The sequence below is a fragment of the Archocentrus centrarchus genome, chromosome 6 (genome assembly GCF_007364275.1).
Source record: "Archocentrus centrarchus isolate MPI-CPG fArcCen1 chromosome 6, fArcCen1, whole genome shotgun sequence".
NCBI classification, from domain to species: Eukaryota; Metazoa; Chordata; class Actinopteri; order Cichliformes; family Cichlidae; genus Archocentrus; species Archocentrus centrarchus.
Genome location: NC_044351.1, coordinates 24,402,053 through 24,546,231, shown reverse-complemented (window position 1 = coordinate 24,546,231; position 144,179 = coordinate 24,402,053). Strand labels below are relative to the sequence as shown.

The 144,179-nt window shown below is 40.5% G+C and overlaps 5 protein-coding genes across 11 annotated transcripts; 2 read left to right on the top strand and 3 right to left on the bottom strand.

The window, feature by feature from the left end:
- Nucleotides 1-36,126: 36,126 nt before the first annotated feature.
- Nucleotides 36,127-49,559, bottom strand: kras (v-Ki-ras2 Kirsten rat sarcoma viral oncogene homolog). 3 transcript variants are annotated; one of them, XM_030730737.1, is made up of 7 exons: nucleotides 49,309-49,559; nucleotides 47,180-47,297; nucleotides 46,378-46,556; nucleotides 45,763-45,922; nucleotides 40,839-40,954; nucleotide 40,333; nucleotides 36,127-38,582 (listed from the first exon to the last, which is right to left on the bottom strand). In XM_030730737.1, the coding sequence occupies exons 2-7, from the start codon at nucleotides 47,288-47,290 to the stop codon at nucleotides 38,466-38,468; spliced, it is 684 nt and encodes a 227-aa protein (XP_030586597.1). In that variant the 5' UTR covers nucleotides 47,291-47,297; nucleotides 49,309-49,559; the 3' UTR covers nucleotides 36,127-38,465. The 3 variants fall into 3 exon arrangements, with proteins under 3 accessions (XP_030586597.1, XP_030586595.1, XP_030586596.1); XM_030730735.1 differs by lacking the exon at nucleotide 40,333 and having other exon boundaries at nucleotides 40,831-40,954; XM_030730736.1 differs by lacking the exons at nucleotide 40,333; nucleotides 40,839-40,954.
- Nucleotides 49,560-52,206: 2,647 nt separating this feature from the next.
- Nucleotides 52,207-65,089, top strand: rassf8a (Ras association domain family member 8a). 4 transcript variants are annotated; one of them, XM_030731820.1, is made up of 6 exons: nucleotides 52,207-52,547; nucleotides 57,411-57,610; nucleotides 59,361-60,157; nucleotides 60,325-60,522; nucleotides 61,226-61,370; nucleotides 63,268-65,089. In XM_030731820.1, exons 2-6 carry the CDS (start codon nucleotides 57,508-57,510, stop codon nucleotides 63,387-63,389), a joined length of 1,365 nt encoding a protein of 454 aa, XP_030587680.1. In that variant the 5' UTR covers nucleotides 52,207-52,547; nucleotides 57,411-57,507; the 3' UTR covers nucleotides 63,390-65,089. The 4 variants fall into 4 exon arrangements, with proteins under 4 accessions (XP_030587680.1, XP_030587681.1, XP_030587684.1 ...); XM_030731821.1 differs by having other exon boundaries at nucleotides 52,210-52,364; XM_030731824.1 differs by having other exon boundaries at nucleotides 52,235-52,283.
- Nucleotides 65,090-65,918: 829 nt separating this feature from the next.
- bhlhe41 (basic helix-loop-helix family, member e41) lies at nucleotides 65,919-70,480 on the bottom strand. 2 transcript variants are annotated; one of them, XM_030730573.1, is made up of 5 exons: nucleotides 69,648-70,480; nucleotides 69,487-69,553; nucleotides 69,234-69,344; nucleotides 69,011-69,122; nucleotides 65,919-68,684 (listed from the first exon to the last, which is right to left on the bottom strand). In XM_030730573.1, the coding sequence occupies exons 1-5, from the start codon at nucleotides 69,707-69,709 to the stop codon at nucleotides 67,741-67,743; spliced, it is 1,296 nt and encodes a 431-aa protein (XP_030586433.1). In that variant the 5' UTR covers nucleotides 69,710-70,480; the 3' UTR covers nucleotides 65,919-67,740. The 2 variants fall into 2 exon arrangements, with proteins under 2 accessions (XP_030586433.1, XP_030586434.1); XM_030730574.1 differs by having other exon boundaries at nucleotides 69,234-69,341.
- Nucleotides 70,481-71,195: 715 nt separating this feature from the next.
- Nucleotides 71,196-77,204, top strand: sspn (sarcospan (Kras oncogene-associated gene)). Its single transcript, XM_030732173.1, has 3 exons — nucleotides 71,196-71,623; nucleotides 73,030-73,116; nucleotides 76,339-77,204. The coding sequence occupies exons 1-3, from the start codon at nucleotides 71,396-71,398 to the stop codon at nucleotides 76,696-76,698; spliced, it is 675 nt and encodes a 224-aa protein (XP_030588033.1). The 5' UTR covers nucleotides 71,196-71,395; the 3' UTR covers nucleotides 76,699-77,204.
- A 5,547-nt stretch (nucleotides 77,205-82,751) lies between these two features.
- itpr2 (inositol 1,4,5-trisphosphate receptor, type 2) lies at nucleotides 82,752-142,005 on the bottom strand. Its single transcript, XM_030730893.1, has 57 exons — nucleotides 141,633-142,005; nucleotides 137,099-137,169; nucleotides 136,757-136,875; nucleotides 135,045-135,131; nucleotides 133,183-133,341; nucleotides 132,281-132,379; nucleotides 132,059-132,142; nucleotides 131,759-131,905; nucleotides 130,797-130,892; nucleotides 130,445-130,489; nucleotides 127,480-127,631; nucleotides 126,873-126,972; nucleotides 126,619-126,779; nucleotides 126,381-126,522; nucleotides 125,764-125,922; nucleotides 124,706-124,878; nucleotides 124,360-124,479; nucleotides 123,940-124,125; nucleotides 123,575-123,826; nucleotides 123,344-123,491; nucleotides 123,096-123,243; nucleotides 121,496-121,683; nucleotides 121,276-121,399; nucleotides 121,097-121,154; nucleotides 120,714-120,879; nucleotides 120,277-120,435; nucleotides 119,661-119,747; nucleotides 119,443-119,568; nucleotides 119,193-119,315; nucleotides 118,828-119,028; nucleotides 118,249-118,500; nucleotides 117,959-118,084; nucleotides 117,647-117,775; nucleotides 117,294-117,414; nucleotides 116,654-116,835; nucleotides 116,197-116,339; nucleotides 115,694-115,802; nucleotides 105,443-105,536; nucleotides 104,816-105,003; nucleotides 104,549-104,729; nucleotides 103,578-103,831; nucleotides 103,287-103,487; nucleotides 101,742-101,852; nucleotides 101,327-101,422; nucleotides 101,126-101,245; nucleotides 99,623-99,757; nucleotides 99,326-99,518; nucleotides 98,996-99,121; nucleotides 96,808-96,983; nucleotides 96,529-96,693; nucleotides 96,266-96,449; nucleotides 94,315-94,401; nucleotides 93,491-93,612; nucleotides 93,213-93,378; nucleotides 92,966-93,126; nucleotides 85,107-85,268; nucleotides 82,752-83,424 (listed from the first exon to the last, which is right to left on the bottom strand). The coding sequence occupies exons 1-57, from the start codon at nucleotides 141,746-141,748 to the stop codon at nucleotides 83,344-83,346; spliced, it is 8,061 nt and encodes a 2,686-aa protein (XP_030586753.1). The 5' UTR covers nucleotides 141,749-142,005; the 3' UTR covers nucleotides 82,752-83,343.
- Nucleotides 142,006-144,179: the final 2,174 nt, after the last annotated feature.

Here is a 144,179-nt window from a genome sequence, read left to right as displayed (position 1 = left end):
AAGGACAGCCTCTGGAATTACACACCAAAACCTCTTAGACATGCAAACGCATGCACACTGACACACTCACGCACATACATGCATACACAGACACACACCTTGTATCTTACCCACTGAGCAGTTAACCACATTGGGTGAAGGGTGGCAGGGAGGCACAAACCTCCTTTAGTGCTGTGCTCACTGCTTCATTTGAAGTACTCAGATGTGCTTCTTTTTCAGATATTCTGAAGGCTTCTCACAAAATGTCACTAGTGCGGCAGAAGACAGATGACTCATTAATTATCCTCTGTAAATCATAAACTGAGAAACTAAGGTTATAAAGTACTGACAGGCCACTACTGTTCGCACACCCACATACATAGCTTCTGTTTTAATAACTGTGTGGTGGCAGAATTGTGAAAGCGCATCACTGTCATTTCTCTCCTCCTAGCCTGCCTTTAAGCAGACAAAAGTGTAGAGACCTTAAAGGCAAATTGCTTACATAATGGATGTTTCCAAAATTACAGAGAAGCAGGCAGGCACGCTGACAGAGGTTTTGGCGGAGAGCCCCACCATGGGCCCAGGGCCAGCTGCTCTCACCATGCATTCTCTTCACTGGACCAGTCATACTGGGGAAAGGTGTGTGGAGAGCAGTCAGACAGCTTTCATTCGCCCTCCTGCCCCCCACCCCCCGGGTCCCTTTGATTCCACAGTCTACTAGGCTACGCAGCACACTGAATATTCCTGTTCCTTTTGCACAGTTTTCCCTCTATTTAATGGCATTTCCTGCTACCGCAGTAATGCCTCTCCTCTCCTCTTCATCGCCTCTTACCTCTCTCGTCTTCATCTGTCTTCTCTCCCTCAGTGATCTTCAAGACTATTGCATGATGATGTTACAGTGCATGAGCATCTGGAAAAGATGAACGAGCTGCTAATGCCAGTTATTGATTTTCATTATTATAAAGGAAGGCATTGTTTGTAGGAGTGGATTACTCACCCTGCTGCTGCCCTTCTCTTGGCATTAATATTTCTTTGCATCTCTGGAGAGTCTTTGTCTTCTTTTTTTTTTTTGTGGTGGTGTCTTATGCAAATGTTGAATTGCTGCATTGTTAAGATCACCCATTTTGGTAGCTGTGATCTGCTTTTACCATTTCTGCGAGCCACCTTTGGGTGCTCTCCTGTTACAGAGCACACATCGGCAGAGGTGTTGAATAGCTCAGAAAAAAAGAAAGAGATGCTGAGCCTGTATTCTTTTATATTAACTGACTTTGAGAGATATGGAGCTTGGAGGTTTTGGCCTCTAAATTGCAAAAGGAGCTATGTGAGGGACTGATGTGAGGAGTCAACAAAGATTTTGACAACACTACCTGCATATATTCACTTAAGCCAACACCACATACATCCTGCACCAAAATGACAGGAAAAAGACTTTCAGGAAATTGAGTTTTCATTCACGCACCTTTTACCCATTCCTTCATTCCTGTGAGAAACCAGTACAGACGCTTGTGAAAGTAATGGAGGAAAAGAGTGTAGCCACTTTTGTTACAGCTAAGTGCAAGCACGCACTCACACACAAACACAAACACACATGGACCTATACCACAAACACACCAGTTCTTAGGCACTCAGCAGTCTCAAGCTGAGAGTCAGGGTGGTGTTGTGGTGAAGCCATATGGGGCGCCACTGCCTGAAAAACTTGGTGATTTGACAGGAGGCTTAAAGAACACACATTCACATGGACACACAAACACACACAGAGAGCCTTAATTGACTTATAAAACTGCACTAAAGCACACTTTTATGGAACAAATTTTAGACCAGTCACACAGGATTTGATATCAACTTGTGCCCAGCTTGCAATTCTGTCACCACCACATTTTCTATATACAGGGTCCAACAGCAGTTTATGCTTTTTCATGATAAAACTGAGGAAGAAGTACAAAAACACCACGAATTTCTCAGATTAATACACACGCAGTCTGTGTATGAAATAGTTCTTGCTTAGGAGGAGGGGAAGAATTACTGTGCAGTCCAGAGCTGTAAGGGAAGCGTCCAAGGTTTTTTTTAGACTATAAATGATCCTTACTCTTTGTAAACTGACAGCTCAGGCTTTGGTGCTACTTCTGTAAGGTTCCTGTGATCCTCATACTGCTCTTTTTGTTGCTGGAGGCATTCATTCACAGCCACAAACCGCAACAGCCAGTCTAGGCAAATACAATTGGGGCTATGATGTATGATCGTGACTGTTGACTCAGCAGAGCTGGATCAAGTGCTGCTTGGAGGAGATGCAGGCAAGACCATTCACCCTAGTTTCCCCAAACAATGGCAGAGATAGCTGCAGACACTCTGGCTTTCAGATTCTGTGGAGCTGTAAAGGGGATGTGATTTTTCACAACCAGGTCAAAACCTAGCCAGGTCTCAGCCTCAGGTCTCCCTTCCAATCTGTTAAATACCTCAGAGAGGTTTATCACAGGATGAGATAAGGAAACAAATAGCACAGCATGATCTTGTCAGTAAAAACCGAGGGTCATATCTCTTTATTTGTCAAGTGGTATCTGCAAACATTGACTCCTGCTTTGTGAATATAAACATAATAGTCCTCAAGGCACAATGCTGTAGGCCAACTCCTCTTATATCATATCTGCATCCTCAGCTCATCTCTTTGAGAGGGCCTGAATTTATACAATGAAAAAAAAAATCTACCTTTTGATACCTGACTGGCTGTGACGTCAGTTACACTACAGAACAGTCAGCATACTGTACCATTAATAAGACAACAAGACACAGTCCTTTAGAAACTTATTCTGAACAGGATTTCTTTTATGTTTCACTGGGATTGTAGGTGGTTTGGTTGTTTTGTCAGGGTACACAAAGAATTCATTTGTGTGCCGTCTGTCATCCTCTTCCAGATAGTCAGCACTAATGTTATGTCAAACAGTCCTATCATAGGCTCAGTGCCGAGGTGTTCAGATAAGATCACTACGAAAGGAATTTGGATGTGTTGCTGAAAAAACAGAACAGTTTTTTAAACCACCTAAATTAGTCCTCTAACTGGATATGGCTATAAATATAAGTGTATATAAGTCATAATTACCATACCAACAATCAAAAGCATATTTAGTAAAAATATTGATTCCACTCTTTGGGGCTTATAGCTTACAGGTATTCAGGATGGAAACAAAATCAGGCATTGATGACAAAATGACCCTGAGAGTTTCAAAAACATAATCTCCTGAGAGATTGATAAGGGTGGACGTACTTAAAGTGTCCATTTGTCTTGCACGTCTGACTATGGTGCATAGTTTTTTTGGTCTGTCATAGTTAGTGCCTGAGGGAGAGGCCCTATACAATAGTACTCATAGTTTTTCCATTTTATGCAGTCCTCACAGGTTAAGACTTTCCTCAGTAAGCCACAAGTGCATTGCTCAAGGATACTTCAGCAAAGTGGATGGTAGCCAAGACAGATGCTTGAACCAGAATGGTAGTCTCTGCAAACACAGGCCACCTCCAGCACTGGTATAGTCAGGGGAAGCAGACAGAAGGTGGCCTGGAAGTTTGGTTACCAGGCCTAGAAATTACATTTTGGTGCTAACTCCAAGTTTCATTTGGTCTGACCTCAAACAACCAGGAACATTGGCGGGCCAAAGTAAACCAGGACGTGAGAGTAGTGTCTGGGATGCCTGGGGAAAGGCAACAAATGTCAGTGTGCCCTCAGTACTCACTGTCTAAGGGCTGGCTGACTAATCCTCGATATTCCTCCATGATCTAAACCTGAAGCCCTCTGTAGCAAAAGAACACTGTGGCATTGTGTCCCTTCTCTTAAGGAGTCTGTGATTCATTTGCTGGCAGTGAACTTTGGATCCATGTACTGAATTTTTCTCATCCTCAAAACTGCAGTCAACTTCATCATTTCAAGACCAAACTGGCTTCTTTGTGTGATTGTTTATATTGAGAAGTTTGAATGTGACACACCTGCTGTCAAGCAGGGATCAAGCACTCAGAAAAACTCTTCGTGATTATTTGAAATGTGTGCCTGTTGTTGTCAGGAAAAAAGAACTTAGAGTAAGTATTATCTCACGGACTAGTATGAGAAGGAGTTTGTCAGTATTTTGAAATTCCCTATTGATCACAGTGTGCATTGACAGTACTGTTTGATGCTGCAATACTGCTCTCTGCTGGTGGAAACAGGGAACATTTTAATTGCGCTTTACTTCATCTTTCATAAGAAAGTGGATTTTTGAATTGTTTATTTTAAGTGTATCATTTGATGTAGCTTTATGTGAAAATGCATTTAACTTTGTTTCATGTGGAAATTCCTGACATTTCTATTTTCAATACTAATACTTGTATTTTTAAGATATACAACTCTTTTATGAATTAGTATTGCTTGCTTTTACCTAACAAGAAACATTATTTAATGTTCTAAGATTCCTTTTTTTTTTTTTTTTAAGACATAGTTAAAGGGTGTCATCTGATCCTCTTTATTCTCTATTCCTTCCAGGTCTGATTTGCTTTGGTGCCAGATCTGCAATTCACAATGAGGGTGAAGAGATGAGCTTGCAGCGAGAAGCCCTGCCCCTGCAGTTCCTGCCACTGGACATTTACTGATTATTACGACATACAAGACGATGTCCCTGCCTCCCAGATAGTACTTCTGAGGACCAGGCCTTCACAGCACACATCGTGCACCATGGCAGGAGAGACTCAGCGAATGCATGCAGTCAAAGAGCTGGACGCTGAGTCCAAACTGCAGGATGAGGGCACGGCGCTGGAGCAGACGAGTGAAAAAACCCCAAAGGAGTCTACAGAGCACTTTTCAAGCACGGGCACTGAGGCCAGAGCCAGTAGCAGAGGGTCCAAAGCTGAAAAAATAGAGAAGAAAAGGGACTGTCCTCAGCAGCGTGAGGCTGTCATACGGCCACAGCAAGCAGGGAAGATTGACTTCAGATCACTGCAGAACAGATCAAAGTTTGCCACTGACAGGACTTGGTCGAGTGGCAAAGGCAGTCCCCAGTCTCCAAGTGGAAAGAGCCGCAGCCGAGAGAAAGGGAAGCGGTCAGTAAAGACGGAGCGAGGCAACCCACAGCAGCTGTACAGACCAGGCATTACAAATCCACGCACTGTGGGTATTGCCTACCCACAACAGAAGTTTTTGCCACCCAAGAAGTTGGAAACCAGTCGTGGCCCAGTTTCGGGCAGCTACAGATTCCACGTTCCCAGTATACCAGAGAGGGAGGCCGAACTCCAGCAAGAAGAGCTCAACTACAGCCGCTGTTTCCAGGAGGCTTCCTCTAACCTCACCTCCCAAAGTTATACCTCACAGGCACTGGGCTCTGCAAGTGGAACATCATCTCACCCACATCCACCCCTGTCACAACAGCAGCAGCCAGCATCAATGGAGAGCAACAGTGCACAGCCTGGCAGTCAACTGCTTCTGGGTGACTTCCATCTGAGTGGCTCTAATGCGTGGGCATCTCCTGAAAGGACTTTCAATGGTGCTAACTTCGGGGTTTCATCGCAGAAATCCACTTCCTTCTCAGAAGCAAATAAGGCAAATCCATTTGTGCCTGGTCCTTTTCAGTATGGATATCATTTAATGGAAGAATCAACCTCTGACTCATTTCCCTGTGAACAGGACCCACAATCCCAAGACTTTACAAACTCTTCTCTTGGTTCTGTTCATGTGACTCACAACTCTTTTTCTTTTGCACCTGGAGAAGGGCAGAATATTGCTCAGAACAACACTCAGTTCAGTAATGAACAGCAACCAGAGGATCGAAGCACTTATCCTCACACCCCACAGTCACAGTTTATGCAAGGGGTGCCATCATCCACGCAGTGTCCAAGGAACCTGAGTGAGGACTCAGCCAGCAGTGACAGCTCTGGCTCCAACTCACAGCAGTCGGAACAAGGAAAGACTGCGCTGCCTGAGAGCACAGACACAATTGGACAGGCAGACAGTAGAGATGCAGCCATCACCTTAGGGAGTAAGAGAAACTGTCACCCCAAAGACACAGCTGCCAACCAAAGAACACTCATTCAAGGAAATGTGCATGCAAGAAATATTTCACAAGGTCCAAGCTCACCAATGCACTTTCCCAACAAGACATTTAACAGCATTCCAGTGAATAACATTCGCACAGGCACAATGCCTTTTGATAAAAACATCAACAATAATGTTCTAAATAGGTTACCACCCTCATGGGAGGGGCCTAATAAGGCATATTCACCAGAAGATCAAAACACAATTCAGTACGCTGATATGAATGATAAGTTTCAGTTTCAGAACCAACCAGCAATTGACCAAAGGTCAAATTCATCTAAAAATAGCAGAATGCCCTGGCAGCAGATACGGCCAACCTCTGCCATTCCAAACCAAAATAGAATGGAGTTATCTAGACAAATAAGCAATCAGAAATTGGCTTACATAGTTTCCCCTTCTGACTGGCAGGATGACACAAAATCACATAAACCCAGCTCCTTGAAAACCCCTAGCGCGTTTCACAACAACAGAACCAGTGATGGGTTTTCAAACCAAAGACAGGAGTCTGTTAAAAAAAATAGTAACACAGTCTCAACTTTTAAAGTAGAAACGAGCCATTCACAAGTATGTGAGTCCAAAAATAAGATAGTATACTTTGGACTGAATCATTCTCTTCCAGCAGCACCATCAAGAAACTACAGCTATCCACCATTACAGGTGCCCCCTATGGGACTTATGATGGTATCGCCTTATGAATCCCCTTTGCCCTCCCCAGTTCATAACCATGCATCTAGCAGTACCTGCTCCTCCCACTCCCCAGCATCCACAAGCCCTGTTAACATCAGCTCAGAGGACAGTCAGATGTCGAAGCCAGCACCCTCTCACCCATTCTATCACCAGCCACAAGGCAAAACCCAGTTACCCTCAGATCACTTGAGCACTCACCCTCACCAATTCCATTCTGATCCTCCACGAAACCTTCTTTATGGACCAGACAGAGCCAAAGATGACATGATGAGCTACCTGCAAAGCAGTACTCATGCAAAGACAACTATAGATGGAAGCAAAGGTTATATGGACAGTTTTGGAGTAGAGCATCAACAGCCTCCCCCACCATACTCTGCACATCAGCTGTTAGCCAGCTCATTAGCCACAGCAAATCTTGACCAGTTGGATGTGCTTCTGACATGCAAACAGTGTGATCAAAATTTCAACAACCTGGCCTCATTTTTAGGCCATAAGCAATACTGTGCTCATCACACATTTGCACAAAATGACCTCAAAGACACACCAAAGATTGAAGACAGTCGAAAATACCATTCAGAACCAGCAAAAGCAGCATCGTCTGTGTCAAACGTTTCACTGTCAAGATGTTCGTCTGACCTTCACTTGTCTCTGTTAGGCCTCAATAAAAATGGTGACCTAATATCTGACAGTGAAATGAAAGGAGATAATAAAGATGATTCAATGAAACTATTCTCCAGTTCAGGTAACCTCCCTGAGCTGGAAATGGATGCCAAATTAGACAGTCTAATCACAGAAGCTTTGAATGGACTGGGATATCAGTCAGACAATGCCGAAATAGACAGCAGCTTTATTGATGCATTTGCAGATGATGACCTGACCACTGTCAAAACATCGTTAAACAAACAATCTCTGAAAATGAAAGAATCTCTGGTCTTTGAAAGCAAAAATAAACAAGCAGTGGATGACGTGTCTTTCACACAGGAAAAGTATTTTTATGACTCTGATGTTGAGAGGCCTGAGAAAATCTCTCTGAATTTGGAACAAGATGAGAAAATTAACATAAAAAAAGAAGTCTCTCATAAAAATTCAAGAATTGCCTCAAGGGAGAAGACGTGGGAGCAAGGCAGCAAAGTGAAAGAGGCAAAAAAGCCATGCAAGAGTGAGGACGAAAACACCAGCACACAAAGGTTTCTCTTATCCAGCAAGTTTTCGGAACGTTGCGGTGTTAAGAGCTTTCAGGACAGTGCTGCACTTCGAGGGTCAGCACACTCGCAGGCCTCCACCTCGCCGACTTCAAAAACTGCAGTGAAAGAAAGCAAGAGGAAAAACGCTGGAGGGGGCACCTGGAGCAAAGAACTGATTCACAAAATAGTTCAACAGAAAAATAAGCTCCATAAACTCCATGTTAAAGGTACTAAAAACCTTCAGTTTTCCTTGGTGATGGAGAGACTAACTCCTACGGTGCAGAACCCTGACTTTGGAGAATACGACTATGTCTCGGACTCAGATGATGAATGTGAGCCCGTAAAGATAGCAAGCCAAGGCCGACTGAATCAGAGTAGTCGCTGTAAATACACATACACTAAAGAATGCAAGTGGCGAGCAAAGAGTGAGAGGGACCAGGCAGCATGGAGACATGAGTCGAAGGAGTGTTTTGAGATGAAAAAAAGCGAGGAGGTTTCTCTCTCGCCTGACAAGCACGGCTCTCACCAGAGACTCAGGAGGCGGGGTAGCAGATCGTCCACAAGCAGTGAACTCAGCACATCTGTGAGTGTTTCAAGTGATAGTATCAACAGCCCCAAAAGCACTGATCGCACTGACTCAGACTGTGAGAAGAAGACAGACAAAAACAAAGAGTCTCCAGAGCAGAAAACCCATGAAAGGTCCTCCCCTCAGAAGTTATTTAAAGAGTCCAGCACACTTGCACTGACTTTCACTAAATCTGTCAAGAAGTATAACAACAAATCTATTCAGTCTGATAACAAAGACAGTACAGAGGATCCAAAGAGATGTAATTCAAATCCAGAAGCTGCTGATCCTGTGGCATCCTCACATAAAGCAAAAGACACAATTAAACACTTGGAAAAAAGCAGAAACTCTCATACAAAATCAAGAGAGAAATCAGTGTCTCACAAAAAGGAACCCAGTACAGCGGTTAGTTCAGACAGAAACTCCCTACAGAGAGTAGACAACCTCTGCCCTAAAGAAGAACTAACACAATGTGGCAGTACCGATAACAAGGCACTACCATTTAATTCACAGCCCCCCACCACCAAAGAAGCTGATTTCAATATTGACAGAAACACAAAGGGCAAAAGAAGAGAGGGGTCCCAAGCTGCACAGCCAGAGCTATCAGACACTCCCACGTTTGAAAAACAGAGCGACAGTGTCTGCGCGGTGAAAGAGGCTATCACTTTAGTCAATGACCTAGTCACGCACAAACCTGCATCTCTTTGCAGCTCTTTGATGGATGAAGTGTGTCTGTCTCCAACTGAGAGCCAAAGCCCGCTGATACAAAAAGACACACTCCACCTCATGCCTTACCCCCTGGACCAGGAGCAAGGACTCATTAAATCTCCACTTTCATTTGACACCTCATCAATGTTTGGGGACCTCACAGGATTTGACAGTGGCCTTTACTCTGAGATACCGATTCAAAAAGAGGGTTTCCATTCAATAGAAAACACAGCTGAGAAAAAGGAAGAGTTTGTGTCATCTTTCTCTCCTTTTCTGGAGCAAAGAGACTGGAATCTCATTGTTAGCCCTGTTCTACCAGATGAGATATCTCAGTACAAAGGAAACTCAGAGAAATCAGATGGAAAGAAGCCCGATTATAATCACGTTCCTTTGTCTCTGCCAGAAAAAATAACTGATTACAGTGCAAATCTCAACAGCTGTGCATCAGAGGATGAGCTGGAGATAAAGAGAATAGTGAACGAGCTTGAAAACCAGCTGCAGACAACGAAGTTGGAAAGTCCACCAATACTAGATCAGCATGTCCCCAAACAGCTGCAAATGAGCAAATTTTCACCTTTACGTCTGGGTGATGAGTCAGAGAGTCAAGGCCCCACTTTGGATGCTAAATGCTCTGTACAAACAATAGACGTACCTGTTCCGATGCCACCAGAGCCTTTTGCTGAACAGGGACTCTCGTGGCCTGGCACATTCCAATTTGAGCTAATGGGTGACCACCACAGTCCACACACTTCAATTCACAATGAATCAGCAGCACTTGAAATTTTTTCTGACAAAGACGGTCATGCACCGAATTTGATCTCAACAGCCTCACATACCGAACAACCACAGCCCCATCAGGATCAGAAAACAGAGGAAAGAAGCGCTGAAAAAGATACTCCTGTAGAAACAAAGGAAGAGATTTTGGAACAGAAGAGATATACAGAAAATCTCATGAAAAGTCTGGAGGTGATTTCAGACTCTATATTCAAGAAAGAACCCCTTAAACCAGTAGACAAAGAGCCACACGTCAACTCTCCCAAAAGTCAACAACATGTAGAAACTGAATGTCAGGCAACAGAGAGAGAAGATCACGGGGAAAAGGAAGCAATTCCAAAAAAGGAGAATATATTATCACCTCCAAATATCAGTGAGCGGAAGGATGAAATTGAATTCATTCTGAATGAGTCAGAGTCATCTCTCTCCAGCAAGGCTGACCCTAAAGTCAATGGCAACCAGCCAATTTCATTGCAGCCAAGTGAGCCCACAGAAAACAAGGATTACAAAGCAGAGAATAAAGTCGCATCAGAGGGTGATATCTCCAAGAGTAGCATTTTAACTGAGGCTGCTCACTGCTCAAGTGTGGTGACATATGACCCACACATGGGTGAGGAGTCTTGTGAGAACACTAATGCAGAAGACAATGTAATTCAGCTGTTTAGAAACAGTAGTGACGGCCAAGAATATTCATCTACAGATGAGGAAGCAAAGGCCGTAAAGGGAGTTTTGGGTCCCTCTGATGTTCATCTGTTATCACCTGACCCCAGTCCAGATATTGGTGAGAAAATGGCGAATGTGACGAAGGCAGCACTGGAGCAACAATCAGCTGATAGCCACAAAAATCATGAAGACAACAGTTCATCGCATGCTGATGAATTTAAAGTGGAGTGCTCAGGCAATGAAAGTGTTGAAATAAGTGTTGAAACATCAAAACAGGATCATTTAATAGGACTTTCAGTGCCGACAAAGATGTACAGTGAAACTGATATGTCAGTGGAGATTGTCACCACAGACAAGCCCTGTAGTCCATTACTGGTGGAAACAAATACAGAAGGTTCTACATGCTGCTCACCCTTCCATGACACCCAGTCCATAGAGGGACAAAGCAATCTGTTGATCATTTCACAGTCTGATGGCATCATTAACGGTGATTCCTCCAAAATGACTCCATTTAATGACTCATTAAAAACTGAGACAGGTCTCGTCTTTGAGTCTACTCAGAAGCAAGACGAGATTTTAAATGTTCAGGACATCAAAGAGCAGCTTCCCATTGATTTCATGGCAAGTCAACATAACTCACCGTGCAGAGATGAAGCGGAAGAAAGTCACTGCGTCTTTTTAGGGACCGTTCCACCAGTCAGCCCGCTATTATCAACCTCTCATCAACGGCCAATGCAGAAATGTGACAGAGAAGAGGATTCATATAAGTCAAATAATGAATCCAATGATAATTGTATCGATCAAGGCTCAATTCAAAACACAAAATCCCCAACATACAAAGACAAAAACCAAAATGTTGAAGAGGTTTCAAACAGTGATGAATTAGACACAACAGTGGAGATGGAGTACTCTTTAATAAGCCCACCTCACCTGCACTTGGGAATCATAGAGTGTAAAATCCCCAGACCTGAAACCACCATCTCTTCTCCACTTCCAGTGACCAGCATGGCAGAACCGCCAGAGGTGTCAGACAGCCTTGAAAAAAGAGATCTAATGTACGACTTCAAGCTCAGCCCACTCAACTATAACAGCATCTCAGATGAACCTCCACAACTAAATCAATATGATTACATACCAGTATCACCAGCCAGTCAGCCTAAAGAGAATGCAGACACCCAGCAGAGACCCAGTGATGACTGTGAATCATGTGACCTGAATATTAACCCTGCACTGGTTTTTAGCAAAACTGAAACAGACACAGCAGCATCTCTGAATTCAGAACCTGCAGCTAAGCTATATTCATCTGATGAGCCAATGGCGCTACAGCAGAGGATGAAATTCACATGTTTTTCACTGGGGCTCCCAGCTCAAAGCAAAAGAACAGATTCTTCAGCTGCTAATGTAAAGACAAACCTGGAGGTTTACCATGAGACACTCAAACCTGTTGAGGATTTGCATATACATGCTGACCTTCTAAGCAAGGCTGAAACAGAGACTTTAGATTCTCACAAGGCTTCTGTTGAGGACAGTACACTTCTCAAAAAAAACTTTTCAGATGGTCCACCCACTCCTAAGCCACTCATCATCTGTGAAAGTGAACAAATGCTGATTCCATCAGACCCTTCAGAGAAGCAACCAACAATAGACACTGACCAGTGTTCAACAATGCATCAAATACACAATGATGCAACACAAAAAAAGACACAGAACAGCGCTCAGCAGGGCAAAGTGCTCTGTGAAATCTGCTTCATGTGTTTCAGGACTGTGCCAGGATTAAAGAGACATAAGGCCATGAAGCATTTGGTCAGAGCTGAAAAACACATTGGCCCACAGAGTGCAACATCAAGCTATCAGGGGAGTGCGCTTATTTATGAAGCATCACAAACTACAGAGAAAAAACATAAAGATGATTCACAGACCTGTTACCCAGCAAAAATAGATGGGCTGACTGAGATAAGTAGTACTCTCATATCCAAAGCAGCAGAGACTGAATCCGTCCTAGAGGAAATGGCAAGTGAGACAACTGCAGTGGCAGTAGATGAAATAGGCTATCAAAGCCCAATGCTGTCGGCAAAAGCAAAGAAGAACAACAAAGCTAGAAAGAACAAGAACAGTGAGGTAAACAGAAAGCCTAACCATCTCTCTGATGAACTCCTGAATATATTAAAAACAGACATACTTCAAGCTATAACTCCTGAATTCAAAAGCAGTGCGCTACAAGAGCACAGCCAATCTCCTGAGGAACAGGAGAAAACCAGTGAAAGAACTGAGGAACTCCCTCACTATGTTACTTCTGAGTCTGCTTTTGACAACATATCCCAATCTCCAACAAAAGAGGTGAATGTACATAATGAAACTGTGGAAATCGATCAAATTGCTGATACAGAAGAAACAAAATGTACAAGTATCACCAAGATGGCCAATTTGGAAGTTTGTACAGAAAATAATGTGGAAAATACTATAGCTGTAGACAAGGAGATTATCAGAGAATGTGATGAAACCAGAAAGACTCTGTGCCCTGCAGAAGACATGTGTGAACTGAAAGGATCAGACGATAGCCTTGCCCAGGAGATTCTTAGAAACGTGGCAGGCGAGATAAAATGTGAGAAAAACAGTAGCCCTTCAGACAAAGTACATCCTCTTTCTTGTTTGAATTCCACGGCTCTCAGCCCTCCAAGTATTAGTCCCAATCTGAAGGCCCTATTTGACGATGACACCACATTCTCACAGCTCTTCCCCAGAGATGAGGAGGCAAAAAGGAAGAAGTGCCCGAGGGTGTACAGCAAAAGAAACAAAAGACAGAAGCTATTGCCCCATCCAAATGTGACTGCTGACTTTCTTCCTCCTGAATCATTCATGCAAAGTAAAGATCAATACACAGAAAACCAAGCTGAACAGACTTTCAATGATAATCACACTAAGCACTGTGAATATGAGACTATTTCTCTTGATGATGCCATCATGCTGAATATGTGCCACAACAGCACAATAAAGGCTGATGTCACACCGCTGGCAGATGTTAAACAGAGGGATCAGGAGGATGTTCATGAGAATATTAAAGAGCTCTGCAGCAACCTCTTGAAACCACCCAAAAGCACAGTTGATAAATCTTCAATTGAATGGAGTGGCTCCACCGATTTTGCCGGCTTTGATGCCGGTTCAACCGTGACCTCTGACCCCAACACTTTTAAACCAGAAGTAGCATCCACACCTGCCACTCTGCCGGCCACCCCCTACACTGCGGAGCCAGAGGGCATCCAAACCTTCCACAGCATTGACATCCAAAACATGAACACCACATTTCAGCTTCCTGAAATCCAGTTCTTTGACTCCAGTAAAGAGATCTCAGTAGCTCCTCCAACAATTTCAACCGTCGACGTGGAGAACAAAGATGATGATAAGTCCAGCAAAGTGGCAGAGCGACGAGGCAGGAAACGACAAGATGGTGGAATAAAGGTCAAAGATAAGCAATACAAGTGCAAAGTGTGTTTCACTTGGTTCCTTACCCTGGGTGAGTTGAACTTTCACAAACTCTCCCACAACCCCTCTCCACCTCCAACCTGTTACATGTGTGTCCAGCGGAAATTCAGCTCCAGAGAACAACTGAGAGACCATCTCAGGGAGAAGCATGCCAAGAACAAGACAGGTATCTGGACCTGTGGAATGTGTTTGAAGGAGATATCAGATGTGTGGATGTACAATGAACACCTGCGAGAGCACGCCACACAGTTTGCCAGGAGGGGTCAGACTCAAGGCTCCATGTTAGGCATTTCGGGCAGCTTCATGCAAGAAACAGCGGTGAAGAACTTCATTTCCTCAATAATGCAGCATCGCCCCAGCAAAGTCAGCAGAGAGGTCAGCAAAGTTAATAAAGAACAGGAAAAAGCTGTTTCTGCAGACAGCACAATGGGAGAGGGTGCTGAGCCAAAACTACACAAATCTAAAAGCGGCAGCGGAGCAGGTGGGAAGAACATCTTAACCCCACTAGAGGTCCTTCACAAAACAGAGACATCTAAAAGTGTGGAGATGCATCCCAACTGCAAAGACCCCTCCAGAGACTGCCACCACTGCGGAAAACAATTCCCCAAACCATTTAAACTCCAGAGACATTTAGTGGTTCACAATTTGGAAAGGATTTTCCTGTGTCACAAATGCCCTGTCTCTTATCAGGAGGCCCAGGAGCTTAAAGATCATCTGAAGAGAGCTCATGAGGAGGTGGATGAGCTGGATTCAAAACACACCACACTTTACACCTGTGAGCTCTGCGCTGATGTCATGCACGTGATTAAAAAATCCTTCATCTGCAGCACCTGTAACTACACTTTCTCCAAGAAAGAACAGTTTGATCGTCACATGGAAAAGCACCTCTCAGGGGGAAACAAAATTTTCAAATTCCGAGGCGTCCTGAGACCCGTCAGAATATCTGTGTCCAAAGAAGATGAATGTGTTTCGCCTGCAAGTAAAAAGAAGAGAATTCTCTCTGACAGTCTGCAAGAAAACAGCTCAGACAGTGGCATTGCTAGTGTAAGCTCACTGCACTTAAATCAAAACTCTGACACACAGTCTTCCAAAGCCCCTGTGTCCATGGCAGATGATTCAACACAAACAGTCACAAATGAATACCACAGTAACACAAATAATACAAGTGTAAAGACTGAGGACGTCGCTGACGACTACTCTGAACTACTTGTAGAGTTGGAAAAATGCATTCATATGGATCCGTCTGAGTCTGCTTCACCCAAGAAGGAGGAAATTGACCCGACTTCGTCACCTCATCTTGATAAAGAGGGCAATGAAATATCAATTCCTGAAGCATGTGATGTCAAAGAGGAGAATGAGTCAGTTCACATTAGAGCAGAAACACCCTGTTGGTCAGTATCTAAAGAGAGTTGCGGTCCAGGGGAAGAGATTGTCAAAGCTAAGGAGGGCTCTGCTCAAGGGGACACTACTGAAGCTGAAGAAAAAACAGACTCACCTCCTGCTAGTGAGAACTCTGTAGTCAGCTTAATAGAAAATCAAATCAGTTTAAAGACACCTGAGTCTGCAAAGAGTGAATCAGCTGTTGATGTGATGGACCAGCAGGGGGTTGAGCAGCAGTGGCATCAGATGTCCACCTCTGCTATTAATGACAGCAAACAGCAGATGTTGTCTCATGGCGTTGAGCAGGAAAATGACAATCAGACTAAAGACAAAGTCACCCTTGAGAAATCAATTGACAACACCAAAAGCAGTCCAAAGACCACAGAATCAACACCAGTCCTCCTCTCCAAGGTTTCCCCCAATGCCTCAGTTTCAAATGAGGACAAGGAATCCCTGAGACGACAGAAGAAGAGGAAGGACACAAAATCCCCTCATAGCTTGCAAAGGGTTTCCTCTCCAGTCACACAAGAAAACTTTGGTGTGGAATCTAGAGCCAAGAAGAAGTTTTGCCCCAGCAAGTGTGGAAATCCCTCTTTGCAGAGAAAGTCAGATGGACTAAATGAGTACCCCGTGCTGTCCTCAGTACGAGATGACGTTGTTAGCAACAAAATCATTTCCAAGTGCAAGACTGTAAGCTTGGGTTTGCAGTCAAAAAGAAGTTTGCTTGATAGCTGTACACAAAAGAAAGCTGAGTTTGTCAGCCCTCAAAATGGGGATTATAAAACCAAAAAGGGACCTCTGGGAAGATCTTTGCATCCTCCTATATCGAAAGTGTCTTCAGTTCCCATGAACAATTCTTTGAATAAATCTCGACCAAAGATAGGAGTTAGGTCAATGGAGACCCATTCCTATCGGACAGCCGAGTCACAGAACCACCTCCTAAGCCAACTGTTTGGTCAGAAACTCACTAGCTTTAAGATTCCTTTAAGGAAGGACACATCAGAATCTATCAACTAAGGGGGTGTATGAGGGATCTGTGAATAAGAGACTGTAAATGTTCACAGGTATAAATGCTTAAGACAATTCATTATGGTGAATGAGATTGCACAGCTCTTTTCTGTGAAATGTTATCCTTAAATACTTACATAGTCACTTTATTTCTTCTTTGTACATGTTTTTTATTACATAAATGTGAGGGAAAATGGCAGATATGAATATTGGGTCAAAAAATGAATATGCTAGTTCGAGAAATCATTGAACTTTTTAAGAAATTATATTTCATTTACCTAAAGGAGAGAAAAAAGAATACTTGAAAATACAGTAAAATATTTTCTTTTTAGAAATGCATGTTCATTTTGCATTCATAAATGATTTTTTTTTCTTAATGTCTTCTGCTAAAGGACCAAATGACGTCAGAATTGACATGGACTGTTGTCTGTGCACCTTTCATAAATGCTTCCTACATAGTCATTTTATATGTTTTTTTTTTTTTTTTACTTTACTGTATTGCATTGACATTCATTGTATTAGCCTTTGTATAAACATTACCTGGTGCTACATTGTGTTTTATTGTAATGTGAATGCCAATGTCCTTGGAAGGGAACATGAGATCTGTAGCAGTTACAAATACATAAGTACATCTGACTGTTTTTACTGGTTCTATGTATTTTATTAATACTGTGTAAACCATCCAAGTAAATTGCATGTAGACTGATAGAACACAAAATTAGGAAAGCTTCCATTGTATAAACTCAGGTGCATACAAGGACATCAGAGTCCCAAGACCTGTATTTGGAGTTCTTCCCATGCACTGAAAATACCACACACAAATTACAAACTCAATCATCTGTGTCTGTAACTTCAGATGTTTAATTCTGAATAGTATTTACTAGGACAACAAAGGTGCTTTATCTTGTTTATACTGTATGTATCTTATATTGTATAATATTGTAGGTAGATGAATGTGTGCTGTAAAAGTTTTATTTTAAAAAATGTGCAAAATGAATATGATTGAGAAGAAAGGGAAATTCAGTGCCTCTTGCAAGTTGTAAAGTAGTTCACTAAGTGCCTGTTTTATAGTTGGTTATTAAAGATCTGTATTGGTCTCTCCTTGCGCTTTTTCTTATTTTGCTCATGACATGTTTTGCAAATGTTCCTACTTCCATCCCTGCGGACTGCAGCTGTCACCGCATGCATCAAACACTGGAAGCTGCTTGCGCCTGGAGGCAAAAACAGGTGCACACACAACAAACTCTGACTTCATATTTTTTGTCTTCAAATCAGCACTTCACTGAGCTCACTTATCATCAGAAAGATGAGCATAAATGTATCTTTACTACAGGGAAGTATTCAGCAAGAAGACAGTTGCATTTTTCCAACCATGTGTCAGTCTCCGTGAGCACTGTTGAGCAGGCAGCGAGGAGCTCTCACTTGTGTCACGCTTCCGTCATGCTGCTCTCTCACCACATGTAAAATGGCTTCTGTTCCTACATGAACACTTTTCATCATCACATAGGAATAAAAAGCCATATTACACAGTGGCATATGTGGCAATACACACACAGGGAATACAAGAAGGGGTGTTCTCCCATTGTTCCCTGTATAACCTGAGAAAAAAAAACAGGACAAAAAGAGGAAAGTCAGAAAAATTTGGTTCTTTGGTTGAAACTCAAGGATTCAGCTCTTGGAAAAAAGAAATTAAATATGAAGCATAATCTCAGTATTAACTGTTGGCTGACTGAAATTGATGTCTGCACAGCAAGACAAGTAACATTCAACAGCAAGCACCAGCAGACTGTAAAGGACAGTCTAAATCATTGCTCTGTGTTGATGATTTAAACAGATTTCTACATATGCGGCTACTTTTTCTTCAAATTAAAGATTTCACTTTTGGTGTAAACACACTGGTGTTTTCTGTAAACACTGTTAAGCAGCCATCGGTCCATGTGTTGATTCAGAGGGAGTGTGGAGGAAACAGAGCCACGGTGTCGTGGAAATAACTTCTCCAATTATATTTGTGTGAATACTGGTTTGGCAGCTGCTGCAAACACCATATTTTTGGACTCTCTGATGACAACTGAAAATAAAGCATGCATAACTGGGAGGGAATTACACTCCTCAGTTCCTGTCAGCCTCTCTATTCTGCTCCACACTTGCTCCTGCAGGAGCAGAAATTCAGATGCCTGAGCGTATGCTGGCACGTGTGCTACATCATGACCTTTGTTACAGTACCGTGAAAGTCATGGTGAGCATGTTAAAGATAGAAATTCACCCTCTGTTTCCTTGAAGCGGTCGACAAGATGTCAGTGAGGCTGTATGCTGATATAAAAAACACTTACAAAATATCAAGTGGTGTTCAGAACCTGGTTAAGTTCATCCTGGATACAGACCTTAGAAGCATGTGAGGCTTTTCAAATATCTCTAAACATTTAAGATACAGACTCTATTACCAGGAACTGACTAATGTTACCCAATAGCAAGAGTGTACCAATGAGATAAAATCAAGGTTTTGGTGATTGGCATTTAAATTTTTTCTGGACCTATGGATTGGCAGTTTTTGGTTATGATGTAATCAAACCCATCATAAATGCCACTGCATCTTTTCATTATCAAAAAGTGATGCCTGTCTCCCCTGAGGTTTGCCTTCAGTTGCCTAACCATGTATTTAAAACTCTAATTGTCAATGATTTGCTCAGCATTTGCTTAATACTTTACCGATAGCCCACAGAAAGACTTTAGGTTAATATCTAATGATGTATAGTTAGAAGTCAATTGGACTAGCAGCAGTTCACTGAAGCATAAAATATTTTGTGGTTTTCTTAGAGTTGTTTTTTCTTTATTATTCTAAACAATAATTAAATTTACACCCATTGGTAGATCAACAGCAAAAGCTAAATGGAAAAAGCTTCGTGGGAGGATAGATGACCATCTGCTGGTGTGTGTGTGTGTGTGTGTGTGTGTGTGTGTGTGTGTGTGTGTGTGTGTGTGTGTGTGTGTGTGTGTGTGTGTGTGTGTGTGTGTGTGTGTGTGTGTGTGTATCTCCCTGCTGTAAAAGAAAGCTACTGACTCAGTGGCAGAAGTATCAAGATTAATTAAAAAAGAAAAGAGCTGCTGCGGATCACAATGTGCTTTGGCTTAGCCTCACAGATTAATTATTTAAAAATACTTAAAGATTGAAAAACCCTGATTGTCACAATAACCATAGGGTGTGTAGTTTATGAAGATTTCAACAATAATCAAAAACGGCACAGTGTTTCAGTGTAATTGTTATGAAATGAAATCTAGTTACATATCTAATTAATGCATGATCTGGACTGGGATTAAATTTATTACACTGCAGGAATCTTTGCAACGGGAGTCAGTCATGAGTGTGGTGCCTGAAGGCTGCATCACTGATGACTTCAGTGACGTCTAAGCCATCAAAATGTGTCAGTGAAATGCCTGTGCTGTGATTAACATGTCAAATGGAGCAATTATAATGGAAGATGAATTACAGTGACATGTTGCTTTTTTATGTATATAAAAGTTTGCCATTTAAGTGTTTACATTTCAGATTTATTATCCTTCTCAACTGCACCGGTAATGTGTATGATAATAGGTGGCTGATGTTTCATCCTTGAATGCATCTGGATTTTACCTGAACCTCATGCTGAGCTTGATCTCTCTGCGTCAGTAAGTCTCCTTCAGAGCCCTTGGTCAGAACCTGTGGTTGATTAAGACAAAATTAGAGACCTCAGCACATTCTGTCACAGTTTAGCCCACAAAGAGTCACACAGAGTGAGTGGGAGCCCCACACACCCTACTGCCATGCATCCTTTTATCATCTGATCTATAAGGAAATTCTCCAGAGGCACAGTCATGCAGGAGCATGACAGGAACGCTTTGCACTTTGAAGTAGAGTGACATTATCAGTAAGTACGGTCTTGAAATAGCATCTCCTCTCACTCCATTTCTGAGTCTCCCTCCCAGCCTCATCTGATCTCCGACTTTCTTTCCTCCATTTTTTTCCTCTGTCGCCACCCTCATTTTCCTGCTCTTCTTTATCTCGCGCTTTTTATGCTCTCTTCATCATCAATTTCCAATTCGGCATCTCACCCTCCTTCTCATTTTTGTCTCTGCCTCTCCCCATTTCCCTCTTTCACCTTTATCTCAGTCATTCACCTGCTTTTTCTTACACTCCCCTCTTTTTTACATTTCACCCCATTTCTCGGCATACTCTACATTTTTTCTTTTTCCATCTCTCCTTGCTGCCTGCTCACCTTTCTACCCCTCCCCTCATCTTCCTTGTTTTTCCTCCCTTTCTATCCTCTCATTCTATCATGCTATCTCGCCTCACCCTTTGCTCCCTCCTCCCTCACTGTGGAGGGTAGTGTTGGCAGCCTCACAGGGAGGTCATGAGATCAGGGGCAGATAGAGATGGGCTGCTGGTCAGCGGTAATGACACACAGGCTGAGCGGCCACTCAGGTCGCCTGTGTTGGGAATTTTCAGTTTCAGCCATCACGGAGAGATAAATAGATAGATGGATGGGCAGGAATTCACTGCATGAAAGGGAGGGAATGACAGAGCATCCCTCTGGGCACACACAGGAGGGAGATTGTGATGAATTTTCACAGGGATTGTATCTGAAATCATTTTTGTTCAACAATGAGAATGTGTATGAATAATTCAATGTAAGCACATCCCCTTGATGTGAACAAAAAAGGGCAGAGAAATTTTCAAAATCAAATGATCAATCCAATTTTCTCTGACAGCCACCAAAACAACCTCTATCCCCTTTACCTACTTAAATAGGAGTGAGAAAAATATGCGAGGAATCTCCCACGCTGGAACCTGAAATAGGAGTCCAATGAACTAGGGCAGTAGTAACATCAAAATGAAATACTAAGCAAATGACCAGAAAAAAAATATATCTCATTGAGTAAAAGGTAATATAGGAAAAATGAAACATTAAAGTGATGCCAAGCACACTTTAGATTTCCTAATTAATGGCCTCTCACCATGAAGTCCAGGCCACTTAGTGCCAACAGAGGCTTTATCAGCTCAAACATTTGTCACTGCAGTCAGAGCCAGAGAGGGAACAGGCTGCACACAATAGCTAAAAGTACCTGTTTGATGTTCCAGGTTTACAGAAATAAATGGGGTTGCTCTGTAGGGGCTATGCAAACAAACGAAAGCCTGTCAGTGTGTGTCTGCAGCCACTGAAAAGCTGCAGCCAATAGCATGTGTCTCCAGAGCAGCTGGCCTCAGCAAACACACACACACACACACACACACACACACACACACACACACACACACACACACACACACACACACACACACACAAAGACAGTTTGATACATACACACATCTTAAAAAGTTTAGCTGAATTTGATATAATTTTCGTATTTCTATTTATACGTCTTTTGTACTGACCCATTCTTTAAGCTGCTGACAGACTAGAGAAAAAATTAGCAAGTAATCAGTGGTGGGTTAGAGTTAAACAACAAGAAATAAACACCAGTCTCATGATATATACATTGCACTACATTTTAAAATTGCAAATGGCTTATAAAGATGGATTCTCCCATACTGAGTATGGACCAGCTTACAGTAAGAATGACCCACTATAGAATAGAAGGCTGGCCAGTAGGGTTTCCTCACATACTTCCAAGATATTCTTCATCCCCGCCCCTTACTCCTAAACTAAAATCTTCATCCCTTTTCCCTCCTCTACCTCCACAGTGTGCGCTCCCAGCTTTGCCCCTGCTGTTTCTGTAGTTATCACAGAGAATCTGAAGGATCTATCCTGACATTTGATGTGGCACAAAATTGGATTTCCACTGTGAGTCTCTCCCCAAGCCCCTCGTGGAGTGTAATCCACGCTGTGACTAATTGAGTGACATGCCAACAGCCTGAGTGTGTAAATGGATGGTTGCTGGTGATATTTGTCTGTGACCTGTTCTTTTTTTTTTTCTCCAAAGGCTGGTGAGTTCATTAGACCGAGAACAGAAATAACACATTAGCCCTAACTGTGCTGAATTCTCCAACACAAAGACACATTTTGTCCTTTGTCAGTGTCATCTTGTGTTGTTGCCTATTGAATGTGACCTGCATGTATTGTTGTCTGGCTGCCTGTGTCATTTATAACAAATATCTGCCACACAAAATCAATGTTTCTTGTATAATAAACAATATACTCTATAAACTGGCTTAACTTATGTGATGGGTAATAATGACATTTCGCCTTGTGCATTAAGAGAAACTGTAATCTAAAGTGGGAGACAGAGGTGTCAGTGACAGATGTTACAGGATGACTCACCACTGCTATGTCACCTGTTTGACCACCAGTATCCCAGAAGGCATTGCTTTAACCTGGCAAATTCCTAATGCAGATAGAGGAAGAGCTCTATAACAATGACGCAACAGACAAAAGAGCATTCCCCCCATGTAGATAACTTATCTTTGCACAAAATCCCTACACTCTACACTAATCTCAAATCTCTGTCATGCCCTCTGCTCTGGGGACCCTGCATCTGATTTGGATTTGAATAATTGAAGCCGCTTTTCTCCCCTGAAGACTGGATACAGCAGTTTCCTCTTCATTAAAAACTTTCCACTAATGCGTGTGTGTGCGTATGTGTGTGTATGTGTGTGTGTGCCCCTTATACGAGCACTCTCTTTCTACACCCCCGCTAAAATATACACACCCACACAAATTCACACAGGCTAAGACTGGGATGTAGAAGTGTACACTGAGTGCACACACTCACATTCGTTCACTGTGATACATTGTGAAAACATGATAATTACTTTGAACAAGTGAGTTGCTGGCAGCAATTTAAAGCTTAATGGCAGGCAGCACGCAATAAAAGACACTAATGAATGAACTCATAGATGGATGCTAATGTGGCATACGTACCTTCTGGAGGATCATTCACCAGACTCTCCCTGCTTTTCTTCTCAGTTCTCAACCCCTTCCTCCCTCTTTGTGGATGTTGTTATGGCTGGTAGTCTTTTTTCTGGAGGACAGAGTCTTCACCCTTTCGAGTCGGGGACCGGGGCTCAGCTGCAGAGACTGACATCATCCCTTTCAGAGAGGAGGTTTTCCCCTCCCGCTATCTGCACCCTCTCTCTCTGTGTGTGTGTTTGTGTGTGTGTGTGTGTGTGTGTGTGTGTGTCATGGCTCTCCCTATCTCTCTCTCACACCCTAACTCAGCCACTCACTCTGTACAGTAGTATACTCCTCCTATCTCTCCCTCCCCATACTCCTCCTTTTTTTTTTATCTTTCCTCATCTATTTTTTACTTCCTAAAATTGCTGCTATTTTTCAAAGCCACCACAGGTGAGTAACACAAAACTGTACAGTAACACATGCTCAAGTAAGACTATAGCTGTAACAACAGCTTGGACGTGTGATGCATATTGCTCCACAGAGAGAACTCATCCACTAGGAGTTTTACATTAGAGATCTTATTAATAGATGTGATTGCCTGCAGGTCTTTCACAGCTTCCTCTCTTCCTCTACCCCCCTGCATCTGCTTTCCATTCCTGTTATAGTCCAAGGACTGAAGGTGTACATCAAGGCTGAAGCTTAATGGGCAGCCTACTTTCACCTATCCAATTCTTTTACATCAGCAGAAAATGAAAATGGAAAGGAGCTAAGCACAGGAAGCCTTTTTGAGTCTATTGAGATGGATGCCTGCTGTGGAGCCTGTGATGGTGGAGATCAGTGTTGCTGTCCATGGTGCTGATTACACTTGAAGGAGACATCACTAAGGACAGCAGTGACCCTGCAGACCCAGAGAAAATAGCCTTTAACGGAGCAAGAAGGAAAAACCTCTTTCAGCCACTGCAGAAAATGCACATGCACGGGCTCACACGAACACACACACACACACACACACACACGGATAAACGCACAAGTGTACACCCCAACAAAGACAAACACACACACACATAGAGACTTAAATCTACCTCCCAGCCTCCTCCTCTGTCTCCCGCGGGCATTTCTCTACGTCTCAACTCATTTAGGCTTACATTCATCATTGTAAGGTAACTGTGGCAGGTGAGATTAAAATGGATTAGCCCTATTAAAGAAATGTGTGGTGCATATTACACCAGAGCCACGTACACATATTGTCCACAGAGCCACATGCATTTAACTGCAGGCGCAGCACTAGGCTCAGAAAATGCATATACATGTGAGAAACAAACCTGCACAGTCTGGTAAAGGTAAAAAAAAAAAAAAATGAGGGATAAAAGATAAAAGGGCTGGCAAGGCAACTTGATGAGGACATTCACAGGAAGGAGAGGTATAGATGCTGTGTATATTGTTGCTTTCCTGCCACTCACACAGTGGACTCCTTTTTGTTGTCTTAACTCTCGTCTCAAGAGGTAGCTTTTAGAATCTCGCCTCCTTGTTTCCATAGTGACACTTTCCCTCTTTTGTGCAAGAGAGTATGTGTGTGTATTTCGGAGACACACAGAGAGGAGAAAGACAGGCGTAGTGAGGGAGAGAGGAGGGGGATGACAGCAAGATAACTTGGTTCACTTACATTTATTCACAACAACAACAACAAAAAAAAAAAGTCCACACAGCCAGTTTTGTACATGGGTGAGATTTTCGTCTGTTGATATTTCATTGGCCAACTTTTGACTAGTTGCTTTGCAACGGCTCAACAAAAATATAACAGTTGTTACTTAAAGTGTGACAACAACAATAGCACATAGTGATTCCTCTGATTCTTTCTATGGGGATTTTTGAAGCATTAGTCACTGTGCTAAATATTCCATGTGGAGGCTGTCACTTCTTTTAAAAATATACCAAAAAACTACTAAAGTTAACCAGTTTCTCTCTCATTTTCTTGCTAAAAAAGACCACAACCTTTGTCTACTGTATAAGGTTTTACCTTTTAAAAAAACACATTTATATTACTGAGTTATAGTATTCCATCAGTTCTGGACACGTGTAACTATATGCCCAATCATAACATGCATAGACAAATATTAACCAACCATCAGAGTTCTGATACAGATTATTTTCTATTCAGTTCTGTCATTCAGTCATCAGAGGTAAGTTACTGGATAGCTATGTTGATATTAACACAGAAAGGATAATGAAAAACATTCAGAATGACCTTGAGGGATATAGCTATTACCTGAATAAAATACTACCTAATCTAAATCTGTGGTGCGTTGCGTATAATAAATTATTAATTATGGATATTAAATGGCTAAATTTATCACTTTCAAAACAACCTGGGTGGGTTTAGGAGATTGATGGCAGGAAAACAGATGTGTGCATGTGCATGTGTGAATGTGTGAATACCCATTCGAGAGTTTGTATATAGATATGGATATAGATATAGATATAGATATAGATATAGATATAGATATAGATATAGATATAGATATAGATATAGATATATGAATTTAAATCTCCTCTTGTGACTCTGGGAATCTGCACAAAAAGAAGACTTAGCCAAGGAGCAAATCCCTTCTCCCCATGCCCTCCAGCATCTCAGCCAACTGCGTTCCACATCAGTGAATCTGATTCAGGAGCGAGGACACTGGAGGCTCGGCTGAGACGCAGGGTTGACTCCACATAAGGGGATTGTCTAAACTGAGATGTCTGCCATCTTGAGCTGTCATAACTCTTGTGTATAAACAAGGATACATGTGACAAACTTAATGAAATGATGGAAGAGGTAAATGGATCATATAAGCAAGGCTAAACTACTCATCAACTTCTTAGTCATTTACCATCCTGAGAATGCAGAGAATGCAGCACGAGGCTTGAAAGTGCAGCTGCAAACTTTTCAAGAACCCGCAATCACACAATATCTCGACAGTTTCAACAACTGTAGCGGCTCTCTACAGTTTCTGAATGCTCAGCAATTATTAACACGGAGCATCATATGAGCGCAAAGGCAGGGTGATATTACATAAACTGGAGCCGTTCCCCATGAGTGGCTAGAGGTAAGTGGTGGTTCTTGACATCCATTCTGGTTTTGTATGAAAGAGGAGGGAAGAACCAAAAGCGCGGAAAGGAAAATGCAGAAAGTGGTGAGATGACAGCAGTGTTGACTGATGCTTGAGTGGCATCTGAACTGATCTCAGCAGCAGGTTGAAGTCGTCGTAAGCCCAGCATTGCTCAGCTGCTCCATCAACTTGCAGTTATCTCCATAAAAAGAAGGTCTATCACCCTGACAGAGAGGCTGAGGCGAAGGTGCACCACTCGATCTTTCACCATTTCAAATTACTGTAACCTACCTGCCAGACACTTTCCACTGTAGGGAGAAGTGGGGCCATGTTACCTTGTAAGGATTTGTTATCACTGAGATATTGAAGTTGTTCGTCCATGTGATTTTTAATCTGTGTGCGCAAGCAAGAGACTGTGTGTGTGACTCCTTGCAAGCGGCGCGTGGCCATAGATGAATGTGTAGTCTTCTCTTCACTTTTCTATTTTGTCTTGAATCAATCCCCAGAGTGTAACAATACCTATTTCTCTCTGTATAATTGGACTGGATGACAGGCACATCTGAAGTCAGCGGATGAAAGCCTCTCCTGACAATGAGAGAGTGTCTGGCCTGTGACATGACTTGAATGAGAAAGAGATAACACTGACACACGCACACACACACACACACACACACACACACACACACACATACTGTAGTTGATAAGCAAAACAAGACAAAAACTTTTACTCATTTGTCACACAAATGCGATCACTGGACATCTGGTGATCATGAAGAAAATGCAGATAAGGGATGAAATTATATCATTTGTGTCCTAATCTCTAATTTGTCCTACAATAAATCTCTCCCTCCATAAGCAGAAGATAAGTTGCAGATTGAATTTATCGCAGTGCTCTCCAAATATTTGCTAGGAGATTCTGCATTCTGCTTGCTCTGCATAACGCTACTTTGACAGACTGTAAGTTTGAATAGCTGCCAGTGAAACAAATTATTATTCACTTCCCCCTGTATTCTGGCTTGCCTATTTATATCTGCGTGTGAGGGTGTGAAGTAATATCCTGCATCCTGATGCATATAAACCCACACAAATGCACACAAGGATCACACGCATGCACGCACGCGCGCGCGCACACACGCACACACACACACAAATGCTAACAGACTGTGAACAAAACACTGAATACATCACAATAAAGCACTCAAGGAGGTATTTGTAAAACCAGATCATGCCTCTAAAAAGCACAAAATGTCTCTTTCTTAGTCTATTTGCTGTTCGCTTCGTCACCACGGAAACCACCATTGCCCAAACATCCCTATGCTGATGGACACTTACATTAAGTGTCTTCCCATTTCTCCTTCTGCTAGGCCCCTTCCTTTCCTCCCCTCTCACCCCTGTCACCACTTACCACCATGTGGTCAAGCAAGTAAACAGCTCTGAAAAACTTTGTGGCCCTCACAACCTGTTTTCTTACTCGAGTGCTGAATCTTATGAAAAGAAAAAAAAAAAAGCTTCAGCTCAAATAGCCAAGGAAAAAGGGGGAAAAAAACTTTTTGTTTTTCTTGCACATAAATTAAAGCTACTGGTGAAACACTATGTGATGCTGTGGTGCACAAATCAATAGCCTTACAAGAAGTGAAATGTTTCCTTGAGCAAGACATTTGTGTATCACACCCAAACTGGCTATTATACTCTCTAATGATACTGTCTGTGTCACATCATATACCGGTTCAGCCATCTGCGTATATAGATATATACTGAATACTGACTGGAGTGTATAATAGCAGCCATAAATCAATATGTCACAATGTCCAAAAGTGATTGGTTTTCTTTTTGTCCTTTAAATCGACCTTCACAAACTCAACATCGCCCCATGGACTATATATCCCTCTCCCCAAAGTGAATAAAGCAACACTAATTCAGCAATGATTTATTCAAGTGCAAATGTTCTGCAGCAAAAGTGCAAGCTGCAAACATATTTGTGAACAAAACAAATTCCTAATCATGAGACATTTTAATAACATAAAGAGAGAGAAAATCTTTCTCTTTCAAGCCTAATCTTGCGCATTATCATTTTGCCAATAACTTATTTATGAAGAAACGGTGATACAGCTCGTACGCTGCATGTAGCAGACCGGCACATTTCCATGGGCACGTGGACAATTTGATTCAACTAAAGCTTATTACGTTAAATTTATGTTGAGCCTGACAGTCACGGAAGAGTTGGTTAAAGTCTTTGGAAAGTTTTGAGGCTGCAGTTTGTTTTGGACTGCATTCAAGTGAACCAAAGCAAAATACCATGTGCTTTTAAGAATCTGTTTTTTTGTGTTATACACTTTAACCTCTCTCTATATATTTATCCATGTATTACCCTTACCAGAGTGTTGACAGCATAGTGAAGGTGTTATACACCATATTTTGTGCATAATTCTGTTGAAACTGTGACAGGCTTCTTTTTTTATAAAGGAACTATGGAAACTGTAGGTTACATGGCTTGGCTAGTCTTAACTGTGTACCAATCAATAACAGTAACACTTGGTGAAAACTAAAAGGCTCGGCTGTCTTAGGAAATTATAAATCATTGTAAATCATTATAAAATCATTATAAATCAAATTACCTATAATCAAAAAGAAACACTGCATGGTTCTGATGGTTGACACAATGGTTGCTCTTTGCTGGGGCAACTCGAAGTTTAAAAAATCTGTAAGCTCATATCCTTACCACATAACATCTGGCAAGATTTCCTAGAATCCATATATGTACCGTAATAATAAGGCTTCAAATAATAGTGGAATAGGGGATGAATTCCTTGCAGTGATGAACCACAACGAATTAGAACCTGCTCAGCAGGTCTCTTCACATTTTATTTATCTTTCAGCATATTTTTAAATGTAATTCATTTTTGTTTGTTTTTCCAGGCTGCAGTGTTAATGTTCTGATTCAGTCTCACAACACTCACCATTTTCATTAAGACTCAGCTAGAAGCCGTATTCAGCGATTCTAAAATCCCACAGTATGAGTCAAATGAAAGAGAGACAAAGTTGCTGAACATAATGGAGCATTTGCCAGCTAAAAAACATGTATTGTTGAAGATCAGAACAAAACTAAAAGTACAATCAATACTGAAATTTCACTCATTCAATTGATACAAGCATAATTATAATGATACTAGTGTAGACAAGTGAAAACTGCATATTAACTTCTCACTAAATATTAATCAATTTTCTAGCTACGTGTTTTGCTGTTAGCAACTTGTAAGAGTCAGTTAATACTTGTTACATCTCCTAAAGGAAGTTTTAACATCCATAAATCCTCTCTGAGGTTGGAGGATGAGGTGCCATCTTTATCTCAGTGATGGTACTGAGATACGGGCATTGCTGAATTTGGTCTTTTTAATGGGGTCACTTAACAGCCTTGTACTTGCAATCCTATATGACATCTGCACACAGTACAGACTTATGTTCGCTCAGTGGCTCCCTGACAGCGTCAGGATAGCATTCATCACAGGACTGGTTGTGTTTGACTTTAAAAGTATCTAGCCAAAATAAAATTGAGTCCTGTGTTATGTACTGTATATATTAGAAAGTTTGTGCATTTCCCTTAATGGTGGGAGCAGTGGGAATGATTTAACAATTCTCCCACTGCGTTGTGCATCCATTATGATATGCCTCTCTGACACACTGGTCAGCAGCAGCAGCAGGTGGCATGATGTGGCTGAAGTGTAAGTGGCTTTCACAGTGCAAGATAGCCTGTCAGTCAGAGGCCCTTAGGGAAACAGCTTCACACCATGCAGAATGGTCTTTCCACACTCCCTTTCTTTCTGTCTCGCTCTGTGTGTGTGTGTGTGTGTGTGTGTGTGTGTGTGTGTGTGTGTGTGTGTGTGTGTGTGTGTGTGTGTGTGTGTGTGTGTGTGTGTGTGTGTGTGAAAGAGAGAGAGAGACTAAAGTTGACATAGAAGTTCATCCCTTTTGTTTTGTGTGTCTGTGTTAAAGTGAAAGGCAGAGGATGTTAGTGGGTGGGTGTAAATCTCTGTCCAGCAGCATGTTGGGATGGGTGTTTGGGGACTAGTTGGAGAGCTGGCTCACAGGAGCTTAGATTGATGAAGTGATGGTGATGGATGGTAGTAATAAAGGCCTGGATGTCCTGTCTGTTGCCAGTGATGAAGCTGGTATGAATCACCCGTCTGGGGCTGCTGAACATGACGCTGCTCAATCCCCAGGCCCTCCACCCTGCCACCCTTCTCGCCTTTGTCCCTCTATCCCTTTATATCTCTGCCTTGTGCCTTGCCATCATTATGTGGAGAATATGCTTTGTTCCATTCTAGCAGCAAGCATTCAACATTGGGCCATTATAGCATCAATCGGTGCTGATGCATACTTTGTAAGATATTATGAGGCTTGTTTATTCATCTTGAAACACAGCATGCCCACAGTTCAAAGCATTGTACGCTGTTCATTAATTTTGTGTCCAAACATCACTTGTTGACTGATTGCGATGCATGCAAGAAAAAAATCCAATCAACTCAGTCAGCCACTCCTCATGAATAGGGTCATTTGAATATAGAGGGGCATCTGAAATTGCAGTGTTTGTGTCAACATAACAAGTTAATGATCTCAGATGATAATTGGTGGTTGGATGCTGAAGCGCTGTGCTGTGGCCCATGAGGTTCAGCGCCAAGGACCTTCTGTGATAAAAGAAGTAGCGTGAGGGCTTTCAAAGTGGCACGATGCTGGAGGCAACACAATTCATCACCGCTCCATGAATATTCATCCAGCTCTCCGCTTCCTCCTGGGCTGGTGAAAACACGTCTGTAGTAAGTCTTTTCTATGTGTTGCAGTGTGAAGACACCTAAACCTTCTGGCCTCTCATTACCAGACTGTGCTCTTGCAGCCCCACATTCAGCTGCCTGCCAGGGAGGGAAGCCACGCTTCATTAAAATAAAAAAGAAAATTCTCGAACTCCCTGCGCTAACAAGGCAGAGGTCGGACAGTCAGATGATTGTGAATTCACCCTTCTTCAGACGCTCATGGGGGTCAGGACTAGTGATTGCGACTGAGCTTTCTCCTGCACATGGCAAGTGGGCAGATGAAATTGCCAGCTTTGGGCTGTATGGTTTGTGCATGGACCCAGTCTGAAGCTTGATGTTAGCAATTTAAGAACATTTGCTCTGTCTTTTTCCAACCCAACCTTCTCGCTGACAGGAGCCTAGAGAATCATGGATTGGTTTCTGGGGCATCTTTTCGCCGCTTTATCGGACCTGCAGGCTTCTCAGTGCTGTCCCCAGATTACAGTTTAGGAAGACGATGCTTGACTGACAGGCCTTGGCCTTGGCAGTCCCTGGGGGGAAGGGGAGGGGGATTTGTGATGGCTGAACTGACTCGTACTTCTCTTACAATTTTCTCCAGGCTGGTTTCAGACTGTCAGGCTGAGAGAAAGCTCTCTCTGCATAATTCATTAGATCTCCTCTCTTTTTCACTCTTGGCTGGTATGTGGCAGGCACCATAGCCCCCATTGTTTAGGAAGACAGAGTAATGGAGCTTGTCACAATATGGTAACATAGTTTATTGTTCACAGCAACAGTTTGAAAACAACTTCCTTTGAAACAAGCTATTTGGCATATCTAATACAGAATAATTATGAAGGAAAACAGAACATTTAAATAGGCTATTCAAACAAACCAGTTTAAGCCACTATTTTGTTTTTCATTTATAATTGGTTAAGAGCCTAAAAAGAATTAATTAATGATAATTACAGCTTTAGTGTCAAAAACAGTTTTGGCTAATAGACTGTAATACAGAACATGATATAGCTAAACAGGTTGCCTCTACACCAAACATTGTTTTGCAGCCAATTACCCCAGCATTGTCTGCATATGACACATACACAGGCCTGTCCTTTTGAAGCTTGTATACTGTCTCTGGGCATGATCTAGCTGGCATTTATTTCTTGGAAATCTGCAAGGGAAAGTATCTCATCTTTGATGCTACATGACATCCTCCTTCACAGAATATGACTAAACAAGCACGTTTTCCAACACACAATCCTGTATGTTGAAGCCAGAAGACAACTTCTGTCACTGCAGCAGTAAATAAGGCCTGGTAGGGAGGGACTTTCTATAAAACTATGCAAATGCAGAAGCATGTTGACGTCTAAGACTCCTTGTGTGGATGTGGTATGCCAAAATCACAAGAAATACACTGTCGGTGACTGGGATGTTTAAACAGCGACAGCTTCTGTTGGAGGACACAATTAAAGTATTTAAAGTATCAGTGAAGATAAAGCTGGATATATTCATAAATTGTTTACTTGATTTGAATCATTATTTTATTTAAGTAAACTGCACATTTCATTCATATTTAACATATATTTCTAAAATTAGGTGCTCGCTATAACGAGCTAATTAGCTGATTTAAAAACAGGTAAACTTTAAGTCCTTTGGCTGTTTAGAAATCACAGCAGGGTTTTCTACATGGAGTTAGGGACAGAGGCAAAAATGGAAGAGGTAACGCAAAAGGAAGAGCAGCTCTCTGCCACAGAAAGGAGCAATAAGACATTCAGCATAACTAGATCAGCATATTCTGTATCTGTCAGAGATACACTCACTGACCACTTCATCGGGTACGCCATGCTAGTACTGGGCTGGAATCCCTTTTGCCTTCAGAACCGGCTTAATTCCTTATGGCATAAATTCAGCAAGGTGCTGGAAACATTCCCCAGAGATTTTGGCGCTCGTGATGGTGTCACACAGTAAATTTGTCAGTTGCACAGCCCAAAAGTGCTCTGTTAGATTAAAAGCCAGTGACTGCGGAGACAATTTGAGTACAGTGAACTTACTGTCATGTTCAAGAAACCAGTTTCAGATTATTTGAGCTCTGTGACAGCAGGCATCAGAAGATGGGTACATTGTGGTCATAAAGGGATGGACATGGTCAGCAATAATACTCTGGGTGTTTAAACGATGCTCAGTTAGTATTATGGGGCCCAAAGTGTGAGAAGAAAATATCCACCAGCCTTAACTGTTAACACAAGGCAGGATGGAGCCTTTTTTTTCATGTTGTTCATCCCAAATTCTGACCCTACCATCCAAATGACATAACACAATTTGAGACTCATCAGACCAGGCAAAGCTTTTATCTATTGCCTGTGCAAATTGCAGCCTCAGTTTCCTATAATTAGCTCACAGGAGAAGAAACCAGAGTGGTCTTCTGCCGCTGTTGCCCATCTGCTTGAAGGTTCAACCTGTTGTGATATCAGAGATGCTCATCTGCACACCCTGGTTGTAACAAATGGTAATTTTGAGCCCTCTTATCAACTCAAAGCAGTCTGGCCATTCTCCTCTGACCTCTGACATCAATAAGGCATTTTCACAGAACTGCTGCTCAGTGGATCTTTTCTCTTTTTGGGATCACTCTCTGTGAAGCCTAGCCACTTAAATCACCTTTCTTCCCCATTCCAATGCTCAGTTTGAACTTCAGCAGGTTGTCTTGACCTACATGCCTACTTCAGTTACTGCCATGTGATCAGCTCATTAGATATTTGCATTAACAAGCAGGTGAACAGGTATACCTAACAAAGTGGCAGGTGAGTGTATATTAATTTCTATTATGCTGTTACTAATTTTGAGTCCAATATAAACCAGTACAAAAGAGGATGCTCATGTTGAATGAGGTCAGCAAGTGCGAGGAATCCCTGTGAGTCACAAGATCAGGTTTCAGACTGATCTAAACAGTCTGTTTCTGATCATTTTTTTCCACTTTTGGATGTGTATGATATAAATGAAACAGATACCTTTAATAGCAGTGTTAGTCAGACCTACTGTTTGCATGGCACAGCCAATCCCAAGAAAGGTGGCTTAAAGGGAGAGGAGATAAAACAGCTTAAAGGTAAAGGATTATTTTGAATTTTGAATCAAACTACTCTAGTAGCATCCAAGAAGAAGAATATGGAGTGGAAAATGACCATAATAGGTCCCCTTTTGTTTTTTAAAAATGTTGTCTAAATATTATCCATTAGCCCCTGTATGGATAAATTTCATTAACCCTGAGTGTTATTTTTGATTGACAGAAAGGACTGAATGTAACCACAGGAAGATGTTCAGCATTTTGCTTTTGAGAGAAGAACGCATGAACTGAACAAAACATGCCACAGGGGGACTCTCTAAAGACATGCAAAAAAGTGGAAGCCAGAATTTGCACATTTCTTTCAAGTTTAAAGCCTGGTATTAGTATTCTGATGCTACACTGAAAAACACCCTTGGTTTCTCATTCAAAGTTAAGGATTACCTTTGCTGACTGAATTGAACCTGAACTCTGGAGCTGTTTTCTCTGTCAATACTGAACAACCACAAATGAGCTTTGGGTGCTTTTTAAAAAACTGATTAAAATCCAGTCAGAATTAGAGGGGTGGAGGAAAAAAGAATAAACACCACAATTCTGATAAAAGGTCACATACTGCATGGGGACACAAATCTTACATAAGATCATACACTATTATTTTTAAACTAGACTGCTGTCTTTGATTAATACCTGGTCATCAGTGTTCAACAATGCTCTGCATGTTGTAGCATCACTATAGTTTCATAGTTAGTCACAATTCTTTGCGTTTCACTGTATACAAGGCTGGGTCAGTACATAATAGGAATACTATAAACACATAACTACGGTATAATGACATCAGGTCAGATAATGAATGCTGTCCCATTCAGAAAAAGAGCAAACGGGCACCCGGGCGGCTCAGTGGTGGGGCAGGCGTGGGGTGGTGGTGGGGTATATGCCGCATTGTGGTGACGGGTTCGAGTCCTGGCCTGTCACCAATTTGCCCCCATGTCTTCCCCTATATCTTTCCCCCATTTCCTGTCTCTATAGACTGTTGATAAAAGCCACTGTGGCCAAAAAGTTAAAGAAAAACAGCAAACAGCGGTTGGATGCACCAGTCTGCACTGGTGTATATATTTAACACTGCACATTTGATGCATTTGTGATCAGATCAGGTCTCTGGACTGGTTCCAAAGTTAAATCTCATATGTAGATTTATTTCACCAACCACCTTTCATTTAATACAGGTGTCATCTTTAATTAGGGGTTTCATTTTCATTAAATGTTCTTAAAGCTTAAAGCATTCAAAAACTCCTGCAATTTAGCATATCAGGATACTTTTGCTTTGTTGTTGGGATTGTCCATTATAACCTAATGAAATTATACTGGCACTTAATTCTGATATTAAATCATCCTTACTTCAAGCTAATGAACCTGAAAGTACATGAAATGATTTGTCATCAAAAATGCTTGTCCGTACTTTTCAAAAAAGAATAGCAGTAAACACTTTTACTTTAAAATGAATATATTTAGTGCTTGCATATATTTTTTTTAAATGTACAAGGATAAAACAATGCTGATTCTGTAACAAGTGTGAGCAGATGGAGAAATGCCCCTTCTAGAGGTCTCTCATATGGTCTGCAACACAAACCTTTCAAACTGAGTGAACAGTGCCATCTGCTGGGAAGACTGATGTAGTCCACAAATATCAAATGAAAATGAGGAAGAACACGAATCCCGTTTTTAATCAGTGCACAGTGTCAAAAATGACTATGTTCCCGTTCTTCAGCAGTTTATATGATGGAGCAAACATGCATTCATTTATTTAAGGGGGGGGTGTAAATGAAAAAAATCTGAGTTATAAAGAAACAGAAAAAAGGTAGTTGGGTTCCTCTTTACTTTGTTCTTTATTACACATTAAATAGGAGTGGTGAAGATTTATGGCAAAATAGACTCATTTGATATTAGATCACCACTCTACACTGCCCACCACAGGTATGATGTAAAGTGGTCATTCATTCACTTCCCTAGCCCTGGACCCAGTCGCACTCGCTGGTCACATACAGAGAGCGGAGTGAAACTCCGTTAAAGCAACATTCATGTAGACACAAATGAAATGAAGCACAATTTACAAAATATGCACCTCTCATTATCACAACTATACAAAGGTTGTTAAAATACGATCCAGGTATAAATGATACATTTCAGAAATCAGCTGTTGGCACCCAATAAAAGGAAGAGGAACATTTCAAACATTACAGTAAAACTACTTTTGAAACAGTATTGTTGAGAGGAGGGTTCATTAATTAAAACTGCATCAACAGTCATCATCTACTTCATGAAAAAAATAAAATAAAGAGGTAATAATAAACTGGGTCAAAATCCATTAATCCTGAAAGCAAAACATATCACTTCTGGATTTTCTGTGTGAGTAACAATGCTCCCCTAGAACAGCATTTTGTGCATTCCTAGAGTACATTTAGGACAAAATAAATGTGGTTTCGGCTTTTTCCAATGTCTAAATGTAGCACCTAATACAAAGATAAAAGGCAAATAATAAAACCCCAAATGAGCAATTTTTAAATACAATGGAAAGGGGTGAAATAGAGGTTGCCCTAGAAGGAAACAGGACTTTAAAAAAAATGTTTTTAATAAAGTCAGACGATTTCATCTAAGAACCAATTTTATGGCAATTATTGCCTCATTTACAAACATCCGTTCCAGTTACATTGCCACGATAAACACATTTTATGAGAGAAAAATGACAAATTATTTTGCTGGACAATCATTTCTGTTGAAAGGCAGGCCAGAAAACAATTTCAACACTCCAGCAAATGAGTCACCAAAAAAAACAAAAAAAAAACAACCTCTTCCAAAAGCAAGACAAAGAATCTGAAAATCTATTTGGACAACATTTTGAACAACCTCTGACTCCACACCAAGACAAATATTGTTGACAGCTGCTTAAAGGATTTGTTCTGCTTTCTAGCCTCTCGCAAGCAAACAAGTTAGTGCGCAGGACACCTCTGTGGCCTCTATATCCTGCTGCTGGAAAAAATCTCTAATTTTGCAGTGAACTAAAACATTCTGCTCAAATATGAAGCCCCCTCGAAGGAGGACAGCTGTTGACAGCTGTTTTGTAACATATTGATGAAATGATTTTTTTTTTTCCTTCAGGATGAATCAAAACAATCCTACAGTCAAACCTAAGCATAAAGAAAAGCAGGACATTTTTAACCAAAGTTGAAAAAGGCAACACAAAAAGGCCCACATAATATGTGGCTGCTAGTCCCATTTATAAAGACAAAAATGGGTTAAAAATCATCATATACATCTCTTAGAATCCTTTAAAAAAAAAAAAAAATGGCAGATTTATGTCTCACAGAAGCAAACAAAAGCAAATAACTAGTTTTATTAAACCTGAAAAACTAGACTGTATTATCTCCAACTGAGTCAGAGTTCTTTATCGGTGGCTCCTTTAAATCTATCAACCAGAGGCATTTGCATACCCATGTCTCCTAGGACATAATTCATGCAAAAAGGGGAAGAAAAAAAAAAATCTCCCACCTCATGGCAAGAACACACAGTACTAAGAAAAGACAAATTACAAATTAATTAATAACTAATCAAGGTGTTAAAACATTCAGAGATGAGTAGGAGTTTGCATGCATACTTATCAGTGACATAACTAAGTCTTACCTAGAGGTCATTAGAGATGGGGACAGTACACAGGGGCTGGGACATCTGGCTGACTGTTGGTCATTTCTTCCTATCGGTTTTGTCTACGTGAGCGGGATGAAAATTCATTCTTTGGCATCCCATATTTAAAAAGGGCATTACAGAACATGACCTTTCAAGGGAAGAGAAAATTAACTCAAAAGCTGTTAATGAATAATTTGTTAAACACAATTTGCAAGGCAATTGGCCCCCAGCTCCAAAAAAAATGCTCCAAATCACCATTATCATTTAAAAAAAAAAAAAAAAAAAAAAAAAAAAAAAATTCTAAATCATCAGGCTCTTGAACCCATATTGTGGGCAACTGGCACTAAACTGAAAACGAAGCTTATTGGTGTCCAAAAAAAGCAAATAAGAAAAAGGTGGAAAATTCAGTTCAGGTTTAGTATTGTGGGTATCGAGAAATAGGCTAATAATTTAGTGTAATGTACAAAATGTATTACTTGAACTGTTCAACATAGTTGCTTTTTTGTCTTAAAAGGGAATCATTATTCACATAAGTGTACACTTTGTCTTGGACTTCTTTTTCTTCTTTTTGCCCTCCTTGCTCATCTTCTCCTTATGCTTCCGGATTTCTCGCACTAATGTGTAAAAGGCATCATCAACGCCCTGGAAAAGAAAAGAGAGAACGCGTCATTAAAATTAAGAAATTTTGCTTATGACTGTACTGTACACCTTACAAGCAGAAATCAAATTTGTCTACTAAAATTAACCAAAAATCGCTAAAAATCATTTGGGACTTTAAATGGATTTTAACAATTTTTCTGCCAAGTGTGCAGTCGGTCTGTCAAAGTGACTCGATTCAGAGGTCAATTCAATTCAATCTATGGAATACATGCTGAATAAAATGTGTTTCAGAATAAAAGTTAGCAGTGTTCCTACTAACAGTAGCAAATGCCTCTTTTCCACTAGTACCTACTCAGCTCAACTCAACTCAGCTTTTAAGGTTTTCCATTATGTAGTAGTACCTGGTACCAGGTACTTTTTTTTAGCACCTACTCAGCCAAGGTTCCAAGTGATCTGAGTCAAGCCGAAAATGTGACCCCCAGCAGAATGGATGCCACTGATTGGCCAGGCAGTGGCGTCACTAGATGAGTGATGAGAGCAATTCCTTCACAAGAATCACTCAGGTTTTAGAAACCCGGAAACAAGGGAAATGGCTACACACTAACCAACACAGACGTGCTTGGTGGCTGACGACAGAATCCAGAGGAAGCTAGACAGACCGACCATTTGTGTCGCATACAAATGACGTGACGGGACTTTTGGGCCACCTTGCTGAGGCGGTACTCTATTGTAATAGAAAACAAATGAAACAGAGTAGAGTTGAGTAGAGCTGAATAGGTACTAGTAGAAAAGAGGTAAAAGACAGTAGGTGTAGTTACATGAGCTTTTATTTCTGAATGTCATCAACCACGTTTGGCACTACTGTTCCAGTGGAAAAGATGCTCCACTGGGAAAAGTGCCCTCACAAACAACGAATAAACAAATTTAAATTAGCCCTTTAAAAAAAAATTTTTTTTTTTTGAATGTGCCAATTTATACTGACTGGAGGTATTTATATTAGGCTTTTATTCTCTCTCACAGCTCTTATTCATGATTATTGGTGAGAAACAGGTTCCACAGAAATGCAGCAAGTGTCTTTTTAAATGGCACACTGATGTAAATGTGTGAGTGCATGAACATTTTGAGTGGTGTAATAAATGTGACAATCTGCAAAGAGCTGTGTAGTAAAGAGCTTCAGGCCAATTTAAGGTTCTGACAGTGGGAAAAGAGTAAAGAAGGGATTTGTATCAGCAGGAAACACTTCTTACCACCAACACACACACACACACACACACACACACACACACACACACACACACACACACACACACTCACCATTTGTTAACACAACTGCCAGTTTCTCAAAGCATATCCTTCACAGAAACACATTCCAGCAAATGATTAGTCCAATTTGTGCCATAATTTTCTCTGATCACACATGATGGCTAACCAGCCCAAACCCAATTGTTCATCCTAATTTCAGCCCATTAGGACACTTTCACACAGGTAATCTAGCCTAGTGAATCTAGGAAATGGATTGCATGGAAATCTGACTGTATGAACACAATTGCAGACCAAGAATCTTTTAACAGGTCGGCTAACTGTAGGCCCAGCTGCCAAGTGCAGAAAGATTGATTCTTTCATTATCGAAAAATGTATCTCAGCGATATTGTTTGTGACAAAGCAGGACAGAAAAGAGACTCACTGGTATATAGCAGGAAAACCAACCCAAACCTGGTGCCATCTTAGTTTTTAATACTCCAGTTGAGCAGTAAGGGAGGTGCTTTGTTTGTTGTTGTTGTTGTTGTTTCACCCTGTGCAGATTTTGTTACTTCAGTTGTGCTCATACAGCAAGCTTTTTCTGCTTATATAGCATTCAGTTTTCTCATTAAGCACCGTCGTTATTTTTCCTTGGAAACAAGGATAAATCTCTGCCCCTTCATTGAGAAGGCATAAGGCAAACGTCGACCAGTGTGAAAGCAGACTAGCTTGCATAGACCAAAGCTGTTTAGACTCAGTAAATGAATCCAGTGTGAAAACAGACTCAGGTGATAATCAACCATGATACACAGAAACACTGAAAAGGAATCAGCCATCTCAGCCTCATGTTAGAACCACACCACAGCCCCAGTAGAAACCAGCAGGTTAGCTTTGAGAACATATAAAGCACCAGCTCTCACTGAGTGTCTTCTTCCACTACAATTCCCACTACACACACACACACACACACACACACACACACACACACACACACACACACACACACACACACACACACAGAGCTGGTGGGTGTGCGGCTGCATACACTTACCCCTTCACATCACAACACACTTTTTAAGCTTGACACAGCGCGGAGTCTTTTCTTCCTTGCTGAGCTTATTGACCCGGTACAGCCTGATCTCCCGTACCAGAGTGTAAAAGGCATCTTCCACTCTCTGCAGTATGAAACACAACTTTCCTCAATGCTGAGGAATACAGAGCAGGGGGGCAAGGACATACTGTTTGGGTGCATTTGCTACAAACTACAAATACGAAGGAGCAAAGCAGACTGGTGGTGCAGCTCTACTTGCGATGTCTGCCCTGCCTAATCATCTACATAACATTTGATTTCAAAATGTTGGGGTATGAATGTATACAGCATCCAGGAGGCTGGAAAAAAATTCAAATGTTTTTGGGGCCTTCTTTAAAAAGGGAATGTGAATATTATGAGCTTTCAAGGAGGGGAAAAAAATTATTAAATGGTTCACACACACACACACAAAAAAAAGAAGACCTTTTAGATTCAGTATGTTTCAGTATTCAGTATGTTCCCTGATCTGATTACTGTTTAGCTATAGTGCAGCTAAATGCACTGCAATCTTGTCACTCTGTGTCCTTCAAAACAAGTGCAATGCACTGAGTACATACAGTTATGGTCAGAGGTTTACATTACACTCATCATGGGCATGAATTCCAAGTAATTTTGGGCTTTTCAGTGATTTATTTGAAGTGTTCTTTTTTTCAGGGTGGAATGATTGTGCATCATTGTACATCTTTAAGAATTGGGTGCACAAATTTGCATTGAATAGGATTTTGTCTAATCCACAAAGGGTCAAATGTATACATATACCCCCACTAATATTTGGTTAAAATGTCCCTTAGCAAGTTCAACCAGGCGCTTTTGGTAGCGATCAAAAAGCCTCTGGCATAATTCTGCCTGGATATTTGCCCACTCTTCTTGGCAGAATTGGTAGAGTCATTTAAATGTAATTGGTTAAACTGGTTGTTTTCCTGGCATGGACCTGGCTTTTAAGCATAGTCCACAAATTTTCAATAGGGTGGCAATCAATCATTTGGGAAGGCCATTCCAGAAGCTTACCATTAGCAAGCCTCTCAGTCCTTGTCAATGTAAAACTTGCTTTTAGTTCCTGGGTTGTTCCTGACCCTCTCATCTGAAGGTGACAGTTTGGGTCTTCCTCCAGACCTCAGCAAAACGGTGACACATCTGAATAATTTGTACTTATGGTACTTAGAATCTGCAGTGGTTTAGAAATGGCTCCAAGATACCTTCCCAGCTTGTGCAAATCAATTTTCCTTCTTAGATCTTCACTGAGATTGGTCAATCCAAACAAATCCTTTTCATGGTGACAAAGAGAAACCACCAAGTGCAGTCAATCATCACTACCAAGAAGTTAATAGGTCTTGTCCTTGTCAAGTTAAGACACTCTAGAACCTTCAGCACCACCTACTGAAAGATTTAAGTGTATACCTGTATATATTTGGGCCTGAATGTATACTTTTGGCCCAGTATTTTAGATTTTCTCTGATCCACAGAGTCAAACTTGTGCACTCAATCCTTGTTTGGTTGTTGTTTTTTTGTTGTTTGTTTTTTAAAGATGATGTTAATGACTAGGTAGCAGGTAGTTTACTAATCGAAAGGTCAGTGGGTCGATCCTTCAAATAGTATCCTTGGGCAAGATGCTGAACCCCAAGTTGGCCCTGATGCATCCATCAGTGTGAGTGCATGAGTGTTAGTTTGAAAGGTCATAGAAACAAGCACTTGGGTGAATGAGGCTTGTAGTAAGAAGAAAGAAAGTGCTTTGAGTGTTCAAATTGAGTAGAAAGTACCAGTTTATTTTCCATGTATGCAATACCATGTATACAATCATTAAAAGCCAAAAAAGCCCATAACAGTGTATGTAAAGCTCTGACCACAACCGTATATAGACAGTGGCGAGGTGCAGTATATGGTGCAGGAGTGGCTCAGAATTTTGATTACCAGTGTGGTTACCATTCCTTTCACTTCATAAATACATGTATGTGTTTGCATTTCATGATGGCAAATATGCAGTGGGAACTACCAAAAGGCAGTTTTCAGTGCTTCAGCTAGTGTTTTTATTTCTGTCTGGACAGATTGATATGAATATGATAACGTTATGCAAGATGCAGCTGCAAAACTTCAGTGAAGTGACCCTGACATAAAAAAATGAAGGCCCAGTTCAAAGACAGGTGCAGTCAGAGAATACATTGTTGGATTGAGTCCAGTAGTTATGTCATAATAAAAATGGCACCATTTGAATAAATTTCCATTAAAAAAGAAAAGAGAAAAAAAAAAAAGCCCAAGCCATACCAGATTTACATTTAGTTAATCTTCCCCTTTGGCAGCGCTGCTCCACTTCACCACTCCAGCCAATTTTAGATCGTACAGTGGAAGTCTTTTTGCTACATGCATTTGTGCATCTGCAGTGCACTTCCAGCAGTACAAGCAACAATCAACTAGAATTTTTTTTCAGATGAGCAGTAGAGGTGTAACGGTACCCCATGGTGGCAGCTCCCGCCTTACATTTCCCCAGAAAGGGTGGCGGCCAGCCGGCATGTTTCTACTACTGTTTGTATATAAAAATGTTTTTGATCACACTATAATTTAATAATAAACACTTAGCAATAAATCAGTTATCAAAAACAGGTATGTGTTAAATAGTTAACGTTTTTACTCCCAAATCACCTCAAATGTTCTGGCCGGCATTTATCTAGTGAGTGCAGGCTGTAAGATCACGTTTACCTCATGAAGCTTCCACATCAATGTACTCTGGAGGAGGCTGTAAAACTTTGTGAAAAGAGTCCAAAACGAATCGATGAGTAAGAGAAGCTCACTTCTGTCCGATGAAAGTGATACTGAGGTGAGTTGTTGAGGGTTTCCAGGACTTCCCTGTTGGTAACCTGCTATTTTAGTAAGTTCTGCTGATTTGGCCCCTATTAGCCCATGTTGCTGAAACTTTTTTTCAAGAACGATCTAATGTTGTGGACAATTCGGACACTTAGCAAATAAACTCTCTTACGATGGGAGAATATAATCAAAGTGTTTCTCAGACAAATTGATTTTTTTTCTAGGAGCCTAACATTATCTGGCATAATGTTAGCTTATAACCAGCTGTTGTTGACTAGCCACCTCCTGTCAGCTGTCTGTAAACGGGAGGGTCGTATGTCTAATCTGCTGAAAATCAGTAATTGTGACAATGTAAGGAAGAAACAAGCATGAAGTGGTAATAAGTTGACATGTACTGATTCATTTTATTCTACTGAATCTCATCAGAAGAGAATTATTTTGTCAGCTTTATTTTTTGAGGAACATTGTGTTGCAGTGAGTTTTAGTAGTGAAACAATAACAGACCTCTCAGGTGATATGTAGTAGACACTGATCAATTTATCAGTTTTTTTTTTTCTTTCTTTAATTCAATTTTCATTTGTTTTCTAGTCAAATATGGCTTTTATGTTCATTGAAAGTAATTTTTGTTTTGTTTTTTTTTTATTGTTTGAAATGAACAAAGAAGTTCTAAGTAATTTGTTTTAGTCACATAAATCATCATTTGATCCAGAAATAACTATTTCAAATATCATCACCCTCTTAAAATAATGGCCTATGTCATTTTTTTTTCAGGTTTTTCAGAAAAGACAAAAAAACGGAACCAAACAGTGAAAAAGATGACAATTTATGTAAGAATAAGACTTTCATTTTAAAAAAAAAAAAAAAAAAAAAAAAAAAAAAAAGACAGGCCATTATTTTAAGAGGGTGATGAATTGCAAATGAACTGAACTGAAATTCACAGAACCGTGGCTTCTGTACCACAATATGAACCGCACCATGGAAATTTGTACCGTTACCCCCCTAATGAACGGGGGGGCCAAATCTGGTAAGCAAGGGCAGGTGGCGAGTGAAAACTGTGTTGGTGTGGCCAAAAACCATCTCCGTTGTCGATTTACTATTTGCAGGTTGCAAATCCATTTGATCGCACCTCTTAAGTTTTAAAAAGAGCTGCAGTGAATGATTGGTACTACAATATTTGGTTGGTATCACTTTAAAATTGTATATTGTGCAGTGTATTCATTTCTAGTGAAGATTAAATTATTTATGAGTAATCATGAGTGGTTTCAAATAAATGTAACAGCTGCAGATCCAACAGAAGCAGCACCATGTGGACACTGAATTATTTGTACAGAGGTAGGAGTAACTTCCCTACACCAAAAGAAACCATGATTCACCCCAGGTGAGAGACCAGTAAAATGCACTTACAAATCACTTAATCAGCCAGTCTGCTACCTAAAGCCATGCCCACAACACACACCATTGATATCACAGCAAATCTTCCAAACGCCCAGTCACAGCAACCAGTAAGCATAATCATTAACCCTCTGATTAATTTCTGGCACGTTGCCCTTTCATGCAGACTCCTTGACACCGATTTGCTGATTATTTATAAAGCAAGATCCTTTGCGGGTGGGCCTAACAATGATTTAATTCACATATCGACGACAAAGCAGCATGCAATGATTCCATTATCACCCATTAAATTTAAATTAACCAAAGAAGACTTAATGATGCACAACATGTTACCTGAGACATTTTCAAGCGACATCATCATAAAAGGGAGCCCAACAGAGATGGCGAATGTGACACAACAACCCCTCACGATTCAATCACAGTCTCGTGATCCAAGTGCCAAGATCATCAAGTCGTGTTAACAACACCTCTCAAAATTACCATGATCTTACCTTTTCTGAAATAACAAAATTTGATAGGTAGGGGGAAATGTATGGAAATGCCAAAAGACCAATACCCTGAGACCACATGCAACTCCACACCATTTATCATGCTCTCCAGACTTCCAGCACAATGCTACAACAGTTTAGTGACAGATTTGAAAAATGAAAAAATGAACTGTTCTGAGTCTTGAGGACACCGCCCAGTCTATGGTTGGAGTCTCACCTGTCTGGTTTTGGCTGAGGTCTCAATAAAGGGAATGCCGTAGCTGCGTGCTAAGTCCTGAGCCTGCTTTGTGTCCACTGTCCGGGACGGGAGGTCACACTTGTTCCCCACCAACACCATGGGGACATCCTCGGAATCCTTCACCCGCTTAATCTGTTCTCTGCACAGTCACAGACAACAGAACTGCAGTTTTAGTTTAATGTAACTTATGTAATACTCTGTTGGCTATGTAATAACATGTTAGAAAGCACTATACAAAGAACACAATGAACAAACAAAAGTTTGTTTTTTTTTAATGTTTGAACACAAGATCCCATATATTTAAAAAAAAAAAAAAAAAAAAAAAGAATATATATTATATATCAAATTATAATACTGAATTATTAGCCTACTCCAACTACCTTGATTTTTGTCCCCAATTTTTAACATCAAAAGGTTGTCAGCCACAGCAATAAAATATATGGTCTTTAGAATGACAAAAGTTAAATGTGAGCTCAAACTAGGAATGCTGTGACTATGTGGGTAACCTTGTACCCACTTCAGTTACTACATTTTAGTAAACCACTACTCTCATACTGGGTCCAAAGACCTGAGACATTTTGTCTCCTAGCTCACCTATAGTGGTGAATGTCTTCAAAGGACTTGGTGTTGTTGATGGCAAAGACACAGAGGAAGCCCTCCCCTGTCCTCATGTACTGATCCCTCATGGCGCTGTACTCCTCCTGACCTGCTGTGTCCAGGATGTCCAGTAGACATGTCTCTCCATCGATAACTACCTGCTTTCTGTAAGAGTCCTGGAAGAGGAAGAAATTCAAGGAACATCAGAATCCTGGAATTTAGTGGTTTAATAGTCCAAGTAATATAATAAGATGACAACTTATTTATTTATATTTTTACAGGACTCCTTCTGGATATTACTCTTTTCTAGTTCTAGTAGGGCACTTCAGTTTCCAGCAGACCTCATATTACAATCAGGTCCTCATTTCCACTGTGTGTGAAGTATGTCAAAGTACTCCATCTTTTTATTATCACTAACGGCTAAACTCTGTCTCATCCAACACAAATAATTTGTATTTGCCCCAGTAAGCAGCCATACTTCAGTATGTTATCTTGTATTCAATCTATAGCAATGTTCTAACCTGCAACAACATATCAATAATTGATTGAAATCATGATGAGACTTGGTCTGCTCTGCACTGGTTGGCCTGTTTGAGAACTGAGGCAAGGAGACATCCACTGAAAGTTCTTAAAAACCTGTCTGGTGTCTCTTTGAATCTTAAACCAGTAGAACCTGTTGTAACTTTTTTTTTTTTTTTTTTTTTTTTTTAAAGAGGATTTTGTCCTTGTGCTGTCCACTTCCATATGACAACATACACACAAACACATGGAGAGACAAACATTCATTATTTTTCTTTACCTCAATGGTGGGGTCATATTCATCCACAAAGTGATTCTGGATGAGCTGAATAGTAAGTGCGCTTTTGCCAACGCCACCAGCTCCCACAACAACCAGCTTATATTCTGTCATGATTCACCTGTGGGTGCAAAAGAAAAACAAAACCCCAAAAAAATGAAACTCAAATATGGTTCATCTGGTGCGCGATCGAAGCCTTAAATGGAACAGTGCATTTCTCACTCAAAACAACTTTGCAATCTAATTGCAGTCATACCTTGCCATTTCTGTCCAGCGACCTGTTTACCAGAAATCTGCACACTCAGAACTGGCAGAACGAGAAGATATTAATGTATGAACATCATTTCCAGTGAGTAACTCAAATGGCCCTCAGCTATCCTTTTAATAACACTGCTGAATCACTGGAAAATTAGATTTCACGCCAAGTTTATTTTCGTTTTCATCTAGAAAAAGCTCATTTTAGTAATAACCAAGAGGCCTGCAGAAGAAGCTACTATTGCCACAAACACAATAGAGCTGCATGGGATTATGTGCAAATGGAGGGATATAAACAAAAAAAATCCAAAAGGATTCAAGAAAAGCTGCCCTATTAATTCATCAGCAGTCCAAAAAAGGTAAAATATTCAAATATTCTTTAAATAATCAACTGAAATTACTGCCTTTTGAAAACTGATTCTGTCAGCCATATCAAAAGTGAGATAAAGAAATATATATAGATATATATATATAAAGATGAAATCGTGTGTGTATGTAATTAAATGTCTAAATCCAATGGTGTTTTCTGAGAAGCAGCTGCACAACAGACACTAACCCCAGGCAGAAATCCATGACATTACATTAAGGCTCCAAAATTGACAAGCAACTGGGAAGGTCTCTAATGTCTGTCTGCTTTGTGGAGCAGCACCCATCAATAGTGGTAGCTGGTCTTTTTAGAAGTTAAAGTACAGACAGCACACAGCTCTGCACAGCCTGCAGTCAAGGAGTGCCACTGAATATTATTGCTATGTCTAGAATGCTATGTATTTGGCCAACTAAAGGTAAACTCATTTGTATTCACCGCACTTTTTAAAAAAAAAAAATTGTCCGTTATTATTTGGTCTGCATAGCCAGTGATTTACAGATATTACTGATGAGGATGTTATCTGTAAGGAAACATCTTTATCTTTACCTGAGTACATAAGACCAGTGGATTCCTCTATGTCTATGCTGTCACTGCAGCATACTGGTCAGTTAGTTTGTTTCTTCAAACTGTGGGAAAGTTTTGATGCTGTGGAAAGTCCGTAGAAAACTAATTTCCTTAAGATAGGAGTGTGTCACTCATGGTAGCTGGTCTTAAGCTGAACCCATTAGTTGCATGCAGTGCATCCACCTTTACATTGACGACACTGCTGAACTCATTGAGTAGTCATTACTTACTACTCAGCGCTATTCCCAGTAGGGGGAAAACACTGAATAGGACAGCGGAAAAATCATCAATATGACAAGACCGATGGAAATGTATTAGCAAACAAATATCGTTAAGCTAGTTTGTAACAGTTAGCTTGCCACATAATTTAGCGTTTCAATGAATTTCAATTTGGCCTGCTTCCACAGACAGAAAACATCCACAGTATTCTTAAACGTCAACAGAGAATGTGATATAAACCCACTGCTTTGCGGCTATGGGGTCACCAAAAAGGCTGTGTGTGAAAACCTCTGAGCACCAGGCTGCTGTGCTGCTAGCCAGCTTAGCACTGGAGCTCGCCAACAGTCCCGAAAGTAAACTCACTAAGAGGCCACATCAGCTAACTTAAACGTATTTTTTTAAACGTAATTCATCGATGCAGCGCCGGCTGCACCGTGTACCGCAACACACTCGGTATCATTCATTCAAAGGGGAAGGGTGCCAGATTTTGAAGCCGCCATTGATAAGCTAACTCATAGGTCTGCGTTCCAGGGCCAGTCCGTAGGTTAACAATTGGGCGTAGTTAAGTACCAAAGAAACGAAAATTAATATTTCCATTATAACGGTGTTATTTAGTGTTTGGATAGCAGGCACGGTGACCGACCAACTACATTAATGAAAACAATGTTTCAACAAACATTTTTTTTAAAAGGGCCCAACATGTAATAATCTCCTCCATTTGTTTTACCTTTTACTGAGTGGAGTTCCGCGTCCGAAGTAGCGACCGAGTCAAGCTGATATTCCTCTCGTTTCACACGATCTCTGCATTTCCTATTTCTCACCAAAACTCCTGCATTTAAGTCTGTCTGTCGTCGGTTCAGAAGCAAATGAGAACATGCGAAAAAGTGAGCAAATTAATCGATTGAACTTTCCATTTGAGCCAGTGTCCCCGGCCTAGCTACTCCGTCTGGCCTCCTTTACGCGTATATGGGCGGATACCAGGCGTACTTTTACCCATAAACCATAGCAGGATTTCAACCGGTCTGGGGCATTTATCGTGTGTGTCGCAATATGAGCTGTAATACGCTGTACTTTGTCATTTATGTGTGCACTGCTGCTCTTTTACACAGCTTTCATTTATGACAGTATATTTATATAAGCACTGATTACATCACTATTATTTATGTACGTGTACAAATGTTAACTGATTTTTAATTTATATATGTTTTTAATCAGACCGAAAGGTTCATATTAATACTTTAATGATCACATTTATTAATACAGCTGCAAAAGTCACAATATTCAGAGCTTCTGCTCTGACTGCTGCAGCCTGCAGTCAACAAAGCCTAGGGGGCACTCCACGAGCCTATTTATACGCTCTAAATATAACTGGAATGTGCTAGAGGGACGTCATTCCCAGGCAGGAAAATGATTTGGCAATCCCATGTCAGTTTTCCTACGTGTTCACAAGAGTGCCTCCTGCGCACTGTAAGTGCATAGAGAGGCGTTTGTAACAAAAGACAGACAAAAAACTCAGACTTATGTTTAAGAATAAAATGAAAGGACAGCATATAGCACATCTTTTGTTTTTCTCTCTCTCTTTTATGTGGGTAAATGACCATTTACCCACATAATTACCCGTCATTTAGCCACAACGAGGCTGTGTTTCAGGGACTGTGTCTGGCACCTTACAAAAAAAAAAACATCAAAGGAACAATACACAGCAAATATAAGACCATCTAGTACTTACAGTGTAACATTTTTATAGTATAAGATTTAAGAAAAAAAACAACAATCCACTGTTTTCACGTTGTACAACAGACACGCTAGAGGGCACTGTTGACCTCTAGTGTGGCAGTTCTCAACTACATATGCTGCTGGGTTTAGACATTATCTATGAGACCACAAATATGTGAATTCAAAACATCTTAAAGGCAGCTTTGAACCATTTTTCATTACTTTAAGAGATACCACATCATTGAAAAGCACGGGTATGTGGTATCATTACAGCTGAAATAGTCAGGACTCTTATTTAGACTGTAATGAAAATCAAAGACATTAAGGACACACCAAAACACTTCGAGCAAAGAACAAAAATACCATAATTTGTGCCTGTAATTTGACATTAGTATGACAGGGAAGAATATATTTTTTCTACATCTCAAAAAATATACAGCGTGTAAGAATAAGGAAGTAGTTTTAAATACTTTAAGAGTTCCCACTTTTCAGACTCATCAATGGTTCAAAGGTTATTTGAACAAAAATAACTTCCATCCACAGCAACAGTACATTAGCTAATAACTCTTCATGTCGCCACTGATATACAGATATATCACAGGTACTGTTATTTGCAGACAGGCATGTTCCATCCACAGGTTTACCAGTAAGTCCAGTGCAACTCAGGGTTCAGTATCTTGCTTCAACTTCAACACATGGACTGGAGGAGCCGGGATCAATTCCCCCGACCTTCTGATTGGTAGACGACCTGCTCTACCACCTGAGCCACAGCTGCCTGCCATATACAGTGTGTAATTTCTAGCACCTAGCCATTGATCACAGTGTTGCAGGTGCAGCTGGTGATGTATACAATTTACTGATCCCACAATCTATATGAACAATTAACAAAGTAGACCTTTTTATATCAGGCATTATGGAATGTCATAGCAGGAAATCACAAGTGTAGCCAATAATATTAAGGAGGCCGCATTTAGTTCTAGGCAAGAAAACTCACTTGACTGGCTTACTCCATTGTGCTATAGTTGTGAAAGTGATATGTCTACTTAGAAAGTGATAATGCACTTCAGTAAAAATTAAGTAAACATTTATAGCTTTACACAAAAACTCTGATGAAGTGATATAAACTTAACCAGACTTGCTGGCTAAGAGCACTTAAACCTGATGAGAACACCACTTCTCTGTCCTTAGAGATAAATATTTTATCACGACCAGGTCCAGCTGATCCGTTATCACAAGGAAAGTCTGTTCTGTCACAAGAGGGCAGTAAGCCTCCAATTATACACAGTCCCACTGCTGAAGACTCATCTTCATCATTTGCACCAGTTTTAATGCATCCACACGCTGTCTATTTGCAAGTAACCAAAGGAACATGTAAATTAATTATAAATTAAATTATAATATATGTATTTTGAATTATGAATCTTTGACACTGTGCGAGGTACAGTGGCTGTTTTACATTAACTCTTACATAAAAATTTGTTCAGAACACCAAATGTGACTTTTTTCAGTTAAGTGTATGCATGATACAATAGCGATTCATAGACTCTTTATGTGAGTTTGGCTTTATGGTATCTCCACAAAACTGGATGTGAAACATGATGGTGGTTTGAATGCCTATTTTTCACTCTTCTTATGTTATATCGTGTAGTTTAACTGTATGAGTTCATAAGAATGGTTTTAAAGCTTTTTCGATATCTGAAAGGACAGACTTGTGATAAGATTGTACCCGACTTCTCACCCAGTCTCTGCGAAATATTCCAAGTATTTTCAGATTAAGTGTCTTATCCAAGAAAAACACTGCATGGTATTATTCTTCTGCTTAGAAGTCCTGGATCTGTAAAAGTTGGTTGAAGTCATCCTCCCCCTCACAGTGTATTGCAGCTTTAAACAGTCCACAATGCCTTGCGGTGCGTCCCAGTTCCAGTGCGCTGTATTTACCAGCAGGAGTAATGAAACTGGGAGAGGGGCATTTTCCGCAGCTTATTGGTGAGACCGCAAAAGACTGCCCAGAGAGGACTGACACAAACTTTCGGACTGCGGGTTGAAGCGTCAGTTTATCTGTTTTCGGTGGGTTTCCCAGGCCCCCATTTTTTCTGTTTTCGAAACGTGACTTTGTCGCAGTTCGGTGGTAGTGATTTACTGGGCAATGGTGAAGAAGGAGGACAAATTTTGCGTAATTCACGCGTTTACCTGTGTTTTCCTTCTAAACTTCAACCCGGACAGGGAGTACTAACTTGAATCCTCTAAAAGGTAAGGTTATTATCGCACAAAGCTGATTATTCGCAGATTGTGCCGCAGCTGAGCCCGCTGTAGTTGCGTGAGGCGGAGATAACGGAAACATTTCTGTAGTAGAATTTAGTTCGGCTACTCTGGACCCACTACAGCCCATTATCGCCATTTCTCCAGCTTCGTCCCACTCGACACCAACTATAGCTCGACCTACACATGCATTACAACGCTAAAAGGTGCTCGTGTATTTTCTCTTTTGAGCTGTTTAACCTTACAATGCTCCTTATGTTCTTTCATGTTAATGTTTTACAGATATTATCATCTATAATCGTTCGACATGTTTTCAGTCGAGCGTTACCTCTCAGACTGTGTTTGCCTAAAATGTTGCTTTGCCCTTTTTCATAGCAGACTGCTGACTGTTATGGGGTAGGCTTGAAGCATCTGTAGCATCTTCTGCAAATATGTCAACCTCTTATGTTCTCAAAAGTGTGTGTGCATGATTAATAATAAAATAATCTGCGTAAAAAATAAATAAATAAATAAATCACTGATTCCATCGAAAGCTCCAGTTCTTTAACCACTTAGACTAAGTGCAGCACAGCATACCTGTAGAGTTGCAGCACTTGCACACAATCTTATTCTCTGCAGTCTTAGAGAGGATTGCTTAGGTTTAGAAGTGCGATCATTTCATTTGGTGGTCTTTCCTGCGTTCGGTAAAGCAGCATGAAGACCAGGCTGAAAACAACCACCTACGGACTGAAAAAAATATAATTGCCACTTTTTTGTTCGTGGCTGCCACTTCAGCTGCTCCTGTAAAAAGCATTTAGGTTCTATAAATGCGTACGCAAGAGTTTGACTCACAGCTACAGCTTTGCAAACCACAGTAACATGGAAAAAAAAAAAATTGGCCAGAGGCCTCTGGTTGCCCCGCTGTGCTGCCCTGCTGCAGGAGCCTGCTGCCTGCCCCTCTGGCTCTTTAAAGTTGGCTAGTGAGCAGAGAATATGGCAAGGGAACAAAGGCGGCATTATTGCTGGCTGAACGTGCTGTCCAGATGTTCCAGATTCTGCCAGCACTGACCTCCCAAATGGGGAAGGCTGCTTCAACCCGTAATAGTTTAATATCAACCAGACAGAGAGAGAGAGAGAGAGTCTAGCTCCAGGGCAAGGGGCCACTGGAGAGATCTCAAGTGCTGTGGGTGCTGGGTGTAGCCTAACTGTATGGGGGTTTAATCCCAAACACTCCAGTATTCTGAGGAAAAACACAAAATTCTGAGGAAGTACCAGAAACACTTTTTGTCTTTGTTTTTGGGGTTAATTTGGTGGTTCAGGTCATTAAGCTAAGGTACACATGTTTAAAAGGCTTCACACACAAATAAGTATGTTGAATGCAATCCATTTTCTCCTGCTAACTTTTTTTTAGGCAGATTTAATATTTGCACAATGAATTGACAGTTACGTGAATTGCACACATTTGATCTTTGTCATTGCACAGAATAAGTTGTAAAAGGAAGCAGAAAATCAATCTAAACACTGCTTTGTCTTTTTCTGAAACCTTAGCTTGAATGTGATCTTTTCATTATTATCTTAATGTGGGATGCATGTGTCATTGCATAGCATTGCATTTTCCATAACCACCAATACCACTAAGCAAAGGAACCCATAGCTTTCTTATCTCTTAGTCATGGCCTGTTGGATTCTCACAGCCCAGGAATGCATACCCTGGATGTTATCAGTTTCCACTCTCCAGGATCAAGGCCTGTCTCTGGTCTTTACCATGCTCCCTGATGTTTACACTTGCACAGGACATTGTATACACTCTAGGCTGGCATATTTGTGATGAGGAACTTCTTTATCTGGTCACCAGTGCAAGACTGATAACTTTTACCCACAATTGTTCCATCCTGTCAGCGTGTCTTAAATTAATTAAAACGTTTTGCCATTCAAAAGTGATTGAGGTGCAGGGATTATACTTGTTTATGTAGTTGTAGCACTTGATAATTATCTGGAAGAACTAAAAGGGAAGAAGTAGATTGCTCCAGTTTATTTCAACCCAGTTGCCTCCACAATAAAAACCAACGTCTGACTCTAGCTGCTCACAGAGATCTATTTCACAACAGTTCTGTTACCAATTACAGCAGAGTATAAATTGCTAGTAATTACATGCTACTCTGCAGGGTGTGCAATTTGAATTAAAGTTTGGTAAGTAATAGGCTGGAAGGTTTTGAAAAGACTTATGTTGCTCCAGTCTGTAAGAAGGATCCTATTGTCTTCAGTTAACAGCAGTGTGGGGGAGTTTCAAATCTCAGCAGCTTTCTATTATAAATCTTTATTAATAAAGATTCTTGTATTTGAATTCCATCGATATTGCAGTGCCCAAATTTCTGCTAGAATTATTGTGTGCCACCTTGTTGAACAACTGTTGGCAAATTCAGACAGGAACTAGAGTGTAGTGGTATCTATTCAGGGAGGTAGTTCATGTGGAATTTTGGTGTTTTCTTGTGACATTATTTTTTTTCTCATGTTGGTTTCTTTACTGCCCTACAGGCCTTTTCCTGAACCAAGCACACTTGTTTTGTGTGACTCCAGTGAATGCTTTTTATTCATAAATATCTCCATGTTCAGCAAACAGCAAAAATGCATGACGCGCAGGCCAGATCGTGATGCCTGACAGATTGTAAATTCAAGATGCAGTGCCATATTTAAGCTCGAACATTAAACTCCTACAGTATTTCTTTATGGTGTATGTTACTGAAATGTATTGGTTGTGCTGAAACACCCACAGGAGCATATGGTAACTTGTTTACACCAGCAGCCAGTAGAAGCCTTTTCTCTGCCAGCTTGGTGTGCTCCTGTAGGTCTGGAAAAGTGTCACCAGCAGCCGGCCAGGCAGGCTGCTCGGTTCTGCTCGCACACCTCACTGCTCAAAGAGGACTCCATCATGAGTCTGTGTTGCTCAATCAATACCAGACTGAAACAAATGTGAGCAGTCACTAAAGTCCTCTGGGTTTGACATTTTTCTGCAGCTGATCATCTCTCAAATGAGCTTAAGTAGAATTCACAGAAATTCGAGTACTTCTGTCTCGTGAAATGCCTCTTTGGCAAAACACAAGCTTGCACAAATCAGCAGGCGGGCATCTCCCCAGGCTGTGGCTTTGACTGGCCAGAGGAATGGAGCTTGCAGAGCTCAGGATGGCACTCTGCCCTGCACCGCTGTGCCTGTATCATCAGTTGGGTTTTCTGGGTTAATCTTAATGAATATAAATGTTGCTAGTCTGGACCAAACCAAGTGACATTTGTAAATTCCCCTGAGTCCTATAGAGCTTTTGCAAAGAAGAGGCACTGAATCAGCCAGCAGATATTTCTAATGCAAATGCAATAAAAAGTGTTCCATGCAGTGGTCTTTTTAAAAATCCTTCTGAGCCAGATGTCATTAGTCTTGAAGTGTTGCTATAGTTTTTTTTGTTTTTTTTTCCCCCTTTCATCCAATCAGGCTGGCTGATCAGCACTGGCAGATCCACTATGACTGCTTTGCATCAGTGCCTATTACTATTTCCATGTCCCCCTGGAAAAAGAGTTTGACAAAATGATGACTGCAGAATAATCTAAACGTCTGCATGTGTTGGCCGTTATTCCTGTTCCTCTACGTCCTTCAGCCATTTAATGCCATTTAGGGGCAGTCTGAAAGAAGGATAATAGCACTTTCCAAGCATAATGTGCCAAGAATAGACTGACAAAGGTGACACTAGTGCACATACATGCATAACACATGCTGCAATGAAACTACCTAGGGTTTTGCTTTTCTGCATTTTTTTTTTTTTTATGTAACACTTTCAGATTCTCAAAACAAGCAGTTTAAAGATGTCAACTTAAATTCCTGATGGGTTTTATGGGCCATTTCTTAAAGTGCTAAATATTAATAAGAAATCCTAAGTATCTCCGTTCTTACTTATGGTATCTTGCAGCACATCCAATGTCCTGACCATATTTAGAAAAGCAATGGTTGAGGGTCAGACAGGCTGGCATTGGTGACTTTGTGGTTGTCGATAGGGGATACGGGAGGTGTAATTGTTTTGGGGGGGTGAACAAAAGGACCTTTTGACACAGTAGTGTAGGTGCAGTGAAGGTTACATTCATGGAGAGTGATACAGATCTGCAGTGAAGCCATTCATTCATTAGGTCCCTGTCCTTGAAGTGCATTTTGAAGGATGCCTCCATGTAGATTTTTGTTTCATGTACTGCGTTTTGTCAGTAATTATTTACATTTTAATGTGTTCTTTAAAAGTAACCAGTTTACATATGCACATCCACATAGCTGATTGTGTGAGTCAGCTAATAGTAAGTTCTTGTATTTTGCTGTATTTTTGCACAGTAGGGAATATAAAATTCTGTCAGTGTTGAATATGTTAGAGCCATGAATACACATCCAAAATAAAACTCTACTCCCTGGTGCTATGATTCATCTAGCTCTTCCTTTCTTCTGTTTTTAAATTACATTTACATTCCTTCTCTGTTTCTGTCCTCTCTGTGTAACTGAGTTAATCTTTCTTTCGTCACTGCTTCCATGCAATTAGCTGTACAAAAGCAGGAACTGGCCTTGGGAATGTCTGCTGGCAGCCTCTTCCTGCACCCCCAACAGACATGTACCTATTCATAGAGAAGAACAAAACAACAGCGTTATGGCCAGCTGGTCCTGGCATGCCCGACTCTGAGTCCATTCTCCAGTATCTCTTACTTTAACCTACTGCAAAAATAGCCCATCTCTACCTCCATACTTTTATTTTTCCCTTTTCAACTGGCTTCTTGTTAATAAGCAGGAACCATATACTTTTGGCCTTGAGTACAGCCAGACTAAAGGCTTCCTGTTTCCCCTTGTTCTTTCCACAGTGAATTAATCAGAGGGGCTTCCGCTGCCCTGCCATTGCCACCTTCAATAATGTTGGGGCCAACACACAGCACCCGGCCCCATTGCTTCTGACCCAGCATGGAGCTCAAGGTATGGGTGGATGGAGTCCAGAGGGTTGTCTGTGGGGTCACTGAGGCAACCACCTGCCAGGAAGTGGTGATTGCTCTGGCACAGGCCATAGGTAAATAATTCCTGTTTTATATAATAAATAGACCTAAGATGCAAGCTGCCACATGACCTTCAAGAACTGTCTTGTATCTCTTCGTTCCAGTGGTGTAAATTTGTTAATAATATCATGCATCAGTAAGTAACTGATTTCTGCACAAAAATGTTACCAATCATAAAAACATGAGAGTTTACACCTGCTGTATAAAGACACTGATAGTTGACTAATAACAATAAAATCAGTTTTCTTTGAGTAGGCAAACACTAACATGTACATTCTGAACCAATGATTGTATAGTTCCGTGATTTTAATACCACAAACACTGAACGGTTCTTTTATAATACAGACAGAACACTCAAGTGTATTTTTATGCATTAGCCAGCCCACAAAGCTTTAATCTGGGTTTAAATCTCCAAGATGTCAAGTAAGTCCTAATGAAGTAAACAAATGTCGACTCTCCTGCTTACATGCTAAGTCCCTGCAGAGATGCTCTGGGTCATAGGCTTTATTGGTACTTTCTTAGATCTGAACCCCCCCCCTTCTCTCTTTTCCATATGGCTCCTTCAAGAACAGGGTTACTTGAGCATACTGTATTGACATCACTTCCCACAAAGCCCAGGGTAGGAGGAGGAGGAGGAGGAGGAGGAAGAGGGAAAGTCTGACTCATCCCTCAGTCGCCTGCCAAACTGAGAAAGCAGCACTTCTGAGCCCCCTCCTTTGCTTTTAACACCACGTTAAGTGATCAGACATCAGTATTGATTTGGCACTTTGGCATTTTTAAAGCTATTCTGTCTGCACTCTACTACTAAGTGTTGTGTCTAGGTTTTCCCTAAACAGCAGAAAGCAATTTCTTCGTTATAATCATTGAATGAAATGTACTGTGAAAGGGTTGCTCACTGAGCTGAAATCACTTAATAGCATCCCAACAATGCAGATCTGTGCAGCCTACATCCTGTTAAGTCTGAATAGTCTGTATTCTAGAGAGGATTTTTACAGTATCTTCAGACTGTACTCTGCTGTGTGAGACTAAATGCTCTCACTCCAGTTCTAAAAAACAAAAACACTGTAAGGTGTTTTAAAAACCAAGCTGGTTGAAATTTTTAACTGTTAAATTCCCAATGATCATAATTTTAACCTGTGTGTGTGTGTGTTAATGTTTTAAGACAAAAGTTGATTTCTGACACGGTTCTAAAGATTTCATGCACCAAGCAGTCACAGATGTTAAAACCCCCTGCATAATATTTGTAGGTCTTCCTTGTGCTCCCAAAATATGGCATGGATGTGGCACCTCTGAGGGTGTCTTGGCACTGGTACACTGGCGGCATGTCTTTAGGTTCACAAGGTTAGAGGGAAGGTGCCCTTTGGTTTGGGGTTTGTTTGTTTTTTCCCAGCATGTCCCACAGATACTTGATCAGATTGGGATCTCTGGAGTTTGAAGGCTAGACCGGTATCTTTCACACTTTGTCCTGTTCAACTATCACATCCACTTAAATACTAAAAGTCAAGTTTTCCCAGCAGAACATTACAATGAGATGATCAAAGTTATTTGCCTGTCGATGGTTTTAATACAGTTCTTGATTGGTGTATATTGATGACATCACGACTGCATCTGTGACTTTGTTTCAGAGATTTTCTACCCACAGGGGGTCAAAATTGCTTAAAGCATCTTTAGCTTAAATTGCAGATCTTCTCAATGTATCATCTACAATGTTCTTGTTACTTTTTTCTTTTTTTTTAATGTGGTGTTCTCTGGTGGTGTTTTCAGGCCGCACTGGGAGATACACTCTGGTAGAAAAATGGCGGGACACTGAGCGTCATCTAGCCCCTCATGAGAGCCCTGTGGCTTCTCTGAACACCTGGGGCCAGTATGCTGGTGATGTCCAGCTAATCCTGCACCGCACAGGCCCTTCACTGACTGAAAGACCCCCTTCAGAAGGCCCCCCTCTTAGGGGGCCTGAACGCGGTCTGCATCGACAGAGCCTCCCTCCACTTGCAAAGCTACGTCATCCCAACGATCGCTCCCTCCGCCGCCGCGAACCCCGCCGCAAGTCTCTCACATTCACTGGTGCACCCAGAAGCCTTAGGGAGATACTGAGCGGAGGCCGAATTGGTGAAGCCGAAGCCAAACGAAGGCTTCTTCTAGGAAATGGAGGGAGTATTCACCATGTGGGACCCACTATTGGGACAGCATCCCCCAGCCTTTGGGCCTGTCGCATGGAAGATCTGGTCAGACTGGTCGGTCTACAGAGAGAGACACTCAACGTGCTGGAAAAGAAACTTGAGGCCTATGAAGCTGAGCTCCAAGCCTGGGCTGAAGGACGAGGTGGGCGAGGCGAAGGGTGTGCTGGGAACCCAGGTGTAGGAGGATTAATAGAAGAGATCCTGAGGTTAGAGAAGCACCTGAAGAAGAATGAAGTAGAGATGGAAGAAGAGGAGTTTTGGGCCACTGAGCTACAAATTGAGCTAGAGAGTGAGAGACAGCTGGAGGAAAGGCTGCAGGAGCTACGTGGGCGTCTGCAGAGCTGTGAACTGGAGATTGAGGAAAAACTGGCAATGGTACAGGTGTGTTGTCTGTGGGAGCTTTTGCTGTGATTGGATTTTTTTTTTTTTTTTTAATGTGTTTGTCATTGGTTCTGAGGTCTTAGAGTCTTTCTTGTGATGTTTGTGTATATTAGGATGTTGTTCCTTTGTTTTCCTTAGTTGTTTTTTTCTCTCTCTCTCCCCCTCAGGGTGTAGAGGCAGGCCTGGAAGAAGAGAAGCTGCAGAGAGAGCGGCGGGAGACCCAGTGGGTCAGTGAGGCAGAGGCTCGGGCTCAGGTCCTTAGGGTTAAAACAGAATTGAAGGCCCAAGAGAGACAGGCTGTCCAGCTGGAGAGCAGTTGCAAAGCCGTGGACAGGTCACTTGGACAAAGTAGCAAGAAATTGCAGGTGAGAGATATGCATGCAGTGCACAGGCTTTTTACCAAAACATTGCTGCAGTATGATGTAATTATAAGGGAGACCGTCTTATCAGTAAGCATCTGTTCACCTGAGATGTCTCCAGTGTGGTACTGAAACATTTTACAAAAATGAATGAGGAGTTTCCCCTTTGAATTGGCAAAGTGCAGCTGAATTTAAGAAAATAAGATTAAAAAAAAAAAAAAAATCTAACTTGTATAAAGCATTCTGGATCTCCAGAGAACAAAATTCTGTGCAAAAATGCAACAGTTTGCTGACAGAGTTGGGTGTTATGTTAGTAGCAGTTAATATAGCCTTTGGTTGTTAACCTCAAGCTTCCACATATTTGTTCATTTGTGGAGGCTTGAGGTTAACAACCAAAGGCTATATTAACTGCTACTAACATAACACCCAATTCTGTCAGCAAACTGTTGCATTGCTCCTCTAAGCTATGATTTAGAGGAACAAGGCTAGACTAATGGAGTATTATTTACTCCATTTAGAATCAGTCAGAAACACTGATAATAAACAAACATTATTATCCTACAAGACGTGATTGGTTCATTTTAAAAATGAAGATTGACAAAGGTTTTGAGCATTCGAGGCAAGCTGTACAAGTCAGCCTGTCTCAAGCTGCTGGTAATGCTTTGCCGTCTTCTGCAAAATCATTTCTCCCGCTGCTGTTTTGTTGAAGGACATGCAGCACGAGCTGGAGCAGCTGACCAAGGAGCTGAGGCAGGTTAACCTGCAGCAGTTCATCAAGCAGACTGGCACCAAGGTCACAGTGCTGCCGGCTGAACCAGCTGAGGAGGGAAGTGCCCACAATAGTCCTGGTATAGGTAATGAAATTTTCTTCTTAACACTGAATGAGTAGATATTTTGTTTCTTTTGAAGGGTAAAGAGTATAACTATAGTTACTTACTGTGCTATGTATGTTTTTTTTTTTTTATGGTCACAGTGTGTAGTCTGTAACATAGAGGTCACATAAGTGAGTGATCTGAACTGATTTGACCCAAGACATAAGTTAATGGTATGTCAGAGTGCAGCCTGTCTTTGGTTATTATTCACATGGGTAACATGTGACTTTTTTTTTTTTTTTTAATTGAAGTACAGAAGGATCAGATTGTGTTTGAGTTTCCATTCGCATTAGTAAAGTCATTCTGTTCCATTGAGGTGCTTATTATTCTGTTGCCTCATATCTTAACAGCGTGCTGAGTGAAAATGACTCAACTGTGTGTTTAAGCGTTTGTTTTCTTCTATCTTAATCCGATTGTAAACTGTGGTGAATGTATTCACCTTGGGACCAGCAGGTAGAGACTGCCTTTTGAGGGCCAAGACTTGGTTTTAGGGATTCAAATTAGATTAGGTAGTAAAAAGTATCTTGATGGCGCTCCCTCACCTTGTCCATCAACTTAGCAGTTAAACTAGGGAGACAAAGGCAAAAAGTAAGGGTGCTAGTGAGCTTAATATGTCAGTGAGTCTACCTAGGGGGACTTTTCTTTGTGAGAAAAACTTGTTTCCTGCTGAAAACTGTGGTAGGTGAATAGGACAGTACTAATTTAAAACTGCCACACAAGTGGGCTATAATCTCCATGTCAGTCTGGACAAAGGCAGATCTGGTGTCAGCTGTTCACTTTATTTATTCTTCACTCCTTCACATCTTCAAAAGTTTCTGTGATGGGTCATTGGACCAAAGCTCTCTCATCCTACAGGAAACCATCAGAGAGCTGACACATAAATTAGAGCACTCGATGAGAAAGTGACGCAACAAATGAAATGAACCGTCATGTAGCTAGTTGGTTATTGTCTTATAGTTTTTATACTTATTTGTTTTTTTCTGTAAGCACGAAGTACCGCAGCAATTTCCTAATGCTGTGAACCTGTTCACCCATATGGCAATAAAAACATTCTGATTCTGAAAAACTTTACAGTAGTAACCACCAGTTGGATATAAGCCTTAAGAGATGAAAATTCAACTTGCAAAGCAACTTTTACAGACAGCATGTAAATGTTTTTTTTTTTTTTTTTTTTTAAGTGTAAATATATAAATCCTTTATTCTCATGCACAGGAATGATTTGGTATTCCCACCACCTTAAAAACAGATAACTTATTTTTAAGTAAATAAAACCTCAATTTTATTTTGTAATTACTTTATATTGGATGATTTTATTTGAATGAATTCATTTAACTGGTTGAATTCCATTTATTGTGCATATAGTGAAACCAGTTCTAGATATGTTAGTTATACTGATGGTGTAATAATATATGCGTATTTGCATTTGTGTTTAATTAAATTGAATTGTTTATAGCAATGGGTCTCTTAGATACACTTCATGGTAATAGTTTTCAATTATGAAAAGTAATAACTGAGGGTTGATGATGATCTTCTTGTAACCTTCAGTGTAGAATGTAAATCAACGAAGGCTTTTGTTCCTGGCCATAAAATGAAACGCATCGGCTGATTCTTTGCATGGCTCAGCCCTGCCCCCTGGTGCCAGTATAGCAAAAGTACATGGCATTACATCATCAGCATGTTTCACTCACTAATGGTTGTTTTTTTTGGATTTTAAATAACAATAGGAATTCTCACCATTAAAATGCAAGTTTATTCATAAGTTTTGAAACATTAGTTTGGCCCAAATAAGTTAACACTTATTGAGGTTAAAATTTTGAAATGCACTTGTATTTAGAGTATCATCTGCCATTTTGGTTCTTTTTTTTATGTTTGTTGTCAGATTTAGTTCCCCTGTCTGGCTCATTAAAGCGCCCTGTGTCGACCCACCCGGGGCCCAGTCATCTCCGGGTCCTTCACAGTCCTCTGAGCTCTGGTCTGAACCCAGAAGGGATCTATGTGTGAGACAGTTCTGCTGTGGAAACAACACATCTTGCCCCCCTGTCAAGAGACAGTTTCACCCCAGAACTGTTTTGTAAGTTGATATCTTAGTACAGGATGCCTCCGTAGCACACTACTATGCACTGTTTTGTTTTCTTTTTTCAGTTAAGACAACCTTTAGTGTGAAGACGTAATCTTTAAGTGGAAGGCATGGATTACTTGGTAGGAATGAAAGATGGTTAGAAGTTATGGCATGATTTAAATAATGGTAACTGAACCAATAAATTACTATGTAAATGTCAGGCTTCTTGTTTTAAACACATCCACCTAATGTACTTTTACTCTCACTTAAGTACCTGCTGAATGATTTTTGTTTTCTTCATAGCACGGTGAATCAAAACTATTGCCTTTGGAATTTTGGTATGTGAACCTATGAACTGTATCGCTTGAAAATCTGTCATTTCTCCAGCATAATGACTGATTCTTAAATAAGTGAAGGAGCTGCTTGTCTTTAAGGTAAAATTGTGAACAATCCATCATTTTGCATATCAGAATCTATTCCTGCGCTTTGTTTGTCCAAATTAAAACTATGCACAAATTGTTTCCTTACTATAGATTGTTACATTCTGTATGCAACAAAATGATGGCTTACTCTAAATATGTTTTCTTACTTTTCAGCATTATTTAGTGGATTAGTATGTTTTATTACCAAGCGGTGCATTTACAGTTACACCAATGCAGTCCCTCATTCCTGCAGTAATACCTGCACACTGAAACAGTGTTATCCTTTTACACTGATTTTGTTGTTGTTGTTTTTGTTTGGTTTTTGGGGGGGTGGGTGAAATGGGATGTTTTGTTTTGTGTAATGTCCTCACAGTATATTTTTGCCAAATGTATTATGCTTGTTTTTCTTGAGTATCATGTGGCCAAAGATTAGCAGGTCTTGTTGCATGATTATGTTGTCCATATATGAATGTGCAAAGCACCCAGACTCCACTTAATCTGTTAGATCTAAAAATGGAGGCATGTAGTAATAGATCGGATAGTTCCAGCTAAGCTAGTGTGTCTATTAGAGTCTGTTTGTAAGTATGAGCGTCAGAATTGCCAAGGTATGAAGCCCTTATTAAGTAGTAAATCAAGTGTGTGCGTGTGCGTGTGTGCTTGCGGACACAAAGGTGTGAACCCCCTCTTAGGTTGTAGTCCAGCTGCTAATTACATCAAAGTGCCTTATATCAATTCCACAGTGGGTGTATTCAAATAATGTACAGTAAATCTTTAGTGGGGCCATTGAAGGAATGATCATAGCCAGTTTAGACCAAATGTGAGTAGTTATTTGTGAGAGAAGCTAAAATGGCACAGCAGCAAAGAGAAATCTATATCTATAATATTTTTTTCTTTTTATTAATGGAAAATACATTAGTTTTAATGCTTTTGTTTTTTTTTCCCTATATTATTGTCACCATAACACTATGTGCTGTAAAACAAAGTAACATTAGTTAGATATTACTTGTCAAGCAGCACATTTATATTGTAGTTTGGATCAGTACTGTCACGTAGTTATGGTCGTTGTTTACAGCTGCATATCTTCTAGAGAAGTATAAGATGTTGACTGTACATAACCTGTTTTTTGTTGTTTTTCCCTGCCTTAATATACTGCAAAGTGTTGACAGATGTATGGCTGTAACAGGCTGCTGATATGACATGGATTGCATGGTTCAATAAACCATCTGGCAAAATTAAATGTGTCACAACTTCTGCTTGATGTAAGTGTTAAAAACCGCCCAGGGGTGTAAATGAAAAGGAATCTGTACTGTGTTTAAGCTTTTCACCAGTAGGTGGAGACATTCACTTAGAAATAGCAGAGGCAAACATGGTTGGAAATGATCAGGAGTATGTTTACCTGCCAAAGAATGAAGTGAGAAGAAATATTGTGAGCTTGTAAAATGCAAATGAGCTTTTTAACAAGATCATTTTTGGTAACGTAAAGCAAAAATATTTATACACCTAATTTTCTGGGGGTTTTGTACTATAATCCAAACTTTTTGACATAAAAGGGAAACAGTTTGTAGTGTGGGCCTTATTCCATCAATTAGGGAACACATTGTTGCCAAAATTATTTTAAAAAAAAAAGTAATTGAGACATCGGAGTAACATGTTATTTTTAAAGATTAAAATTATATTGCAGTAAGCCAATTAATGGCAACAACAAAGACTGGTTTTGATCTTGTTTAAAGCTTTTGACAGGTTGGAATGAGGCCCCTTGTTTTTCCATCAGCCCGAGCAGACTGACTGTAATCTCACTTCATCGCCCGTTTATCACATGACTTTTGTTTAAAGCCTTGGCTTAATGTACATTCCTTTGCTGTGACCTGTCAGCTGATGTGTAGCAATACATTCTACACACTGGACTTCTAGTATTTGTATTCAATAATTCCATATCATACTGTCCACTAGTTTGTATGGTTTCAGAAGATCTAAATGTTACATATGTAGGTACTTGTTGATTATTGAAGACATGCAGAATGGGTTTAGAATAAGAAGAAATGTGCAAAATTCAGGTTTTGATATTTATTTTACAACTCATCAGCAATAATTTAGAACAGCATATGTGTAAAGCATTAACGAAATGTGCAACAGTTGCTCAGTTAAGTCTTAAAAAAATCCATAGACTTCTACAACATTGACAAAGACATGTATACTTCATGGTATATTCACAAAAACCTATTTACAAACACGCATGCCACTTTATAGAACAGTTGATAACAGATCTGAGGCAAAAACCCAGCTGAGAAAAACTACAAAAGCAATGTCATGTAGGCAAAATACAATGAGAATCATCTGTATTCAGTCACATGAGAATCTTTAAAAAGCAGAACAACACTACACTTGCAGGAATTAATTAGAAAAGAGGTCAAGATAAAGTTCTTAAAATGACCACACTTTCTTTCCCAGTTTAGTCCTTTTTTCTTTTCTTTTTTGGAAAAGCGTGGTTTTACATAATGATAGCACAGGATCCCAGATGACCTGATGTGTAGTTGAGTACAGGGTTTTTCAAATCTGATTGTGATTATTACCCCTGAAAGCGACAGAAATAAGCTGTGTTTTGTAAAATCTGGCATAGTTACTTAACTGCCACTTTACTGCATGAAGTCATCACAAAGCATCCAGTATCTCTTCTCATTGATGAAATAAAATCATACTTTTATATCAAGACAACACAATAGAAAGGTTCGAGAGAACTATAGTGATTTACTTTAAAAATGATGAGGTGACTTTTGGGGTGGAGGGGTGGGGGTAAAAGCAGAAAAAAGTGCACTTAAAAGAGTAACTCAAAGAGCAACATCATCCTACATACAAACTTTAACAGCTGGGGAAATACAGGTACATTCAATATCAAAGTTTTTAAGGTGCTATCCTACAATGTATCCTGGAAGTACAGGAGGTCACTGCATTTCTGTGGAGAAATGATTCAGTCAGGGGATGTGTCAAGGAAACACATTGCTTGACACAGGCTTTGCTTGAGACAAAGCCTTGTGAATGAAGGCTTTGTCTTTCCATTAATGAGTTTATTACATTTGTTTTATTTATTTATTTTTTGCCACAAGGGTACAGAAAGCAAAGGAAAGTGGGTATCTTTAATAGGAGTGAAATGAAGGAATTTACGCATAACACCTCCCATGATCTCATTACAAAGGATACTTTTATGTGTTGTTAATGATGGAGATGTTGTGTGTGTGTGTGTGTGTGTGTGTGTGTGTGTGTGTGTGTGTGTGTGTGTGTGTGTGTGTGTGTGTGTGTGTGTGTGTGTGTGTGTGTTTTGAGAGGGGATAGATTTCAATTCTCAGGTCTGACAGTAATGTGCCTCCCAGCCTACCCATGCAAAGTTAGGGATCTATGCACTTCCAGGACCACCTCTTTTATAGGCCCATTTAGTGCACATTTACATGGTAATGAACGTTTCAGGTAATAATATTTACAGTCAGAGTCAGCCAAGTTATTAATAATCTTGGCAGAGGTCAGTTGCAACTTCATACATCCAAAGAGACTCATTGACTGGAATATTGCGCACTGTTGTAGTACTCAAAGGTTTGGCACCAATGCTGCCATTTCAAAACATTTTATCAAAGAGGATTAAAAAACCTAACTCCAGCACAACACGGCCGTGTAGTGTCAATCATTGTCGATAATCATTCAGATTGTTTAATCTAGCATAAGTGCAAAAGGCACACGCCGTCACAACTGTCCTCTCTTTCGCCAAGATATTGTACATGAGCAACTCCTGTGAAACCCGGTTTAAAAGTAGCCTAATTTTTAAAAAAAAAATTAAGATACATAAACTCCTCATCAGAATGCACAGAGAGGTGACATAAACTAATTAGCTCCTCTGACAAGCAGGAAACTGGTCGTGTGAGCTACTCTTGCTTTCCTGGGACGTGTCACCTACGTCACCCTCTCCGTCGTCACTCGCGGGACTCTCCCCGCGGTCCTCAGATGAGCCCGCGTCAGCCTCGAATGACCCGTCGTTGTCTAGAGAAGATGAGTCCTTGGACTGAGAAGCGGCTCCAAAGTGCGCAGACAACCCGGGGAAAGCAGCAGCAGCCGCCGCGGCTGCCGCCGCCGAGGCGTGAGCGGGATATAGCCAAGGGAAAGGGGATGCAAGAGCGGCCGCTGCAGGGTACATGTACTTTTCAATGTTGTTTTTGTCGAAAAAAGGCATATAAGACGCAGCAGCTGAGGGGTTAATGAAGTAGAAAGGCATGCAAATTGGTGTCTGCTGTCCCACACTGCTTATTCCCATCAGAGAGTTCATAAACGCCACATCGGGCCTGGTAGGGTCTGCGCCCCCTACCCCGTTCCCAGACCAGCTCATCTTTGGTTTTTTGGCAGCCCGATCATCTCCAAACTCTTGCTTGATTTTCACTGCCTTTGGTCCTTGCGCTTTATTGCGCTCACATTCTTTATCTTTTCCCTCGCTCTTTTCAGCCTCCCCTCCGTATCCACTGTCCGTGTCTGTGTCATTCTCATTGAGCTCTCCACCCTGGGTCCTCTGGATGACCGGGACACAGTTGGCTTGGCTGTCAGATTTCTGACCATCCTGTGCGTCCCCGGCAGGCAGCTGGTGTTGTAGAGGCTGCGCACCGGGCTGGAACTGCGCCAGCACCTTGTGAAGGTGGTTGATTAGCTGCGCGCACCTCTGCTCCCGTGCCGTCCAGTTCTCAAACTGACTCAGGTACTGCAGGACCTCTTTGGCGCAGGCCTGGAACCCGGAGTGGAACGCATCCAGATCAGCATTAATAGAAGATTTCATCGACCGGTCCCCTGCGAAGAGTTTATAGAGTAACGGGTCATTATTCTGTAAGGTATAGCACATCATAACTAAAGATCAGATGAGGCAAGCGACTTTCAAAAGCCTATTTGCATGTCTGTATACTGGCAAAGTGAACTGATACGCTATTAAGAATAATCTTGAAATACACAGTACACAATTCAAACTTAGTCTACTCTAGCCCCTCTTTCTTCCATTCATGTACACGTCCTGCTAAGCACTGAGATTAATAAAGTTTCGTACAATTATAAAAGCTAATTCATTTATATTTTTAAAAACTGCAAAACTTATATGAGAGGCTTTAGTTTGTTCATCTTACCGTTCTGCAAAGCAATAATCTTTTGGTGCTGCTGCTCAGTGACAGCAGTCAGTGCGTTTAAATGTTTCAGCGTTAACTCCAGGACAACTGCCTTCTCCAAGTGCCCGAGCGTCTGTGGAAACAAAAAAACAGCAAAGGTTGCGTTTGGCCGTTTACGAGGTCCCTGTCGTGTAAAACCATGTGCTGAGTACGTATAAAACTTTTAATAATTTCATGATCTCACCGAAAGCTTGAGATGTTCGGGTAATAAATCCTTCAGCTGCCCTATACATTCGTTGATTCTGTCTCTCCGCTTCTTCTCTATCAACCGGTGTGGTAACTTGTATGCATCCTGCTGACAAAATACATGCGTTTAATTTATCAGAACAGAAATATACTAGTCAAAAGTTAGAGTATGCGTCGTATAATTTGTGGTATTTTTTTAAGAAACATATGTTAAAACAAACTACATATTAGAATTAAAAACACGCGCGCACCTTCCCACCATCCTCTCGCTTTATTCCTCTTTTAGATTTGCACATGTAGAGAGACGGGTAATCCACCCTAAAGCAAAGGGGAAAGTGTCAAATTATTCACCAGGTCGTCACGGCAGTTTATTTGACAGAGTTTGCCAGAGTTTGCCAAGAGCGATACTCACCCCAAGAAATCTGCGTGCTCCATGAACTGCCTGTCCTGTAAATGCGGTATTCGTTCATCCATCTCTTCTCTGCTGCTGGTTTTGTTCTTCTGAGCTTCTTTGGGGAATGTTTGTTATTCCACCGACCCACACACGGACGGCTGAGGGAGATAATGCACAGTGCGTGTCCTCCAGTGGAGCTGCGCGTCAGACTGATGTCTATAGTTCCCTGAGCTGCCACTTTGCAAAGCCGTCGGCTCTGTGGTTAGAGCGCACGCGCGCCTCCGGTTGGGAACAGCTTCCGACTCACGTGTAGGCTGCACCAGCACAAAGTCCGGTAATTAGACCTTGTCTGTAATGTTGCAGCTATCGACGCTGCTTCTATAGCGATTTAGTCCAGACCATTTTGACCCGGTTGCTGAAACGTGATTCGTGAGCAAAAAAAAAAAAAATGCACAGGAACAGATGCAGACGCGTGGAGCGAAGCAGAATAATGAAGCAGAAGCAGCAGCTCACTACAGCAGCATTTTTGCATCTAACATTATGGTCTACAAAACTTCACAGCCCGTGCCTGCTGTCCAAGTGGTGTGCTGTCTGAGTGAGGTAGAGACCCCTAAACTGTCAAACGCACGTTCACACATCGGAAACAACCATCCGCTTTGCCAACTCACCGAGATGAAACAAGAACAGGTCACGTAATATGCCCGAATATAAATAACAGACAGATTAGTGTGGCGTAAACACCGAGCGTAAACATGGGGAGAGCTTTTTAAAGTGCACAAAATGAGTGCGCCCGTGCGCGTCCATGCAGTCTGCCGCTGTCTGTACGTTGTTGTACGACAGGACAACCTACTCACACATCAATTCCCCAAAGCTGCGTTGTCAGTAACCATGGCATCGGCCCAGCTGTGTGCTCAAACACGTGCGCCGCAGTTCTTTATTAGTCTCAGCTTAAAGTTTTGTGACTTGTTTGTCTGAAGTGCTGAAAATGATGATATGTAGAGAATGATCACAGTTCCCTTCAAACAATTCAGAGTCGCCCAGTTTCTCTTAGGCCCGTTATTTTTTTATATTTATCAACATAAACGTGTGAAGCACTGGGGGGGGGAACTCCTATCTAAATATGTTACTTCATATTTATATTTTAACCTCAAGTTAATCTGTCACTGACACCTGCTTGTGAACATTAAAGTTTTCCAAAACACTAAAATCTGAGACACTGTAAGGTCCTCACATGCCTTGTGATCACATTACTTATTCCTGTAAGTCATGTGACTTTTTCTGGCTGGCAAATGTATGGCTGTCTTGTGTAACTGCTGACAAAGAATGAAACAGTCACTCGGCTCACTAATGAAGTGTCACCTCCTCTGTGCTGGCTGTTCATTAACTCATACCTGCTGATTCCTCTCTGTACTTTCCCTTTCTTGTTTTTAATGTGACTACATGAGAAATCCTCTTATTGTCGTAAGTTGGAATCCCCCTTTGTGTCTTCCTGCCTCCCTTCCCTTCCCTTCTCTTCCTTCCCTCCACAGTATGCTGCCTGCTCTATATGTGGCACTGGAGCTGCGTTAGGAATCCAGTCCAAATGTTTTCCATATTAGTTCAGAACCTTCTCTGATTTCAAATAGCAGCCAGAGGTGGGTTTATGGTAAGAGAAGGCAGAGAGGGGAAGGGAAGGGAAGAGAGGGAGACTACAGGCGGGCTCATACACAGCAAACAGTAAAAGTCGTGTAGAGAGACAGGAAAAGAAAGTAAAGGCAGAAAGAGAAATGGGACAGGGACAGAAAGATTCCTCAGACAAGAAGGAGGGCAAGAAGAAGAGAGATGACAGCCCAACACCAGACGATGGCCATAAGTGCAGAGTCTGTCGTTTCCCTCTGCTCATCGCCCTGCTCCAGCTGCTATTGGGGGTGGCTGTCACAGCCGTGGCCTTCCTTATGTTGGCTATCAGCCCCTCACTTTTGGCCAGGGAGACTCCACACTGGGCTGGGATCATTGTAAGCTCCATACTTATGCTCTCTCATCAGCTACTACACTCATTTGTTTGCATGAAACCTCCTATCTCTGAGACTTCTGCATGAGCCTCAGCTACACACCTGTTTTGTACATCTTTACAACGCTGTATGTCAACACTGGCCCTCACCAACCTGTCTCTGCCAGACAGGCACTGTAGCCATGGGAAATCACTAATATTGTCATGTTAAAAAAAAATATCCATCTGTCATATTCACCTGGATGCATACACCTGCATTTCCATTATTTCTCAGTCACATGCATCAGCCTGCACCTTCTGTTGTTTATGTTGCATGTCCAAGAAATCTTAAACATCTAGGCAGATGAGATGAGTCATTCAATCACATCTTCTCCTCATCGTCCTCATCCTTGCCATCCACCTTCTTCCACATATACACTCACACACACATCACATATAGTTGCATACAAAAGTAAACTTTGATGACGCAGACAATACAGATAAGTTGCATATTTCATGTAGGTTATGACAAGATGGGGAATTTAAAAACATAAAATGAAAAGGTCATGAAAGTTTCAGTTCATAAAGCTGAAGTTTGTTAAGAGTAGCATGCTCCTTAACATGCAAAAAGTATCTGAACTTTAAGTTGAAGTGTAAGAGATACACGCACTTTAAGTTGTGTAACCAGTAACTGAAGCAGAGAACAGTGATCATCTTTCTCAGTGAAATGTGAAATATCAATAAATAAAAAGGCAACTTTACTTATTATTATAGTCTGAAATAAGACTTCAGGTCACATTTCAGTGATAGAAAAAAAAAGAGATGCTTTTTCTGTTTGAGCTCTATCCCAGCCTATCACAGATGCCATCTGCCTTCGAAAACATCCCTAGACACCAACATCCCGAGTTAGATCCTCACGAGATTCAGCCAAATGAAAAACACTGAGGTCATCAAGAACTTTCCAGAGAGTCCTGAGTGCTTAAGAACCTGGGAAAAACATTTAAATAAGATGCCGCACGTTAGTCACAAGACTCCAATTGCACCGAAGAGACACAGATAGAGTGTGAGTGTGTTTGTGTGCAAGAAAGCGAGAGAGGGGGGAGAAAGGGAAAGGCAGAGTAATGTAATCAGATGGCAGCTTACTGCTGAATCATGCAATAATAAGAAACACCTTTGAAAATCTGGGCAAAAATTATTTTCTTGAGCAATTCTTGGTTGTATTTGGTGCTTAATAGCAAACATCTACACGGTATATCAAACTATGTAAAGGCACAGAATTTAGAAGTCATATCCATATATGCTGTATATATGGCTAAAATGTGTCTTTGCTTTGATAAAGAAAAAAATGAGTATCCTGTTGCTTTTTTCAATGCCATGATGACTGAGTCTATCCAAATAATGCTAAACTCTTTTTTTTCTGTTGTGTTGCAGTTGTGTTTAGTTTCCATCCTGGGCTTTGTCCTGTACTGTATCACCTACCTCCCTGATGAGAGAACATCTAAGCAATTCATTGTCAAGGTAAGTTTAGAGAGAGCCTGTTGACTCAAAACAGTTTCCTTATTAATGCAGAACAAGTGTCTGAAATTGTCCAAAGATTTGTAGAATCAGTCAAAACCATGACCAGGGTCGGTTTCCAGCCAAAAAAAAAAAAATCCTCTGCAGGAGACGTTGTTTTACTCCTGGTACAGTACAAAGCTGTTCTTGGGGAACTGCAACTGTCAGAAGCACAGAGAGAAAAGCATTTAAAAGCATTCCTGTTTAAAAGTGCTCTGCGGGAATCCGCATGAGCGGAGGAGTGCTTTCATTAATGCGACTGGATTGTACAGCTTAATTAGCCACACGATGTATGCAGCTGGAATTTCAAAGCAATTAAAATCAGCCCATCATTGTTTCCTTGGACGGGGCATCCTCTTTTTGTTTTTCTGACTCTTCTGTGCATACCAGGCTCAAATATGTAAACATGACGTAAAGACAGTGTTTCAGCACACTTCAGCAATATTTTGTTTTAGGAGGTGCAGCTAATTTGCAGAAAGGCCTGTTTAAAAAAAAAATACAATGCCAGTGTGTCTGTGTTCTTTAGCTTTAAATACCATCAAGCGCAATCACAGGTTATGGTCATTTACATTTTCAAATCCAAAGTTTAAAAACCAGTGATATTTTCTGATCTTAAAATGAGAAGGTATTGGACTTATGGATTTTTCCTTGTTGAAATTTGACAGTATTGTTCATTTAGGCAAAAAGAAACTAGGATTTATCAACACATTCTTGCAGAGCAGCGTAGTGCTGTGAAAAAGTATTTGCCCCCTTCCCGATTTCTTAGTTTTATGCTTATTTGTCACACTTAAATATTACAGATCATCAAATTAATTTTAATTAAGTACAATAAATACAAAATACAGTATTTAAGTGATAATTTAATTTATTAAGAGAAAAAAGTCATCCAAATCTATCTGGCCCTACATGAAAAAGTAATTGCCCCTGAAACCTAATAACTGGTTGCGCCACTCTTGGCAGCAAGAACTGCAATCAAGTGTTTGCGATAACTGGCAATGAGTCTTTCACATCACTGTGGAGGACCTTTGGCCCACTCTTCTTTACAAAATTGTTTTAATTTTTGTTTTTGGACAGGAACAGCCTGATTAAGGCCATGCCAAAGGATCTCAATTGTCTTTAAGTCCGGACTTTGACTAGGGCACTCAAAAACCTTCATTCCATTTTTATTTTTTGTCTCATTCAGAGGTGAACTTGCTGGTGTTCCAGATCATTGTCCTGCTGCACAACCCAAGCGTGCTTGAGCTTTAGGGTACAAACTGATGGCCTGACATTCTCCCTCAGGATTTTCTGGTAGAGAGTAGAATTCATACTTATCATTTACAGCAAGTCCTCCAGATCCTGAAGGAGCAAAGCAGCTCCAGCCCATCAAACTACCATCACAGTGTTTGGCTGTTGGTATGATGTTCATTTTTATGAAATGCTGTGTTTGTTTTATGCCAGATGTAACGGGACTAAAACCTTCCAAAAAGTTCAACTTTTATCTCGTCAGTCCACAGAATATTTTCCCCAAAAGTCTTGCGGATCATCAAGATGATTTCTGGCAAATGTGAGATGAGCCTTTGTGTTCTTTTTGGTCAGCAGTGTTTTTTCCATGAAACTCATGGATGTCATTTTTGGTCACTCTCTTACTTACCGTTGAATCATGCAGTTCTTTAGATGCTCTGGTTTCTTTTGTGAACTCCTGAATGAGTCATCACTGCACCCTTGGAGTAATTTTGGATAATGGCTCTGACCGTGGTTCACAGGAGTCCCAAAGCTTTAGAAATGACTTTGTAACCCTTTCCAGACTCATAGATGTTAATTGCTTTGTTTCTCAGTTGTTGTTGAGTTTCTTTAGGATAGCTTTTTCCCCTTAATATATTAAATCATCACTTAAAAGCTGAATTTTGTATTTACTCAGGTTGTCTTTGTCTAATATTAAAATTAGTTTGACGATCTGATACATGTAAGTGTGACAAATATGCAAAAAAAACCCTGTGAAATCACAAAAGGGGCAAATACTTTTTCCAGCACTGTACTTATATTATATGTCATTTCTTTGAGTTCGTCAGCCAGATGTTCTGCTGTAGCAGAAATAGGGCCAAATAAAGTATCCATATAAAATATATGAATAATATGAGCATTAGAACAACTGCATTTAGTCTGCAGTGTCTCCTACTCTGGCCCTCCAACCCTCAAAACAAATTTGTTTTACTTTGTCAGTGTCAGTGAATCCATGACTACACTGTATTCACTCTTTCTAAAGAGTCTATGGCCTTGCAGTGAGCTGCTTTATTAATTCCAGTTGCCCTTGGTTCACAGAGGGAGGACTGGGCGAGGGAGCCTGATATTAAGTGTTACTTTTTGTTGGATGGGGACTCATCTAACCACTTTATTTCTCATTAATTGTATAAAGACACTCATGAATATAAGTTTTGAAGTGGTCAGCAAAAGTGGTAGAGGACACCATGTAGACTATTAACAACAACAACAACAGCGTCTTTACCTTCAGTTTCTACCTGCTTTGGGGTTTCAGATCATCTGTTTAGTGAAGCCCACACTGTTCAGCAGAGTGCTTGTTGATGCACTTGCTGTACATACATCTCCCCTGTAATCAACCATACTCTCGATCACACAGCTGTTCCAAAATTAACATAAATGCAGTTTCAAATCAAGCACCACTCATCACTTGCATAATTCCATAAGCAGCATGTAACTGAAAGCAAAATACACCAGTGAATGAAGGCTCCTGTTATATAAGCGATGGATTAAGATGAAGGTTTAGTGTTATTGCAATCGTGCAACTGCATAAACAACACAAAGCCTCTGTCATATTTTACAACTATATTTTTAGACACACTCTGCAAGTATACTCACACAGGACATGCACTAAAGGTGAGAACTGTCTGGAGCTGCAGGGCACTGGAATATATGTGATATCTCCTCCGTGCTAAGAGCTGGACCAGTACTCTGAGGGTCAAAGTATTCTGGGTAATCTCTTTGAACTTAATTTGCCACAGGCACCGAGCCAGCATGTCTGTTTCTAAGCTACAGTTTTGGCACTGTGGGGTAATCATGAGACAACAGACTAAAGCAGGAGCTGGATTAGAATATAAAAACACCCTGAATTAAAGATAGAAATTGTTCTCTGTTAAAAGCTTTAAATGTAAACGTGTATGATCTCATGCTGGTTCTCTGCCCTTACAGCTCCTGTATTTTGTCCTGTGCATGATTGGCCTGGTCATCTCTGTGCTGGTCATGGCATTTGCTGCACACCACTGTGAGCAGACCACTGACTTCATCTGTAAGCAGGAGGGAGAAGAATGCAGGTGTAGACTCAATGAAGATGACCCAATAGCACGCACCTTCACTTATGAGGGAGTCAGTGACTGTGAGGTGATCACTGGTACACTCACACTCTACTTCCTGATCCAGATCATCCTCAATCTGGCCCAAGCAATTGTCTGTGCTGTTGGTGCCTTCATCATGTGGAAGCACCGCTATCAGGCCTTCTTTGCGGGTCTTCAGATTGGCTCTCTGTCGATGCAGCAGTGGCAGAAAGTTTAGCGTGATGATGGCAGAGCTTATGGGGTGACACTGGTCAGTGAGATTAAGACAGAGTGTGACTGCACTCTGACGGACTGGGATATTTGCCTTTTTGTGTGCCTTAGCTTGTTTTCTGTCAGCATTTCTGTCAGCCAATCACATGGCAGGAGCTCAATTCATTCGAGCTAGTCGTTGCACCAGCTTTGTAACAGCTTTTTGCACAAATTTTGTATTTTGCATAAGTACCTTTGTACTTCCAGTTGCTGATTGTTAATATTTAAAAAGAAGTTGTAAAGGCAAAAGCAACTATTTGTGTTTCATAATCATTTTCAGTGTTTTTACTTATATTACATTTTGCTCTTGTGACATACATCTCATTCACAGTGCTAGAAAGTTCCTAATCACAACACTGAAACCAAACCAAACACTCTGGGGGCACACACTGAATTACTGTGTTCAATTAGTAAATTAAATTGCCTCAAGATTTAACAGTTTTCCCATAGTGGCAAGGTCAAATGTTACATTAGTAAGACAAACTAAATTAATTCTTTATTTATTTATTGTTTTACTGTCATGTAATCCCTTTTTATTAAAATTTTATTTTAAAGTACGTGCATCTCATTTGCAGATTTTTTTTTTAAAAAGCATCTTTTCTGATGAAAAATCTTTATTTTGTTACTTTTGCTGCTAAACTTATGCATCTTTGTAAAAAAAAAAAAAAAAAAAAAAAGAAGTAAAATCCTTTGGTGAAAAAATACTAACAAAATGCTCTTCATCTGATACAAGTAAACCCCACACCGTCCTGAGTGCAGTAAGATAACCTGAGCAGGCTACTCTTCATAAGACTGGATCCAGACTGAACTGGGCTGTGGTGGAAGGTGGCCAGCAGCCAGTATGAGTCAAACAGCCTGTAGGAGTGGAACTGCTGCAGCCACAAAGGGAGGAGGGGTGAGACGGGGTGAGGAAAGGGGGACTCAGACAAGCAGCTGGACTGAAGTGACCTATGGTGAATCATTTCATTGTGCTTGAGTTATGTTAAGAGGAAAAGAAAATAGATTGTAGGTTTTTGTTTAAATAAAATCAGGTTCAGCATTATTTGTTATTACTCTCACCTCAGGTGCTAGCAGTATTTGCCTGCAGTCTAAACATGCTGAGCAGGGCATGTAACCATGAGTCAGTTTCCATAGTAAACTGATGGGATATATGCCCACTGGAAGAGTATAACTAGTACTGAATCAAATATGTCTTACGTTTGTTTGTTTGTTTGTTCCTTTGTTTGTTTACTTGCTTGTTTGCTTGCATGCTTGTTTGTGTTTTTTTAGTGATAAAAGGTTGACTGACTGAAGCCTTAAATTTGATGCTGTGAACTTCACAGCATCAAATTAGTATGCCATGCTCTTTTAAGACTGTCATACTATGTGTATGCACAAATACAAACCTTTTTGTCAGTTGTATGCAGTTTCCTTTATCCCCAATCACATGGCAGCAACTCAGTGCATTTAGGCATGTAGACATGATTAAGAGTGACCTGCTGAAGTTCAAACCAAGCATCAGAATGGGGAAGAAAGATGACTTAAGTGACTTTGGTTGTTGGTGCCAGACAGGCTGGTGTGAGTATTTTTGAACCTGTTGATCTACTGGGATTTTCCCCACACAACCATCTCTAGAGTTTACAGAGAATGGTCTGAAAAAGAGAAAATATCCAGTTTTGTGGGTGAAAATGCCTTGTTGATGAAAATGGGTGGACTGCTTTGAGCAGTAGCTCAAACCACTTGTTGCAGCAAAGGAATGCAGAAGAGCATCTCTGAAGATGCAGTGTTGAACCTTGAAGTAACCTTGAAGTAGATCAGCTACAGCAGCACAAGACCACACCAAACACCACTCCAGTCAGCTAAAAACAGACAACTGAGGCTAAAATTCACATAGGCTCACCAAAATTGAACAACTGAAAACTGGAAAAAAATGTTGCCTTGTCTGATGACATAAACAACATGAGAGCAAGGATTCATTATTCCTTGTATCAACAGTTCAGGCAGCTGGTGGTGTGGGGGATATTTTATTGGCTTACACTGGGCGCCTTAACACCAACTGAGTATCGTTTAAATGCCACAGCCTACTTGAATATTGCTGTTGACCATGTCCATCTCTATATGACCACAGTGTACCCGTCTTCTGATAGCTGCTTCCAGCAGGTTAATGTGCCATGTCACAAAACTCCAATCATCTCAAACTGGCCTCTTGAACATGACACTGAGTTCACTGCACTCAAATAACCTCCACAGTCATCAGATGTCAATCCAGTTGTGCGCCTTTGGGTTATGGTGTAATGGGAAATTAGAATCATGTATGTGTAGCTGATGATTTGGCACTAACTGCGTGATGCTATCATGTCAACATGGACCAAAATCTCTGAGGAATGTTTCCAGTACCTTGATGAATCTGTGCCATGAAGAATAAAGACAGTTCTAAAGGTAAAAGGGGGTTCAATCCAGTACTAGCAAGGTGTACCTAACAAAATGTCCCGTAAGTGTATATACAGTTAATACGGAGACTGAGACCAAATTAGTGGTCATATTCAAAATAAGGACTCCATATTTGCATTAATACTAGCAATATTATTGCTAAAAAGAGTAGAGTGAGCATCTTTATGCACCCTGAAAGCAACACACTTATATATTCACCCACAGCACATTCAAACAGAAGGCCAACATATCATGAAAATGTAAAAGTAGGTGTTAAAACAGAACATCTTGTCCATGTTAACAAAACTGTAGCTCTCAAAATAAAAATAGAGTGCAAATGGACAAATAATATCATACTGTAAGTGACCATAGGAAAGACAAAAGTGTCTCTGTCAGGGGTTGGTTGGGATTTACTTTGATCATAATTTACACAGGGCTGCTCACAGTAACTAATTGAATCTGTGGGTTTCCTCAAAGATCATGTCACAATTTAAGAAACATTAACTCAGTTGTGTCATTTGTTGTATGAATGATTTATTCATTCTGTTTAATGATTCATTTCACTACTGTGTAAGCTCACATCAAACATATACACACTGTACACTAGTGTGTGCATGTGATGGAGGACGATATTCTTCCATGTGCTTGTTTTTTGTGTTATGATGCCAATGCATCATGTGACTACGACCGGCTCAACCTCATTGCTATACAAAGGGAGTCACATGCCAGTCATCATGAGGGCATGTTTATTTATATTAAAAAAAAAAAAAAAAAAATTAGTGTGACGAGGGACCGTCCACCCTCCTCTTTGGTAGGTAACAGCTCTCTGTGAGGTCAGTTTATATTTCCAGGCAAGAAAAAAAATACACCAAAAAAACATTGTATATCTGACTCTGGTGGCCACTGACGCTGCTGTGAGTCTTTAGAGAAAACTGCAGAAGACAGAAGATCAATATGTGAATTGACACGAAGAAAAACAATCTTCACTGCAACTCTAAAATAGACTGAACAACATCCAGTATTTTTGATTATTTATTTCATATGTATGTTTACCTCTATATGCTGTTTATATCCAGTTAAATATGGCTTGATTCATTCTGTGCATTAATGTCAAAATGCCTTCCAGCCACAGAGGTGTCTGGGATGTTGCCTTATATTTATTGACCTTCTGGGTGGGTGTATTCCCACTCGCTCTACTGAATACACAAAAGCTAAGCATGTGATTTGAAGATAATCCAAATGTGTCTGAGGTTGTGTTCATAAAATAAACAAAACACTTCTCACGTGCATTAAAAGGAGTGAGAGGACGAAGGTAAGCAGACTGTAGAGTCTAGCAGCCATTAATAGTGAATGGACATCAAAGTTAAATGCTTCTTCTCCAGGGTCAAAGCATAAATTTTAGCTGATAAAATTTAGGAGGTGTAGCAAGGTGAAGCAGTGGTGTTTACAATATGGCATTAAGACTTTTGCCAGACACCAGTGATGGTCCTGATATTATCCTCTCCCTCCCTTCCATTTCTGAGTGCATACATTCCAGTAAAGCTGCGCTTAACCCTTCCTGTCTACGCAGTGACAGCTGCTCACCATTATGGCACTGCGTGAACTAATTTTAATGGCTGTCACAGGCAGCAGGAGCAAATGCAGGCCTGCCAGCGTAAACACTGAACTGGAGCCAAGAAGGATGGGCTTCTCTGCAGAGGGTAAATGACAAGATGGGATAAAACACCAGTTTGCTTTCTGAGACTTGTTAATCATTTCAAATTCAAAAATTCAAATACACAACCACAGACAGTTTTGAATTCACTACCTCCACAAGTAATTAGTGCTGAATTACCAGTGGGGATTTGATGACAGGCCTCATTATAGTTAATGCGTCAATGATACTGTTAATATTTTTTTGTCTTACAGCTGAACTCTCACCATTCAGTTTTTTTTTTTCCTTGGGGGGGGGGCAAGTCTGTGCTTTAATCAATTTTAGCTCCTTAGCCATCTACTTCAACATTTTCCACATTACTTCTAACCATTTCAGCTATTCACTTTAGCACAATTGCAACATTCAAATCTGTCCTTAGGTGTTACAGCTAATTTGTTTTTAAAACAAATGAATAATTATGCATATTGTGTGTTCCCGGCATACTTTCACTTATCATTAAATTAGAGTTCTAGAAATCCTGCACAGTCTTATTTTTTGTAGTTTAATAACTCACTTTTAAGTACTGTATTAAACTTAAAATATCAGTCTACGGTATTTACTGATATGATGAAATTAAAGGGTTTCTAAATTAAACATTTTGTATCTCTGATTGTAATTTTTTAAGGCCAGACACCCATTCATCTCACTGAACTGCAGAAATCTGAGAATGATTCTGTATTGAATGAAAGGAGACCCATTATGCCCTGTGTTATTTTTTTGTCATAATTATGCTTTTACAACCTTGGATACATATATGAACAAAGTCAAATTTTCATTTAATGAGGTCAACACCTTTACCAAGTGCAGCCAGTCAGAGGAAAGTTGGCATAAAGGGAGGGTGGCCTTAAAGGGAAAGGAAGTTAAACAGGATGAAATGAGGGGCTGCACCAAGGCCAGTATAAGCTAAATAAAGATTATTTTGAAATTTGAACCATGTAAAGCTACTCTAGGAGAGTCCAAGAATAAAAATACTGGGCTGGAAATGTACATAATAGGTCCCCTTTCAAAGTTCAGCAAAGTTAGTAGAAGTGTATTTGTTGCAATAACCATGTAACTGTTTACTTTAATGCATGATGACCGTCCAAACTGCATGTGCTGAAATATGATCTTGTCTAAAGATGTGATATCCTGGGTTCCCCTCACAGACAAGCACAAGTGTAAGTAAGTTAACACTTTGTGTATGAGCGTGTTGGTGTAGACGGGTTCACGGTGAATACTTATCCATTTCTAACAAGAGCTGAGGTGAACTTTGCTAAAAAGCTGCTGACTCAAAGCACGCAAATAATTGTTAGAATTTTATTTCAACATCTGACCACATAAAACACATTTTTCTATACACTGCGTTTCAACTGGACATGTCTTAGGACACTGAATAGCAGAGGATGCCACAGTCTGCTGTTTACTTTGTGCAAGTTTAAAACACAACTGCAGACTTAGCAATCAGCTGCAGTCCACAAATGACTATTGATGATGCTTTATACTAAAAGACACTTAAAAAACAGTAGGAGATGAATGTTAGAGCAAATACAGTAAATTACAGTATTAACTTACACCTCTGTAGACACAAGGACATTTATAACGTAACAAAGATCTGTGAGCTTACCATCTTCAGGCAAGACGTATCAATATATGATTTAAGACTTTCAAGTAAGTTTTGCACAGGAAATAATTTTATTCACATTTTTGTTACTTATATATACACATACACTATGTAGAAATCTGTAAAAGGCAACTGAAGTGGTGCAGTGAATGCATATTTAAACAGAAAACAAAGCATTCAAAAAACAATAATACCCCAAATCAGCTGGTTACTGTTTGCAGTTAAAGGTTTTTACCTTTTTTAAAAAGTGCACTTTCAGCAACTGCAACGTTCCATTTATAAAAGTTAACGAGTAAGGCAGCATGAGTTTTTTTTTTTCCCCCCAAAAAATGCAAAAATAATACTCCAGTTATGAACCAACAATTTTCTTATAAATACCAACAAAAAGCTAAAAGGTAAAAGTAAGAATACTTGATGTTAGTGTGCGCACACTTCCCCTGGAAGCCTGCAGGCCAATCATTGACCTCTGTGAGGCTGGCTGATCAGCACTATGACAGCGGTGGAGCAGAGGCCAAGACATGGCTGTCCACAGACCTGACAACACTTAACCATTAACCTTACCCTAACATTTCCCTCAACCTCTGTCTGGCACACTATCACTACACTGGAAGGTGCATGCCGTGCCTAGTCAGTCATTGACAGACCAGTTTTTCTGTACACAAGGGCCTGTAGATTGTGCCCCTTATGGCTGAGTGGGTACAAAAGGCACACTGTCTCCAAATAAAGTCGTGTTTCCATGGCCTCACTTTGTGTCACAGAAAAGGCACTGTGTCTAAAATTAAGTGGCAACACTTGCTGTCCCCTTGCCAAGTAATTGTAGGTGTACAATTGAGTACATATGTTGTTCTTAAGGCCGAAGTTTGTATGTCCGCGTTTCTCTCTGGCTTTATAGTAAGACGACTTCACACCGCTCAGTGAGATGGAACGTGATGATTGGGCTGAGGAGGACCCAGGAATCCGAGCCTCTGTTTGTTCTTCCTCTGTTCTGTCATCTGTTGAGAAGACGGAAAGAAAAGCAAAAACTGAGATTTTTAAAAAATGCATGTAGCATAAACAGAAACCTGCATTTCTGCTATTAATGTTTTAGTGGAACTTTATTATGGTTTATTATATTTGTGTGCATAATAATAATAATAATAATAATAATAGGGAAGTATTCATATATTTTAACTTGCAGTGCAGGTAGATTCATCCTCCAAGAGTGAACGACCTGTTTCAATTTAGAAACCTTGAATGTGTCATTTCAAGAACTCCCCAGTTATTCTGCAGCATTCTTCTATCAATTTTAACTAGACTGAGATGTTACTAAAGTGAAATCTTCTCCACGGTTGTATGCAAATAACCTTGTTCAACACTGCCGTAATGACTGGAAATTAAAATGTCCCTTGAAAACTTCATTAGAGGACACAGTCATGTGTGGGGGTGTGCAGAAGTGTGACCTGCACTGTGGATGTTGTATAAGAGCACGCGCGTGTGTGTGAGTGTAAGTAAATGAATCAGAAATGCCGGTTCATATTTATAGTGGTTTCAGTGTTGACGTCACAAATGGGGTCTGGTGGTTCTGTAAACTGTGAACTGTATGTGCAAACTAAAGGGAAAAAAAAAAGAAAAAAAAAGAAACAGGCTATGCAGAACTCTGAAACCCACACAACCAAGTAGCAACACATATACACACACACAGTCTCTGCTTGTGATAGTGTGCAGAGGTCAGCAAAGGGTTGTAATGAGGGAGGAGCTGCAGGAGAACTTTCCTCCCAGTGAGAAACAGTCTTGAATTCATATCTGGTGTGAGACCTGCAGGCCTCCCTTGTGACTGCAGAACTGTGGTTGGGCCTCGCCTAACACTGCAGAAACACACTCACCTCCTGTGGTGCAAACTAAACTTTCTGTTTACCATAAAGGTGGAGTAGTATTCATGCTAACCCCATGACTCCTTATTAGTTAGAATAGAACACAGCAAACCTAGATTAGAATAGGTCCGCCTGCAGCTGACGCAAAACAGATTCAAAGATAATGCTTTGGCGTCTTTGTTCAACTGCACTCTAATAGCACACACACTGAGTTGTTACTGGGGGTTACAGGAGGGATCCCAGCTCACAGGGAGAGGTTACCAACTTTACTGCTTGTGGAGGTCGACAGTAGCTGCTTTTTTTTTTTTTTTTTTTTTAAGTGGAGTGTTATTCTGCCCCAGTAGGAGCTGTTTTCACACATTAGGCAGAAGAGGAACAAGGACAGGCCTGTGACTGGAATCACATGCAGAGGAGGCAGGTGATGAGAGTGATCAGTCACACTGCAGCAGCGGTGCTAGTCATCCAAACAGCCAGAGGCTCACTGGCGGTCGCGTTGACTGCTGACGTGATAGTCACCTGTCGTGCTGCCTTCAGTAACAGAATCCATCCACATGAATAAACTGAGAGCAAAGGGAGTCCACTAAAGCTGCAGCTTTTATGTGACCTCTTCCCTTGTGGTTGTTTTTAGGTGAAAGGAATCGTGAAATTTGGAGTTCACAGTCCATGCATGGTAGTCAGCTGCTAAACAAGATGTTCTTTTTGAAAAACATTTTTCATTAACAGAGCATTACACTTTGTGCAATTAAGCAGTTACAAATAGCACAATGCTCAGAAAAGACCTTTTTCCACAAAAGCATGAAAAACAGCCTGAAGTGGCATTTTACCTGTTCTTTAAGCTCAGCCAACTGGCCTGAGAGCTGAGCCACCAGATTGGCAGTGTTCTCCAGTTTCTCCTGCAGAGACCGCATCTCATTCTGCTCGTTGTCTCCCTCGCTGCTCACCAGAGACATGGCTCTCATACGAGGGAACCAGTCCAAGTTCTTCTCCTTGAGGAAAGCAGGAGAGATGGGATGTATGAGAAACAGAGAGAAAGGTGAAAAGAATAAATTCCTGAAATAAAGCTGACTCAATAGGTCAGAGAGATGGAAGCAACAGTATGTTGGCGCACACGAAAGATTTGCATAGACACGTCAGGAGCATTACAGTGCTGAAGCCAGACTGCAGGAGGAGAGTAAACACAGAGGTAGTGGTAAGTGAAGACAGGCGTGGAGGTTTAATATTAATCATTTCATCAGAATGGAAGCTGCTCTCTGTTTTGCACCTGACAGTGTAAATTTTTTTTTAAGCAGCACTGCTGTCTCTTGGATACAGCAGATAGCAATAATACACTAAATGAACAGTAACTGGCATTTCAATTCTCACCCACTCCATAAGCACACTGTTGATGCAGGAGATGAGTCACTGTCGTCTATCAAGAACACAACTGGGAGTATAGTGTTACTTATGAGCGTGTGTGTGCGTGCGCGCTCACATGCAAAATGAGGATGTTTATTTTCTGTTTTTCTAACAGTGCAGCAGCAGCAGAGCAAACAGTGTGCAGTAATGGTATGAGAAAACAGTGAGCACACAAACCTATAGAATTATGTAAAGCGTGTCTGTGTTTTTCTGTGTGTGGGTGTGTATACCGTTTGTGTGGATATGCACACAGCAAAGTGTGAGAGAGCGTGTGTGTTTTACAACATGCATGGCTCTTGTGCAACGCCGAAAGTGAGATAGGTTTCACAGCGACAGACTGCCATCAGCTTATCTTATGTAATATTCTTTAGCCAGTTCTTCTGATAAAAATTACTTAAAAGGTGCTGAGAGTGGGATTTGACTGGCACCACATTAAGTCCGGTAGGAGGAGTGAGGTATTCTCCCACCTTCTCTTATATAAGAATAGACTGCAGGGATAGAAAGACTGATCAGAGTGTGAGACGCTGAGGACAAAGAAGAGGGCACAGCGTCTGAGGGTGGACAGGGATACGGAGTGTGTGGGTTATTTGTTTGCGTTTCCTCAGTTAATAGGTTTAATCACACTTTGCTAGGTGAAACATTCACAGCTGTGACATGTCTTGAGTGTACCGCTTTGTCCATTCGTCATCAAAAACAAGAAAAATAAATATAAAACTATCAGCAAAATTAATATCCATATAATATATGGCTACCAGTGTCACACTGTTAACATTCAAAATCTGGGAAACTTTTACATTTGTGACACATTTGGCTATAAAATACAAATCTCTACAGTACATAAAAACAGAACGGCAATTTAAGGTTAATGGAAAAAGAAGAATAAAGGCTGGAGTCATCACTTCACACCAGAAAACTGGAACAGATGAGACTCCCGAGGAGCAGAGTAAAATATGCATGTATGGGAGAAAATTCGAGTTTTTTTGTTACCTAAATCATAAATTTAGGCATGACATACACTGTCCAGACACTTTATTAGTTACAGCTTGCTAGTACCATATTGACATCACGTGGTTGTGGCAGATTTATTGGCTGCACGTCCATGATAAGAATCTCCTGTTCCACCACATCCCAAAGGTGCTCTATTGGATTGAGATCAGGTGACTGTGGAGGCCATTTGAGTGCAGTAAACTCATTGTCATGATCAAGGAACCAAAGCTAATGTGAAATGTGGCCTCAGTTTCCTGTTCTTAGCTGACAGGAGTGACACCCAGTGTGATCTTCTGCTGCTGTAGCCCATCTACTACAGATTTCGATATGTTGTGTGCACAGAGATGCTCTTCTGCATACCCCGGTTTTACTGAGTGGTTATTTGAGTTACTGTTGCCTTCCTATCAGCTCTAAAGCAATCTGGTATTTTCACTCGAGAACTGCAACTCACTGGATATTTTCTCTTTTTCAGACTATTCTCTGTAAACCTTAGGGATAGTTGTCTGGGAAAATCCTAGTAGGTCAACAGCTTCTGAAATGCTCAGACCAGGCTGTCTGACACCAACAACCATACCACATTCAAAGTCACTTATATCAGCTTTCTGCCTCAATCTGATGCTCGGTTTGAACTTCAGCAGGTCGTCTTGACCATGTCGGCAGTTGAACAGATGTATCTAATGAAGTGGTGAGTTAGGCTTAGCTGTGCTTTGAGTGTAATTCTAGGCTTCAGTGGTGCTAACATGCCAGCATGAACTTATTTGTTCATTTTTAACTGATGTTATTATAAAAATCAACATGTCAGTGCTTCAACTGAGCATTAGAAACACAGAGAAAGGGGCCTGACAAGGCAAGCAAGTGGGGATTGGAGAAAACTGATCACAAACACACATATTACTGACACTGGGCTGTTTCCTGTGAACTTGTCTAAACTAAGGTTGATTCTCTTTCACTGAAGTAGATTTATGATCAGGTACTGTTTAGTTGTGTTATCACATAAACAGACCCTCTTCACAGAATGTGACCTTTTATTTTAAATGAGCAGTGACAACCACTTTGAGTAACATCACTCATCTGAATCATTGTTAGCAGGTCAGTTTAAGTTGGCAGGTTGCAGCCTGCTCTATTGGCCATTTTGTGGATGTACATCTGAGTCAGATTACTCAGTAAATAAAAAGGTCCTTCACTGCTTTGATGTACTTTGTTTTCTATTCCTATTTTTTCCTTTTACCAGAATACTCTTCACTACTGACTACAGGGGAAGCAGTTAGACCAATTGAGCTGCAAAGTATGAATTGAGTCATCCTATAAGAGCTTGACTGAAAATCTTTTCTAATTTGGGCCTCTAGCATCAAGGGGGACAAAAAAAAAAAAAAATGTTTCTTTCTCATAATTTCAAAAACACAGCAAAGGCTTTGGGAGCTCAGAAACAAAGCCTCAACATCTGAGGACTATCTAATACTCACTCTTAACAGACGGATTAAAAAACCTCAAAGATGTGAATATAATATCCTTTTGGATGTGAAGTCAGTCATGATGGCTGAAGCATTGTTTAATTAAAGAGATAAAGTTAAACAGTGACTGTACAGAATCTAAATCCCACCAATGTCTTGTTACTCTTTATTAGATTGTACAGTAATCTACTGTGGGCTGTGCTGCACTGTCTCAATGAGTCAGGCATTAGTGTTGCTTCATTGATCCATTTAAACACATCAGTGAGCGTGAATTTACAGACATTCATGTGCTTCTCACTCTGCTGTCGTCACCAGACCAGTGTGTCTTTCTTTTACCCCGCACGGGAAAATACTGTACTTCGGTCTGTAGAATAGTCAGGCTAGTGCTATAAGGGTGTGGGAACAAGCTCAGATGTCACCAATGACAAATATAATCAAATATCAGGAATGCTAAAAGGTGCTATCCTACCATCTAGTTTTTGTTAGACATTTCAGTCAGTCATAGGTTTTAATAATGAACATTAATGATATACATGTCATGAGTCATTAAATTTCCTGACATGTCTGAAGTTTAAAAAAAAAAAAAAAAGTATGGTATGAAACTTGTAAGCATAGAAACATATATTTATATACATACATCCGCTTATCCGATGATAAAATGGCATCTTCATTAAAACAGTGCAGCCAACACAGTAAAATGTATAATAAAACAATTAATGCATTTCTTCAGTGCATAATAGTTGAGTAGTTGGTTAGCTAAAACCATCACCATTTTGAAATTGTGAAGGTTTGCTTGTCTTCCTCTTCATTTACACACACACACACACACACACACACACACACACACACACACACACACACAAGTTCTTGGCTGGAGCATTTTTTTAAGGGCCACAGCAGTACTACATGTCATTAAGCAAATTGTAACCTCTGTCCTCACTTTACATCATAAATCCCGGCTCTTTGTTCACTTCTTTTATTACGGGGAATGTGTTGCATGTGTGTTCTATCAGAAATGAAGGGTGACGCGACAGTGACTCTGTCTGTATGTGTGTGTGTGTGTGTGTGTGTGTGTGTGAGTGAGAGAAAAAGAAGGAAAAAAAAAAAAAAGAAAGGGACAGGAGAGCACGTGCCAGGCAGGGCTGAGCTATTAGCAGGCCACTTGAGATGGGTTATGTAACGCTGTGGCTGCTGCAGTACTTGCTGGGCCTGTAGTCGCTGTCATAATTTTACACACAAACACCCGCACACTGACTCACATCCACATGCACAACACCACCAGAACAGTCACAGTGTGACAAGATCCTACTTTTTTTTTTTTTTTTTTTTTTTGCTTTGCACCACATCACTTTATTCTACCAGATGCAATCATTACTCAGGAGCCATTTGCGTTTGTGTGTGTCTGTGTGTGTGTTTGAGGTCATCAGGTTACAGCTCTCCTCCAACATGGGGAGGGCAGTTTAGTTTGTACAGCAGCTGCTGTCTGTCAACCTGAAATTGCAGTGAAGTAGTGGAGAATACAATAAAACAAGATCCAATCAGTAAACTGAGACTAGCAGAATTCCTACCTAAACATCATGCTAAAACCAACTCTGTGTTGTGATGTGGAGAACACAAATGGAGCAAGCTGCTGCAGACATCAGCATCATGCACTAGCACTTCTCTCTAATTCAGCTGCTCTTTCACAGCTTACGTCAAAACACCAACGCTCTCTCTCATCAACAGTAACTTACTATGTGTGAGCAGGTTAGCAATTTAATACAGCACTTTAAGTTGGCAGGGCACACAAGAGACAGACTTTTTTTTTTTTTAATAAACAGGAATCCTAATCAAGACAGCAAAGTCTGAAACATTAAGGCCGTTAGACCATAGTAGGGCAATTTATTGCATCTATTCATTAGATTCTTCCTGCCTGGCAAATGCTCAAATCAAACTCCAAAAGATAAAGTCAAAAAGATAAATCCCAAATAAGATGAGTTAAAAGGCTGGAGATAGGGTAAGCAAAAAAAAACTAATACCCTAAACATATACCAAACTTAAGCTTAATGAATGTCAGCAGCTGAATGTCTAGTCTAACAGAAAAACTTGTTTTTAATGCAGTAAATATTTCTGGAGTTTTTAAAGCGCATAAAACTCTCCTTTCAGTTCTTGCAACCTGCAACCCCTTTATATTTGTTCTAACATAGTTATAAGGTTTTATTCTGAACGTGTGTGTGTTTGTTTTTGGCTCGGTGACACATTAATAGGTGATAATATTTAAGATAACTTCCAAAAAAGTTTGAATGTTGTGTAAAATGTAAATAAAAACAGAATGTAATGATTTACATTTTCTCATAAACCCACTTTTAATTTACAATGGAACATAGAAAACTTATTAAATGTTTGAACTGAGAAAATGTACCATTTTACTGACCGGTTGTTTATTGGCAACAGGTCAGTAACAAAGACTGTGAACATCCCATCATCTGCAGTACATATCATCAAAAGATCAGAGAATCTGGAGAAATCTCTGTGTGCAAGGGACAAGCGCCCCCCACCCCCCCAAAAAACATCTGTATTGGATGCCTGTAATTAGGCCCTCAGGGGTCAATGCATTAAAAACAGGCGTGATTCCGTCAGGCTGCCATCAAATTCCAAATGAGCCAATATTTTTCTTAAAATGGTGCATTTTCTCAGTTCAAACATTTGATGTTTTCTATGTTCCACTGTGAATAAAATCTGAGATGTGCAAATCATTGCATTCTGTTTTTACTTACATTTTACACAGTATCCCACCAATTTTGGAATTGGGTTTGTAAATTCCTGACTCATCATAACCTCATCACCCAGCAATACCTTGGTCTGGCATCAGAGAACGGACCTGTTGGAAGACCTGCTGATGCATATTAATTCAATGTCTATCACCTGTTTGTTATGCAAATTGCTCATTATAATGCAACCATTCTTATGCCCATCACGGCCGAATGTTAATCACAAAATGTGCCATTGTGCTCCAAGGCTTCATTTGAATCCATTAACCTAACAGCAACACCTTTAGTTGCCCTTACATCCTTCAACTTCTTGTCTGTGTCAGTGAAGCAAGTTGGTACATTGATGATAATAGGCCTGGACTGGGTTTAATTACTATTTAACCACACTGTGTCCCTGCAGGTTAGGAGCTCAGTATAGTGAGGACTACCTGAGTACAGAACCCCATCTCTCTCCAGCAGTGAGGGGAAAGCAGAATAAATTGGGATGCCTGGCACAGGCCTAGAGGCTCAGTCTCATTTTTTGATCACTTGTCTGCTGTTGAGTATCACGCTTCTATAGCACACTGTGCAAGTCGGCTAACTATAGAGGCTGTGCATCTTTAAGACTCTAACACAAAGACATCTGTATGCTCATCTGCTTGGTACAAGCTTGCCAGCAAAATATGAATTAGGGGGTGAAACGAATGTGTTTGTTTGTCCATATGTTCCTGGAATAATAAAGAGGCTTGGGCATGTTTATGTGCCAACTTAAAAATAATGCAGTGCAGTCTCAAATTCCTAAATTTTCACACTGTTGTATGCCTTTGAAACATGATCTGTATAATGTAAGTTAAGCTATTTTGATTAGAAAACAGCTTTTGTGATGCATCTGTTCAAGTGGATCTATTATGCTTGTTCTTATTGTGTGTGTGCGCATTTGTGCCTGCGCACACACACTTGCTGACTACTTTATTAGGTACACCTCTTCGGCTGCTTGTTAAGGCAAATATCTACTTACAATCACATGGCAGCAACTCAATGTATTTAGGCATGCAGACAAGGTCAGGATGACCTGCTGAAGTTCTCCACTGAGCATCAGAATGCAAAAGAAAGGGGATTTTAGTGACTTGAAGCATGACTGTTGGTGTCAGACAGCCTGGTCTGAGTATTTCAGAAACTGCTGATCTACGGGCATTTTCCCACACAACCATCCCAAGGGTTTACAGAGAATGGTCCAAAAATGAGATATCCAGTGGGCAGCAACTCTCTGGGTGAATATGCCCAGAGAACAGGAAACTCATGCAAGCTCACCAAGATTGAACAACAAAAAACATTGCCTCATGAGCCTTGATTTCTGCTGTGACATTCATCACATTTGTATCAGTGATTCAGGTAGGTAGTTCAATTGTGTGGGAGATATTTTCTTGGCCCACTTTGGGCATACTTGAGTTTTGTTGCAGACCATGTCCATCCCTTTATGACCACAGTGAACCCATCATCTGATGCCAGCAGGATAACACACCATGTCACAAAGCTCAAATAATCTCAAACTGTTTTCTTGAACATGACAATAAATTTACTGTACTCAAATGGCCTCCATAGTCACCAGATCTCAATCCAGTTGAGCACCTTTGGGATGTGGTGGAACAGGAGATTCTCATCATGGATGTGCAGCCGACAAATCTGCAGCAACTGTGTGATATGATGGTGTTGAATCTATGCTACTGTGAGCTGCTCTGTTTTTGCTACTCTTGTCACTGTAAAAGGTCAATTAGAGCGGGTATGCTTAGCATGGTCATCTCAGACACACAGCTCTGGCTGTGAGCACAGCAACCACAACTACTCGCTGCTCAAACCTTCTTTTTATGGAGGAGCAGCCAATTGGGAAAAAAGCTGGCTTAAAAGGCTTGTTTCACAAAGTGGATGAACTGACAAGCTGCACCAATATAAATAAGGATTATTTTGAAACGTGAATAATGCAAAACTATTCTAGTAGATTCGAAGAATAAAAATATGGAGTTACATAACGGGTCATTTTTAAAGTACGTAAATCTCCATTACAAAGATACACTGACACAGTTTCCTGTGTGCATACTATGTATATATTTGGTCTATACTTACTGCAATCATTTGGGCTACATAGCTCTCAGGGCCGGTGTACTCAGTCGGATCCTTCACCCTCACCAGAACCATGAAGTAAAGGTAGTGCCACATGTTGTGTTCAGACTTGATATGTTCCTCAAAGGACACAGTTTTGTTGTCAAATTTGTCTCTTTCCAACCCTGGAAGACATTAGCTTCATTATGAATTCTCCCATACACGATTTTGTCCCTCATATGCATGCTAGCTACCACACAGCTGTACACACCACAGATGAAACAGGTGGTTTTGAGGATCTCCTCCTTCCTCTGTTTCTCACTCCTCAAGTCTGCAAATGTGTCAATGATAACACCAAAGATGAGGTTGAGAACGATGATGATGACAACGAAGAAAAACAGAAGGTCGTAAACCACTCGGGCTGCAAACAGAGGCTCCTGGAAATATGGACAAAGTGCAGAATTTCACTTTTGATTTTCCTTTACACAGAACACACAACAAGAAAATGCCATTTTTATATTTCCTGTATTCATTTTAAGCTTGTCCCACCTCTTTGGAGGGTCTCCTGAGAATATCTCCTACACCTCCTCCATTACGTAGTCCCTGGTTCAACACAGTGATTATACACATGAGCAGCGTGTCGCACACTCGCTCGATCCCATCATCGTCATCTAACAGAATTGAGCACAAAGAAAAACACGTGAAGGGAGGAAATGGACAGAGCCACAGAAAACACAGAAAAAGAGGAACTGAGATGTATAATACAGTAATTGTGTGGCTTTCAATATCAACATTTGTGTTACAGCCAGTAAGAAATTACACAAGACTGGCCTGATACACAACACCACTGTTGGTAAAGGGTGCTTCCCTTTTTCATCACTGTTTTGTTATTAAACTAAATTAGAAGAGTTGAAGAAAACTTAAGTTCAGGAAAATGACATTTAAAAACAGTTTGACCTAATTCAGATAAAAGTATGACTCAGCTGACTCTCACAAGTGACTGATAATAAAACACCTCTACCTCCTACTGTAAATGAATAAAGCCATGCACAGCATGACTGCTGAGGAGAACGAAGAGGTGAAGGATGTGGCTGGGATCACGTGTGCGCCCTTATGGTGCAGGTGATCCATGGAGACACAGGAGAACAAACAGGAGTAGGAGTCACCCCCTGCCTCATCAAGTTTCTTTGTGTGCACAGCTCAGCATGTGTGTGCGTGTTTGTCTCAGTACGTTTTAGTAACTTTTCAAGAAGTGATCACTGCCAGGTCACATACACACCCACCGCAATCAAAACACAAAATCTTAAAACTTGTCCACGCACACTTTCACAATGAGTAGGACATATTCATTCAAATTTAACCCCAAAACCTACCAGGAACTGATGTGGGTGTAGGAGCAGGGCAGCTGTCTTTCAAACATGAGCCCGCAACATCGCTGTTACTCAATAAATCCCTTTTTCCTACAAGAAGAACAAAAACATGGGACATTTACGTCAGTGACAACAGCACTGAACATTTCCATATGAAAGAAAATTATTAAATTATACTCCTGCATTAAACACTTCTTCTCGCTAATTCACATCAGTGCTGGTTTAAAAAAAAAAAAAGAAAAAAAAAATCAGCAAGAAAGATATAGTCAGACATTATGTAAACTGAGGCAGCAGCTGCTGGGTGGGCGGTGAAGTGTTGCTGAAAAAACCTGAGCAAATCATTTGCACATCGGCAAAGCCCCGAGTAACAGAGGAGCTGCACCGCCTGAGCAAGGTCTGCTTGGGCAGACAGGCATAAGAAAGAGAACTGTGCATCTGGACCTTAGTGTCACCAGGTCCAGATGCACAGTCACTATCAGAGTGTTACCCTGATAGTCTGGAGAACTGAGGGCAGGCCTAGGTGACAGGAGGTGGAGGAAGGAGAAGAAGAAAAGACTGAGTGGAATAGGGGGTCTGAGAAGGGGTGCAGGGGTCACAGTACTAAGTTGGCAGCAGTGTGGATAGGGTGCTCCTCAGCTTCGATGGAGCACCCCTCCCACCGTATCTCCACTCAGCGTTCAGCTAACATACAGAGAGGCGTGAGCCCAGCTGGTTACATAACCCACCACTGCTCTGCTGTGTCTGCTGTGCTCTATTCAGTAAAACACAGGATGGCGCGGCCACCAGGTTATGCAACAGGTGCACATGTGCTAGCAGGATGTCTTCCTGACCGTGGGTGCCGGAGCTCATTAACACACCCACACTCTCCACAGTGTTTTCAAAACATGTGTCTGGGTATGTATATATGGCTTACTCTAAATGTTCAACAATTTCTATGGAGAGACTATGCACAAGAAAACATGGATTTAACCATTTTAATTAAGAAATTGTAAATCAGAAAAAGTGAGAGAAAAAAATTAACTCACTGGATCAACTAGTGTGGTGAAACTGACATGGAGCATCTTAGTATAACTCTGAACTCCAAAATAGGTACAGGCCTACACTGCAAGTCTATCACTTTATTGATGCATTACATTGTATCATTTACATAAATTAAGAAAATGGAAAACAGCTCACCAACACCACACACATGTTCATGACTAAAAAAAAAAAAAATACTGAAAAAAGTGCTAACTTGTTTCAGGACAACTAAGGTTAAATTCATGGGCAGAGCAGTCAAAGGATAACAGAAAGATACACTGACAGAAAGCACAACTATAATTCTCTCTGGAGAATGAAAAAGCCTATTATGATCCTTATACAGCATAGAACAAAGTCAAGGGAGATGAATAAAGGATGACATAAATACACCTCTCTATTTAGGGACATTGCAATTACTGTACTAGAAGATTTGATCTTTTTTACATTGGAGAAATTATTATTTATTTGTTATTCAGTAATAATTTTTTTTTTAAATTATTACTGACAACCTGGAGCCCCTGTACTGGGTCCACATCATTTCTGTTCTAAAATGCAACCGATGCTTTTTCAAAGGTTTTAAAGTACGACACCTTCATTGAGTACTGTGACAAAAATAGATGTTGCATTCTTGTGACTGATTTCTGTTGCATCAGATTTCTTGCAGTCACATCTGCACATGATGAACACCACCAGTGTCCACTCACTCAGTGTTATAAAAATCTTACTTGTATCTCTAAACAGTTTTTACTCGGTGGAAGTGAAACTGTCAATATTTGGTTGAATTGGTTTTAAATCTCACGCTGGGCTGGTGATAAGCATAATCAGTATTTTTGGGCTGGAAATTGCGAATGACAGCCTAAAGCTTAAGGGATTTATGACAAGGAGCAGGCCACAGTAATGAATTAGAGTGCTTTAAAAGTTAAAGATTTCTGACCTGGTGAAGGAAGGCGATCCACTTCCATGCGGAAATCGTCCTTGAGGAAGAGGAAGCCGATGATGGAGAAAAAGTAGACAAGAAAGACGGCCAGAACTGTTGTCAAAAAAATGGAGCGGCCATTCCTTGTCACACTCTTTATCACATTGAGCAGCGTCTCCTCTCGGATCACCAGATCGAACAGCTGCAAAGGAAGACCATCATCAGTAAGCCATCAGCAAACATTCAGAGAAAACAGTCACAATGCAATGGTGCTTTCTTACCAAAAAGCTGTAGAACAACTCATGAACAAAGAGGCCCAGGACACAGATGATGGCATAGCCCAAATGGTAGATAAAGAGCATGTCCATCACAACTGCTTTGTAGCCTCGAGTGAACGTCCCCTGGTTGCCCACAAAACTTACAAGAAACACCAACTTGTTGAAAAGCTGAAAATGGAATAAAAACAAGGCTCAGGGACAAAAAAGTACAAAGCTTGTATGCATGAAGAGGCAAGAACAGACACGTCCTCCAAAAACAGCGTCAAGCCGTTCTTCACTTACATTGACAGCACCAAGCAAAAGCAGAGCAGGGCCGAGGCCCATAGTGTAGATGGCACGCAGAATAAGGGAGACCAGGAAGAACCCGATGCCCATTGGCTTGGGTAAGACAGGCAGCAGGGCGGTGAAGACGCCCAACGCTACCCACAGTAATATATTCCAGAATGGGGATAATGTGCCTGTGTGGAAGAATAAACAATTTAACAAGGCACAAAACATCAATGCTTTTAAACATGACATCTCTAATGGATTATTTATCTGAGCTAAGAGTTTAACTTAGTAAAGAGTCAAAGGAAACACAGTCAAACAGCCATCCATAGGGACATCGTCACTCAAAACAGCCAACTCTTCCTCAGCTCACTGAGTAAATCAGCGGAGTGATGCTCAGGGCTCTTTAGGACACTGCAAAGCACTGACAGCTCATTGAGGAAGTCTGTTTCAGAAAACTATCTTAAACACTTCTGTATGCCACAGCAACCACATGTGCAGTATGTTTACATTTCAGTGAATTACACCAAGGCACACCAGCAAACACAATGTTCTCACATCTGCACTGAGTCTATAAAACTGGTAAGTAACTGATATGGGTGGCAATTCCCTCCATATTCAACAAAACCTAAAGTCGGGTGTTCTAACACTGCAAAAGAATATCATGTGAAGAGATAAAGAATAAAATGTGTTGGTTACTTGGTGGTAATTAGATATCAGCATGAAATGGAGGGGAATAACATGAAATCACCCATAATCAGCATACCTATAAAGATGATTAAAGTTCAAGTTGTCCCACCTCCAAAGATACCACAATACCATGGGCAACACTTCCTTTAAGCACATTTTATGCAAACTTTCTCCTTGTTGTTTGATTAGATATGTTAGATAAAACACCAGTGTTTGTGGACTACAGGTGATCAAGGCCTTTAAACAGTGTCATGTGACTCAGAACAGCCATTTTCAATTGTCAAAAACAAAGCAATAAACATTAATAATTAACAGTCCAAAATAATAATAATTGTTATAGACTTACTTTAATTAAAAATGAGTGTTCTTCTGGACCACAACCATTCCATAGTTTTTAAAAGTGATTACAAAATTTGAAACTGTTTAATAAAACAGCTGTGAATAGATGATGTAGTAAAATCAGACAGATGCATCAAGACCAAATATTATTTCTGAATTATTTACCAGTATGTATGATGCTAAGCTGGGCTACAGGCACCTTTATTTTCAATAAAACATCACTTTTTCATCAAAATGTATAAAAATGATGAATTAAAAAACAGTAATTTTGGAGAAGAATAAACAGCGATCTGTGCACTTGCCCTAATTTTAAGTCAACATAATGGCATCTCACTGTTGCCCATTGCTTTCTACCTGCTATTTGGTTACACTGGTTACATAGGCTTCCCTCATATCACATCATATGTCACACGTATGTCAGTGGTAGTTGCTTCAGTTGCTCAGATCAAATTTGAAATTTATTTAAATTGATACCCCTTGCCAACAGTTATTTAGTCTGACATCATTATAAATTTGCCAGATCTCACTGACATCCTCTTCTCCGCACACAGCCAATAGTCTCGCTCTCTGCATATGCTTCCTTATTCAGCAATGTAACTTAGAAAAATAAAATCCCCTCATTATTTCAGTTGAATAATTCTAATGAGTGTGTCTTAAATAGAAACATCATTTAGCTGAAATGAAGCACTTTTACTCTTCGCATTCTGTAGTAAGTTTATTAGATTTTATTTCAGCACCAGGAGCTGTCCATACTATGACTTATACAGATTTTACACAGTGTACAAAAAGAAGAAAATCCTCGCTGCCTTTCACATGGTGTTATTGACTATAGATGGTAAATTCATATCTACTTTTATAGTGGCAAATCTATACCAGATTAAATAAATAATGAACAAGGTCAGTCCTTAGTGATTTTACATGTTTTTTTGGGGGGGTTTTTTTTGCTTATTCTTATTGTTTTTAACTCTTCTGTGTAAAGTGACCTTGAGTGCTTTGAAAGGCGCCTAAAATAAAATGTATCATTATTATCACTATTAAGCTGATTTCATGCCCAATGCCAGCTATTTGCAGACCACTTACAACCACAATGGTTTTCTTATCAAAAGATTAAAAAAATAATAATATTGGCTTGAAATTACAAAATACATTTTTTAAAATATGCAGATATTCTCACCCTCATCTTCATCATCACCAAAGGGGTAAAACACAGCCACAGCAACATTGAGCAGACAGGCCAGGTAGAAGGAGATGCTTCCCCAAAGAGAGATGTGACTTGAGAACCAGAACAGAGCCTTATTTTCTGTGCAAACACAACAGGAAGCATAAGTACAGGCACACAAATTCAGCACACACAAAATCACTGCCAGCCCTTCAGTTTACTGTGGAAATAACATAACCAGACATGCTGGATGGGAATCGTGATTTAGGGTCCTGCAGCCTGCTTCTGCTGCCACCACCATCATTATTTTCCAAGACCTGGATTCAGAATGTAAAGAAGACTTACTGCGGATCTTCTTTTGCCAACTCATCTCATTGTAGAGGTTGTCAAACTGCTGGAAGAAGTCGTTAACCTTGCTGCCTTGGTCATCTCTCTCAGTGGTGGTGAACACACGCATCTTGGACTCCTCTGTGAGGTACTCACAGATGTTAGGGACTGGAAACACAATCTGCTCCATGGTGCGGTCATGGCGCACTATCTGATGACAAAGATTCCTGATTAAAGGTTTTTGATATGACTGGGTAGTTCAAAAACAGTTTTAGAGATTACAAGGATAAAACACAAAATGCTAATGAGGTTTACCTCTATCTGAGCTGTGTGCTTGGCATAATAAAGGAGGACGTCATCCTTCTCATCATCCGTGTCCATGCCTGACCCTGGACCCAACCCTGACCCTGGCCTGAGGTTCTGCTGCAAGATCTTGTTGTGCCTGGCCAACTAGGGATGGAAAAGATGATTTAAGATAGAACTCGCATGGTGGTGGTAGCATCATGTTCTGGTACACTGCACAAAGTAGATGGAATAATGAAGAAGGAGGACTACCTCCAAATCACATAAAATCCAAATAAAATACATTTAAGTTTGTGGTTGTAATGTGCCAAAATGTAGAAAAGGGGTACTGTACAATACTTTTTGAAATTACTGTAATGTTTCCATTCAAGTTCAAACTTTATGACTTTTTTTTTATATTAGATCCTAAGCTACCATCTACTATCAAGGCCATTATTTCAAATAATAATAATTTTAAGGTAAGTGATCCAGATCAATTTTAACAGTTTCTTGCTATATCCACACTCCACCAAGGTAGTTTTTGTGTAATCTTGCTAATAAAAGAGACATACAAAAAGAGCACCCGTGGCACAAGAAACAATGGATGGACAAGAAACTGCCATTTGGGAGTGATTTTTGGTTCCAGTCTTTTTAATTTTTTGTGTTGTTTTCCTGTTTTGTGTTCATTTGACAGATGTGAGAACAGCTAAAAATCCAAGTTAGCAAATGAGATTTTCTTAATTTTTTTTACTCTGTGTAGTTGATCTGACATCAGTTTATCTGAAATGTGCAGAGTAAAAAGTGAGGCAAAATAATAAATCCCATGTATCAGTTAAGATGGTTTGGATGATTTTGGCCCTTTTTAAAATTTATTTTAATAATTTATTTACCGATTTAAAACATGTAATTGTACAGAAATTAAAATAACTATTTAGTTTATATAATTCTCCTTTTGCAAGTCTTAATTAACCAGAATATATCAGGATTATATATTCAAAAGCAAATATACAAGTTTGTGTGTGTGTGTGTATTGTAAGTTCAAAGGTCAAAAATATAAGTCAAACATTAAAAAAAAACAAAAAACTGCTTATGATGATGAAACACATCTGCTAGTTAGACTTAAATATCCTGTCTGACATTTGGCTCTAAAGAGACAGAAGTGAAACCCCACAAGACTTGGCCTGCACTCTTCAACTTACACACAGTTTAGACAAAGACTGAGACACTTCAGATGGACACAACATTCAAAACAAGGAGTACAGTACAGTACAGTAGTCCTGTCTCATTCCTTCATTCCTGACAAGGTGAACCATGTGTATTTAGTTGTGTAGTGACTACCTGCCTTGATAAAAATGCCTAAAGCTTTTCTGTCAGTACAACCACTGTCACATCACAAAAACTAATTTCAGAAAACTGTCAGAGCAGTTCATTCAGAGAAGCAGTCTTCCATCATTTGGCACTCCTGTAGTGCATTGGTCCAGTGGTTATTAGAAGGTCAGACAAACAGGGCAAATGCAGTGATGCCTTAATTATTACCTGGTGGGCCAGGATATAAATGTTGTGTCCGACATCTTTGGGTCTGATCTCGTCTCCCACACTGTCCTCGTCGTCCTCACTCACCAAACCCTGAGAGTAAGCGTCCTTCATTACATCCACCTGAAGCAAAAGTGTGACAAAAGTCAGTTGTTACACTGGACATATCAGATATACTTTGTGTATATGCTTTACCACACTTACCAATTCAGTAGGTCTCATCTTGTAGAGAATCTTCTCTGCATTTTCACTGTCATGGCAGCTCTCCATGATAGCTAACAGGAGCTTGGAGGCATTGTTCTGTAATACAAGTTCCCAATAATCAACTTTTATATTTTGATTAATTATGCACAACAAAGCTGAGTAACTGAGGGGAAAGATACTTGATGGATGCAGTTTTAGCAGAATGCTGTGACCTGACTAAAGGGTTGCACTACTGAAAACCTCTGCAGTCAGACAGGTAGACTGTAGCCAGTAAACATAGGCTGTATTTGCCCTTTTAAGTATTGAACAATTGCTAATGTCTATAACTAATTAATACTATGCGGCATTCTAAGTACATTATATGCTAATGGAAGTGTGTCACCTCCCAGACCTCTCTCATACACCTACTCCTCACCTTGAGCTGCAGCACCAGGTCTAGCCGATCCTTCTCCAGGGGTTTGATGGAGTTGACAATCAGTGCTATAATAATATCAATACCGTTTGACTCATGTTTAGCTATGCAGCTCTGGAAAAGAAAAATGCACATGTAGTAGTTAGTGTTAGCTAAATTACATGAAGATATATACAATACCAGTCAAAGGTTTGGACACCCTCACCCATTCATATGAATGTGAGAGTGTGTCCAAACTTTTGACTGGTACTGTATAATTCATCAGAAGAAAGTGTCTACACTTTACAAGTCATGCTAAACCCAAATAACAGATATCGTGTAAGACAGGTTATTATACCACAGCTCATAATTAAAACAGCAGTGTGATCACAAAGTTCTGCAACTCTACCCATAAAGGAGTAAAGAGAACATTTTTAGAACAATGTCTAGACTACTTCCAGTGCATCTGCCATTTTTAGATAATTCAGCCCCTTTATGACCACTTGCATATGCAAAATTTCACCACAGACCTCAAACATGAGTTTTTGCTTAACCACTTACCAAACACATTGTCACCCGTCCCAACTCACATTTGGAGGGAGAGTTGCATCCTGGACAGATTGCAATTCATTACAGGGCCAACTCAGGCAGTCACTCATGCTCACATTCACACCTACAGCCAATTTAGAATCACCAAATTTTCTCCTCCTGCCAATTATAGGAAACCCACACAGGCACAGGGAGAACATGGACACACCATACAGAAGGACCCCAGCTGGCCAGCAGGTTCGAAACCACAGTTTCTTGCCGTGAGGTAACAATGCTAAGGTAACGATGCTAAACACTGAGGTGCCCAGGAAATTTTAATGTTATGGCTGCAACCCAGAGATCAAGCAGGAATTTTCAGTTGAAGAGACAACATTGTCCAAGCCCAAAGGTGGCACACAGGGTGAGGAGCATGACATGCTTGCCTTTTTTTTTTTTTTCTATATTCATGGGACTGTGCAAGATGAATTCATCCCTTAGAACTTGGAGTTCTACTGTAATGTCTAAAGGAAAAATCCTCTGTGGATATGACCCTAATGTAATCCATTACACACCTGCACAAACTGAAAACAGGAGTTTTTTTTGGCCACACCAACATAATCTTCCCTCAAAGCCCACCTTACTCACCAGATTTGTCTCCTTGTGAATTACATTCAAATTAAAGGGTTATTTAGAAACACTATTCACAGATTCACAGCACATGACATTACACAAGGAGACTACCTTGAAGGGATAACGGGCCAAATTTAGAGCACTTTTTTTTTTTTTAACTGGCAGAGTTGCAGAAGTGCAAAAAATAATGTGCATCGCAGTCTCAGTTAAGCTCTTAAATATATATATAAATGAATGAATGAATGCTTTTCACTATAGTTTTAATGATACTGTATGTTCTTTACATTTGGGAAAAGATGAACAAGTGTTCAGAAATATTCACATAGTTCTTCTTCTATTAAATAAATACTGACAACCTGACTATCCAATAAATCTAGCATTTTCTCCCAACTAACTAGTCACCCAACCTACCTGGTTTTCATGGCAGGGTCCCTGGCAATACTCTGTAATGGTTTCCAGTGTTTGGCGAATCAGATCCACATTACTCTCATTAATATAAAGTCCCAGCAGCCCTAGGCCTCCAGTGGTGCTCCCGCAAATGCAGTCCAAGAACTGAAGTGTCTCACAAACCAGATTGTAGTTAGTCTTGTTGTTCTGATTGCGCAGAAAGTTCTGGATTCAGAGCAGAGGGAGAAAAAATTTTTTTTTAAAAAGCAATCAATTTAATGATCGCATTTCAAAGTTCACGAAGAGTTCCAGTACCTGCAGCTCTGAATTGTGGTTCTCACAGAGCAGCTGTAGGTAACGCAAGACTGGTTTCATGATTGTGATGGCCGGGCTCATCTGAGTTTCTTCTGAAGCATCCTCTGCACCAGTTTGCTCACTGTTTTGGCCAAGGTTATCAAGATCATTGTCCAGCTCCTTTCTGAAGGCGCAGAAGGCCTTTGAGGTCACTGAAGAGGCTTCCTTTAGCTGCCCTCGCATGTCTTCCCTGATATGACGCCCAAAATCTTTCCCTACAAACACCATGAAGAAAGGATTTTAAAATAATAAATAAATAAAATAACATAATTCAGTGTTTAACTTCAGAGCAGGATAGTAACATTTAAAAGGACACATAAGCAAATGGTTTCCATTTATAAGTGTGGCAATTGTACTCTAGACTAATTAAAATGTATATATTTACAGACTTTTACTGACAAGTGGGCAAATATTGAGTGGGTTTCTGTAGCATAAAAACACCCAATCTTGATACAATGGCCTTTTGATAGGATTGTGATGTGGGCTGTCACATGCTTCAGACATGTGACTGCTTGAACTGGGAACAACAGTTTGCACAGAAGTCAGCAGAGCAACAGAGATCATTCTGGATTTATCCACCACTGCTGTTTTAAACCAAACTGAACTTCTGGACGTGGGACACTGTAAAAGCATTAAGGTTTTTCAGTTATAATGGAGTTTGTGGCTTTTTTAACTCACTCTTTCTATGGAAATGCCTGGACGTGACCCTCATGACTCAGTATTGCACTTTTAAATGCTAGGCACCACTGACATTATAACAGAGGTGATTCACTTTAAATGAACTTTACTTACTTACTTTCAGCTTCACTTTGACATTTTGACACAGTGCTTAGCTGCATTTTTCAGACAGCTGAGCTAACAAATGCTGTGTGGACATAATGTGGTGTTTTTGCTATAATATTAGATAAATAATGTAAAGAACTGAACTGTACCTTTCTTAGACCTGAAAGTACTGACATCACTGTCATCATCCCTTTTCCCGGATTTGACTTCAAACATGTTGACCGATACAGTGGCACGAATCTCTTGCTGGGCCAAACGCATGCGGTCATAGAAAACCTTGAAGAACATCTCTGACTTTTTCTGCTTGTGCAGCTGGCTGTAGAATGAGTGCTGGTCAGGAGGCAAAAATGGTCATGAGCGTAATTCTAAAACATGTGGAGGGTTAAATAAAGGATTCGTGCGTCCGTGAAGCCCACCTGTATCTGTGTGTTTCCACCCTTGAGAAGGCCAATGCCCAGCTGGATGCTCTCCTCAAACAGTCGATCATTCTTGCTGTTGACGATGAGTTCAATTACCAACTCTGTTGCCCCAACACTGTCCAAAAGGCACTGGGTCTCCACAACGTTGGTGCCTGGCTTGTCAGTGTCTAGCATGGGAGAACCTCCTGCAATGATTTGAAAAGTTAAAGCCCAGCTCCTGATTTTCATCCCTTTTCTGATTTAAAAAAAAATGTCATGCATGTTGCCAGCTCCCTCTCTCATTGCCTCTGGCTTTCCATGCATGCGCATAACAGAGCCATATTGCCATATATATTATTGCAGATGGAAATCATCTTTTGCCTATAGTGGTCCTGATTGAAATATAAGTGTTCTGAACAGGTAAAACTTCACAAATTATTGATTTGTTTTTTAATACACCTCTAGTTTATTCCACACCTGTCTAGGCCAAATATTTATGCCGTACATTAGAAACCTCTTAAGTCTGCCAACAACTGTCAAAGAGTATATTGCCTAAGATATGGAGTGCTGTCATTTTAGTTACTGTTTCCTCTGCTGTGAGTAGTTATTGCAGCATCTACTGGGTTTATTTAGGGCTCTCAGTACCAGATGAGCTGTTTCCACTCCCGAGCTCTGACTTGGAGAGAAGCTTTTGATTTCCAAAGTAGCGTGTGAGGAGAATCTTTCTCAACTCGTTTCCCTGTGGAGACAGAAATCATAATGTTAAATCCATATAAAAGTCTGACAGAGTATGAGCCTTAAACTTGGAAATTCACACTTAACAGATGTAGAGAAAGTAGCTTCTTTTTTTTTTTTTTTTTTTTTTAAGAGCAATAACTGTAAAAATGATCAAAATGAAGGACAAATACTAAGAAGGGAACATTTGTGGTAAGGTGCATTCACTGGCATGAAATCTATCCAATCATCTCTCAGAGGGCTGAGCAGATTTCATCTCATTTCACCTAATAGGAATCATCGCCATCATCCCATGACACATTTCTGCCTTGATGGAAGCAGTGGTTTGCAGGATGACAATGCTCTTATCAACAAAGAGATTGGAGCTTGAGAGAGCATGACAATTACAATGTTGTCCAATATCTCGATCCAATCGGAGCATTTATGAGAGATTCTGGGATAGCAGCTAGGACGTGTTTGGCAAAAGGTCATCCATAATGATTAGAGATGTTATTTTAAGATTTTTGGTTAATATTATTCTGGCCTGAAATCCCCTACAGAGCTCTGTTTTAAAACATAGACCATGAACTATTGACCTTACCCTAAACTATTTGGGATCAAAGCTAGTCTTCCCTCTCTTAGACAACTTTAACTGTATAAAATATGACCACACTGTGCTTCTTTCACACACCATGTACACACAAGCACACAAGTGGAAACAAGTGAAAAAGGCTATACAGAAGGGGTCATTTGTGTGCAAGGATTATTGATGCATATGTACTGAACAATGCCCTGCACAACACTAGCTTGCCTCTAGCAGCTCATTTGTTTAATAACTTCATTTGTTTTCTTTCTAATAAATATCTCTCTCTGTCTGTGCGACATTTGACGCAGATGAGCAGAAATGAGATGAAAAGATTCACGGAGATAATCTTCCCTCAGTGGTTGTGTAATCAAAGTGTGACTGACAGGTGGATGACTTGCATTGTACATTTCACCATCTATTTTTAATGCACAACACAGGGCGCGATGGATGGAGGAAGGAAGGAAGGAAGGAAGGACGGAAGGAAGGAAGGAAAGAAGGAAGATAAATTATGTATGAACACTGCAGGTGGTCAGCATCCATTTCTATGGTAATCTAACAACTCAATATTTTCGTGTTTGATGACACCTCATTACTCATTGATTAACAGACTGAAAAAAGAGCCAGATAAGGGGCGGAGTTAAAAATGAATGGACAGTCACTTATGGTTTCCATGGAAACATGCTAGTAGGCTAGCAGAAATGACACCTGAATACATTATTAGTTACATCTGAATTGTTGATATAAGGCATTTATGCCAATTTCTGACTCTACCATCTTAAAATTGAAGCAGAAATTGAGACTCAGACCACACAACAATCTTATGCTCACTTTTGCTCCTTAGCTGAAAGGAGAGGCATCCGGTGTGGTCTTCTGCTGCTGTAGCTCTTTTGCTTCAAGGTTCGACTTGTTGTGCATTCAGAGCCGCTCTTGGTTGTAGCGCTGCACAGTTAATCGAATTTGAATATTGATCACGATTTTAGCTTCGCACAATTAAAGTGATGTTAACCGAGGATACATCATATGAAACAGTGCTGTAAAGTTTTGTCTCCACCACAACGCAACACAACTAACTTATTTAGCTCCATGAAAACAGACATTAATTGCAGTATAATTAATGCATGAAAGCCAAGAAAAACAACGCAGTGGTTGCTAACGTGACTCGTCCAACATCAGCTTAGACATAAAGTGTGTTTGCACATCCATCCAACTCACAAAGATGCACTGAAATCACCAACACAACTTGCAAATATGTGGTCACTAAATACGGTGTGTAATGAAGGCTTCAGGAGTTTGGTCAACATACTGGACAAAAGATGTGTTATCCCCCGATACATTTTTTACCCCAAATTGGCAAAGCCCGCACTGTATGCTAAACATTGCAGAGAGGGATCTCACAGCTGGTGAGTACTCTGCTACGAGTTTTAATTTCATCCCTCACGCAGGTACAATGAATGAAAAGAGTTTGGTTTTTTTTTTTATTTTGCTTCTAGGAGCTGCACTTGGATCAAGTAAATAAATACCTTATTTGAAGATATTTTAAATAACAGAAATGTAGCACAATGTAAAAGTGAAAGCAGTGCCTGTTGATTTAATATTTTTAAGTTTTGGTCAAATGTTTTCATTTATATTAACTGCTGCAGTGAATTTAGGTGAATGAAGATGACCCATTTTGTACATTGGCAGGAATGTAGCACAACATGAATGTGAAAGTAATGCTATGTTTACATGACAGAGCAATTCAAAACATTTTTGTCAATAAAAATCAATGAATGATTTTGACAAATAATCATGACCTCAATAGTGATCAAAATAGTTGTGATAATCCTGGTGCAGCCCTATGCTGTTGTAATGAGAGGTTATTTGAGTTACTTTTGCCTTCCTACATGCGGAATCTGGCCATTCTCCTCTAACCTCTGGCTGTAACTTATGATGCTGTAAAGTAACTAAAAGCTGAAATTATTACTTGTTCATTGGGTAGTTGTTAATTAATTAAAAGTTTAAATAAATGTTCTGACTCCAGACTCAGGAAGCCTTTACTCATATTGTAAATTTTGCAAATGTCATTGTATTTATTTTGTTCTATATTTGGTCTTATTTCGTTCTTTTTATGTAGCTTTTATATGTACAATGTTGAATCATCTGTGAAGTAATTTGAACTGCACTAACCTTCATGAAAGATCCTATACAAAGAAAGACTGATTTATTTATTGACTGGCATTGTTGGTCAGACAAGTAATCTGAAGGCATCACCTCACCCATACTCCCATAGACATGTAATGGGCATTTTTTCATTGCTTGTGCATTTGTCCTGAGGTTTGCATGAAAATTAATGCATTTCCTTAATATTTCAGAATTTTGCAGTTTGTAACTGATGCACCAAAAATTCAGCAATTATCTGGTATCTTTGTTCTTTTGCAAGTTTCTCTACTGTTGTAGGGTGCTGGCTGACACATACAGCTAATTAGTATTCAGATGTATATGACTCATTTGTGTTGCCGCCATTGTAAGTAGTTGCTTCTCACTATAAATTGTCGGTGCATTTGAATGTGGAAAATGCAATGTGACTGTTGAAGGAGGAAACTGAATTATCAAAGAGAAACAATGGTCATTACTACTGGGATTAATTAAAAAAAAAAAAAAAGCTCACTAAAAAGTCTAATTATTCTGATAGCAAGGCATCAGATAAATGATGCACCTCAATGTCTCGCCACAAAGGCTGCCCAGATACAGTTCCGCTAAGGATGCTCAAACTAAGAGTGCCAAAGAGCAAAGATGTGTAGGAGCACGTGTAGCTGATGCTCCCTGTGTCAGTAAACACTCCATCTCATCTGCAGTCAGCAGAGACACTTGTCTGCCTGCACTGTCTGGCTGAGCTGTCTCACAGAAACTGACACACGCATGCGGACGGACACACACACAAACACACACACACACACGCGGACACACACACACACACTTCTTGAACTGAAGGTGAGGACCCATTGAGCCAGTGTCGCATTTCCACACACCAGTACACAGACACAATCTCCGTGCATCTCCAACCTCAGCACTACACTTTTTTTAAGGCAATGCCTCCCAATACATGCTCCCTTGCAGACTGAACCATGTTTGACTTAGCATTTCCGTTTTTCCTGACACAGGAAGTACCACTAAGAAGGAAAAAAAAAATGCTCTTGCAGGAAGAAGCTGGAAGGGGGTGGGGTGGTGACAGGTTTTTTTTTTCCTCTTGTTTGCCTCCCTTCTGGGTGATGCAGTCTGCTGGCTAGGTCTGCAGAGAGAAAGGAGAGAGGAGGCAGGATGGCAGTAGAGAAGAGTCAGCCCTGCCTGACTCATCTGCTTGTTGCTGCATTGACAAGAAAAACTCTAGTCAGGTGATGTAAGAGCTACGAGAGAGAGAGGGAGAGACCAGACCAAGAGAGAGTGAGAGAGAGAGAGAAGAACTGACAAAAGTAAGAGGAGGGTGGCAGGAGGAAGAGAGGAACAAACAAAACCTAGCAATGAGCAGACACTCGTGGTGTTTTAAAATGTGCACCGGCACGCCACACTGCGGCTCTGGTGTCCAAGCTGGGGATGAGCTGCCGATCCCCACCTTTGGGTTCCCCCCACCCTCTCCCCCTTCCAGACCTCTTGCAGCTCTGCTGTCTACAGATTCCTGTAACTCCGGTGAGAAGCATGGATAAAAAGAAACCGCCTGTTCTGTGCTTCTTTAGGTGGTCTGAAAACTCATGTATGCATTGGAGGGCAATACCAGCTGTAAACCAGGACATACAGTGCCTGGATAGAGAAATTTGAGTTGCTGAGCTCTGACAATGAAGCAGAGAGTCAGGCCATGAAGGAGGACAATGTACCCCAAACAAGGTTGAGATGAGAGGGGTGGGAGGGTAAAGGCCTTCTTTTCTGCATTATTTTCTCCCACAACAGAGGAGTCAGTCTGTCTTTTATGCACAGCAGGACTCAAGTACACAGTGGGATAGCACAGTTTCCCCTCTCAGGCTTTGACAATCCAACAACTTCACAATCACAAAGCATCAGAAGCTTCAGCCAACACATCGATCAGGACACATTGATCAGGACACATTGTCAAACTGAAACTCTGCCTTCTTGCATTGTGGTCATTAACATGAGACAAAAACTCAAAGGGAAATTCAATCTGAAGTATGGTTTAAAAGCACGAGATACAAGTTATCTAATAAAAACTTCAGTTGTCTCTAAGGTGAGCTTGGAGCTGAAGAGAAAATGAAAAGCTTAAAGTGGGAGCCTTTTATAATAAAATACATATCCATATCCATGTGTTTTGTAAGATTTCTTCTTCCAAGACACTGATTTTGTGAAGATTTAAAAAAAAAAAAAGATGAAGGAAAAAAAATTTAAATGCATACAGTCACATTACTATACCACAAACACAATAACAAACAAAGATTAAAAACAACATGAGGGAACACAGCCTGGTCTGTAACTACCACCAATAACTGAGACCCTTTCTGAAATCTTGCCATTAGTCAACTCCATTAAAGTGAACCGTTTCTGCATATATGCATTTCATTCCAACTCATTTACCTACAGTTGGATATGAAACGTTCAGAAGCAGCTGTGCAGTGTTGTATGCAAGGCTAAGAGGTTACAAATGGTATCTGAAATCCTGCAAGACACACGCACATCGAGTGGTGCCATTTATGTTTTCGAACTGCAGTTCCACAGCGCATGAAATGCTTTTACCCAACAAACAAGCACATCAGCAAAACAAATTAAGCCCACATGTGAGAGCAATTGGTGAGAACGATTCAGGGAAATACAAGCGTAAACAAGTAAACAAGCGTTGAGTAACAGGTCTGCTCAGTGAAGGCCTGACTTTTAACCAGCGGGTTTATGGTGGAAGTGTTATGTGTTATTCACTAATATTGTTATGAACTAATTGAGTTTATTAAGAAGACTATGATGTGAAAGATGGGTTGGCTTGCAAACAAGGCTCATCTGTTTTTCCTGCCTCACTGGAACTCATGCAGTTTAGTGGACATAATAAGGCAAGCAAGGGGAAAATCTAATCATTTTTGAGGGCTTGTGTTTTAGCCACTGCAGTGTCTATTGAAAAATCTAAACAGCAACAAATTTTAAAAAAATAAATAAAAAATTTAATTTGGTGGAAACATTAATGGTCCTCAGAGTAAAAAGCCATCTGGTTTTTGTGATCCACTGGCTTTAAGTCTAGCAAATATAGTAGATCAAAAATTTCACTTATTCTCAGTTGCTGGTTAACAGTGACGCGACCTCGAGGTCGGCATTTATGGTTTTGAGAGAATATTGCATTTATTCCAATCCAATTTGGTGTGGGTGCTCGGGTCCTAAGGATGAGAGGTTAATGATGCTAGTGATCCTCTGACTTTCATTTTGTGCCACCATCAGGCCAACACTGCAATAAAACAACTTTAACAGAGGTGTGACCACATATGAGAGCCTATAAAATAAGGGATGGCTTAAAACCCGACATAGATACCAATCACTGACTGAAGGAGGACATCCTCAATATTGGTCTACAGGCAATCCTAATAAAAAGTGTTCTTCACCATATTCTTTTTTAGTGCATGAGTATTATATCCTTACCAGATGGTGTTTCTGTCTTTTTGTCTACCAGCTGTGCGCATTAGCAAAACCAAAACCTAGGAGCCATAAATTCAAATACAAATTGCACTTCATACCATTCGCTCTCTTTTGCTGTCATGTGCCTCTCAGAGTACAAGTAACCTAACTCACATACGGTGACGGTGACAACCAGTCGCACTCACAGAAACCTTTAGATATATGCGTGACTGAAAACTTCGAGATAATTACACACTGGAAGAAAGGAAATAAGAAAATTCGTTTTTTATTTATTTATTTCTCAAATATAAATGATCTCATCACAGACATATTACATTGCTTATTTTGCTGGTATCAAGGTAAAGTCACTGATATCACTCAGGAAAGTATTGCATCTATTTTTCAGCCAGAGGTGAACTAGAAAGAAGTCTGACAAATGCACATGATGGTCTAATTTTAAGCAACTTCAACTTTTATAAAAGCTACACGGGGTTAAAACTAAGGGTTTCTCTCTCTCTTTTTTTTTTTTTTTTTAACTAGGATTAAATTTGACTAGAGTTTGTGGTAGTTTTAAGAAAACATTTTTGCTTACCCCACTGGCAGACTTTTTCTGACTTCAAATGAGTATATTTCAGTATTTTGTATTTTTCCTAGTAGGATATTTTTGCAGTGAAAGTGAAATTCACTCTCTCCTCTACTGCTTAATATTAAAAGAGTTCGGCAGGCACCACGCTCCTTGTCTGGAGGCATCTCGAGCGCCCAGTCACGGCCAGACTAGACAAAACAACATGTTCTAATCCCTCATCACCATGGAAACCAAAGCATAATGCTCCCCTAACAGACACCTGACTGATGGATCGAGGGAAGCAAGGGCAAGAGGAACTAAGAAGAACCTCCTCGGCATAAGTTCACGTAGCAAAATAAACTGCCAAAGACCAAGTACTAGAACTTTTTTTTTGTATTAGATAAGTTAAACTTCACAAATCAGATCCTGATTTTGGTTAGACCTTTGCTAACTCCAACTTTCTGACTCAACTCAGCATGCTGTCTCAGCCTGAATCCAGCCAAAGGTCAACTTCTACAATGTACGCATGAGCTCATGTAGCTCTCTGCCTGCCTGACCCTCTCCACCTAGAAAACCTAAGGCACGGTCCACCATGATTCCCATCAGAGAGACAAACAATGAAAAGCCTGCTGGATAAGCTCACACAGGGGCAGCCAGCATGACACTGCATGCCTGGGAGAGTGTGTGTGTCTGAGTGAGGCTTTCCATCTACATGTGTGTTTGTGTGTGATGCGCTTAGCATCGAGAGGGTGGTAATCTGTAAATCTGCTTTGCCTTGGGCAGGTGGTGTGAAACTTGGCAAGCAAGACAGAATGAGGGACAGACAGCGTGTGAATGACAGATGAGTGTGAAAGAGAGGGGAAAAAGAAACCATGTGAGAGTGGTTTAGATTACATAATTAGCTTTTTCATTCCTCTGTCAACAAGACTTGTTTACATATATATGCATACGTCTATTCAAAAAACACCTTAAATACAGACTAGTAAAACTTTAATCTCAGGCAGCTGCCATTTGCAAATTTAGTTGTTTTTTTTTTGTTTTGTTTTTTTAATTATTGCCAACAAATCCCTGAAACCAACAACCAGCTGATCCTATTATCAAGTATTCTCTTGATAATAGCCTTTGGGCCTATTGCTGTTGGGCAAAAAATAATAAAACACACATAAGCCTTTCCTTGCATTGCAAATAATGGCATCAAGTGTGTGCCCTTGTTTGAGTGCCATTAAACTCTTGTGCTAAGCAGTTTTAGAGAATTACTTAACTTGATTTTAAAAAAAGCAAAGGGCCCATCGTTTGACTTTGAGATGTGTGCCTTCTACAGTGAAGTAAGTTAGTATAAAAGTACAGAATAATATCACCACACATTTATCAAAATGTGTGGAGAAAAAACAAAGAACAAAACTAAACAAATCTCTACAATTTAGTTTGTTTGTAACTCCCCTTCCAGTAATTCATCCCAGACTTCTTAAGGGCAAGTGGGAGTACAAACATTTAAAGTGGCCCTCAACTGATAGCCAAAACAAGTGACATGCAGCAGTCAGAGCCAACACATCTCTGTACAGTTACTACAGATTTTGCCATCTCTGCCCAACCAGCATGCCTGGCATGATCAAGGCAAACACTGAGCAGGGCCTGGGTGGGAATAAGGGTGAGCAAGATATAAAAAAAAAAAATAAATAATAATAATAATTATAATACTCAGGCGGGCAGACAGAATGCCATAGACTGAGACAAAGTGTAGAGGGAGCAAAGGAGGAAGACAGAGGCAGCAAGCGGACAGGAGAGTGAGAGTAAGATGGGAGGGAGGGAGGGAGGGAGAGGGGAGGGAGAACGTGATGATCCACGTGACGCTGGCTCAGCCACTGCAGGCTGTTACGTAAGCGCACCCCCTGCCCTGTCTCCTCATGGACTGAGCAGACTCTGCTTCTCTCCAATCCCTATCCCTGCAGCCGCTGCCCACTTTTTTTTTCCTCTTCCACTCACATGGCTCCTCACATGGCTGCTTCTCTCGCTCCCTCAATGACTCTCCCTCCATCTCTTTTGCTCACTCTCCTCCACCCACTCATTGCACCCTAGGGGAGCCACCAACCTCTGCTGCCTTTGCTGTCACTCTGTCTCTCTCCTTCTGTTTTTGTCTGTCTGCCTGCCTCTCCCTCTCTCATTATTTCCATCAATCGTTTTTCTCTCTCTCTCTCTCTCTCTCTCTCTCTCTCTCTCTCTCCGTCTCCCGTGCAGTAAGGCTGCAGCTCCACACTCAGGGCTACACGGATATGACAAAGAGGCCGCAAATACATGCTCGAGCACACTCATGCACACCTACACAAACTGACATTTCACATATCGTTACCGCACTGTCTGGCTTCTCGAAGCGGCTTTTAATAAAAAGTGACTGTTTTTCCACTTTGAATTCCTCTTATCTCGTTCCACACAACTGTTGAATCATTTTCCTTAAAAAAACAAAACAAACAAAAAAAACCAAACAAACACAGTTTGGCTGACTGACACATGATACAAACACAAATAGGCAGAAGCAAAACTCTGACTCCTCAAGCAGCTTGAAGTAACTAGTTGCCATGTACTATTTTTGAGCAATGTAGTGTTGACGGTATTAGTAATGCTATTACACTGAAATAGAAGGTAAAAAGAACCGAAATATGTTCTGTTTTAGTAAGCTGTGCTCTAGTGCAACAAAAAACCTTAAGTGGACTAACAATGAGAGCCAGTAATAATCATATGCATGCAGGAAGCAACATGCTTTCGCCCACTTCTCTTTAAAACATGACAAATAGAGCTGCAGGCTAGAGCTGCCGTGTCACACTTGTGCACACTGATAAAGGTCTTTATTGGAACAGCACATTCTGTGTGAATTTCACCGTGGCACCCTCGCTTGCCACACAGCTGGAGGAAGAAGTGATTACAGACCTGATGTTTTGTACTTCGGCCCTCACCTTCCACCCTTGTGAACAAACATGTGCGCACTCACACACGTAGCCACCTCCTTGAGTCTCCTCTACACAAATTTGCGTGTCATCCTACCGACTCTTGTCATTCACTTCCCAGGCCTCTGGCTGAGAGGAGGGTGCAGCAGTACAGGGGCTCCTGTACCCCCAACCCGCTGCAGTATTGATTTGTTGGTTCAGTGAGTGCTCCCCCTCTCCCTCCTTCCTTTACTTCCTCCTTCCTTTTCTCCCTCTCAGTGTGAGTGTGTCCTCAAGTGCCTCCCTGCCTTATGTAACACAAAAAGGCCCACAGCATACTGATGAAGGGGAGTCTGGGCTCTGGGCCGACAGACCTGAGTGAAAACAAGGACTACACTGCACTGCTGATAGGAGTACAGCACTGCCAGCACATGAAGTCAAGGATAAATCCAAAGCAAACTTTTAGGTATTTTTTCTCAATTAATCCATTTTCTTTAAGTGTCTTTAAGTAACAGTTTCACAAAGTGTCATGTACTCACAGGTTCCTCAAAGCTTTCCTTCTTTTCCAGCATCTCTCTGAGTGTCTGTAGGATCTTTATACACAGTTTATCCTCTTTGTCCATCAGCTTCTTGGTGTGTTTGATTAGTCTGGCAGAGTGATACGAGATGCTGTGTCATTTACAGATGTTTCTAGTTAATACAGTCACTTGCTCACAAAACAAGGCCACGCTTTATTGATCAGCACAGGTGAAATCACCTTTTCTGTTCCCTGAGGAGGTCACAGAAGAAACCGTAACAGCACGGTGTCTGTATTTTTCATTAAAATTAATTTGTCATTTAATGTGGGCCACTGCCACAAATACATTCATTGACTTTTTGGCTCCCTTATTCATTTTGCAACTTCTGTCAAAAATTGTGCATACCCAACCTCGACATACTAAGTCAGCCATGCTGCTAGCTGTCCCAATGATCAGATAAGCGCTTTAAATTGTGGCCTGTGGGCCTCTTTCATTCTATAGACAGCTTACAGAGAGCTGCTTACTTGGACATAAAAGCTCCACTCTCAAAGCGTGAACGAACATCCTCTGGAAACAGCAATTCGGGGCTGTGAAGAACATCCACCAGCACAGAAAACTCGGCCTGAACCTTTGGACTGAACTGCTCCTCCAGACAGGACACAACCCCCTGTACATCACAAAGAGACACATTCAAATTTCTGCAGTGGAGACCGTTAATGCTGATGAACATGCATGTTTATCCCTTGTGTAATATCAGGCGACGGTAATGTCAATTTGTCAGCCCACTACTGTGACTATTGAAACTTTCAATATACCCAGAGGATGCATTTTAACAGCTTAGCACAGTCATCAGATCAAAATTTTCACTTGCCTAATATTACCTCTTCTGCATGTTGCCCAACTGATATTAACATTAGGCTCAAAGCACTGCAGTGCCTACAGATAATCTCAGAGCCGCTAGCATAGCAGTAGACTGTTCACCTGCAGCCTCTCTATGATGCTCCTGTAGTCAAGCCCAATCAGTGGCTCCCGGCGAGGTCGTGTGCGTGCAGAGATCCTCCAGTCTTTAGCTGCCCGCTGCACCATGTTACTATGGATCTTGAGAGACAAAGTGTTGACCTGACTGTCCAGATCAACAGGGATCGCTATGGACCGTGCCTTAGCTGAAGGAAGAACATGTAAGGTTAGATGTCATCGTGAGCTTTATTTTACAATCGTGAAAAAGAAGGCTTTCACAGGACTCTAAGCAGCCCTGTGAGAAACTAAGTACATCATTACTGCTTCAATAGGAATTAAGAGGGTAAGTAGGAGGTGTTTCTAATCAGATGTACTTGATTAATTGATCATCAGCAAGTGTGACCATGTTCATAAAGGCAGACGTTTTGCCACTAAAAATGGTTGTACACGCTACTGGATCACAGGGCGTACTTAAGTTTTTGGCAGGACTGCATGGAGTGCTGTGAAAGCTCTCTTTTCACATGTGCTTCAACACCAACAACAAAACAAACACACACACACACACACACACGCACACACGCACACACGCCTAAAGTACTGATCATCCAGTAGAGGAGAATGGAACTGTGCAGAACAGGCTGAAGAGCAGAGTTGCATCACTCACCAACATCAGCCAGTGTTTTGATACAACTCTCAATATTAGCCTTCTGAGCTGAGCTGAGCCATGTGCAGTTGTAAATCCGGAAAGCTGACTGGAGTAGTTTGATGAAGATAGACTGGTTTGTCTATAAATAAAAAGAGAAGAAGAGAAAGTGAGGGATTCTAATTTATAAGTGGCATAACAGTAGAGAAACACAAGAACAATCAGATAGGATGCCTTCAAAACTGTCTCTGAAGTCATTACAGGCTGCTTAAAACAACACAATCTGCAGTAGGTTCAGTCCCACCATTAAATATTTTTAACCATAAAGCTGCCTAAATGCATCACATTTTGCCTTGTCAATTGTGAAAAAATACCTGCAGGTTAGAGTGGTTAACAGAGAAGGGTGAGCTGAAGAAACCTTTGACAATGGCCATCACTGCCTCTGTCACATACTTCTCCAGGGCCAGATCTGCATGGCTACGGTCCGTTGTGGTGTTGCACACCTAAATTTCAAACAATCATGTAGTGGAGTATGTTTCATTTCATTTCTATCATTTTCTATGCATACGCAGAATGTGAACAGATTTACCGTACAAATAAGCTTTCATATGTCTTGACACATAAGCTGGCTCATTAGGAAAGAAAAAGAGGTGAATGTGTGTCATTTCGACCTGACAGAATCTTACACTGGCCATGTCCACCAGGAAGTTGTCAAAGAGATTCCAGATATGGGAGGAGGTGTAGATCTCCTTCATTTCTACCTCTGTGTCCACATAGCAGTGATTTACAAAGTTCACATAAGCAGTTTTCACCTAAAAGCAAGAATTTAGACACACAATGCTTGATTAGTTTCTGAAGACACATAATGAACTGTCACCAAAACTCTTGTCCATCTTTACAGACTAATATTATTTATCTATACTCTATACCTCAATCTACATTATTTTCTAGTAAAACTGTCTGGCAGCTACTGTACCTCTGGTATGCAGTTCACATCAGTCACAACTTTAACAATGTCGTCCAGTGGCAGCAGAGAATTGCATTTCAGCTCGGTGTAGACATTCTTTCCCTCGGTGCAAGCAGCCAGCAGCTCTACGAGTGTGTTGTGATATGCCAGAGCTCCATCCTCATCAGTCCGCTCCCGCTCAGAGCTCATCATCTGCACCAACACCTGGAAAGACGAGCGGTCGTTGTAGAACACCAGCACGTCCTCACCAGCGTTCACCAGCTGGACACACAAACAGTGAAATCAAGGAAATGACAATTTTAAACAAGAGTCTCAGAGAGTGACAGTAATTTAAAAGCAATCAAAACATAAAAAGACCCTTTTAGTTCAAATTGTTTCTTTGTGCAGTGTGCAAGTATTCATTTCTTCTCAAGGTCAGTGGAAACCAAACAGTGTATTATTTTAACAGTTTAACTTTTAGGAATAAATACATGAGTTTTGCTTTGGAGAGCTTGCACCACATCAGGAAGACTTTCCATGTGTTTCATGTTCATAAAGACCATTTTTTTCTAATCCATTTTTCTGTCAAAAATAAATAAATAAACTCACCTCTGTCATGACTTTGTCCTGACATTTCTTTACATATTTTCCATCAGCCTTCACAATGGTTTGCAAGAACCTGAGGTACTGAACGTGTCTTCCATGCGTTTCAATGCAGTGGACAAAATGATGGACCACGCGGTCACTGATCTCGTTGCACAGCTGGTAGTTGTTCATAAAGATGTGACGCATCGTCTCAGCTTCTAGCAGCTGGAGAAAAGCAGGAGTTGTGAAGATGATGGCATTCGCGTAGCAGCACACTGAATCATTCATCAAAACAAAACACAAGGCTGTCGCACTACTAGAAAGAGGACACCCTAAGGCATGTCAGCAAGGGGGGAAAAAAAAAATGGAGCACAGTTATATCTACACACCCCTGGAGTGAGGAAGAGGTTCAGCTGTTTATGTAGGAGAACTTGATTCTGATGGTTTCCTCTGCAAAAGTTCTGCAGAAACGTATGCGCATGGGTCATGATCTCATTCATCTTCTCATCGCTCTGTGAAAGCATAGCACCAAGCAAATAAAAGATGATTGGAGAATCAGGTGGAAAGCCATCCAGTAGCTATGCTGCATACGGATTTAATCAGTAAGTCATTCAATCAGTTGTTGTGTACATTGCTTACCTTCTCATAAGGGATCTGCAGCAGGTCCAGCACCACTGTATGAGCTCCCATGTTCTTCAGCAGCCTCTGCTGCTGCACACGATTCTTCTTACTGGGGGCACACAGCTTATTGAGCCGCACGAGGATCTATAAACAAGACGCACAAATCTTTTGTAGACACACAAAAGTAAAACAGACATTTAACAGAAATAGACTGAAAATAAAGATGTGGAGATCACCTCTTTGACTATGTTATAGTTGTTTGCCTGGTTACTGTCGATATGAGGTTTACCGTCCCCATTCTGCACTGGGCTCATAACAACCTCCTGGAAAGAGGCATGCATAAAGACAAATTAGTTATGATTGATGTTCATTTTAAAATCAAACAGGTTTGTGACAACAAATTAAAGGTTCACAGTACAAATGTTTTATCTTTAATATGAAACAATCTCATCCCATCTCAGTGAGGCATTAAAGTGCGGTGAAAAGACTTCCAGCACTTTTATTGAGCTGCTATAATAATAATAACAAAAATATAAAAACATGTGAGAGGCCTGATAAATAAAAAAGTGATAACTGCAGGGCTGCATTAAGCCAGACATTATTACTAATCGAGTACTAAGCTAACAAAACAGTTCCACTGCACAGTCCATTCTTCATTAGCTGTGAAGAATTTAAAAAAAAAAAATGTAAAAAATAACACAATCATCAAAGCCATGTACAGTGCAGCAGAATTACTGATGGGCCATTTAACACAAACATAGTAATTTCTGAGAGCGCTATAAATGTCATAACCAGTTCTGATCTGTGAAACTTTGCTTTTAGTTGCTTTACTTTTAAATATTGCCACAGCACCTCAATGTTTGGTTCTTTGGCCCCCAGTTCTTCATTGCCATAGACTCCACTCTTCTCCACCCACAGCTCTGACTTCTCCACAGTCAGGCGCAACTGGTCCAGATCTGCTTTGATCTGCTTGTAGTTCTCTACATCCTGCTCCGACACTAGCAGCTGGACCTGAAACACATACGCAATGACATGTAAATCAGACAGTGATATTCCTAGAACATGTATAACCAAAAGAAATTCTCTTCTCTGTGCACCATTTTGGAGTCAAACTGGATCTGAGAACGATTTTCATTCCAGCTGAGGAATCTCTTGGTGAGGCATTTTACAATAGCTGTTGGCTCTTTGGAGAACACCCCTCATCCAGACTGATTACATCAAGCAGGACTAAAATCACTTGACACTCAGAATGCCTCACCAAGCGTCAAGTGTAACTGCTTTGTCATTACCTGTTTGAAGGCCTGCAGCACCTCAGCTCTCTGACTGAAGTGTTTGAAGATGAGCTGCAGAGAGCCAGATACCAGCGGGGGGTAATCTTGCATGATGAGATGGATCAGAACCCTCAAAAATGTCCGGCCATCTTCATTGTCCAGCTCCACCGTGCCTAACTCAGGGCTGAAACCAGCATGTCTGTACATGTTAAACTTATAACTTCTTTGTGTGAATGTTTGAAAGTATATTAAGACACACTGAGAGCCAAGCAATTAGGACAGATACCATAAAAGGTACAAATGCCCTGAGCAGTAATTCTCCTGCTTTCTTTCACATATTTCCTGTCTGTCTCTACAGTCTATCTAATAAAGGCACAATAAGCAAGCACATCTTCACCTACCTTTCTACAAACATCTGCTCTGCTTTTTCTGCAATATCATCTATGTCTGGTTCACAACCTGAAGACAGAATAAAAATGAAAGAAATGGTAAATTGAGCATGGCTGACTGCAATAATTACCACATAACAACATTAAAAGAACTTTTCAGCATTTGCAACAGCAAGAGAGGAAACTCTCACATGACACTGAAGATATATCGGCCAAAGATGCGGAGCTCTCAGTTAAGGCCTTGTCCCCAAATGCTTTCTTGTAGATGGACAATAAGTATGTAATCCTGTAATCCAACCTCACACTCAGGATGAACTACAGGGAAACATAAAGTGTCAAATCAAACATGTAAAACACCAAAAAAGAAACCCAAAAAGCAGCATTAATGGTAAGTAGAACAGTGGTGCTTACTTGCAAGATCTCAATGATCTTTAGCTTGGTGTCCATCACCATCAAATCCTCATTTTCAGGCAGGAAGAGTGTCTTCCCATAGCGCAGAGGGGAAGAAGAGTCAGGGAGGCTGTGTAGCACGCCTCGGCTCATCACCATCTGAGTCATCATTTCACCAACACCGTGGATCGTTCGCAGGACATTGTTGCCTAAAGAAAATACGTTTTATACATCTCATTTAAAAATGTATTTGCCCCCTTCCAGATTTCTAAGTTTTTTGCATATTTGTTACACTTAAATGTTTCTGATCATCAAACAAATCTTACTATTAGACAAAGATAACCCAAGTGAATACAAAATGTAGTTTTCAAATAATGATTTCATTTATTAAGGGAAAATAGCTATCCTAGCAACAATAAAGCAACATGGTGGCGGTAGTTTGATGGTCTGGGGCTGCTTTGCTGGTTCAGGATCTGTATGACATAATCAAAGGAGCCATGAATTCTGCTCTCTAGAGAAAATCCTGAAGGAGAATATCTGGCTGTCAATTCATGCCCTGAAGCTCAAGAGCACTTAAATTATGCAGCAGGACCATGATCTGAAACACACCAACAGGGCTACGTCTGAATGACTCAAAAAAAAAAAAAAAAAAGGCTTTGAAGCAGCCTAGTTTGAAGTTCAGACTTAAATCCAATTGAGATGCTTTGGCATGATCTTAAACAGGCCGTTCATGCTCAAAAACCCTCCAGTGTGGCTGAATCAAAACAATTCTGCAAGGAAGAGTTGGCCAAAATTCCTCCACAGTGATGTAAAAGACTCATTGCCAGTTATTGCAAACACTTAATTGCAGTTCCTGCTGCCAAGGGTGGAACAACCAGTGATTAGTTTTAGGGGGCATTTACCTTTTACTCAGGGCCAGGTAGGTTTGGACAGATTTTTTTCCTTAATAAATGAAATCATTATTTAAAAACTGCATTTGTATCTTTGTCTAATATTAAAATTTGTTTGAAACATGTAAGTGTGACAAATATGAAAAAAAAGGAAAAATAAATCAGGAAGGGGACAAATACTCTTTCACAGCACTGTAGATGACCCAGAATTTTTTCCATATTGTTTTAATTTTTTGAACAAAAAGTGTTTTCATCTCATTAAACCGCTTTTTATCTACCAGTTTGTTCACTATTTGTAAGCATTTCCACAACACTTTTTTAATCCATCTGCAGTGCAGGAGCAGATCTGTCCATTTAGCTCTGTAATCTGCAGAAAATCATCACTAATCATCTGCATGTCTCATTGCTTGTAAATTCACATTTTGGTTTCATTGATTTCATCTTTATTTCATTAAAACCCTGTGGGGGAAAAAAAAACTACAGCAAAATTCATGATTAATTATTTTCCTCCTCTGCTCTCTCCTGCTACTTTTACAGCTGATTTCAACCCTGACATTTTTATTCAAAGCCTTACTCCTGCTTATCCTTAATAGTGGCAAGAATAATTTAGAAACCTGATCGATGCTGAGCTCTTGTCTGTCCTTCAGAGAGGACAAATCATTTGATTATCAATATTAGTACTTTAAACACACAAACACACAACACACAAAAACACACAAAGCCACACTAACCAGCCTCTGGGCTTTTGCTGAGCTTGCTTATGACGTTGTGTGGGTAATGGACAAAATCCAAGATGGACAGTAGGTTGCGTGTGAGACGCAGCAGCTCACTAAAGCTATAGAAACCAAAGTAAACCAGATTTCGAGCCAGGTTCACCACCTGAAAGAGAAATCAAACACGTGATCCATTGTTAAAAACTTCCAAATGAAAGAAAAAACAAAAGATAACATGTTTATGTTTGAAATTATGTTTATCCTACCACCAATGTGAGTTCATTCTTATCTTTGTCTGCAAAAGGAAAAGGCTGGCTGACCACATCTCTAAGATATTCTTCCACAAACTCCATAGTGGGAGCAAATTTCCTCTTCATCTCCTCTCTTGAGCTGTCAGTTGACTCATACTCAAACCTGTTGAAGCCATTAAAATCTTCATGTAGTGACTCACAAATTATACTTGTAAACACAAATAATCGGCACATGTAGATGCTCACTCGTCAATGGTGATTGTGTAGGGGATCTCGGTCCAGAGGCGGGCATAGCGCACAGGAACCACAGACTCCTGTGGGTCGCGGTCCACATGCATATGCAACATGAGGCGGCAAAAGGAGGCTCTGAGATCGTAGGGCAGGCAGTCATCATACATGCAGCGCAGGATCAGATCCACAGGTAGCTGATTGGAGATCTGGTTGATGGCTAGGTACTGCCGGTCCAGACACATTTTAGCAAACAGGTTCAACTGGTACCTGTGGAGGAGATGAAGAAAAAGTCAGAAGATGGAAACTGTGCATATTTCAATATTTTTTGTGTTACTGGCAAAGGAAGATTTAGCACATTTATGGAACTGAAAGTAAGAGACCTGTAGTAGGTTATTATGTCTACATCACTCTTATGGTTGTCTTTAGCATCCTGGGCCAGGTGGCGGATGGATTTGCCATGGGGCTCCTTGTTGCTGTCGATCCAGTAGAGCCAAACCTCCTCCTCCTCCACGTCCTCTTGTGTCAGAGAGGACTCCAGGGTGGTGGGCTCCGTGTTTGAGATTAGTCTTAGAAGGATAAGGGAGCGAGTGTGACTTAAAGTGGTTACTAGAAAAATTGCACACTTTACACACTGATGTAGAACTGCTGCTGCTGAAAATATACATTTCACAAGAGGCAGATGCTGGAGGAAGCAGTAGTCTCAAGAGTTGTGCAAATCCAGAGCATGTTTGTTTTTTTTTGTTTTTTTTTAAAGGATCAATCAGGACATTTTAAATATAGTATCACAGGGTGTGACTCACTTGGTCTGGATAAGGATATCTGCATTGGAGGGATTCAGCACAAATTTACAGATAAGCTCTTGTGTGACGGGGATGGCTGTCTTGTTGGACACACAAAGATCAGACATATAGTCCAGAAATCTGTGCAAGTAGAACAAACATGAATTATCAAGGTTTGTATAATACAATTATATATTTAGAGTTAATTTTAAACAATAGACACAAAAGCAAAATTGAAGCTATGGAGTCAAAGTAAGAACCAGCTGAAAGATGGTGTTGAACTAATTTAACACTTTTGCAGCATTTTGTTTCCCCATATAAGCGTTCCCTTGGGTTATCTAATATTTGAGAAGTCTACTTCTCTGACCTGGGTTCTCTGTTGCGCCTCAGCAGGCTGACAAAGGTCTCAATCTCTCTGGCTGTAATGTGTTTTTCCAGCAGCTTGCGGTTGTTGTGCAGCAGGGCTGTGATCGTGTCTTCAGCCAGGATCTCGTACCCAATCTGAGACTGCATGATTGTGAATTTTTTGGCTATATATTCCTGTATGAGAAAAAAAAGATGTGTTTATCAACACTTCTGATATGCAGGGTAGTGACATGGGGGGGGGTAGTGACTAATAGTAACAATTAGTGAGTGAGAGCAAAATAAAACAACACCACCACTCTGATTCACATGCACGAAGTTACCCAGAATGCTCTTGAAAGCCGCAAGTCACATCCACAGCCTGTTAGCCATTTATGATAATTTAAACTGGTGATTATTGAGATCAAAGGATTGGAGATTTATTAGATCATCTACTGACTATTACTTTATTAAAATAAATAAAAGAATTTTTAAATATTGGATTTGCAATGAAATCAAAGGGGGGAAGTTACAAGTTTGCCATTTTGGCAACTATAGCGTAACTATGACTGAATGTCCCCATGCATTTGTGATTTTTCTTTATGAGCACTACTATCTTGATTAGGAGCATTATTACAGCAGTTGGGGTCCCCAATAGATTTTTCCAGACCATCTGGCAGAATCTATACTGATTCCAGTCAAAAGCCACCTCTATCCTTAGCTACCTCACATCTTATTGACACTGTTAATGAGCCTGATGACAACTCAATGAAAACTCAATATTAGCTTGTATAGAGGCCAGGGCACAACTTTCCAGGCCTGAAAAAATAAAACAACACAAAGTGCCAAAGACGCACAAACTTCCATGTAAAAATACCAAAAATGTTTGCTGTGCATTAACTGTATTTACAGATTACTCAGGGGTCTGTGTTCTAGCTATGTGAGTGGTTTCCTATTATTTTATTATTTTTCACTTTCTGGTTAGCTGATACTTACATCTGGCTTGTAAAAAATAAAATAAAAAAACATACAAAAAAAACCAAAACAGCAACATATATAGTGTGATGGAGGCTGATAATATACCTGGTTCTTGCGATAGTCCTGCTGGGAGTGACGCAGGATCCTGTAGCACAGGCTGAACATGTACTTGAAGGGAGCATAGCGCTGGTCTCCCAGTTCCTCCAACCTTAGCATTGGTCCGTCACGATTATCTGAAAATGGAGCCTTCAGGATGCCAAATATCTGTAAGAACAAAAATGCTGTCAGGTGCCAGTGCTACCCCTCAACCTCCTGGCAGTAGAATCTTTAGGTGGCACAAATCCCCTGGAAGTGCAAGTTCTGGAACACATAATTTCCAGGTCTCAGTAGCTCTTAATGGGGTGCATATGAGCCTTAGTGACTTTATTCACCATATCAATTCAAAAACAAATGGCTAAGAAAGAACCAGGAATTAGAAATGCTAAAATCATAATTAAAGCTAGACCGCTGAGAATTCTGTCACTTTCTGTGATTGGCATTACTATGGTAAGAACTAACTTGCCGAGATTTTTAGTAGATGCATTTATGGTATCAATTTGACCCACACACGACATGATTTAAAATTTGCACCGGGGCCTTTAATAACACTTAATGCCAATCAGCATCTGTGTTTAAACTAAATGACAAAGAGAAATGCATGTGGGTTTTTACATATTGCTGACCTGGGCGAGGATGTTTTGTTCCCGCATGAGTTTCTGCCGCTCCCGGTTGGGTGTGGACGTGACCACAGACAGAACATCCTGTCCATCGTTAGGCACCACACACACAAAGAAAACCAGGTCCTCCAAAAGCTTAGTCACAAACCTGAGAAATGCATAAATGAAATATAACGTCAAATCACAAAGTATGCACATCATCTAGTGTTAAGTGTGTCACTGTGCTTGTTTTTGTTTTTTGTACCTCCTCTCATTCTGAGTAATGCTGGCCTTCTGAAAATTCTTCACAGTGGACTCCAAGACTTTGCTTGCATCATTAGCAAAATCTAAGTCTCTGACCTCTGAGAGGGGAACAGACACGATGGCGAATGCTTCTTTGTCCTCTTTAGTAGGACAGGTGCCAATCTATTGAGACAGCAAAAAGAAATATTCTAATTAACATATCCAGGGTTAGTTTTATGTGTGTGCGTGCATGTGCGTGTGTGGTCATATATAGACCTTGAGCATAACCGGACGCTCCTCATCCACATCAATAGGGACGTTGGTGCTGGTCACCCAGGTGTTGGTGCACAGGTGCCTAAGTCTCACATAGGAGTTTCTGAGGAAAGATGGGACAATTTATTTGCAGCATATGAGAATGTTAGTTAATTATTATTATCCATCTACTGTAATGATCCATCCTGCAAGGTCAATTAACCTTTATCCCTTCTTAAATTGTTATTTTCAGTCATGCCAGCATGACTTTAGGAACCCACTGTCTTTGGTGTCTTCCTTTTGTTCTAGTCCTATCATGAAGCCAATATTTCTGTTTTCTGATAATTATTCCAATAGTTTCTTATTCATTTTTGTAAGTCACAGGCAGTAACCCAAATTATGTTCCACTCATAGCAAACTGGATTAACTATGTAATAACTCTTTCACTTTTTTCATCATGTGTGTCACTTTGACTGTTACTAACAAAATAAAAGTAATCTCAAGAAAAATGATCAGTGGCTACAATTAGAAAAGGGAAATTTTCTGACATGAACTACTGCGAGCCTCCTGTGGAAACAGTTACGGCTGTAACCCATTTTCTTTAACACTGCTCCCCATGGGAATAACTGACCTGGGCACAAGACAGTCAGCACGCTGCAGAGTGGTGGCATCCAGTTCAAACAAAGAAGCAATGTCATTCCCATGAGGAACAGAAACCAAGGTGAAAGGAATCCTCTCTCCTGATTGATGCTTCTTCTTAGAGTACACCATATCTGCCTCATCCTGGAGCACACATACACAAGAACAAAGGAAGTAAACATTTGTGTGTACAGCACAAAAGCTTATATAGCACAGACACACACAAGTTATTCATCAGTCACACACACTGGATTTTATTCTGTTACAGTTGTTACACCCAACACAACACTAGATGTTCACTGTAGATGAGAGTCCAAAAAAATGTGTCTGCAGAGATTGGCTGCACAAGTGGGTCAATTAAAAAAAGTTGCAGCAGGTATAGACTGCAACTTATTAACGCACAGGTTGGTGAGGTTATCCTCCTGAATGGATGCATCAAAATGCTTATTTTGACAGAAAAATAGATTATATTATTAGCATAATCAATAAATAGAAAATCAACTGAAAACTTTTTAAAATAACTCAGAGTGTTCAAGGTTAATGTAGTAAATAGTAATTGCTACTTCCAACTACTCAAATGAGCTCATCAGTGCTTTTAAATACAGCATTTTTGTTTTGGGGTTGGGAAAAGCAGTAGAGTCACAGAGGAAAGAGAAACAGGTATTTTATGACACTTTAGATAAAGTAATTAACAGGCTAACAGGCTGTGGATGTGACTGGCAACTCTCAAGTGTAACTAAGTGACTTCATGTATGTGAATCAAGATGTTATTTTATCTTGCTTCCTTACTTTTTTCTCCACTTCATTACCATGCAAGGTTATTAGCTTTTTCTTCTTCTTTCGGCTGCTCCCTTTAGGGGTCGCCAGAGTGGATCATCTGGCTCCATCCCACCTTATCCCTTGTATACTCGTCTGTCACACTAACCCTCTGCATGTCCTTTGTCACTACATCCATGAATCTTCTCTGTGGTCTTCCTCTTTTCCTCCTGCCTGGCAGCTCCATCTTCAATATCCTTTTGCAATATATGCACTATCCCTCCTCTGCACATGTTCAAACCATCTCAGCTTAGCCTCTATAACCTTCACTCTAAGCTGCTTAATTCTGGTCCTCCTAGGCACCCACAGTGAAAACTTTAGCATCTTCAGCTCGGACTCCTGTCTTTTTGTCAGTGCCACCATCTCCTAACCATACATCATAGCAGGTCTCACTACCATCTTGTAAACCTTCCCTTTCACTCCTGGTGCCATCCTTCTGTCACAGATCACCCCTGACACTGTGACAGAAGGATTGGGTGGGTGGACCCTTGACATCTCCACCCACCCCACTCTGCCATCACTCTCTTCACCTCTTTTTCACCGTCCGTTGCTTTGGATGGTTGACCGCAGGAATTTAAACTCATCCACCTTCACTACCTCTACTCTTTGCATGTTCACCTTTCCACCTGTCTCCCTCTCATTCCCACACTTGTATTCTGTCTTGCTTCTACTGACTTTCACTCCTCTTCTCTCCAGTGCATACCTCCACCTCTCCAGCTGCCCCTACTCTCACTACAGATCACAACATCATCTGCAAATATCATAGCCCACTAGGAACTAAAACTAAACAAAAGACTTAAAGTACAAGTACAAAACATTAATGAGTGAGATTTGTGAAAATAGCCATGAAATAATCACAGCTATTTATATTTTTAATAAAACAGATAAAAAGGGTGCAAATTCTCTTTTTTATACTATAGCTACACCCAAAAAATATTGGATTACAAGATCAAATGGAACTGACCGAGTGTTTTGCTGACTCTATTTTTTCACCCATTTAAAAACTTTTGAAGGTATTAAAAACATTTTGTTCTTCTTATGTGCAATGTAACAAACCTAACAACATCCCAAGGCAATAATTTAAATTGCACTCGAATATCTGACAGGAAAAAATATCCAGTACATCTGGTACATAATAAATATTCAGCCATACTGAAATAAAATGGTAAGGTGAGTCTATGTGACTAAAAATCTCTGCATGGTTGGTTTATCATTCCATGCTTACAAAACCGAAATAGCACCTACTGCTGATAAATACTGATCAATACTTGCAGATGCTGTACATTGAGGACAGATGATTGTGAGCCACACTTTGCACCCTAATGAGTTAGCAAGTTACACATAAATGTACAGAGCCATGACTTCTCTGTGTGCTGTGTTAGACACTGCAGTACGTAGGCTCCTAAAGAGTGCAGATACAGCAGATAATGGTGAGGGTTAATTTCTCCCACTGTTCTCTGCATGTCAATGGGAAGCTCCCCGGAGCTGCCTCCATGCCTCAGCTTCTCCATCCTCCCACTCCCCTCCTCCCTTCCTCCATCTCCCCCTCCGCTCTGCTAGTGACTCACCCCACCAGCTTAGCACAGCCGAGTGGAGCAGAGCAGACAGCACGTCTGCCTCCCCTCCATCCCCTCTCACAGGGCACCCCCACACCCAGACGTTATGTAAGGAGCCCCCTGTGTGTCTGAAATTCAGCATGTGCATGAGAAAGTGTGCGAGACTGAGAGAGTTTGTGTGCATGTTCCTTGCATTGCCAGAATACAAATGTGCAAGCTCGCTAAGAGCAGAAAGAAATGTCTAGATATAGATTTAGAGTTTGGCAGAGTTTGTGAGCGTGCGTGAGAGAGAAATGAACGGGTGGTATTGCATAACCAAAGAATGGGGAGACAGAGAAGTTCAAAGTTATAACTAATTTACCTTAAAACACTTAGAATTTCATAATTTATCACCTGTTCATTAACTCATTTTATATCAATTAAAAAAGAATTAATCATGCTCTAAATTTCATTAATGCTAACCATGCTTTAGTATATAAAAAATATATAAGCAAGAAATCTGTCAGCAATAATTAATGTGACGCCACAGTTTCAGGTCAGGTGTATGTGATATTGAATGTAAATGAGCTTGTTTAACTGGCTCACCTCTCCTTTGGACTCTGCAGTGTTGTCTTTGAATTCAGGGTTTACCTGCAGAGAAAAATGACCCATCAGTGGCCTCAGATCTAGAAAGCGCTGATGACAGAATCACTACCATCATCAACACCCAATACAATCTATTCAACAGCCAAGCATGGGTGATAGTGGGCATAACAATGGGAATACTGCCACCTACAGCACATCATCTAAAATCCTCTTCAGCTGTGCTCAGTCAAAACTGAAAAGTAGATGCACTCAGTTTGAAAAATAACCACCATGGTTATTAACGTGAGCTAATTTTTTAAAGCACTCCATAATTAAACACAAACAGGTTAAAAAAAAAATCTCTGAAACACACCTCAGCTGCAAGGTAATTTCCAGTTGCCAGGTGTTTGAAGCGGAAGAGACTGTTCCACTGTCCAGCTCCGCTCCGACAGGGGTCATAGTGCACAACCTGCCACGAGGACACAAAATAAGAAGCATTTTATACCTAGAGCCATCACTTTTTGCCAAGAGATTAGGGTGTTTACTATAGTAAATATCCCCAAGGAATGTGTTTCAGTGTCCAGCAGGTGTGGGATAGTTGAGAGGAGTTTTAATTATCTTGTTCACAGTTTGCTTTTGAATGGGAATTACAACCCTGCACATAAATTTGGTTTCCTGAGCTGCACATTCAACAAAAAAAGAGAGCTGGTTTAAAAGCAGTCAAACAAAGTTCTTGAATGCAACACTATAAGTGGTTGCATGAACTGAGAGATTATGAACTAAAAATCAAACAGATGCATGCCTTGATTTTAAAGCTTTTGGTACACCAACATCATTTTGCACTGCAGTATCAGAATGAGTCAGCGTAAGAGTCATCTCTTACACATTGGTAAGAACACAAGAATGTTCTGTTTTCCCACACTGGTGCAACAGCAACTGATACAATAATGTAAGTAAAAACTGGCACAAAGCGACAGACAGCAGGAACTTCCACTTACATTAAGCTGATAAAGAGGAACATGCAGCACAATAGATATGATTATGTAGAACTAAAGACGTGTACACATCTTTCATAAAGGGGAAATAATGTTATTAAAAAAAAAAATCACAAGTGGTCACTGATTTTTAACATTTGCTATGACAAAAGGCTTCTGTTTATCCAGCTGAGCACAGATTACAACTTGGCTTGCTGGGTTTTTACTTTGTTGATGGCATGGCTGGTAGTTACTGAAAAGAACACATTCAATTCGGTTTCGCTTTTCATCCAAAAACTGCCCCCCTGACTGGAAAGACACTTGGGGCTGGATTCACCAAACATTCTGGTCTATGCTTTACCTCAATCTCCCAGAGAGCCTTGGAGCTGGTGGCAGAGGTGGCAGACTGTCGCAGTGTGGTCCTGAGAAAGACGTGCTGCTTCTTCTTGTACTCGTCACAGGTTAGAAACTTCTCCTGCTCAGCATGAAATAGCCTCACAACGTCTCCCTGACAGAGGACAGCATACAAAACATGAAAGTGCTGCATAAAAACTACATGTTGTTTTAAGACACAAATATGAACACAAATGTGATTCCATTAAAATCATGCGTTAAGAGAATATGAAGAAATGAGGGAGGGAAAAAAAAAAAAAAAACATACGCCCTTCAGGACATCGTCCCTGTAGTCACTAAACTTCATGAACAAGGTGACCTTCCAGCTGGTGTTACAGTTAACAGCATTGACCTGGAGTATGCACACAAGTAGGAGACAACCACGTAATTAACAGTCATGCACTATCTACTGAACTCATTATAATAATATAATATCCTCCTTTGAATGTCTCAGTGCTGATGAAAAACAATACAAATGGACTAGTCTCACCTCTTTGCAGCCAAGGTTATCCAAAAGCTCGATGTTACTGGCATGAAGAGGCTGTCCGGCGTTTACAGGCATCAGCACCACTTTGTCTCCAACCACCACCTTGAAGCCAATGGAACACAGACAAATTGCAAGAGGAGACACCGTTTTGTCAATTTCCAGCAGTTTTCAAATGGCTTAAGAAGAAAGTAAGAGTGGATCCATGCAAGGGGTTTTTCAAACATCCCCATTTTTTCTGGTCAAGGGTGCAGCAGCAAAACAGGCTGGGCTTCACTTGAGAGAGTGGTCGAGCTGTTCACAACAAACAGATTTATTCATACCATGGCCAGAGGATATGAATGCAGCATACAAAGATATGGGGACTTAAAAGTGCACTTCCTATTTTTCTATCACTGCTTGCTTAGTGCATGCTTTCTAATCCATAGCACAGTAAGCTACAACAGACTCTACACAGTCAACTGTTTGTCATCTTAAGCAGCCACACACAAGCACACTGTGGCATCAGAAATAGGTGGCCGGTCACACTTTTTCCTGTACTGTGGAGTATTTAAAAATATTTGAAATATAAAGCAGTAGTGACATACAGTAGATAAAAAGCAAACAGCTGACTAGACGTTTAAACCTCAATCTGACAGTCTACATGCATTTGCCATGGTGTTGCATCCATGCTTTTCCACAATATTCTGTGTCAGACCTAACAAACACACACACACATCATGCACAATCAGAAGCAATACCTTTAACCATAGGATGCTAAAGCCAAAGGAGAAGGACAAAATCAGAAATGTTATTTGAACAGGACAAACAATGAACTGTCAGTCTAGACAGAGAAGAGGAATGTCGAGCTTTTTTTGTGCAGAACTTCACATCTACAAAGAGGTGATGCACAGGGAAGAGAAACCTACATTATCTCCTTCGCTGCGGAGCTTCCAGAAAGGCTGAATATAGAACCAGGAGCCCTCATTTCCAGCCGGGTCCAAAGAAACTCGCATGGCATTCTTCTCAAGCAAAGCAGGGAGACGCTTGTTCACCGTCAGGTACTTATTACTCTTTATGTGCAGGAGCTGAAACAGAACAATTAGGCAGCTTAGACACTCAAAGAGCACTCAAAGAGGAGGATGCATTCAGATCATTTACTTAAGTAAAAACACCACTATATTATTGTTGGAAAAAAAAAAAAGAAAGTAAGAGAAAAGAGTAAAAATCCTTCACAAACAGTAAAAATTCTAACAAGCTTGAAAGTCAATATTTGGTATGACCACCCTTTTTCTTCAACACAGCTTGAACTCTCTTAAGCAGCTTCCTTGGAATTGGGATCATTGTCATGCTGAAAAATGAAGCTGCTGCCAATCAAATGCTTTCCATATGGCACTGCATGGTGGATCAAAATCTGATGGTACAGGCTGAAATGCAGCCCCAAGCCATGACAGAGCCTTCACCATGTTTTACAGATGGCTGTAGACCTGACCTCCTGCATACATATTGATGACAACTGGAACCAAAAATTTCATATTTGGATTCATCCATCCAAAAGACCTGTTTCCACTGATTTTTAGTCCAGTTCTTGTGTAATTTTGCATAGCTCAGCTTTCCCTTCCTTGACAGTCACCGTTGCACTGAGACCTCAGCAAACATGAGATGGATCAACTGAAGAGCCAGGTGCATCTCTCAGGTCCTGTGTCAGGTCTTTGCTGAATATTTCATGGACTTTCAGATACTGTTCATCTGCTGCAGATATTTTTTTTTTTAGGCCTGCCACATCTTCTTTTGTCCTGTTTTCCCAGAGTTTTTTAAGAAGACACTGCACACCATACTGAGATACCAAGTATCCAGCTCATAGCTCTTTGGAAATCACCTTGTTGGTGTAAAAAAATATACTATTTTAAACTGTGTTATCTTTGGCATTTTTGTAGATTCCACTAAAGAAATGGGAACAAATTATGAGTTGTTGAGACAGGCTGCTAGTAATAATGTGCCTAAAGATATGATTTATAATGGCTTCTTACCTAAGCTGTTATGTGTAGACAACATTAGGTGCCTTTTTTAGGATTGAATGGTTCATAGGTCAGTGGCTTAACAAACAAAAAGAACATTCCTCTGAAAATAGTCAGATACAAAGACTGGACTGAAAAAGCAGCCAAAGTCCAAAGAAAAAATTTGAAAGACCTTCAGAAAGCCTGGACAACTATTCCTCAAGGCCACTTTATAAAAAATATATATTTAAAAATAAGAGAAAGTCTGCTTCCTTGGAAACACAATATAGAGAAATGGGGTGGTTCAAGGTTTTTGCACAATTTTGCATCATATAATTGGTTAAAAAGCAAATCTCCTGTTTATTTGTGGTAAAGTATACCTATCTTATCCCTGCGCACCTTTTTAGAATTGGGGGGGAAAAAAAAAAAAAAAAAGCTACTCCACTATATTGTTTGACTTTATTTGGAGACATTTCCTGAATTCACTGAACAAACATGTTTCTAAATTAGCCTGTGTTTTAAAAATCAATCCAGACAAATTGCTTATCCACAATGGCCAGTACCTTTCACAGCAGCAGTTAAACATATAGTTTCCTAATCCAGCCATTAAGGCAAGAGTTCAGCGATGAGTGAAATCAAATACCACTATTGTTTTTTTTGTTTTGTTGTTATTAAAACCTGCCTGAGGTATCAGGGATTGGATGACAGTAACACAAGCTCGGCAAACAATAAAACAAAAGGTAGGCTCAGCACTCGACACAGTGTGACACCATAGCTTAAGTGATTATGTCTACCTGGATGACATTGCTGTACTTGACAACTTCTCCAAGGAGCTTCTTGTTCTCTGAGTCGTTCTGCTTCTGCTCCAGTTCTGCTGCATGCTGCGTAATGAAGCAGACCAGTGTTAAAAAGGTGCTGCATAAACAGCCTTCCTTCTTCCACATTTCATCAGGTTGTTTACACAAGAGCAACTATCAGCCTAGACTACCATTTTGAAATACACTGAATGGTCATAATAAACTGAAGTAATGCTCCCTTCACCTCTCTGCTCTTCTTCGCGTGTCAGTGCTCAAGCAGAGCAGAGCAGAGGAGACCCCCATGGTGAATCAGAGAGCAAAGGAAAGAAAACAGTTCAACTGACAGCAAAACAGCGCAAAGACTCTCATGCTGAGGTAAAAAGAAAAATTTTACTTTAGAAAGTCAGGAAAGTGATGTTAAAGTCAACCATGACGTTGCCCTACCCATAACACAATGCGTCTTATACAAATAAAGCTTATACATTTAACACTGGCATTAAAATGGTGTTGACAGATACCCAAAGGTATCTGTATGGAATGGAAAAAAAATTGGATTGTGCATCCCTCATTTAAATTGTAATTATGCATAAATTTAATGCATAATTGCTTCCTTGAGCCTCCGGGTGAGGGAATGGTTTCTGACCATCATTTGTGCTTATGTGCCAAATGACAGTTCAGTGTGCCCAGCTTTCACAGAGTCCCTGGGTCGAGGGCAAAGACAGTGTGACCTGGAGGAGTGTGACTGGGAGGAACCACCTGCCCAACATGAACCCAAGTGGTGCTTTGTGCCACAGTTTGCCATAACAAGCACCATGTTCAACACCCTAGGTCGCATATAGATTGATTTTTGTGACTGTATCATTGGGTCTGCGGCCGTGTGTCTGCAACCTCTGTTAGCAGACATGAAAGAGCTGAGGCTGAAGGTGCTCACAAAAGCCTGACCTCTTCACAGATCATGTAGTTCTACTGGCCTCATCAGGTGGTGACCTCCAGCATGCACTAGAGTAGAGTGCTCACTCCGGGCGAGTTGCTGCCCCAAGTACATATCCTATCGGGAGTCCCCACGGCAGACTCAGGACATGCTGGAGAGATTATGTCTCTCAGCTGGCTTGGGAACGCCTCCAGCTCATCCAGGGGAATAAGGGTCCCCCTAGCTGAGCTAAAAGAAGTGCTGAAGAGAGAGTGAGGTCTGGGCATCTCTGCTTAGACTGCTGCCCCCAGAACACAGATACAGATAAGGGGCAGAAAATGGATGAATGAATGGATAATTAACATAATGGCTGCTTTGAGAAAGAAATGGGTGCCATTTCTTTGCCCCAAATAACAAAACAAGATAACTGCACATAACTTAGATTAATAATATAAATCAATTACTTTTCTTTATCGTTTGTGATTTGGGGGCACCAGCTCTGGACTGCATTGTGCCATCCCATTTGTGCACCGCAGCAGGGAGGCCATGACTATAGACTTAATAAACATAGGAAGGGGCAACAATGTAATAATGTAATGTAATGCTTGTGTATGCATTACATTAGCATGCACAAGCAGGCAGACCAGCAACTAAAACATTGAACAAAGAAACTCAGAAACTGGTTCTCTGCTAAGGACACCATTACAAGCACACAGCAAACAACTGCAGAGTCTGTATAGTAAGTATAGAGTATGTTAAAAAGTTCTGTAGAATGTTATAAGGTTAAAAATAGTTGTACCTGTAACTTTTTAAAGAGGTCTTCTTGTGTACTGTTGTTTCCTTGTTTTCCTTGCTTTGCCTTCCAGAACTGCTTCTGGGCTGAGTATCTGTTCATGGGACACACCTTGAAGAGACAATCTGCAGAGGAGGAAAAGCATTCAGGCTCACAGGACTCACTCAAGCGTCTTCGTGCCGAGCTTACTGGTTATTTACTCACCAGAAGCCTTTAAATCACTTCAACACATAAAAGCCTTTCTTTTAAACCACAACGCTGTGTGAAACAAATCTGAATATGACAGTGTGTGCGCTTGTGTGTTCATGCGTGACCACAAACCAGTGCGACCAGTAAAATCCTACATACCTCTGAACTTTTTGGGTGGGTTGGCCAGGTCTCCAGCCTCAGGCTGGACAACACACCTGTCATCAACAAGTCTGCAGAGAAGGGCAAACATGAAAATACAACTAACGTAATTATTATAACTGCATTATTACAGTCGATAATAAGCCACACAGCCTCGCAAATAGAGATTTGCACAAACTGTGGTCTGAAGTGGTATCGCACTCACATGCAAATACATGAAATTGAACCTCAAACTACAACTGAAGCTATAATTTGATTAGACAGTTTATACCCCTCTGCAAGAGAAAAAACCTTTACTAGAAACACCACAAAGAGTGAATGTCTCTTTTCTCCACTGTATACATGGAGCACTACCAGTATCTGGATGTATTTCTGGGTGGAGTTCATCCATATTAACAGTGCTTTGATCTCTGCTTTCCAGGCCAACATAAGTCATGTGTTCTTGTGTTGAGAGAAATAAACTAGAATAAACTGACGTCAAAGTTTCTATGGCTTTCACATGCATCCGAGCAAACATGAAAAATAAACATTGTTTGTAAAATGTAAAATAAAGCTGTGAGACTGCACGTCTTATTGGTCATGGAAGAGCAGGCCTCCCTGTGAAGTCTTCTGTAGATCACTAGAGCACACACTGGGCTGCTGCCACCAGAGGAAACCATGCGGTTTCTGTGCAGGGTTGATTAGAGGGCATTCAAAAGGTGTCATTCAGTTAACTGCCTTGTTCCCCCATGTCCTCACCCTTTATGTGCAACACACTAGACGTGTTTCACTGACAGGCTCAGAGACACAACAGGTCAGCAAACCTCACCTTTCTGACACATCTGACGAGCACAGGCTTAAAGCTTTGAAGCTGGGGATGACAGATAACTAAGGAAATGCTTTGGTTCAAAGGAGTCACAACAGAACTCAAGTTATGTTGCAAAAAAAGCATTAAGGAAGTAGAAATGATAAGCATTCACATTCATCAACAGCCGTTTTAAAGAACTGCATGCAATGCCCGTCACATCACTCACATACGGATCAGAGGAAATGTAAAAGTAAGAGTTATCTGATGGCGTGAAGTGTGTTAGTTTGGGCACAGGTGTCCTGAACTAGTTTAAATTGGACCAGAAGCAGACCTTTTGGAATCAAAGGTAGTGATCCTTTTTTAAAGCATCCTTCTGCACACATCATCTTTAAACTGTGAAATTTTAGCAACCTTTGTTAGCAGTCGTTGCTGAGAGAGCTGAGGCTGAAGGTGCTCATAAAAGAATGGATGGCTGAGAGCCTACTGTGGAATAGGGTAAGAAAAAGCAGACAGAGACAGAATAAGAACAGGTCTAAGTAATGAATACTTGAAACATTTAAGTGACTGACGAGTAGCTGATCTTTCTTTTATGACTAAAATGTAAGTCAGAGGTCCAGCAGTGAATTATCTTTTCCACTTGCTCTGTACATGCGTGAAAACTCCCTGATCTGATGAAAGCATCAAACCACTTACTTTAACTAAATCCTTAACCTACTGCTCTTTGTGGGCTTTAATTTAAAGAGGTCAAACAAAACAATGGTCTGAAATTATACTGCCTTGAAACTGTAAATTGAAATTACATTTCTTGCTGGGGGAACTCAAAACTTTCATCAGAATATCAATTTTGCAAAGTTAAGACAGGGCAAAAGCACATTTGAGACATGTGGAAGAAAAGGCCGTTTTAAGTCTAGAAGAATTCATGTAAGGTAAGCCTGTAAGGGAAGTGATCACAGTTTCTAAGGAGGTTTTCTTGCAGTATTTGTAGGATGCATACAGATTTGGCTTTACCCAAGAGAAATGCTACAACTTCAGTAGCAGGCAATGACACCAACTATGAATTTCTACACAAAAGACTCCATATCATCCCATTCCATTTATCCCCTCTGCGCCACATTTCGAGGTGCACAAGCGCATCCATTCATCCCGTCCGCTGAGGAGAAACATAATGCAATGCACAATTCCTCCAATTCATACAAAGCTGGCAGCTCTGCTTAAGAGCGCTGAGCCATTTCCCTTTTTTGCCATGGGACTCAATCAGTCAATCTACGAGCTGTGTATTGTTTCCTCCAACTCTGTATCAATGTTACATCTAAATGAGAAACAATAGAGCCCAACAGGAAGCATTACCACAAGGCTAAGTGGCTAAACAGGAGTGCTCTCTGGGAAAGCTCATAAATAAGGTCTGCAGAGAGAGATGGGCGTTAGCACAAACAGAGACGCTCTGACGGTGCCTGACGCTCTGTAACCAAGTTAAACATGAACCAAAGATAAATCTACCAGCCTGAGCATAGAGAAGCTAATTATAGCTATTGCCTGTGTTTAGTGGACTGAGAAAACAACGCAGGAAAAACACTGCATGTAATGCAGAAGAACAGGCCTGATAAGTTTCCTCTGTTAAATGTTTTAAAGAACAATGATGGGCAGACAGAGGAATGACTCATCTGCAAGAAAAAAAGTGTATGCATGTGAAAGATTTCAACACCAATGCCTGCATGTTTCAACCCGCTGATACCATGGTAATCTAAATGAGTCACACTTACTGATTAAACGGTTTCTTCCAACAAATTCACTTTTCGCAAAAAAAAAAAAGTATTAAACAATGTGAAGATGTTGGATTTTTAATTGTATCTTTCTATGTATTTCTATCTACAGGTGTACAACAAATTGAGCTGATTATAACAACACATTAAATACACTCAGAGGTTTTTTTAATGTTATTTTAAGCAAACATAAGCACGGTTAGCCTTGTGTAGATGAGGTTAAATTGTGTTCACAGGGGCTGCAGGCTCTTTGATTTACATGCTGCTTCTCTCTGTGGGCCTAAGCGAGCTCTGGCACAGCAGAGTTCTTGATAAAATTCTCAGGTCACCTGTCTCAGGTACACAAGTTACTGAATGGCTGATAAGAATTCCATTACTTTCCCTTTGCAACAATAGGAGGTGTGAACAATCGCACTTTTGCAATTTGAAATTTACAGCTTCTGTGTACTATGCAGGGTGCCATTGCTTCGATTTGCATTATCACATGCCTTTATAGTTATGGGAGCTTTTCAGGAAAAAAAAAAAAAAAGTACCCTGGCTGTGTCCACATCAGCAGATAAGTCAGGAAACACTGTTGCATGCAAGGGTTACACAAAGTTCAGCTTCTATTCTAAAAATGCTACAGATTTGATCATCTGATGTGAAGCTAGTGTTTGCAGGAAGAATTTAAAGCAGGAATGAGGGAAAGGCTGAGAGAACGAGAGAATACAGATAGTAGGGAAAAAAGGAGGGAATGTGGGTGGGGCAGAGTCATTCCTCAAGGCCAGTCAGCGTTTCCACGCTTTTTCAGCAGGCTCAGAGGCCAGAGTGTAACCCGGAACCACCAAGACATTTCACCTTGCACTGAAACTTTCAGCTTGTGACGAGCTACAACCGATAAAACCACTTGCGTGGCTTCTCCTTTTTCTGCACTGCTGCGTGGAGAGAAGCAGTTTTATTTACAAGTAAAACTGACAAGTAGCTGGCGGAGTGCAAGAGCTATCGTATAAGGAACAGTCACATTACACACCCAAGGACAGTGGTTTCCTTATCGAGGAGCGCCTCCACAAACTTCACAGATTTCACGGGATTAACAATGACAGGCAAGATGTGACATAGCAAGACCAGGAGGGGCCTTGATGAAAAAGTTTTATATATTTAATATGACTTTAGTTTGTTTTTCTTCTTTTCAGCAAATCATTCACCTTGTGGCCTCTCATGTTCATCCTGCGATTCACTGGATTTTTTTGATTTTTTTTTCAGACCTTAGGCTGCTGGCCAGTGCTTTAAGTATAGACTTATCATAATTAAATTTGACAAAAAATTGCAAGACTTTGAGTTTCAAATCTAAATGTGGTTCAGATCTCATGATGGTCTGCACATGGACTGCCACAAGATAACTTCAAAGCATGTGCAACACACAGGGAAGACTTAGGAAGAATGTATTCCTTTATTCATGTGAACACCATAAACATTTGCGAGATCAACAGGGAAGACGTGGCATGTAGCTTCAGTATCTGAGAAGGATTAAATGTCCATTTATACTGTTAGACGTGGGTCTACTTAACTAGAGGAGTGGCACTCAGGGTCACTGGTCATTACTTAACATCAAATGAATGAAGAATTACTCCTCCCTCATTTCGGAGGGGCCACCTTGACCCCTCCTCGTGCCTCTCTCTGGGGCCCTGAACCCTACTTTGGCGACCACAGCAACAGAAATGTGCTTGCAGCCACTTGTGAAGCCTACCTTGGCAACACGCTGCTTTGCATTCCTGTTAGATTTGCGTAAACGCGAAGAATTTCCTGAGCAGCAACAGTTTACGCGCCGATGGGCCTTGACCGCACGTCGCTTAGCTTTAATTTGTTGGGTTTGCATAAAACGTAAAGAGATGAAGAAACTCATACCAGATGTAAAGTGAAAGTAGTTTTTAAAAAAAACGTGCATACGGAAGGGTTAAGCCATTGGCTCTTGAGAGAGTAGAAAGTGAGACAGAAAGGAGGAACGTACCCCAAAGTACTGATGAAGCCCTTCACTGAGCCTTCCGCGTACAGAGACACAATGTCTCCAATGTGAAGAAAACTGGATCTGTTCTCTGGCATTTTCACCGAAGATATGTTTAACATTTGTTCTGCTTTTCCATTTATGAACAAATCGCACTCTCCTCCTCGGGTAAAGTGATCCCCACGTTACAGCGCCTCCAGTTTGGCATCAGCCGTCAGATTCACCGTCATTCTTCCAGTTCTGCAGTTCAGCAAAGTCGATCGAGTAAAGGTGAAAGTGCAAAAGTAAAACAAGAGAGCGAGTTTTAGGAACGCGCTGTGTTTTTACACTTAATCAACTTCTTCCTGTATGTGAGAGACCCGGAGTCTTCGCATCCACTCTTGAGGGGGAGGAGACTGCCGCTGTCACGGCTGTGCGCAAATTCCGTTCAGTGACAAGTTTTTTGTTTTTATTCAGAGGAGGCGCGCTGAAAAACACAAGTTAGTAAATGGTAAGATTTGACAGGAAAGGCACTTGTACAGGTGTACAGAAGGACTGATAATAGATATTAGAGACATTTTGGGGGATCAAATTGTATCATAATAGCTCCTCCTTAAACATTTAAGGTTCTTCTGGTGGAATATTACAAAACAAAGCAGATAGATAGATTAAAATTATTAGCTGGGCACAAACCATGCGTATGTTTTGCATGCGTATATTTTTATGTTTTGCTATCAGACTCAGTTCTTTCCATTATTTCTTTTATCTTCATCAAAACTTAAATGTTAAATATTTCTTTTTGGTCTCATAACGTCTGACTGTTCAGCAGTGCAATAGACAAACGTGGTATTGCACTTTAGTTTTAAAGATTTTTTGTAAAATCTTTGTGTGAACTCACAAAACTTCACAGTTTGACTCATTTGTGCTGACTTACTATGTGAAATGTGTTTTGCACTGTACTCCATCTCCCACAAGGACCCACATCTTTACCAGATTCTGATGAGGTTTTTTACAAATCTTTCCAAATAAGCTTATATAAGGCTTATATAAGCTTATTTGGAAAGATCTGTAAAATACTTAATAACCTATATACCTATGGCTTCACCCCTAAATCAAATGTATGTATTTTTCTCTGGCCTGCAGAGACGTGTCTGCCCAGGGACATCCTGTGAATGCGTCATCCTATGTCCAACTTTTTTTTTTTAATATAATGGAACTAGGTAGAATATATCTTGTGGTGCCAAAAGCAACAAAAACTGCATTTAAAACAAACCAAAAAAAAAAAAAACCTCAAGAGCAAATCTCTTTCCTGGCTACACCAAAGAATCTTACTGTGAGCAGTTTCCTGCAGGAGCCATTTTCTTTAAAATAGACCTTTAAAATGGTTGTTTACAACTTTTCTTTTTTTCTTTCTTTTTTGGCTTGTGACATCTTAAAAATAGTGGAGTACTTTGTCGTGTTAAATATTTGACTTGTTATTAGTTCTATTAATTAGATGTTTCTCCTCCAATTTTTATGGATTAAAATGCCAAATTACAAAATACCCCCCAAAAAATGGCATCTGTCAGAAACATTCATTGAAAACTTGCCCATCAGAACTTTGTGTTCCTTTTTTTTCACTCTTCCTCATCCCATGATGTAGTTAAAATGTGGTGATGTATCAGTATTAATAATGCGATAACATGTACAAATATGTTATGGATACTTTTAATTGGATCCATTCAATTGTCCTACAGTCAGGTGATAATCTGTACTTTTATTTTAGTGAGAGTTACTTCTTCCAACTCTGAGAATGACTAAAATGCTGTTGAGGGTGTTGACAGTCATAGTGATTATCACAAGTTGTCAAATTATATTAATACCAAATGTATCATCCTTACGGTACATGAATGTGAAAAAGTGTGAAAATGAAAGTATCATTTACCCACTTTATTGGAAAGGTTTAATCGGCAGCAGGTGGGCGGAACAGTGGAACAGCGGCAGGAGCTCAGGAACAAGAGCACAGGTCTGGTGGTTTTGTGTATTATCCATATTAATACGCCAGGGGGCGCGCAAGATCCAAAGAGTTGCTGAAATGTTACTCACATGATTTGCCCTGCAGGTAATTCAGCCGCTCCTCCGTCTTCCATTGCGTGTTAAATATAAATACCACCTACTGCTGTTTCATATTGGTTCCAATAACTGGTTTCTCATAGTGTGTCACTACAATGGAAAACTAAATAATAACTTAAAAAAAAAAAAAAAAAAAAAAATATATATATATATATATATATATATATATATATATATATATATATATATATATATATATATATAAACAGAAATTTTAGCCAGATTCCTCTTGTGAACTAGAAGAAACGAGTGGGCTGCGTAATAACAGACTGCAGAAAAATGATCTTCAGGCTCTTTTTAATTTGTTGGCACACAGACCTTTTTACACCGTACAGCATCATATGCTCACAATTTTTTTGTGAGACAAAAAGAAGAATATCCAAAACTTGTCTTGTCAAAGCAATGATTCAAAATGTAGTCCCATAAAACACACTAAATTATATATGAAATACTTTAAAATGA

Excerpts from the sequence above, each read along its gene's own strand:
- bhlhe41 (XM_030730573.1), bottom strand. The coding sequence starts at position 69,709 with ATGGATGAACGAATACCGCATTTACAGGACAGGCAGTTCATGGAGCAC. Across the intron at positions 69,345-69,486 it reads AGCGAGAGGATGGTGGGAAG|CAGGATGCATACAAGTTACC; the intron begins GTGCGCGCGTGT and ends GTATTTTGTCAG. Across the intron at positions 69,123-69,233 it reads CCGAACATCTCAAGCTTTCG|ACGCTCGGGCACTTGGAGAA; the intron begins GTGAGATCATGA and ends TTGTTTCCACAG.
- itpr2 (XM_030730893.1), bottom strand. The coding sequence starts at position 141,748 with ATGTTAAACATATCTTCGGTGAAAATGCCAGAGAACAGATCCAGTTTT. Across the intron at positions 124,126-124,359 it reads GATATCCTTATCCAGACCAA|ACTAATCTCAAACACGGAGC; the intron begins GTGAGTCACACC and ends TATCCTTCTAAG. Across the intron at positions 121,155-121,275 it reads CGATATATCTTCAGTGTCAT|GTTGTGAACCAGACATAGAT; the intron begins GTGAGAGTTTCC and ends TTCTGTCTTCAG.
- rassf8a (XM_030731820.1), top strand. The coding sequence starts at position 57,508 with ATGGAGCTCAAGGTATGGGTGGATGGAGTCCAGAGGGTTGTCTGTGGG. Across the intron at positions 60,158-60,324 it reads AAAAACTGGCAATGGTACAG|GGTGTAGAGGCAGGCCTGGA; the intron begins GTGTGTTGTCTG and ends TCTCCCCCTCAG. Across the intron at positions 60,523-61,225 it reads AAAGTAGCAAGAAATTGCAG|GACATGCAGCACGAGCTGGA; the intron begins GTGAGAGATATG and ends GTTTTGTTGAAG.
- kras (XM_030730737.1), bottom strand. The coding sequence starts at position 47,290 with ATGACAGAATATAAGCTGGTTGTTGTGGGAGCTGGTGGCGTTGGCAAA. Across the intron at positions 46,557-47,179 it reads AATATGACCCCACCATTGAG|GACTCTTACAGAAAGCAGGT; the intron begins GTAAAGAAAAAT and ends TTCCTCTTCCAG. Across the intron at positions 45,923-46,377 it reads GAAGACATTCACCACTATAG|AGAACAGATTAAGCGGGTGA; the intron begins GTGAGCTAGGAG and ends GTGACTGTGCAG.
- sspn (XM_030732173.1), top strand. The coding sequence starts at position 71,396 with ATGGGACAGGGACAGAAAGATTCCTCAGACAAGAAGGAGGGCAAGAAG. Across the intron at positions 71,624-73,029 it reads CACACTGGGCTGGGATCATT|TTGTGTTTAGTTTCCATCCT; the intron begins GTAAGCTCCATA and ends GTTGTGTTGCAG. Across the intron at positions 73,117-76,338 it reads CTAAGCAATTCATTGTCAAG|CTCCTGTATTTTGTCCTGTG; the intron begins GTAAGTTTAGAG and ends CTGCCCTTACAG.